Consider the following 121896-nt stretch of genomic DNA (forward strand, 5'->3'; position numbering starts at 1 on the left):
ACGCACACATATAGCATGTACTGAAATTCTTTGCAAAAAAGAAACCATTAAGTTTTCCAACTTGATTATGTCCTATCCCCTTCAAGAAGCAGTTATTGTCATATGAGAGGGTCAATGATTATAAAAAGAATTATGTTTCTCTGGTTTTTAATAGAAAAATTTGTGAAGTCCTTTTATGAAGAGCATTTTTAAAATCTCTAGCAGTTTATTTCATCCATTTCTAGGACCTTTAGCTAAAACAAAAATCCATTACTGTTTCTTGAAACATTTCACTGGGCACTACAACTTGTATAGAAATAGGTCCCCCAAGGGCCCACATTATCCTCAGTGACACCTATACCACAGTGTTCCATAACTCCTGAGCCAGCCCAGTGAATCACGGCCAAATAATAGCAGAGGAAGTAAAGGTGCAGTCTGAGAATAGGTGAGTGTAATTCCAATCCTATGGTATCTTATACAACACTATTCAACACTGATAAAATATAGTGGATCTATCTATCTCATAGAAACTGGAACAGAAGTAAAACAGTGAAATGAGAAATGTTCAATATACAGCAGAGAATGTTCTCTTTCTCTCCTGGAACACTGAGTCTTCTAGGTTACTTGCTCACAAATGTTTTTTTGATCCCCGTGTCTGGGGATCTCTTCAGGAGACCATTTGCCTAAACAGAAAGGACTTAGTAGAATAAATGGGTCATAAGTGAGATATCGAATGAAAAATATCAAGTAAATTAGTAATTTATTTCCAGAAATGAAACTCATTTTTTAAAGATTTTATTTATTTATTTGACAGAGAGAGATCACAAGTAGGCAGAGAGGCAGGCAGAGAGAGAGAGGGAAGCAGGCTCCCCGCTGAGCAGAGAGCCCGATGTGGGGCTCGATCCCAGAACCCTCGGACCATGACCTGAGCTGAAGGCAGAGGCTTTAACCCACTGAGCCACCCAGGCGCCCCTCACTGACTTTTATATACCAGAATAAATAAGCAACCTGTCCAAGATCCATGGGACAGACTCCTACAGACAGTATTAGTTCCCTAAAACTGCCATAACAAATTACCACATACGTAGTGGCTTAAAACAGCAGCAATTGATTCTCTCACAGTCCGACAGCCAGATGTCCAAAATTAGCTTCACTGGGCTGAAATTAAAGTGTTGGCAGGACCATGTTCCCTCCAGAAGCTCTAGGAGAAAATCCTGTCCTTGCCTCTTCAGCTTCCAGTGGCTGTGCCGTCCCTTGGCTTGTGGCCACACCACTCCAACTTCAGCCTCGGTGGTTGCATGGTTTAGTCATCTTCTCTCTGTCTTCCAATCTCCCTCTGCCTCTCTCTTTTAAGGACATTCACCAAGGCATTTAGGGACCTCTGTCATAACCCAAGACAATCTCATGTCAAATGCTTAACTCAGCCAATATCTGCAAAGACATCTTCTTCACAAGTACAGGTTCCAGAAATTCTGTTGGAGAGATCTCTGAGGGAAGGTGGGGAGGCAATTTCAATTTACTGTACAGACCAAGACTATAGTTTAAGAATTTGTGAGTAAAAGGGACGCCTGGGTGGCTCAGTGGGTTAAGCCGCTGCCTTCGGCTCAGGTCATGATCTCAGGGTCCTGGGATCGAGCCCCGCATCGGGCCCTCTGCTCAGCAGGGAGCCTGCTTCCTCCTCTCTCTCTACCTGCCTCTCTGCCTGCTTGTGATCTCTGTCAAATAAATAAATAAAATCTTTAAAAAAAAAAAAAAGAATTTGTGAGTAAAGAAAATGATGAAGAAAAGGGGCGCCTGGGTGCCTCAGTGGGTTAAGCCTCTGCCTTCAGCTCAGGTCATGATGCCGGTTCCTGGGATCGAGCCCCACATTGGCTCTCTGCTCAGTGGGGAGCCTGCTTCCCTCTCTCTCTCTGTCTGCCTCTCTGCCTACTTGTGATCTGTCAAATAAATAAATAAAAATCTTTAAAAAAAAAAAGAAAGAAAAAAAATGTGAGTTTTCCAAGCCTCACACAACATCTTTCTGAAGTACTTGTTGAACGTCAGCGTTCTGGAGAGTCATTCAGGGTCTCAGTCACAATGACGTTTATGGATTAATAGATTATCTGCCCTCAGGCAGTCATCAACCAATGGAGAAGCCGATTTCTCTGCCATTTATCTAATAATAAAGATACATGTAATGGGAGGGAGCGATCCTCTTACCTGACCCTGAAGTAGGACAGAACATGTTCTCTGATTATCCTTCAGTGCCTTCCAACAAAGTGTTTTAGCTTAAAAGTTGCCTTGGAGACCACCAGTTTTTTTGGCCACAGAATATTGTCACTGACAGGGTTACAAATAGGGAGGCAGAGTTTACTTCTCAAAATGTCAGGTGAGGTGCTTGGAAAATGTCAGGCCGGCTTTGGTCGCCCGGTGCTCACCTTTTCAGCTGCTAATGTATGTAAATGATCCCATCCAGGGGCCCAGCTGTTGGATGTGGAAATGTGCTGATGAAACTAAATTGGGATTCTAGAGAATGCAAATCAAATTGTAGCCTAAATTACTGAAACACGCCAGCCCTCTTCTGAAGCATTCTAGACCAACCCAAGAAAAATGACTAATGGGTAATAGGACACAGTCCTGACAGGAATCATAAGCTAGGAAGGAAGCTGCATGTAAGATAATAATACAGAATATTGAATTGCCACCAGGCCCTGCCAGAGACAAATGAAAACGGAGCAGATTCTAAGCACCAGTCACTTACTCAATCCCTTTGAAAATGTCCCAGGAATCTGGAGACAAAGAATGCTTTCACCCATATTTCCTTTCTGCTAGAAAGGGATGTTTTCTCAGGAACGTTTCCACACAGGAAAGGGCAGATAGGGGACGCCCTCTGAGAAGGAGGCCTCCTTCTGGCCAGTCCCTCGCACTTCCTTGGGCACCGAGGTGAGATAATGGGCTGCTTTTATCAAGTACCTGTAAAGAAAATTGTGCACTTGCCCCAAGATATCCATAGTTTGATGGCTTTTCATTTCTTCTCTTAGAATGTCATTCTTCTCTTATCCATATAAAATATGAACTAATTGTTAATTGCTCATAAAACTAAAGATTCTTTTTTACTCCTAAGTGATTCCCTTCCATCAGAAGACAATTTGAGGTCTTTCTGGAAGTTTAAATGCAAAGCTCTGTCACTGGTCACGGGTAAGAAGTGAGCAGCTGCCAGCCCGGCTCGGCCTCCCGTTCAGCAAATCGCAAGCGAAACCCAGCCCGCAGCTCCAGGCACTGCCGCCGGCCAGCAGCAAGCCGCACACATGCCTGCAAAGGGCAGGTAGCAAAACTGCGGGCAGAGGACAGGAAGCCCCCAAGCTCACAGGGCAGCTTACTTAAGCCTTGTTCTTATCACACTGTTTATTCCTCCTCGACTTTATTGACCTATGAGGACAGCGGCTTTCAACCCCAGCTGCACATGAGAAACGTTATGTCTATGTTGATTATGTCTATAAACATAATTGAAGTCTCATACCTTCCCCAAACATGGATTGAGTTGGTCTGACGTGGGGCCCCAGCATCACTATTTTCTTAATTCCCCAAGTGACTCTAATATGCAAGCAGGTTTGAGAAGCCTTGCTCTGCTTGCTGGCTTCCATTACTTTTGATCAGTCCTGTCTTCCCACACTCTCTTCCACATTCACCTCCCCAGGCCCACCGTATGTATCCACTTCTTTTTCTAGAGCCCTTTGAACTTCCTTTTGCTGCCTGAAGCGGTGGAACTGTCCTGCCCTTCTCCAGACTTGATACATTGCCTGGCAAGGCTTTCTGTTCAATTCTTTTCCAGATCCTGGCTTCTCCCCCCTTGCTCCAATGGGACATCCACCAAGATCACAAAAATCACCTTAGCAAGAGTCGCCTACCCACCAGCCATCTCCCTCCTTTATTTTAGCGAATCCCAAATCTGATAAGTCACATAACCCTTTCCTCCTTGGAACTCCCGTAACATTCTATGCCTTAGTACACATTTGAACTGAACACCTTACCATGGCTATACCCTTGCCTACCTATGCATTCAGAATTATCACCATGTAGCGCCAAATAACCCTTTGTTGGGGGAGGCTATCCTGTATGTTGTTTGACGGCGTCCCTGGTCTCTGCTCACCAGATGCCAGGAGAGCAGCCCTACTTGTGACAACCAAAAATGTCTCCAGACATGGCCCAGTGATCCTGGGGGAGGAGGGAAGAATTACCCAGTCCCCACCCCATTCAGAACCACTGCTCCATCTGTATGTCTAATCTCCCAAACTACTTCAATCAAGTTGGTTTGTCTGTCATCTGGTATATATAGTCTTCCCAGTACTAATTCTCACCCAAGTTTACAGTCCATTATTCTGAAGCATCTTCTTTGTCCTGAGTTGATAACCTTCAGCTTTGATTCACTTCCCAAATGATGCCAACCTCAAAGCAGCTAAAACAGATTCTCACATCCCTCTGGTCATCCCTAACTCTCCTGCGCAGATGACCACTGGGAAAATTCTGTGGGACATATCCCAACACAGAGTTCCAATCCATACAGTTATTCGGAAAACTCCTTAAAATCACTACTGTGGGGGTGCCTGGGTGGCTCAGTGGGTTAAGCCTCTGCCTTCAGCTCAGGTCATGATCTCAGAGTCCTGGAATCGAACCCCGCATCGGGCTCTCCGCTCAGCAGGGAGCCTGCTTCCCCATCTCTGCCTGCCTCTCTGCCTACTTGCGATCTCTCTCTCTGTCAAATAAATAAATAAAATCTTAAAAAAAAAATCACTACTGTGATTTTTCCATTACATAGCTTTGTTGCATAAAGAGTGGCCTTATGCTGAGGCACCTGGGTGGCTCAGTTGGTTAAGCATCTGACTTCAGCTCAGGTCATGAACCCAGCGTCCTGGGGTCTAGCTGTGTCGGGGGTCCCAAGCTCAGTGGGGAATCTGTTTCTCCTCCTGCCCCTCCCCCCACTTTTCTCTTTCTCTCTCTCTCTCTCTAAAATAAATGAATAATCTATTAAAAAAATATTGGTCGTAAGCTATAAACCCTGCAAACACTAAATGAATTTATGTAACAATATGAATGTTAACAGAACATAGACCAGGACTTTTTTTTTTTTTTTTAAGATCTTATTTTTAAGTAATCTCTACATCCAATATTGGGGTCAAATTTACAATCTCGAAATCAAGAGTTGCAGGCTATGCTCTACCTACTGAGCCAGCCAGGCACCCCAGACCAGGACCTTTCTTAACATTAGAAATGCAAGTTGATTCCTGACTCTGAACACTCTTACCCTCCTGAACAATTACTTATTCCTGCCTCTGACTTGTGGAATGGGAATTGTAATGTTCTTGCAAAGACCTCTGAAATTCCAAATGGGGTGGAATTTCATTTCAATTCGAGTACCAACTCTTAATTATTTGAGCTAATGGAGAGGGACAAAGCACCAAAAATAGAATATTCATATTATACAAATTTAAGCTCATACTGACACAAACATGTATTCTCAATTTTTCAGAAATTAAAAGGTGACTTAAAGTTATTAGGCTGATTTTATTGTGTGATTCAGAATTCTTTCAACCGAAGAACTGCAAATACATATGAGCATTATGTTATTGACATAAGACAACCAGAAGAGAAACTTTCCAGAGTTCCTCACTGTAATTAGAGGTGATTTCAATGTCAATGCTGTTTCAATAGCTTCATATAAGAATTTTTATTCTCGTCATAATTTTTTTTCATGTTATCTTCATTAAACGCATATTATTTTTATCGTGACAAAATACGCATACAGAAAATGTACCATTTATCCATATTTTTGAAAGATTTATTCATTTATTTGGGGGGGGGGTGTGCACAGGTGCAATGGACAGAGTCACAGAGGAAGAGAATCCCCACCCAAGCTGACTCCACACTGAGTGTGGAGACCCAGGAGCTCCATCCTACAACCCATGAAATCAAGACCTGAGCAGAAACCAAGAGTCCAAGGCTCAACCAATCCAGCCACCCAGGCACCCCCCATTTCACCATTGCTAAATAGCAAGTCCTGTAACATTAACTTCATTCACATCGTTGTGCCGCCATTGCTACCACCCGTCTACAGAATTTTTTTTTGTTCTCCAACATATCTTAACAGATAGCCCCTCCCTTCTGTCTACTAATAACCTGCTAAATATCATTTCAAGTTAATTTGCAGTAGCTCTTATTGCAATAAAGTTAAGTCTACCTACAGAATTTATATGGGTTTATATAAAGAGAATTCTTGTCTTTTCATAGTTATGCTTCATACATTCCTGCTACCCGATGCCTTGATTAACCCTGTCCCCTCACCATTTTCCTTTCAGCACTCCAGGGGAAATTAACATGTGCAAGAGCTTCCGGTTGTCTCCAACAGTACACAGAGGACAGATGGCTGACTAGACAACTATGGTTTTATATCTGCAAAATTAGAAAGGGTTTTTTTTTTTTTTTTAAGATTTTATTTATTTGACAAAGATCACAAGAGGCAGAGAAGCAGGCAGAGAGAGGAGAAAGCAGGCTCCCTGCTGAGCAGAGAGCCCGATGTGGGGCTTGATCCCAGGACCCTGGGATCATGACCTGAGCTAAAGGCAGAGGCTTTAAACCACTGAGCCACCCAGGCACCCCTAGAAAGTTATTTTTAACACATTTAATTAATTTTGCTTAAAAAATATATTATGGACATTGCTTATAGGATACTAAAACAAAAGCATGCTCATTTGGAGGTTTTGTTTTTCTTTTTAGGGGTGTGTGTGTGTGTTTTAACCCTTTGGCTTTTAGACTAAACCACTTTTGGTTCAACAGGTACAAAGGGTTAATTACTAAGGAAGACAGAAGTTTCATAAAGCTTATTAATAAAGTTTACATTAGCTTCCCACAGTCCTAGCTTTATTAATAAAGTTTGTTTTAGCTACACATCTCTTTTAAAGGCTACAGCAACTTCTCTGGAACATAACATACTACCCAACTATCACACAACTCCAAACTCTGGATTGAGGAAAACATTGCTACATCGATTTTTATACCAGAACTGCAGACTCTCATTTTGTGAGAGACAAAGACTGAAGTGGACGGCATTGATAATCACTAAGGCATGTCTCCAAGATCCATGTCTTTCACAGAACCGCGAACACTCACCGCACTCTAGCTCTTGTTTTAAAACTTGATAAGGAAGCTGTATATCACAATAAAAAGGTGAGTTCCCCATAGTTTCTCATGACAGCGTGTGACAATTTTAACTTCAACATTTTTTAAAAAATGACTTCCTTCTCTCCGCTCTTTCTTAATGATTATTCTTGTTTAATTTGCTGTAACTAAGTGAGAATTAATACCATCCTCTTAACCAGAAGTTGCTGGCAGGTTTATTAGTTATGTCATATAGTAGAGTGCATCAAAGACAAATGTCAAAGGATTCAAGCCCTAAAGACTCTTCATCTGTTAGATCCAGAAACTAAAACAAAGCACTGATTTTCTTACTTATCCCCAAATTGACTCAAACCTAGAGTTAAACTCTTTGATGAGGGTGCCTGGGTGGCTCAGTCGTCAAGCATCTGCCTTCAGCTCAGCTTATGATCCCAGGGTCTTGGGATCGAGCCCCGCATCAGGCTCCCTGCTCAGCGGGAAGCCTCCTTTTCCCTCTCCACTCGCCCGGCTTGTGTTCCCTCTCTCACGGTCTCTGTCAAACAAATAAAATCTTTAAAAAACTTGGGCGCCTGGGTGGCTCAGTGGGTTAAGCCGCTGCCTTCGGCTCAGGTCATGATCTCAGGGTCCTGGGATCGAGTCCCGCATCGGGCTCTCTGCTCAGCAGGGAGCCTGCTTCCCTTCCTCTCTCTCTGCCTGCCTCTCTACCTACTTGTGATCTCTGTCTGTCAAATAAATAAATAAAATCTTGAAAAAAAAAAAAAAAAAAAAAAAAAAAAAAAAAAAAAAGATTAAAAAACAAAAAAACCTGTACGATGCTAATAACATGAAACTTGGTTTAAGAATTCTTCTAAGATACCAGAAGGAGACTCTACATTCCAGAGGAGAGAAACAACAACAATATAATCAAATTTCACTGTTATTTGTCATAGTTCATGCTGCTGTAACAAAAATACCATAGACTGGGGGAGCTTAAATAACAAACATTACTTCTCAGTTCCAGAGGCGGGGAAGTCCAAGATCAAGGCGCTGGCAGATTTGGTGTCTGAGGAGAGGACACTTCTGGTTCACAGACATCCAGCTTCCAGTTGTGTCCTCCTATGGTGGAAAAGACAAGGTTGCTCCCTGGGGTCTCTTCTCTGAGGGCACGGATCCCACTCTTGAAGGCCTCACCCTCATGAACTAGTCACCTCCCAAAGGCCCCACCTCCGGACACCATCACACTGTGGGGTTAGGATTTCAACATATGAATTTGGGGAGGAGACACAAACATCCAGTCCACAGCACTGTTGTTCTTACTTATATTTTACAAGTATCACTTCCAGATGGAGCAGGCCACACTGCGACCTACTAGCAGTGGCTCTGACATTAGCTCATGGAAACTACTTAATACTTGGAACACATGTGGTTCTAAGCAGAATTGTAAGGTCAGAGCATCATGGCACAGACCGCTTATTTTTTTTTAAGTCCTTGCAACTGTCATGTTAAAAACTCACAACCCTCACTAGCAGAACATTTGGAACCATATACTCCAGTGTTCCAGGGAGGTCAAATTTCTTTTCTACAGCTCTTAAAAGGCATCCTTGAAACTTTCCAGTTAAGGTTTTCAAAACTTTGTAATAAAGAATAGCCCTGGATGAAAGCCTGTAACATGGCTCTCAGTGAACTTGACTTCCACCATAAAATGGAAACATTATCAAGATTTGGGGTTTCAGAGCAGCTGCCACCTAATAAAAATGCCCACATTAGTTTAGGTCTTTTTGTAACCTTTGTAACTTTCAAGTCAGAGAGAGGCATAGTCATTTCTATTTATTTATGAAACTGCAGTTATAATTTCTCAAAAAATATATATGTAAAAAGAGGGATTATTGATTCTTAGAAGTGCTACCAAAAAAAAAAAAAAGGGCAAATTTTAAGTTTGGTCTTTTTCTAACACCTGAAAAAGGATGAATGAACGTGAGCATCCATTTATTTATTCAACAAACTTTTATTGATGACCTATTATGGGCTAGGTACTGTGTTAAGCCCTGAGGCAAATACAAAGAAATAAATGTTCCCCCCCACCACCACCCCTCATAAATGGGTAAATCAATGTCAAGGCTGAGTGAAGATTAAAACACCACACCATAATGGAGAAGCAAGCAGCCCAGTCAGCAGGCAGCCTGAACGCCCAATGTCCTTCACATTCCTCTCGCTCAAAACCATGTGGTTTCATTCAATGTTTTTCAAAGACAGATAAAGGTTGAACAAGAAGATACTTCTACTCCCCTTTCCCTTCTATATACAGAAACAAGGGCTTGTTCTAACCTTAGATTCTCTCCCTCACCCACTTGGAAAGTAGTAGAAGGGAGAGAGGGAATGAATTAATGAGGAACAATTTGTAAATCACTTGGGAAATGTCTGTTACTAAAACAAAGGGGAAGTCCACATAACTAATTTTAGAATCTGTCATTACTGTGCTTCATCTTTTTTCCTTCTTGTTCTTCTGCTTTAATTTTACTTGCACTACGGTTTTGCACATAGATGAATAAAAAGACAACATGTCTTCGGTCAGGTTGGAGTGGTCATTTTTTCTCCATTACAACCAAGAGCAACAGTCCTCTTCTCCTTCGTCCTCTCCTCCTCCATCCATGTCAAGGCAAGTCCAGAGGAACGGGACCCCCTCCTCGATCCAGGATGTCCCTTACTCCAAACCCCTTCCGTGCTCAAGGTGGACACCCACCCCCCCACACACACAAACACAAATATCACCACCAGCTCAGCAATCCTGTACTTCTTTTTCCCTTTGAAGCTTTTTCCCTTTGAAAAACAGGACAACGGGGGTGTGAATCCTTCTTAGGAGCTAGTAAGTATATTCAAAACAATTGCGGGGGAAAGGTCATGTTCATAAACATAAACATGGTGTTCCCAATACATTGTAAGCAATTCTCACAGAAAACCTAGTAGCCTGAGTGGTTTAACAGGGGGGAGAAAGGTGAACAAAACCTTACCCCCTTTACAGCCAGGTGCTCTGCATGGGGCTCAGGGTACATAAACCTGACCCCGCACACAGTTGCCTAACTGGCTTCCAGCTCCTGAGGCCCATCAAAGCATCCCCGACGAAGCTCCCAGGGATCTCTGAAAAAGTGGCATTATTTTTTATTTCACACCTTGCTTAAAATTATTCAGTAAACACTAAGAATTAACTAACATCTCTATCTTTGAACACGGTATATGAGGTTCACCGTGCTCTGGCTCTCACTTCCTCTCCAGCTTTTTTGTTGGTTAGCTGGGGTTTTATGTTTTGTTTTTGTTTTTGTGGGAGGAGGGCTTTTTTCTCCCCCATGAGGCTCTGGTGCTCACTGTGTTCAGGTCTTTTCTCAGGAAGCTGGCCTATGCTTAGAAAGCCCCTGCCCTTTCTCTTCTTAACCTATAAGCCTCGTTTCTGGCACCTTCTCCTCCAGGAAGCATAAGGCTGAGTCAGGTATCCCCCTTCCTTTCTCCAACAATTACTCAGACTATCCCAACACTGCATCTCCAAGTTTCTTATTATTTGTCTCCCTTCTCATGTTCACTGCTTATTCATTCTGGCACAGAATTGGCACAGTCCGGCACATAGTGGGTTCTCAAAGAGATTTTGAATAAGTGAATGCTGGATGGCTGTACATGGGGAAAAGTTGCAGCAGCCAAGTTAAGAATTAATGGCCTAAAGTGGCCCTTGAGTGCCTCCTTTCTACCTTGCCCCATAGGCCACTCTAAGGGGGATCTGTGATTGGAGAGAGAGGTTCATTTTGGCCCCAAAGAGAAACTGACCTTGAAACTTCTTATATAAACGGAATAAAGCTGAGAACTTAGGAGGTTAACATTTGGGGTACCTGGGTGGCTCAGATGGTTAAACGCCTGCCTTCGGTTCAGGTTGTGATCTCCAGGTACTGGGATCAAGCCCCACACTGGGATCCCAGATCACTGGGAGTCAGCTTCTCCCTCTGCCCCTCCCCTGCTTGTACTCTCTCACACTCTCTCTCGCTCTCTCCCCCCCCCGTCTCTCTCTCAAATGAATAAATAAAATCTTTTTTAAAAAATATTTTACTTATTTATTTGACAGAGATCACAAGCAGGCAGAGAGGCAGGCAGAGAGAAAGAGAGGGAAGCAGGCTCCCTGCTGAGCAGAGAGCCCGATATGGGGTTCGATCCCAGAACCCTGGGATCATGACCTGATCGTGACCTGAGCCACCCAGGCACCCTGAATAAATAAAATCTTAAAAAAAAAAAAAAAAAAAAAAAGAGGTTAACATTTTCCCCATTCATCAAGAAACAAGCCCAGCACATACCAGCAGAAGTTCTCAACCTTACCACCAAGTTGTTAATGACAGAGGAAGGTGAACTGTCCTGAAGATTGTACAAGGTCAGAATATCTTTAATGTTTAGGGTTCTCTCTTGGAAGTTCTTGTAAATTTATCATTTTTTCCATAAAACGAAACCAATTTTCTTGTAAATTACCTGACAGTTAAATGACTTAATTTCCCAACTCAAATATACGCATCTCAGTTAGTCGAACTGATATTCCCGGAAAGGGCCCCATATTTATTCTATAGCTTCCTATCCTTTCAACTTTCCCCTAGAGAATACATTGACATTATGGCTCCTCTTTCTACACTATATTCCTAAAAACCAAGTGTCATCTTTAATTCATGGGGGGCAAAAAGCCCTAGAATAAAAATGGATAAGGGTGACATTCAGAAATAGAAAAAATGGAGGACATGGGAGGGAGGAGAAAAAATGGAGGACATGGAAGGGAGGACATACTTTTATTTTATAGATTTTATTTATTTATTTGACACACAGAGAAAGATCACAAGGAGGCAGAGAGGCAGGCAGAGAGAGAGGAGAAAGCAGGCTCCCTGCTGAGCAGAGAGCCCATCACGGGACTCGATCCCAGGACCTTGAGACCATGACCCAAGCTGAAGGCAGAGGCTTTAACCCACTGACCCACCCTGGTGCCCCAAATAGAATCTTAAAAAAAAAAAAAAAAAAACCAACAACAACAAAAAAAAAACCTTCATAGTTGTATATCTAATGATTCTAGAGTTACTCCATCCACCATATCCCCATTCCCTTGAGAATTCCCAGTGAATCTTACCATTTCCATAACCACTACAGAAAATACCACCTACAGGTGATTTCTGTCTTGGCATAATTTCATACAATAAAGACTCATATATTTGCATCTATGTGAAAAGATACTCAATACAGCACTCTTTGGAGTAGAAACAAAACACCTGAAAACTTAAACGCCCATCAAGGACTGGTGAAATAAATGGTAGCATATCCAGACAATGACCCACCACACAAAATACCACGTAGCTATCAAGTCAAAGGAGGTGCATCATTGCTACACACTCAGGCACGCATGGCAAGAGCTCCAGAACACGTGGTTCAAAGAAGAACGTGGGGCACGGGGCAGGTATAATTCCTGCTGAACAGAAAAAAAGGAGGAATATATATATATTGATTATATATAGAATGTCTTTGTAACAACACACCAATGGTTCCCCCTGGGGAGAAAAACCCCTCCAGGGGTTACTGGAGGAGGAAGACTCACTTGTTATGATATATAAAAATTACATTGCTCAAAGTTTCCACATAAACTTTCCAAAAACAAAATTATGTGTGTATTTGTACATAAACACACACACTTTCAGAACAAAAGCTATCTAGAGGAAGTACAGGCAAAAGCAAAGAGGAAGGGCGAAGCCCGGCTCCCTCTCCACGAGCCACTCCTGGCTTCCGGCGCCACAGCCCAGCAGACCAGGCTGCTGCCCTCGCCTGCAGCTTGGCTGATTTCTCGGTCTGGAAAGCTCTGTGCTCTCTTTCAAGAGGAGGGTCACCACTGATAGAGGCGAAGCAGGGGAGAGACCCTATCATAAAAATGCAGATCCTCTCCCAACATTCTGTGGAAATTTATCTTCACAAATTGTACTTTTAATTAAGGCATGTCTCAAAGTTTCTATTTCTTTTTCCCTACAAACTTTTTTCTTTTCCCCCCTTTTTTTTTTTTTTTTTTGAGAGAGAGAGAGAGAGAGTGCAATTATGAGCCAGGAGGGACAGACAGAAAGAGAGAGAATCTTAAGCAGGCTCCATGCCCAGCATGGATCCCAACACAGGGCTTGATATCAAGACCCAGAGATCATGACCTGAGCTGAAATCAGGAGTGAGACACTTAACTGAACCACCCCTACAAACTTTAAAAGGCAACTTTCCCTTCATTCCCCACGTTTGAAATAATTGGCATGTGCTGCTAAGACTGAGGTCAAAGAAAATGGGAAGGACTCTTCCTCCACCCTGAGTAACAACCCACCTTAACAGGCATACAACAGACAATAAATTGGGGCAGAAGCCTGTTCACTCCTGGCCAAGCTGGCCAGTTACACAGTGAGGAGTTCTGAGGACCCAATGTTCATCAACAGCCCCACAACAACCTGGGAAGCATTCATTCCCAGTACTTAACCCCTTAAATGAAATCAGACCACTGTTCAAGCCAATCCATACACTGGAGCCAAAAGGAATAATTAAAGGAGTGAATGTTTTATTCTTTAGTGTTTAATAGAATACATAACAAGTCACATAATCAATGATTCATTACTTCACACACAGGGAGGAAAACAGTATCGAGTAGGTCTCTTATACAACTGGTTGTGAACAGGGAAAACAAAAATCTCTAGAGCATTTAGACGGTTGAAGAAATTCTCACTTAAAGTATGGGCACGTCTCAACTGTCTTTTTTAAAATACAGAGGGATTTTTTTTTTCTTGGCTTTCTGTTTCATGAGGAAAGTCTGATAATCGTTAATTTTTTTTTCTTTTCCCCTTCTATTTTGAGAAAATGGCTCAGTTATACGTATCATTTAGCATGTAATGTTTTCAACAATTGCATAATCCCAGAGAGCTCTGTGGGAATCTTACATTGTTTGGCAGTTAAGAGTTTTTCAGATGTAGGGAAAAATTTAAACAACATATAATTTAGGTCTTCAAAATTAACATCCACAATGGACGTTTTAAACTTTTGTCATTACATGTCACTAATGATGTGTAAGTGGTCACAAACAAATTATCATTTGTGTTCAATAGTAATGGTAAAATTCACCTGCCTATAAAGTCACAAACACAGCTGTAAAATAGTTTACATTACAATTAATGTTCACATACCTCAAAATACATTTAAAATACAAAAAAACTTGGCGGGGGGGGGGGATCCACAAAATGTATAAGGTGACAAGAATTCTTGGTCAAATATTCATCTTCCTACCACACAAGAGTAAACTCTAATGTAAATTAGTCTGCTTGGATTTCTTCCATCTAAGTTTCAAAGGCCCCAGTAGAGAATCTAAATCTTCAAATTCAAAGATCTTTAAGATTTTATTGTCCACAATTGTGACAAAGAAAAATTAACTTCAACATAACTTGTTTCTGGCTCTAGGAAACCCTGTACCAGGTACTATAGCCACTGAAAACCCAAGAGTATTTTATTTATTCTCAAGAGACAGACTTAGGTAATCTAAGAAAACTAATTCAGTTTTTTAAATGAGTTATCATAAGGAAAAAACAAAAGAAATTCCAAAGGATTTACTCTAAGTTTACAATAAAAAATATTCAGTCTACTATTTTAGAAATTTAAGTCAATTGAATAAGGTACTTATGATTGAGACTATAAAAGAAATTCTTACAGAATTCAACCCTTCTAGTCAATACTTTTCTAAATACGTGTACTAAAATTTAGCATTTTTCATGTGGTGTACAAAATGTTTGGATTAGAATTTACCATAATTTAAAAAGTAAAAAATTACCAAAGCTTCACCTTACATGGCTTCAATGTAATGACATTCCATGGAAAATTCCAATAAAAATTGGGATATGTTAAAGAATTGCCAGTTGCCCATTTTTGTCTGAGAATTCAGATTGTGCATTTCCTCAGAGAAGCAACAGGCCCCATATATGGATCTGGTTTGAAAGAGAAGACAATTTTGGCTAGTTTCATAAATTTTCACTTTGCTATCAATGCCAAAAAAAAAAAGGCAAAAAAAAAAAAAAACAACAAGCAAAAAAAACGCCGCCGCCACCACCACAAAAAAAAAAAAAAAAAAAAAAAAAAAAAAAAAAGGAAAGAAAGAAAAGGAAAAAAAGCAGCAGCAGCACAAGAATAAAAACAGTACGGAAAGGGGAAAAAAATTTTCCAAAAATTTCCAAGTCTCACACCTCTAAGGAATATTTTCCACAACATACAATCTGAAAAATTAGACTGAATATGGTTCATGGTCTACATGTACTTAAAAAATAGGCAATTTATCCAACTCCTGGTGCAAAAGCACTGGACGAGGTACCTGTGTCTCTAACCACCACTGCCAACTATCTTTTTTTTTTAATAAAATTTGTTAAATCCCATGTCACTCACTTGTACTTATGAACCAGACGGTCATTAAAGCCATTACATAGGTAAATGCACGCTATACTGGGTCAGTTTCATGCAGTCATAATTATGTGAAGAATTTATGACATTCTCCCAGGTTATCTGAATGGTATCTTTGGAGGGCTTACTGATACGGACCCTCGATATCCCATCCAAGATCAGAGGTGACAAGTAACACTCCAGCCCACTTTGTAGATCACAAAGGGTCCTTCTGTGGCCCACAGTACAGGGAAGAGAAGGGACCCAAAAGCACCCATGCTAAGTCACCTAGCCACAGTAATCTAAGCCACCCAGCAAAGAATGAGTTTCCTACCCAGCCTTCACTTTGGGCTAAAAGTAGAATATTTGCATTTTTCGACTGCCAACCTTAGAGGGAACAGTCATTCCTAGGAAAATAAGTCAGTTTATGATCTCTGATCATTTAAATTCCCAGTCTTTGACATAATGCAAAGGGAGGGGAGCATTGCTGGGCAGCCAGAATGTGTGGGAAAGTAAAATCCATGTGCCCAAAGAAGCAAATAGTTCAACTCAAAGATTTACGACATAAAATTCATTAAGACTTGAGTGGCACAAACAAAACTTTAGCACTGTCCCATAACTCCTGGAATTGTGCAGATTTAACAGAGAAAATCAGAATCCCAGAGTCTTGCCTCCTCTCAGTGGCTTTGAACTGTCCTAAGATGTTCTCACATATGTGTTGTTTGTCAAACAATCTAACAGAACACCACAGAGGGTGAAGAAATCTGTGATGCTCTTTTGTCCAGAAAGCGACTTTGCTAAATCATTTCAGGCTTGAAAAAGAGATAAGCTCTGTTGCACTACCTACTCTGAGAACACACCCAACATACACACAAACACAACTTCCTGGATTTCTACTTCCATTTCCCTTACAATTACTGTCTTTATATACCAACCTAACTTTACCTTTCTAAAAATGTAAGTCCAATGAAAAGACCTCAAATGTGTTTACCAATTAAAAAAAAAAAAGGAATTAGTGGGTTAAAAATACAGGTACCTTCTTTTTAAGTGGACAGTTAACTGACATATTATTAGTACATAATTAATAGCTAAGGAAAAAAGTATGGAGCAAACTCAGTTTTATAATCAGGTATTTTTTCCTAACCCAGTGTCCCCAGAGACAAGGATCTAAGAAACTCATGAAAACATGTTGCTTTAGTATATACACCATCTGATGCATGTTACTGGGGGTAAATACAGAAAATTACTTAGCATTAGTAAATGAATTAAAAAACTAAATGATTCGTGTAAAATGTTTATATATGGTATATACAGGTTGGATCACATGAGTTGTAAGAATAAAACTGTTCCAATTCTTAGTATCTGTTACGGACATAGTAAGATACAGTACAAGATTCATTTTTAAAAAGAAGAAAAAATAGCACTAATTTGAACACTGAAAACGACTCTTACAAAATCTTTAAAAACATACTTCAGAGAAACTGCTGTAACTCATGAAAAAGGAAAGGCTTCTCTGTCATCACAGAATATCCAAAGGAGCCTCACAGCATGAAAAGACAAGGATTCACTTCCCTTCACCTAAGGTGTAGATAGAATATGCGGTGGGGATTTATTCCATGTTAGAGTAAAGGTATAAGGCAACCAGGTCTCCTTCTGTTTCTCTTGCATTTACCTAAAAACACGATTTTATTGCTGAGCCCACTTGTAAGCACTTTCTTGCCTTTGTTTACAAACGTTTCATTGTATAGCTATGTACAGATGGGCAGCGTGGGTGCTTCTGTCTCTCTGCAGCTCTGTCACCCAAAGAGATTCCACCTTAATTTCAAACCATCTGCAGGAAGAATTGGCGTTTTCGGGGTTTGCCCAGAAGTCAACATTGGCTGGGCTTGAAGAAAATAAGGATTTTTAAGAAGAGATCTTAAGTTTAAGTAACCAAGACCAAACAGATTTTGCTCGTTAATAGATCTTAAAATCAGGATTTATAATCAACAAGAAAATAAAGTTCAGAAAAAAGCTAAACTGAAGTTCAAAAACTACTGGGTAACTCTTTGGTTAGGTTATGTAAGTATCAGCAACTTCTAAGTTTAGGACTCAAAACAGTTAGTTCAATAAACTGCCAGATAAGAGTAGATCTGTTACTAATCTTTACAAAATGCTTTGCATGTTTGTGTGTACTATTTTTTTAAATGTGCGTGTACTCAAACGGATGGCACAAACTTCCAACTTTCAAATAATAAATGAATGTGTCTGCTGCTCCCTTCCCACCCATTCACCCCTCCTTCCTCCCTCCCATTCCCACCCCCCAAGTCTTACAAGCTAAGGTCCTACTGCCATTCACTGCAAGAATACGGGCTTTCCTAATACCCACGACGTGCATTATGCTACCCAGCTCCGTTTACGGTCACAGCCAGGTGGCTTCCCGCAGTGCTGGGTGACCTGGGCTGTCTCGCCCTTGCTAGCGTCAGCACTCTTGCTCCCTCTCGCCGGTAAAGGCAGCCACGTCGACCTGTCCAACTAAGGGAAGCGGGCGCTGGAGCCAAGGAGAAAGGATGCCTCCCCACGCAGGAGGGTAACTTTCTACAAGTTTAAGCCACAGGCGAAGACTTTTCATTGTGCACGGAAAAGATATGATCCTTCATTGTGCCAGCACTAGATTCTTTTCCTACTTCTACCTATTAACTTGTCAAAACTTTATTTTGTAGTCTCTGTCTCCACGGGATCCTAATTCCAGGTCGAGTCTTCCATCCAGCTCTCTAAAACTCTACCTTTAAAGAGGGTCACAAAGGCTACATAATGACCTTTGAAAACACTAACTAGTCCCAGTGTTATCAATTCTGATCTCTCGAGCCGCGAAAGAGTCAAAAAGGCTTGGGATTTCAGGGAATCTTCTACACACTGGACAGAGTCCCATCAGGTTCTGAACAATTCTGCCATTCCCAGGTACTTGGTGACTTTGTGGCCACACTGCCTCATTAGATCCAGACTCAAGGACAATCCAGGGGAGGGGTGGTTTGAGTCAGGGGGGCAGAGGAAGCACTGGAAGGGGTACATCTGGGTTCTCTCGGTTAGCGGGGTCCAAAGAAGACGAAGAAGCCAAGAGGATTTGCGGCTGCAGGTTCTCAAGTGGGGCGTGAGTGGGCCTGGCCCAGCTACTAAAGGTGGGAGACACGGGAACGGAAAGGCGTGGGGTAGGAGCAGGAAAGTGGGGGATGGGAGCGCTGGAGTCGCGAGGGGGTCTGGGGAGCTCACTCCCGGCAGAAGACGTACTCGGTGTAGCTGGTCCAGATCTTGTCCTCGCTCTGGTCGGTGCTGCTGGCGAAGGCGCAGGTGCCCGTGGAACTGCACGCCACCATGTGGAAGCCCGACTCGGACAGCTTGTCGAAGGCCTGCTCCAGGAAGTTGAACTTGAGGTAATAGCGCGAAGTGTAGCGCTCGGGAGGCCGGTCAGGGTCCCGGCTCTCATTCAGGGTGTCGCCGAACACCTCCTTGGCCAGCGACGTCTTGCCGCACACCGTGATGCGTGCCACTCGCCGGAACTTGGCGTCTGCCTGCGCGTCCCGCCCGATAGTGTAGGAGCCGCGGTAGCCGATGGTGATGTAGCCCGAGCGCCGGCTGCCGTCCAGCGACTGGGACGGCGTGAGCAGCGGGCCCGCCGCACCCCCGGACGGGCTGCGGCTAGCCAGCTCCAGCGTGGGCGACGGCGCCCCGGCAGACGAGCCCTCTTGCTGCTCGGGCTCCGCGTAGCCGAGCGGCAGCAGCTCGTCGCCCAGCGAGCCCTCCTTCTGCACCCCGCGCCGCGAGTGCGGAGGCGGCGGCCCGGGGCCGGGCTGCTGGGGCGCCCCGAGGCGGCGCACGAGCTCGGGCAGCTCGAAGTACTCGGCCTCGCGCTGCAGCCGGCTGCGCTCGGGGAAATAGTCGGGCAGCACGAGCTGCAAGTCCCGCAGGTAATCCAGGATGTAGCGGAAGAGGAAGCCGTCTCGGTCCAGAAAGAAGCGGCCTTTGCTGTCCCGGGCCAGCTCCTGCGGCTGCTGCTGCGTGAACATGCGCCAGAGCAGCGAGTCGGGCACCGACACCACGGTGCAGCGCCGGGTCACATACACCTGGCCCCCCACGTTCAGCTCCACGATATCGGGGAAGAGCGGCGGCTCCGCCGAGGAGGACGAGGAGCCGCTGCCACCCCCGCCGCCGCCCCCGTTGGGTAATCCACGTGTGCTGTCCGCTAGAGCCATGGCAAAGAGGGGGCCGGTCTGGGGTGGTGGCAGGGAACGGGGCTGCGCACCGAAGCCGCCGCCGCCTTTGCCGGACTCTGGCTCAGCCCTGCGCTCTGGCCGCCGCAGCCGCCTGGAGCCGCGCAGAGCCCAGCGGTGCGAGCGCGCTGCTGTGCGCCCCCGAGGACCGCGGTGCGCTCGGCCCGCCTCGCCCGCGCGCTCCAGGCGAGTGCCGGGTCTCGGCCGGCGCGCGGCTTAAGTAGAGCCGCCAGCTCGGGCGCCGCGGCGCGCAGGAGGCGTGGGCGGCGGTGGAGCGGCGGAGCCTTGCTCCCCCGGGCGGGAGGGGGCGCCGGCGGAGCCAGGAATCGATTTGCATCCTAAACGCTGACGCCGCGCCCGGCTGCTGGCTCCACCCCGGCTCGCGCGCGTCGGGGACGACCCGACTCCCCCGCCGCCCCACCTCCACCTCGCCGGGCCCGCGCTCCAGCCCTTCACGCTCCCGCCCAACTTTGTTCCCCCGCAAAACGGATGGAGCTTGGGACCGGCCGCTTCGAAGGACCAGCTTCCTTCGGAGGGGCAGTCACGGCGCCCTCTCCCCTCCTAACCCCGCCTGGGAGGAGGACGTGAACTTTCCGGCTCCCCCCGCCCGGGCAGTCCAAGTGCGTGGCCGCCCCGGCCCGGCCGCCTCCGGAACTGGCCACTTTAAACCTCGGAGCTGTGGCGCTGCCCTAGTCGAATGTTGTGTTCCCGAAAGTTCTCAAGAGAGGCCAGAAAGCTGGAGGGACGAAGGGGCCGCCCCAGGCCCGAGGCAGCCAGATACTACTGACGTTAACGAGTAGTCTCGGAAAAGCCGAGAAACAGAAAACTAACCTCGCTCTCCAGCCGTAGAACTCTCTCCGACAGTTTCTTTCATGGCTGAGGAGGCAAACTCTGGTTGAGAGACCTCAGGGTGGGAGGAAATGAGCTGCTGTGGCTCCCGGAGAAGTCGGGTGCGCTCGAGGAGTGACTTCGTGGCGCGTTGCCGAACGTGGAGGACGAGGCCTCCTCCCGTGGCGCCTTCGAGGCCAGGCTGCCGGCGTGGTGAGGCCGAAGGAACCGCTGAGCCTCCCGGTCCCGTTCAGCCTTCGCTGAATCTCGCGGTAAAATAAGCAGGTTTTGCAGATCTAACGTAATTTGTAAAAACCACCTTTCCGCCCCTGCGTGTTTCTCTTCTCAAAGGTCCAGGTGCCCCGCGGTCATTCCACGCGGTCCTCTGAAGGTTGCCTCTAGTCTCAGGGCCTCTGTACTTGTGGAGGCCCCTCTGGATCCCACCTGGTGCCCTGAATCCTCCCTGCTCGCATTCACCTGGCGCGCTGCAGCCCAGAGGACTCCTCCTCCCGCACCTCGCCAGCCCTTCCCTGGCTTCGCAGGCCGAGGAGCCCGCTGGATTGCGCCTTCCACGTGCCAGCCCAGCCAGGCCCAACACATTCAGAAATTTCATATTGGTGATGATCTGATCCTGACTTCGGAAAATAAGAGCGCTACTGAGCACTAAAGAACGAGGACAGAAGAGAGGGCGGAGGGAGGATGTTAAGAAATCCCCATGTCAATGAATAGTTCTGCACCGCTCTTTGCCAAGGCCCTATAGCGAAGAAGGCAAGGTTGAAATACGATCCAAAGTGCTTTCCGCGCAGCCCAGCAGGCAAAGGGTCAGAAGTCTGAGCGGTTGTCAGATCAGTTTGAAGTACATATCGTCAGTCAGGATAAATCAGGGCAGATCTTTGTTCTCCATAATAATGTTTCCCCTTGTTGTAACTACCCAATGAACTTTACAGTCTTCTCACGGATAAGTGTCATTTTTTACTTTGAAATGTTTATGTCTGTTGAACAATTATCTCATTCGTGTCAGAGGCTGAAATACGATCCAGCCCCAAACTAGCTCACTTAATTGCAAGTACAGATTTTGATACTGAATATATTTGACTGCTCTTTTTTGTTGGTTCTTTTGAATAAATAATAGATGACACAAAAAGTTCCAAGCTCTGAAGCTGAATTTCTAGATGGTTGTGCTACTATTTGGTATATCAGTGTCACAAGACTGACAAAACCAGTCTCTTTTCTATAAACCCCAGAAAGGCCTTCTTTCTCTATATACTTTTGTATCATTACTTTGTTCATTGTACCAGCAGATCCTTTCAGTTCCCCCTTAAAATACGTCCAGACTACCAAGTCCTTCCCTGCCCACAATCACCACCCTGGACCAAGCCACCCACCATCTCTTACCTGGATTATTGCATTGGTCTGCTAACTGCACTCCCCTTTGCCCCCTAAAATATTTATATTTTTATTTAATATTTTATCACCAGAACAAAAGGAGGGATCCTATTATAACCTAAATCAGATCATGTCTCTGTGCCCAAAGCCTCCCAGTGGCTTCCCACTTGACTAAAGAATAAAAACCAAATTCCTTTCATTGGCCTACAAGACTCTACAGGATTCATGGCACCTGGGTTGCTCAGTGGGTTAAAGCCTCTGCCTTCGGCTCAGGTCATGATCTCAGGGTCCTGGGATCAAGTCCCGCATCGGGCTCCCTGCTGGGTGGGGAGCCTGCTTCCCTTCCTCGATCTCTGCCTGCCTCTCTGCCTGCTTGTGATCTCTCTCTGTCAAATAAATAAATAAAATCTTCAAAAAAAAAAAAAAAAAAAGACACTACAGGATCGGAGCTGCCCCCTAGCACCTCTCCACCCATCTGCTGCCACTTGACCAGGAGCTTGCTGGCTTTAGCCACCTTAGCCCCCACCCCCCCACCCCCATTTGCTCAGGACCTTTGCACTTATTATCCCCTTTGCTAAAAGACATACCCTCCCCCACCTTATCTTCCTCACCTTATTCAGGGGCCTACCTCCTCACCTTCTTCAAAACTCTACAGCCAGACCTTCCCTTGATCACTTTATTTAATACAGCACAGCCCCACCCAAGCAGCTTCCCCTTCTCTGTTTTTGTTTCCCTGAATTAGAATGCAAACAGAGAGTTCAGGGAGTTTGCTTGATTCATAACCACATCCCCAGTGCCTAGAACAGGAGTGGTATATAATAGTCATTCAAAGAGTATCTGCTGCTCACTGGCTCATTTGACCAATATACATTAAGGGCCCTCTACTGTGTTCTAGGTAGCTTGTTAAAAAACAATCTCTGCCTTCTCGGAGCTTACACTATGGTGAGGATGAGAGATAATAAGTATGTAGATAGGTAAGTTCACTTTTGGTAGAGATAAATGTCATGAATACAATTGTGAAAAGAGATAGTATCTTCACTGTCAGCCCCTCTACTTTGTATAGACTGGTGGGGAGGGCCTCTCCATGAAAGTGACATTTGAGCTGAATAACAAGAGAGAGAGAACCATGGGAAGTTCTGGAGGCAGAGCGTTCAAGGCAGAGGGCAAAGCTAGTTAAAGGCATCTAGGTAAGGAATGAGTTTGGTACAGTTCACAGTAGAAGTTTATCTATGGTTATCATCTGCTTGTATCTTGTGAATCTTCAAAGTACCCTTGAAGAGATGAGTATCAGCTCAATCGTGAGAGATACTGCTTGCCTGCACACCAGCAGCATGCTACTTTTGGTCTCTACGGCGGACATAACCCATTCATCCACCACAAGCAAGTCCTACTGCAGGAAGCCACTGGGATTTCCTTACAGAAGTCTAGGTTGTGCATGAGAGGCATGATAATGAATGGCACAGGTGATCTGAGACTGAAGGAATATTTTCTGGTCAATTTGGTATGTTCTATTTCTTGTCTGTTGGTTAGTATCATGAAATTCAAGAGGGAAGTGTGATTGGGGACTTAAAGCTGGGACTTAAGGGCCTGCATGTTTATGAGGGAAGGGAGGGCCGTTAACTCTGACTTCTTGCGTGTGTTAAATATGCTTAAGGTAAGGGAGGAGTTGGGAGATCGCCAGCCCTGGGTCTGGTCTCAGTCCAGTTTCTGGTGATGGGAGAGGATGCTCACTGTTCCTCTGCAAGTGATTCTTAGGACTTTCCTAAATAAGAGTGCTTTGTCCTTTCACCCTACAGTGTAAGGTATTGGAAACATCCCTGATCTACATTCTCATCTGATTTCTATCTCCCCTCCATGTACCACCTTCTCCTCCAGTCAACTTCCTCCCTACTGTGCCCCCCACGAACTTGGCAAATATTCTGCAAACTAAATATTTGAGCAAGGAAATAAAGACAGTTATGAGAAGTATGAAGTTAAAAGGGGAAGAAGAGCTGAGTGAAGTGGAGTGCCTCGGAGGACTGAATGAATTTAACATAAACGATCAATAAGCTATAAAACACCATTCAAATGTCAAAACCACGATTTTCCACTGCCTGTCAGAGTGCCTGACAAGCCTTCCCAATAAATAGTGAAGGAATAAGTGAATCGCAAAAAACACTGAAATGAATGCTGCGAGGAGAGGGGAGAAGAGATAGAATCGGAAATTATTCCAAACAAATGTTTTGGTCATTTATCATCCTCCCAATGTGTGTGAGTCCCTTCTGTATGCAGCCTTTAAAATTCAATGACTTGGGGCGCCTGGGTGGCTCAGTGGGTTAAAGCCTCTGCCTTCGGCTCAGGTCATGATCCCAGGGTCCTGGGATCGAGCCCCGCATCGGGCTCTCTGCTCAGCGGGGAGCCTGCTTCCTCCTCTCTCTCTGCCTTTCTCTCTACTTACTTGTGATCTCTATCTGTCAAATGAATAAATAAAAAAATCTTTAAAAAAAAAAAATAAAATAAAATAAAATTCAATGACTTGTTGCTTTCAGAAAAAGGAAAGACCTGGATACTGAACCTGAAGTAAAGTCAGGTATAGAAGAGTCTTTTTTTTTTTTTAAGATTTTATTTATTTATTTGACAGAGATCACAAGTAGACAGAGAGGCAGGCAGAGAGAGGGAGGGAAGCAGGCTCCCTGCTGAGCAGAGAGCCTGATGCGGGACTCGATCCCAGGACCCTGAGATCATGACCTGAACCGAAGGCAGCGGCTTAAACCACTGAGCCACCCAGGCGCCCCTAGAAGAGTCTTAATAAAGACTCAGTAAAATATACACCAACATATAATCCTTAAAAAAGAGAGAGAAAATGTTAAATGAGGGACATGGCCAATGTCTAGGACATGGCCTAGAAAATGAAAGAAACCCCAACATCACTATGATGTGACTTTTACACTTAATAGAACCAAACACAGGAAAAAACATTAATAATGTTGGAAATTTTCAACTTTTTATTTCCATAGCCTTACAAACAGTGTCCGAGACTTTTCCCTATTACTTGTCCGAGACAAGTAATAATATAACAGCAGGCATCCATAGAGCACTTCCTATGTGCTGACCCTGTTAGATCCACCCAGGCACTGGCACATTTCACCTATGAGGCTAGTCCTATAACTACCCAATTCTTAGAAAGGCATATGAGCAAATGAGTGGTGGAGCTGGGATTTGAACTCAGGCAATCTATCTTCAGAATTGATGCTTTTAAATGCCATTTTTCCAGCTTCTCACTTCTTCAAATGCTTTACATGCACGAAGGAAATTGGTTCTATAATCTTCCCCACTTTACCAATGAGGTATCCAAGGCAAAGAGAGGTTTGGTAACTTGACCAACATAATGCAGCCGTTTATCCCTGGTAGAAGCAGAAATGGCCCTCAAGCTCCCTGTGCTTGTGAGCTATAGGGGTGGTGACCGAAAACTCAAAGGAGCTGCCCTAGAAGGACTAGGACTAGGAAGGAGTGAAGTCTTGGCTCCCTTCTGCCTTCTAGCTGTAGCACAATCTTGCCTCCAGGAGAAATCTCCAAGGACGCATTTGAGCCCACAGACAGACTGGATTCACTATTGTTCTACTCTTCACCCAACCCAGTCCTACACAAGATAAATATGACTTCATACCTGCCTCCTAAAATACCATAAAGGTTTGCAAAGCACTAGGTTCTTAGTATGTTTATTTACTCTGATCTCATTAACTCTAGACAAGGATAAAGTGAGTCGGTGAAAACTGCTGAGACCTGGTTCCAGTATTCCAAAGCAAGCAGCATCCACTGGTCTTCTGGGGCTTGTGAAATTGAACAAATGAATTCTACTGGTGGCTTTCCATATCAAGCTGAGCCCAGAAATAACTGGCCCTCACACACACACACACACAGGTGATTCTGGAGTTTCTCATCAAGACTAATTATTAACATCACTGATGTTTCCTAAGAACTTGAAGGCATTGGTTTCAGACTGTGGGACTTCACCCGGAGGTTAACTATGAATGAGTTACCACATTCTGTTCCTGCACCCTGCTGTTTTGAGGGGGTTTCCTATTGTCAGTTTCACCTGATTATCACAACCGTGTCAGCAGGTGTCATTCAACCGTGTCCCAAATGCGGGCAGGGGCTCAGAAAGGTTAGGTGACTTCCACTGCCCCTTAGGGAGCAGGAGAAGACAAAGGTGCCTCTCAGGGAGATGGATGCCCGGCAGGGATGCCAACAGATGCTTCGTGACTCAACGTTCAGTGCTCTTCCGGCTTGTCAGCAGCCCTGTCAAATCTACTCCATTTCATGCCCCACAGGAGGGTTGTCATTCAAAATAATCACCTTGGAGACTATATGCTTATTTGGGAAATGTCGGAATCGCTCACCGATTTATCTGTTGAGGAATTTTCTTCTGAGCCTGTTTACAGAAGAACATCGTTGCGTTACTTTATATGTATGCCAGATTTGGGGTCGATCTCTTTACAAGGCTATAAAACAAGGCACCTCTCCACACGTGTCTGAGAATAAATTAAGACAAAGCCAGTTTTCACAAGCGTGAAATTAAGGTGATGATTATCAGGTACTCACTTTTTGACAATGGGCTTTAAGGATCTCATCCCTGGAGTTCTCTATATGCTGAATAGTACTGAGGTTAGGTTTTGCAGAAAAAGGAAGGGCTGATTCAACCGCAGAGATTTGAATATGTGGTTCCAGAAAGTCTGCATATTTCACTGTGAGGTTTGGACAAGAAGCCAAGCCACTGGCTAGACTATAATGGGCGACTTCTTATATAATTGTAAGATCATTTGTTTGATAAAATTAAGTGGGGGGAGGGAACTTTCCCTAATTTGCTTTCCAGTTACTGCGGAAATATGCATGATATTTCACAGTAAGGAAATGGCCTCAAACTCTGCTAAACTTTAAATTGATACTGCCTGTTATGATTTATGTTTAGAAAATGTTTCTTTTCCTCAAGTGTATGAGAAAATCATACACTTTGGGGTTGGGTGAACCCAATATGCTTCTGCTGGCTTTGTTATTTAAAATCTAAGAGTTGGAGCAAAATTATTTAAATATTGTGAATTTCAGCTCTTTATCTTAAAATACAGCAAAAACGCTGGACTCTTAAGAGATTAAATAAGATGATGGAGAGCGCTGCATTTCGCAGTGTCTGGCAGATAATGGGCATATCATAAACATGGTGCCACCTTCCAGTTCCTGTCTCCATCATACTTCTATAATCCAAACAGTTCCTTGCTGAATATGCTTATCTTGAGAGTTTCATTACCTTCTTCTCTTGGATGACATCTCTAGTAGTATCAGTAGTGTCTTAAGTGTATCTTAAGAGTATTGTAGCGTCTTAAGAGTATCTTAACTGACACTCTCTAGAAGTATCGGTAGTGTCTGAAGATCTACAGCATTTCATCTGCTATTCCCTCTTCCTCTCAGAAGTCAGCCATTTCCAAATAAATTCGCTCTCGGGTTCAAAGATTAGTCAAAATCTAGACAGCTCAGAGGTTTCAGTCTCGGGGCTCATTTGTCATCCTAGACTTTGCAACTCAGCTGACAATTAATAAAATGGCTTGGTTTTATTCCGAACTAAAAGTTCAACCATCGGCAACACCTGGGAGGGGAAGTCTAGGTGGCAGTGGGCAGAGGTTAGGCGGCATAAAGGAAGTCTAAGGAAACTCCAGGTGTCCTGAAAATCCAAAGACAGTGACTTCCTTTCTGTGCCCAGCCCAGGAGCCTAAGCCAGGCAGTGATGAAGAATCGGGCCTAACCAGGGCAGAGCAGCAAGAGCACCAGCTCAGATAGCAACTGCGGTGTTTCCCCACAGCTCCTGGGGTCCAGCAGGTCCCCAAGAGGAAGAACACACGTGTGCCCTGCAAAGGAAACAGAAGTTGTACATCGATTGTAGCAGACATTACTGGAAGAGAGAACAACCATATGAAAGAAGTTTAGCGCCTCTTTACATTGCATTCAACATCCCTTTAAATATTTATAAAGCACAGGCTATGTGCCTGATCTTGTTGGAAGTCACCGTGGCTCCAGAGGTCTATGGCCCATGAGAATCTGCACAGTATCAGAGTGAATGGCCACCCGTGGGGCTGTCGAGAGTTTCACATGTCACACAGGAACATCATAGGGCGGGAAGATACCTTCCTGTGTCAGTCATCGTCCTCCAAAGGAAAAGAACCAATAGAATGGATATCTATATCTAAATATCTGTCATTTGATAGAGAAAGATAAAGACTGATTTTAAATTAGCTCACGTGATTAGGGGGCGGGTAAGTCCAAAATTTTTGTAGAGCCAGCAGGCTGGAAACTCGAGCCTTGAGATGGAATTCTTCTTCTTTGGGAAACCTCAGTCTTCTGTTCTTTTGACCTTCCGTTGACTGGATGAGGCCCAACTGCATTATGGAAGATCATCTCCTTTACTAAAACCAAATAATTGTAAATGTTAATCACATCTTCAAAATACCTTCACAGCCATTTCTGGACCAGCGTTTGTTTAAACAATGGGGCACCAGAGGCAAGCCAAGTTGACATGGAAAATTAACCACCACACCTTCCAAACAGTGTCCTATTTCATGAAACTGAGCTTCTTTTGAGGAAAGATGGCTGTCGGTCAGCAAAAAGCCACAGCTTCATAAGCTGTAAAGAACTGAAACTACATGCATGTAGTGTAAGAGCGTCTGCAACTGCAGGTTCAGCCCCCTTAGTCACTTGTTCTTCAGACGGACTTGTGGAGTCCAAGCTGTGAATAGATGAGCTCCGGGGGTCTCTCTCTCAGCTGTGTAGCTTAGGGACAGGAGGAAGCCCTCTCCATAAACCCAGGTACAGTAGGCGTGTGGACACACTGCACTGTATCTAAATGCTTCTTTATTAATGAAGATGTTCTTTATTATTCATCTTTTATGTATCATTTATGTATGACTCTGTTAAGGAGGTATAATGAGGTCACAGGGGAGGAAAGCATTTCATAACTAACCTGACAATGCCCAGCCCCCTCCAAAAAATCACTTTTCACACCCACCTATGTACCTCTCTATGCCTTCAGTCTCTAGGCTATATATGAAGAGAGTGTTAAAGGATTGACCTTTTCTACCCATGAATGAGACACAAACCAATGTTGTTCAGCTTTCCAAGGAGAGAGAAAAGATAGTTACCATAAAGACTAGAAACGTGACCTCCTCCTCCAAAAAATTCCAGAATGGATTATTAAATAGATTGTTTGTGGACTTTTTAGAGCGAGAACTGACTGCTGGAAACAATATCAGATGACTTCTACCAAGTCATCTCTAACAAAACACTTTTCCTTCTTGGGCTGCATTGCTAATCTCATGCAATGTAGTAATACTGCATCATAGTATATTATATTTTTACAAGTTCTTTGAGAGCTCAATCATAATATCTTTTTGGACAATTTAGGGAGAGAGGCTGGATTTAAATATCAATTACAGGGGCACATTGTTGGTAGGATAGGTCTATTCAAGATTGTTGATGAATGGAACAATGTCAAAGTGAAGAGAAAGGGGTAGGAACAAGGTTCTGTTTAAGCTCTTTTCTACTAAACTTTTATCAGCAAATTAAATGAATATGCGACAATCATGTTAACAAAATTTATAGATGACACACATCTTGCTGGGCTCACTAATCCAACAAATATGGAATTAACATTCAAAATCATCCACACAGGCTTCAGTAACAAAAAGAAACAAAGAGAGAAAGTAACAGGGATAAATGTGTATCATACAGTTGCTTAAGATGCAACTTAGCAGAATTTCATGTGAAAAATTATCCGGAGGGGCACCTGGGTGGCTCAGTGGGTTAAAGCCTCTGCCTTCGGCTCAGGTCATGATCTCAGGGTCCTGGGATCAAGTCCCGCATCGGGCTCTCTGCTCAGTGGCGAGCCTGCTTCCCCCTCTCTCTCTCTGCCTGTCTCTCTGCCTACTTGTGATCTCTGTCTGTCAAATAAATAAATAAAACCCTTATTTAAAAAAAAAAAAAGAAAAATTATCCGGAACTCTGCAGCAGTTGCAAGTTCAAGAAGCAAATAAAATGGAATATCTGTAACACACACACACACACACACACACACACACACTCACGCACATACACAGACACACCAAATACAATAGCTTTTAAAAGCTGGAAAGAACCCTAGAAATTATTCAAATCAAATCCCTCATTTTACAGAGAAAAGCTGAGCATGCAATCATAGAAACACAGTAACTGATAGTAAAACCAGTATTTATGTCTTATTGTAGACATCAAAACTTTGAGTTGTTTTTAGTGTGGTCTTGATTTGCATTTCCCTGATGACTAGTGATGTTGAGCACCTTTCCATATACCTTTTCAATGGCCATCTGGATGTCTTCTTTGGAAAAATATCTATTCAATTCTTTTGCCTACTTTTTAGTAGGTTATTTGGTTTTTTGCTATTAGGGTATAGAAGCTTCTTATGTGTTTTGGATATTAAGCCTTATCAAATATAAGATCTGCAAATATTGTCACCCATTCCATAGGTTGCCTTTTCATTTTGTTGATCGTTTCTTTTTCTGTGCAGAAGATTTTTTAGTTCAATATAGTCCCACTTGTCTATTTTTGCTTATATTATCTAAATATCCATTGATGGATGAATAAAGAAAATGTGTTATATACATTAAATGAAATATTATTCAGCCTTAGAAAAAGAAGGAAATCATGCCATTGGGACATGGATGAGCCTGGAGGACATTATGCCAAGTGAAATAACCTAGACACGAAAGGACAAATACTACGTGATATCACTTACCTGTCAAACTCCCAGAAACAGAGCAAAATAGTGGTTCCTAGGGGCTGGAAGTAGGGAGAAATAGAGAGAGGTTGGTCTAAGGGCACAAAGTGCAATTACACAAAATGAATAAATCCTTAGAGATCTACAGTACAGTACAGTGCCTATAGTTAACAATACCATATCATGTACTCAAAGGTTTGCTAAGAGTGTAGGTCTTATGTTCAGTGTTAACACAAATAATAACAACAAATAAAGAAAAAGTTATTTCAATAGGCAACGGTTATTTCAAAGAGCATAAGCAAGATTTTGAGGAATACAAAAACAATATAATGGCAAGAGATTTTTAGTTTAGCCTAGCATATAGTAGAATCGCCTAGAGGGGGGTACTATTTGAGGTAGCACGGCAGCTATATTCTTCCCAATACCAAATAGCAAAACTAGGATCTACAAGTAGAAGTTAAAAAGGAAAATTCAGGTGTAGCTATGAAAACCTTTTGAACAACTGAAGCCACCCATTGATGGGAAACAGCACTTCAACAAGAATTGTATTCCCATTCCTGTGATAGATCTAAGCTCTAGGCCCGCTGAAAACAATTGACATAAAAGGGATTCAGAATTTGGGTGAAGAAGGTACAGTAGATGATCTACTTCCTTTCTATTTCTTTTTTTTTTTTAAGATACATTTTTTTGACACAGAGGGAGAGAGAGAAAGAGAGCACAAGTAAGCAGAGCGGCAGGCAGAGGGGAGAAGGAGAAGCAGGCTCCCCACTGAGCAGGGATCCTGATATAGGGCTCGGATCCCAGGACCCTGACATCAAAACCTGAGCCGAAGACAGGCACTTAACCAACTGAACCACCCAGGCCCCCCTTCCTTTCTATTTCTAAGATTCTATAACTTCAGACAACTGCCTCACCAACTTCTTATGCAAAAATAAACAGGATTTTTTTTTCTAATTTCCTCTCCCATTTTCAGGGATCAAAACTTGATTTAACACCTCTAATTTTAGAGACCTTACAATCATAATGAATAGCTAATATGCCTTATACATTCCCCATGTGCCAGGATACATGGCAAACAGTAGACCAATGTTGCCTTAAATGTCCACATACCTAGTGATTACCAGATTTGGGGGGGAAAAAAAGGCAGGATTTTCTTCTTGTTGTTAAATACATGACTAAATGTGAGGGCCATGCTCTTGTTATGATCAAATACTTCCAAAGTGTTTTATAATCATTTTTATTCATTTACTTAAATAAATCCAACGATACAAGTATAACAAGTGAACATTTACTAATCTAGTTTTATAAGTACATTACAATGGAATTAAAAGCCTACTAAAAATCCAGTGCCAATCCACATAATTTAAATCATTTTATTGCACAAATTGATTTTTTAATTATATTGGTTTCTCTCCTGTTCATTCTAATAAAATCATATATTATTGAGCCCTTATGCTAGATAAAAACTGAAGCAAAAAAAAAAACTGAGGCAATCATTAAGTATTTAGCAAAATCCATAGAATTTTATAATGCAGAGTAAATTCTAATGTAAAATATGGACTTCAGTTTAAACTAATGTATCCATCGTCACATCAGTTCTAACAAATACATTACACCAGTGGAAACACAGAAGAAACTTCAGAGGTGGGGAGTTTATGGGAACTCTTTGTACTTTTTTTTCAATTTTTCTGTAAACCTAAAACTGCTCTAAGAAATGAAGTCTGGTAATTAAAAAAAAAAAGATTGAAGCAGTCAGGGGCACCTGGGTGGCTCAGTTGGTTGAGTCTCCACCTTCAGCTCAGGTCATGATCCTGGAGTCCCAGAGTCAAGCCCCACGGCAGGCTACCCACTCAGTGGGGAGTTTGCTTCTCCCTCAGACCCTCCCCGCTCATGCTGTCTCTCTCACACACTCTCTAGTAAACAAAAGCTTTAAAAAAATAAAATAAAGGGGCACCTGGGTGGCTCAGTGGGTTAAGGCCTCGGCCTTGGGCTCAGGTCATGATCCCAGGGTCCTAGGATCAAGCCCCACATCGGGCTCTCTGCTCCTTGGGGAGCCTACTTCCTCCCCTCTCTCTCTGCCTGCCTCTCTGCTTACTTGTGATCTCTGCCTGTCAAATAAATAAATAAAATCTTTAAAAAATATAAAATTAAATTAAATTAAATTAAAAATTGAAGCAGTCAAACTTTCATCAGCCCTTTGATTAATTACAATTAAGCCATGCCCCCAAAAGTATCTATCACCCTGCATTTATCACTGTTTGCAAATATCTCAGCCATAGAAATATAGAGATACTAAAGATAGAAAGAAGCAGCTCTCATTTATAACTGTCCCACTGTGTGACATCATCACAATCTGGAAGCTTAGCTTTCCCCTACCCAATTTAACACAGGACCGGGTGTTTTTAATATATCCCAAGGAGAGTGGGAGGGTTGTTCCATGAATTTTATACATATTTGGACTATCCGATCCCTTTTCCTGAAAGAATCTCCATCATCCTTCCAATTCTTCTAGCCCTCTAACTAGACAGTATATCAACCCATCCCAACTGGCCCCAAGGACTCATGTTGTATGCACAGTGAAAGTAGCTGTCAACAGGCCTGAAGTGCCTGTCACGTGCAAGGCCCTGAGCCGGGTTCTGGGGACAGTGCCGTGTCTAAGGCAGGCAGCCTTCCTCTCCTTGGCAGAGAAGGAAAACACCACACGAATTTTACAATAAACAACCCTATGTTTATCACACTCACAGTGTTCACACAAAAGATACTGATTGAATGAATGAATTCAACTGATTAAGAACATGGATTCAGTTTCACTTTTCCCCTTCTACCTACTACCTAGAAAATGTTTACTAAGAAAAAAAATAGCATAGACAGAATAACGTGTGCATATCCAAAGTGCTTAAACTGAATATGTTTAAAATATTGATATAATCACTTAGTTGATGTCCTAAGTTTCAAATAAGCCCTATTTTTTTTTTTTTTAATTTAAGAGGAGTATTTTTTCCTGGTTAGCAGCTTCAAGTGACCAGATGACTATCCTGCATGTTTTGTGAGAGCACCTCAGGAAGGCTGACTATGTGTGTTAAGTATTTAAATGTTCTGACCAAACTTCTGATGTTCGGTTCAGAGGAGTAGCGAGGGAACTCTCTGTTCTGTCAGCAGGATAAGGCAGTAACTGCGCACCCTGTCCGAGAACATCAAAAGGCATGTGTTTGTTTGGTTTTCTGCCAGCTCTTTCCAGCTACTCAGGTGAGGCTCAGAGTTGGACATACCCAGGGAGGGAGCGGCAGGTGTAGGCAAGGGAGTGATTAAAACGACGGAATGCATCCAAGTGGTGCAAGGAGGGAAATGAGGGCATGAGTGGGGCCTTCTCAAAATAGCACTTGAAGACATAGGATTATGCTTCACTATTCTTTTCTCCTCAAAGGAGGAGTTCAGGGAGCCAATAGAGCACATAACAGGGTTTCTAACCAAGAGGGAATAATAGAAAGATCATTTCCCACCTCTCGCCTTTGCTGTCTCTCAGTGTGTCTCTCGCCTCCTTTATTAACATGACATGCCTGGAGCCCGCTGCTTCGGGGCTACTGGAAGAACAGAGCCTTTTCAGCTTCCCCTGGATTAATCAATATTCCTTTCACTTCAATTCTCTTTCGACCTTCAAAAGTAACCTTTGTGGGTGACTTGTACTCTTGCTGGTGTGAAAGGGGCTGGATTGCTGGATTTGATCATCATGTTATTTCTATTTCTGTCTGGCTAAACACTAAAATCCTAACTCCAAAGTCAGAACAAAAAGCAGGTCCTTATTCCTCTAACCAAAATAGTTCCTTAACAGGGAAACGAGACTCAAGAGATACGAGTGAGACAAAAACCAGTGTTGATTATATTTCCAATGACCCAATTACAATGAGAAGGAGTCGTATCACCGCCCCTGACAGTGACCTGTGCTGGTAACCTGGAGGAAGGTAGGCACCTGTCCCAGGTGTCCCACCCAACACTTCCACATCAATCTCTTTGGCCCAAACTCAGTCATGGGGCCACATCCTCCCTGTGGGACCACCAGGTGGGGGGCAGCACAGCAACCAGCAGATTCAAGAACACATCATCCAGACAGTGGAAAGTTTCTGTCCCCTTAGTCTCAAGGCATGTGAAAGTCCCCAAAGGATCCTTCTATTCATATCATCCTGCTCAAAGGAGAGTATCCCGGGAGCTGTCACTGTGCTAACTCTCGGCTTACGAATCTGACTCTCTTTCTCTTTCTTGCCAGCCCCACTTCACCGTCAACTTCAAGCCTTCACAGCACAGAGGCCATTCCATTTTATTTTTGTATCTGAAACACGTGAGTTTGCTCAGTAAAACTTTGGCCAGTGCATGAATGAGTAAGTGCGTGAGCAGCTAAACCGGACAGGGGAATCTGAGGGAAGACGTGAAGAAGACATATGTTCCAAGGATCTAATTTGCCCAATTGGCTTATTTTGGTTTTTTTTTGAAAAATCACATGTATTTAGCTTTTCATTTTTTCCCACCTCAAATTGTTTTATCCAGTGGGAAGAGAATTTTTTAAAATTTTAATATTTAGAATTGCTAAATTTTCAATCCGATGCCCTGATAAAATCTTTTCTCTGAAGGCCCAGTGAACATAAATATGAGAGTGGTTTATGTCCTCCCTATCTTCAAAAATGTTTACGATGTGCTTATCCACAAGCACTGGGTAGGAGAAATCCTTCCAGAAAAGCTGAACAAACAGCTACTTATCATCTAGCTCAAGGTATTTAGCATGAGACTATAAACAGATCCCATACATTTTCCTCCTTTGCAGATATAGATCAATAATAATGCCTTTGGGTGATTTGTAATATATAATAACTTAAAGTTCTATTTTTTACTGTCTCACATGTAAAATGGTGTAGATACTATAATATGCCACCTTTTAAGCGAGAAATCATGGGCATGTCAACTGTCTTTTTCATGACATTATAACCCTATAGCTTCCTTTCATTAATATGAATTAATAGCAAGTAGAGGTATTGATCGTCTTCAGTTTTCTGAAACGTGCTGTGGGACGGATAAGCTTCACTTTCCACAAAACGTTGAATGCTTGGCCAACCGCTTTCAAGATACTGTATTGGTACAATGATGAGTAAATATGCAAGGCAAAGTTTTAGCTTGTGTTTAAACAGGCCGTCAGGAAATGAAGGACTCCGTTGGTTTTGCATCTGTCTTGCTTTTGAGACTGGAGATACGTATATGATGGAGGAAGAGTAGCACCTAGTGGTAATAAGTATCCGCTGCACCCACCACGTAGCCGATGGAAGCGTTCCAGAAAGTAGTTCAGCCACATTGTGAAAAATGAAATTTGTGTTTCAGGCATTTTTAAATGCTGGCATCTTCGATTCCTCAGATGGGTGTTTATCATGTCAATTAAAGAATCTGAGTCAACTCTATATGCTTGAATATTTCCAGATAAAATGTAGAGACAATCAATATAGCCAAGAATTTAGTAAAAGACCCCAGGGGTGCCTGTTTGGCTCGGTCAGTTAGGGGTCAGACTCTTGAACTTGGCTCAGGTCTTAAGCTCAGGATTGTGAGTTCAGGTCCCACAATGGGCATGGAGCTTACTTTAAAACAAACAAACAAACAAACAAACCCTAAACTTCCCAAACTTTTTACAGGTACCTAAAGTATATATGGTAAAAGGTACAGGTTAAAATAATATATTTCTTAGATGACTTCAGATTTTATTTAACAATTATCTTGTTTTGAAACGAATGTTGCTTTCTTAAGCAATGAGTTAGTCGCTGAAATTATTCAAAGAACTTATAGTACATTTCTTCTTTTTTAAGATTTATTTCTTTATTTGAGAGAGCGGGCAAGGAGAGGGGCAGGGGGAGAAAATCCTCAAGCAGACTCCCCACTGAGCTCGATCCCAGGTCCCTGAGATCATGACCTGAGCCAAAATCAAGAGTCGGACATTTAACCGACTGAGCCACCCAAGCACTCCGGAAGTACATTTAAATAGCTATGCTGAACTTCTCTTTTCTTTCAGTGATGGATAAGCACAACACAGTATTTTACACCCTTTGGACATAAAATAAATTAATAATTGAGGATTAAAAACTTGTATAGTGGAAACTAATTTTAATTATATAGCTTAGAGTTTGGATGACATTGACAGAGGTAAGGAGAAATCATTGGTAAAAGTATGAATAATCATTTGTGTATACCGTTATTCCTATACTAAATATAAATCCAACTGAAATTTTATTCCCCTAGTGGGGTATAATCATAAGAGTATGTCATTTGTCCATGAGACCCTGATAGGAAAAGACAGAACCGTGAAATTCGAATTGCACTAAATATTTTGTTTTGATTCCCAGGCTCTTTTTCTAGTAGCAGACACCACACACACACACACACACACACACACACACACACACACACACTCAGGCCAATCATCATACCCTGCCCATTGGTCTTTGCGATTATTCCAAGGTTGTCCATTCAAAGTGCAGCTTCCAGCAGAGACACCTTCAACCAGAGCTGGAAGGGAAGTCCCTTCTTTCCCCTTAGGTGGTCAACTGTAAGGGGCAATGCTTGAGCCCAGAGCAGCTTCTCGCAGCAGAAAATGAAGGCCAATAACAAGACACATAGCCCTTAACACATGAGTCTCTCATTCTCTGGCTCCTGTTTTAAGTTCCTGTTTCTCCTCCCAGTTTCTCTTCCCATATCTCTTTGAGACAAAATCTACTTCAAGATATGTTTCCACAACCTGAAGAAAACTGACTCGTACCGCGTTTCTAAAATAAGATGTAGCTCTGCTCATGCCACCACCCTGGTCAGAAAATCTCCACTGCTCTCCATTGCTTGAAAAATAATCTCCAAGTGCTTCTGACTTTGTGATTCGGCTCTAATCTACCTTTCCAGCCTCATCTCATTCAATCTAGTGAAACTGTTCCTTATTTCTTCAAAACACCTATGATTTATTCTCATTCACTCTGCCCCATGAAAATTATTTTCTACCTCCAGACAGACACCCCTGTTTCCACCTTCTGAAATTGTATCCACTTTTAAGATCAACCACCAATGACTCATCTTCTAGAAACCCTTCCTCATTACCCCACGAATCAGCTAAGCTGAGGGTCAGCTGCCTATAAATGAAAATGTAAAATTATAATCGTTTAAAAAAGTAAGAAATTTAATTCTTGCTCATGTAAAAGGAGCCTGGAGGTAGGGATTCCTGGCGGTTACAGCGGCAACATAGACACCAATATATTAGTGTCTGTGCTACACTAACAAATTAGCACTAACTTAACAGCTCCAAACAATGCACTTTTATTATCTCCCAGTGTCTGTGAGTGAGGAGTCAGGCCTTGGCTTAGCTACGAGGCCTCTTAAGGCTTAAACCAAGGTATTGGCTGGGCAGTAACATCATCAGGAGCCTGGCGGGGGGGGGGGGGGGGGGGGGGGGCCGGGGATCCACTTCCCAGCTCCCTCAGAACTGAATTTTTGGTAGAATTCATTTCTTGGTAGCTGTAACATTCGTCAAGCACTACTTTTTCAAGGACAGCAACAGAGAGAAAAGAGTCTCTGCTGCTTGGAGTCTCTGAATTCAGGGAAGGCATAGGCCCTCTCCCCTGATTAGGGCAAACCTACCCAAAATAATCTCCCTTCTGATGAACTCAAAGTCAACTGATAAGGGACCTTAATTACATCTACAAAATTCTTTCGCCCTTGCCCCATAAGGAAGTGTTGTTGTGGAAGTGATATCCCACCTCCTTTGCCATGTCCCACTGATTAGAAGAAGCAAGTCACGGGTTTCATCCTAACCCAATGAGAGGGGATTCTATAAGGGCATGACTCATCGGGGGCTACTCAGTATTGTCCACACAAGCAGGGACCCGGGTCCTCAATTTTTCTGCTCTACCCTATCACTAGCCTCCAACCTCAAGTTCCCCTCATGATGGAAGAAGGTGCTAGAGCTCTACCCATTATGTCCTCCTAAAACACTGCAGAGATGAGGAAAGAAATAGAGCAAGAAAGAGAATTCCTCCCACCTGAGTCAGTCGCCTGTAAGCAGAAGTCCAACATGTTCACTTAAACCTCTTCAGGCTCAGCTGCTGGCAATAAGAAGTGCATTATCTGTAAAGGAGTTATTAAGAAGCAATAAAGCATTAAAGTCAGCCTGCTTTTTGTTGTCACCATCCACCAGCAATTCTAAACAATCCAGTGACAGAATACTCCTTCCCAAAAAACACTTTACTGGTGGTCTAAATTGTAAACAACTGGTGTGATTACAGTTGAGTTTTAATAATATACTATATAGGGATGCCTGGGCGGCTCAGTCAGTTAAATGTCTGCCTTCAGCTCAGGTCATGATCTCAGGATCCTGGATCAAGCCCCACCTTCAGGTGGTCCCTGCTCAGCTGGGAGTCTGCTTCTGCCCCTCCCCCATCATGCTCATGCACTCTCTAATAAATAAAATCTTTTAAAAATAATAATATATGGGGGCGCCTGGGTGGCTCAGTGGGTTAAGCCGCTGCCTTCGGCTCGGGTCATGATCTCAGGGTCCTGGAATCGAGTCCCGCGTTGGGCTCTCTGCTCCGTGGGGAGCCTGCTTCCCTCTCTCTCTCTCTCTCTGCCTGCCTCTCCGTCTACTTGTGATCTCTCTCTGTCAAATAACTAAAAAAAATCTTTAAAAAAAAATAATATATGTCCAAGTTTCAAATTAACATAGTTTTATTACTTATCCTCTAATAACACAGTATTCTATTTGGAAGTTAATTCAAAGAACTCCCCGTTTTCCTCCCCTCACATGAGAACTTGTCTATCTCAAGAGTACATTCATACGCTTTAGAAAATCTTCCAACTCCTGGAGTGCCTGGGTGGCTCAGTCGGTTGAACATCTGTCTTTGGCTCAGGTCATGGTCCCAGGGTCCTGGGAGAGAGTCCTGAGTCAGGCTCCCCACTCAGTGGGAGGCCTGCATCCACCTGTGCTCTCTGTCATTCTGTCTCTCTCAAATAAATAATAAAATCTTAAAAAAAAAAAAAACAACTTCTAACTCCCCTCTAGACAGTTTGTGCCCCAGCTCCAGTAGAAGGACACATCCTTGCATTGAGACAGCAGATTCCAAGTAAACAATGATAGCTTAGGAAAGAAACAGAAATGGAATTACTTCAATTCTTTCATTCTGAGTTGTTACTTTGTATTTAAATTTAAGACAGCGGAAGAGAGTGTGTGCAAACTGTGAGGTGTATTGTTTTGTTTGGGGATTGCAAATTTTAACTTATGTATGAAATGTATGAAATATTTCACTTTATGGTGATGATTTGAAATTTAAAAAAAAAAAAATTTTTTTTTCAAGTAATCTCTGCGCCCAGTGTGGGGCTCAAACTTACAGGCCCAAGATAAAGAGTGGCACACTTCACCCACTGATACAGCCATATGCCCCTTTCTTCTTTTTTAATTGTTAGTTACTTCTAAACTAGAGAACAATTTCAGAAAATGAAACATCACGTCAGTGGTCAATTCAATAGGTGCCTATTTTTGCAGATGTTTTGGTTTTATTAAATTTTAACTTTTATTAACTTTATTAGTTACTATAATGTCATCCATGACTATGACAAAGAATTATGCAATATAATAGGTTATTTTCTTTCTATTTTATTACTCCTGACATAATTATGGAGCTCAATGACCTTGACCTATCTTTCAGGAAATAAATAGGCATAATAAGTAACTACAGAACTGGGTAGCATGCTTTGCTGAACCCAGTTTTGAGATGGGGAGCTCTCAACTTCCTGTAATTCTAACATTTGGTTTCCTCAAATGCCTCCTCCATTAATCTGGGGAGGGAGCTGGAGCAGAAATCGCTCGTGCCCTCAGACTGTAGCTGGCCCCAGGGGGTGCAACCCTTTGTTCAGACTTTCACAATAAAGAAAGATCCAGGGGCACTGGCCATGACAAGGACAGGGTCAATATGTGGACATTCTCAAATGCAATACTTGGTTATTTCATTGTGCAAGAAAACAAGGATTTTGCATTTCAAAACTAAGTCATTTCTATATTTTAAATTCATATTAATAGAAATTGAATTCTATTTGTTTAAGTAACTTTTAATAAATGTTATTCTCAGTAATATTGTTATTTACTAAATAATAATGATGTCATGTGTTAAATAATACTTATTTAATAATATAATATAAATAATATACACTGAGTAAATGTTATTAAATGATAATACATTCAATTTTAAAGTAAGCATCACATCTCCAATGTGCTACATACAAACAGTTAAGTCAAATGTAAATGGAAAAAGAATAAAGCAGGGTACATTCTGGAGTTAACACAGTAAGGATATGTACCCCATAACAGTGAGGATAAGATACGCATGTTCACTCCAAACCTCCTAAACTTTCCCCACGGCAGTGGGTCAGGGCGGGGGAGAAGGTATTAGAGAATCTGCCTGGAAACCTCACAAGAACAACTCCTCCCCTTTTCAGAGTTCTGATTCTTTTTGTCACTGACCCACCTCCAAGTCTTCTAGGCCAAGAGATACATAGCCCATGCTGAGCCAGCAGAGAAGAAGCGAGCCGAGGAGAAGAGGTGTGGTGCTTCTGCCTCAGAGGCTCCCTGTTCCTTCTAGGATTTCTCAAAACGGTTCTCTCTGGCTTAGAAGAGATTCCTGGCTTCCAGATGCATTCTGACAACTAACACGGTGGCAGAGGCTCCCAAGACTGCAATTCGAGATGCTCTGACCTTTTAAACAAACTGAACCTGAGATCGTCTTAACATGAGAGAGTAAAATAATGCTTTAATGGTGGGGTTTGTGTTATTGAATGTATTATACCAATTTTTTCTATTACTTAGTGGAGAGAGTCAAGTCACAAGGGGCCTGTGTCAAGCAATGACGCGAGCAGATAGGAGACATGGCGGGACCAATGTTCGCTCACACCCCAGAACTAATATCAAGGTCTGCGGGAACCCAAAACCTATTAAATCCCTTTAAAAAGGGACGGACGTTGGCAGCAAACTGTCAGACCCTTCACACCTGACCCCTCTGTGCCAGACCACTTAAAAAAGGCAAGTGGCGCCGAGGGCTCTACGGGATGGATCTCTGAACAGAACCGAGAGCCCTCCCTGCTTGAACATCAGAAGGCGGCCATCTCTCGGACCTGTGCCCCATTCGCTCTTCTCCAGCTTCTGTAATCTCAAGTGTTCCTTATACTGACTTCCTCTATGGACATAAAAGCCACCATCCCCTTTAATAAAAAATACCTTCGGGGCGCCTGGGTGGCTCAGTGGGTTAAGGCCTCTGCCTTCAACTCGGGTCATGATCTCAGGGTCCTGGGATTGAGCCCCACGTCGGGCTCTCTGCTCAGCAGGGAGCCTGCTTCCCCCTCTTTCTCTGCCTGCCTCTCTGCCTACTTGTGATCTCTGTCAAATAAATAAATAAAATCTTTAAAAAAAATACCTTCAAATGCCCCTGCATCCCCCTTTTTTCTGTTTCACAAAGAAGCCCCTCCAAAAAATCACATGCAGACAGTCATGTCCACCATGACACTCCTGCTGTTTACCACTGCCAGCTGGCTCCTGTCCCATCACTGCCCTGAAAACTCTTTGATGAAAATTCCCGAAGGCCTCCTGTTGGCCAATGTAATTTCTTTTTTTTTTTTAACTATTTTTCAGTGTTCCAAAATTCATTGTTTGTGCACCACACCCAGTGCTCCATGCAATATGTGCCCTCCTTACCCACCACCAGGCTCACTCAACCCCCCCATCCCCCTTCCCTCCAAAACCCTCAATTTGTTTCTGAGAGTCCACAGTCTCTCATAGTTTGTCTCCCCCCTCCTATTCCCCCCTCTGCCACTCACTTCTCCTTTCCATCTTTTATTCAATTCTCAGAGTCCCCCAGATTCTCTCTGTCAAGTGACCCTGTTGATCACTCTGTGTCTTTAAAACTTTTTTCCCTTTTGGGTTTCAAGAAAACACTCCTAATTCTGCTGCCTCGCTCACAGACTTTCTTGTTGTTTAAAGGTTGGTGTTCCCTAGGGATCTGCACTCAGACGAGTCATTACCTATGGCTCCAATTGTGACCTCCAGACCAGGACCATCCTCATCCCCACGGCCCTGTGTTAGAAATGCAGATTATGTTGCCAGAATTCAGGACACCCAGTTCAATTGTAATTTCAGATAAGCAGTGAATTAATTATTTTTTTTTCAATTTTTTTTTAATTTTATTTTTTATAAACATATATTTTTATCCCCAGGGGTACAGGTCTGTGAATCGCCAGGTTTACACACTTCACAGCACTCACCATAGCACATACCCTCCCCAATGTCCATAACACCACCCCCCCCAACCCCCCTCCCCTCATCAACCCTCAGTTTGTTTTGTGAGATTAAGAGTCACTTATGGTTTGTCTCCCTCCCAATCCCATCTTGTTTCATTTACTCTTCTCCTACCCCCTTAACTCCCCATGTTGCATCTCCTCTCCCTCATATCAGGGAGATCATATGATAGTTGTCTTTCTCTGATTGACTTATTTCGCTAAGCATGATACCCTCTAGTTCCATCCACGTCGTCGCAAATGGCAAGATTTCATTTCTTTTGATGGCTGCATAGTATTCCATTGTGTATATATACCACATCTTCTTTATCCATTCGTCTGTTGATGGACATCTAGGTTCTTTCCATAGTTTAGCTATTATAGACATTGCTGCTATAAACATTCGGGTGCACGTGCCCCTTCGGATCACTACGTTTGTATCTTTAGGGTAAATACCCAGCAGTGCAATTGCTGGGTCATAGGGTAGTTCTATTTTCAACATTTTGAGGAACCTCCATGCTGTTTTCCAGAGTGGTTGCACCAGCTTGCATTCCCACCAACAGTGTAGGAGGGTTCCCCTTTCTCTGCATCCTCGCCAGCATCTGTCATTTCCTGACTTGTTCATTTTAGCCATTCTGACTGGTGTGAGGTGATATCTCATTGTGGTTTTGATTTGTATTTCCCTGATGGTGAGTGATATGGAGCACTTTTTCATGTGTCTGTTGGCCATCTGGATGTCTTCTTTGCAGAAATGTCTGTTCATGTCCTCTGCCCATTTCTTGATTGGATTATTTGTTCTTTGGGTGTTGAGTTTGCTAAGTTCTTTATAGATTTTGGACACTAGCCCTTTATCTGATATGTCGTTTGCAAATATCTTCTCCCATTCTGTCAGTTGTCTTTTGGTTTTGTTCACTGTTTCCTTTGCTGTGCAAAAGCTTTTGATCTTGATAAAATCCCAATAGTTCATTTTTGCCCTTGCTTCCCTTGCCTTTGGTGATGTTCCTAGGAAGATGTTGCTGCGGCTGAGGTCGAAGAGGTTGCTGCCTGTGTTCTCCTCGAGGATTTTGATGGATCCCTTTCTCACATTGAGATCCTTCATCCATTTTGAGTCTATTTTCGTGTGTGGTGTAAGGAAATGATCCAATTTCATTTTTCTGCATGTGGCTGTCCAATTTTCCCAACACCATTTATTGAAGAGGCTGTCTTTTTTCCATTGGACATTCTTTCCCGCTTTGTCGAAGATGAGTTGACCATAGAGTTGAGGGTCTATTTCTGGGCTCTCTATTCTGTTCCATTGATCTATGTGTCTATTTTTGTGCCAGTACCATGCTGTGTGGGGCTCTGAGCATAGAGGAGCAAGTGCCTCCCTCTGGAGTTTCTCTGAGCCACTGTGGCTTTTGAGTCTGTGGAAGGGCTTGGACAGTGAATTAAGTTGCACAGTTGCACAGTTATTCCATCTAGAATAGTCTTAAGGACTTAACTCTGAAATTGTGGAGGAAGAGGTAGCCTTTAACGGAAATAGCGCTGTTCAAACACTTGTGGATCCCAAGATCCAGTCATTGAAAGCCCTGCTCTCGTTCCCCACACTAGTTCACTGAGCACCCACCCGCTCAGCGCTGCGGACCATGCCAGATACTGTACAGACTGGAATGGTTCGAACCATGGCAATCACTGATACAACAAGAAATACTGAACGAGCTGGGTTCCAGTGAACTTCGCCGATAATTATGGTAAAATTCTTGATATGTCGCTATTATAAGGAAGTAAAAATCCCAACGGTGAATGGAGGTTATTAAAAGGAGCAGCAGCAATTAAGTCTCAGATACTTACATAACTTTAGGATGAAAATATCAAGAACGATAAAGGGAAAATCATGGAAGCCAGTAAGAGACATTCCATAAAATAATAAAAGACAGGACCTTTTCGTAAAGGCAAGGTCTTTCTTGACGGCAAGAAAATATCACAAGTTAGAGTAATGCTCATTATTTATTGAATGTGTTCAGTATGTCACATGCGGAGATCTTCTAATTCTATGAGAGATTTCAATTTAAAACTCCCATTGTGTGGACTAGATAATGACCAGCCTACTAGTTTCTTCCCATGCAAGGGTCTGGGAAACCGATTTGGCACAGTAGGTGGCACTGTCTCCCCTGGGTTTCTCAGTTTCTCTGAGCAGAACCTTCCTGAGGGAGGCGCTGTTGACACCGCCCACTGCCCCCTTGTCTCGCTGCATCCACCTCCCGGTCACACCAATGTGTGCCGCCCTGCCTAGCTGCCCGCCTCTCTCTGAGGTTGCCCTCCTCCAGCAATGCCCTTGTCCTCTGCTACTACCGGGAAAATCTCTACTCATCCTTTTCTCATCAGGCCTTAATGAAATGTCCCCTCCCCTGTGACACCTACTTGAGGCCTCAACATGTAACCGCCACTTGAGTGATAACCTCAGCTCTCCGTCAATGCCCGCTGTTGCACAGCAGTAACGCTTTATAGTCACTCTTGTATTCCTTCATCAAATATTTATTGATCACCTGTTATGGATCAGACCCTGTGTCCGGCCCTGAAAACAGAAAGATGCCTGGTGCGTGGGGTCTGCTCTCATGCAGGTGGAGAGCTCCAGGGGGAGACAGGGACCTGATTGCAGGATGGTGCACTAAGGATGGGCGATGATGTGCCAGGGTGAGCTGTAAACGACTGAGTGAGCGGAGGAGGTGGTGATGCCTAACAAGGGTGGTGGTGGGGGGATGCCTGGGATGGCAATGCAAGGAGCAGTCAACATTGCTAAGGAAGGAGAAGGCACTCTGGGCAGTGGGGAGAGTGGAAAGGCCCGTCAGTTACCAGTGCTAGAGCTGGGGAAAACCTACAAGCAGATGGGTGTTTGGGGGAACTCAGAGAGACTGACAAGAGATAAGGCTAGAGACAGGAGTAGAGATCAGAATTCCCCTCCTTTTAGGAGGCTTAGCTCTTATTCAGGCAGCATATTAGAATCACCCAGGTAGCAGCATAAAACTACAGCCCCTCCAACCCCCACCCCCACCCTCACCCTCTGGGTGCCTGGGTGGGGCAGTCAGTTGAGTGGTGGACTCTTGACTGTGGCTGAGGTCACGATCTTGGGGTTGTGAGATTGAGCCCGCCATGAGGCTCATGCTGAGCCTGGAATCTGCTTAGGATTCTCTGTCTTCCTCTCCCTCTGCCCCTCCCCCCAATGCAGTCCCCCTCTCTCTCTCCAAAAAAAATGTATATATATATATATATATATATATATATATATATATATATATATATATTGCACAACCCAGAGTTGCTGATTTCACAGATCTAGGCAAGGGCCAGAAATCTTCCATTTAACAACCATTCAGGTGACTCTGATGCATTTGCCCGAGAACTGCATTTTTTCTTTTTTAAGATTTTATTTATTTGACAGAGAGATAGAGATTTCAAGTAAGCAGACAGAGGGAGAGGGAGAGCAAGGACTCCGAGACCATGACCCGAGCTGAAGGCAGAGGCCCAACCCACTGAGCCACCCAGGCGCCCAAGAACTGTGTTTTTAAGAAACTTCTAAAAATGACGGGAAGCCCTTGAGGGACTTCACAAACACATAACAAAGACTTGAGTTGTAGAGAAAACAGTCTTGTTTTAAGAGGATGAGGGTAGAAGCAGACAGTACTCGTAGGTGGCCTTTTCTGGCCAAAGTAAGAAATGCTAAGGGCCCCAAGCAGAGCAATAGTTTAGGGTACAATGAGATTCATCCAACACCACCCGGGTGCCCCATTTAATGCTCTTTTTGAGGAAAATACCGATCCTTCCCACAGAACTCTGTGTGACTCACATATGGCAGAAGACAGAAATCGGGCTCTTGAATTTCAACAACATGTTGGCAATGCTGTCTCCTTCCATCCAGCCTCTCTTAAGAGATGGATTCTTCCACCAGCAACACAGAACATTGTAAGGGCCTACTTAGCTAGAGCGATTCCATACGATTAAACAGTGATTTTGTTGTTCATGCAGTAAAACTTAAAATGACCCTGCCTCCTCCCCTCCAGGGGAACTTACTTAAAACCAAGTCCCAGAAACCAGTAGAATATGGTCGACCAGTCCCTGATAACAGAGCCCAAATGCAAGGGCGGGTCAGGTCAGGTGGAGGTAACAGAGCCGGAATGCAGGGATGAGTCAGGCCAGGTGGAGACATCCAATCAGTAAAGCCCGCATACTGTCCCCCTAGCTACCAAGGAGTGTGGGCCCCAACTTTTGGGCACCAATTTGGACCAAGGTGATAGGCTAGTTCAAATAGCTACTATGGGGTGAATTGTAATTCAGTTAACCACCCGTGTGTGACCAAGCATGACTGTGCAGCTTTCTCTGTGTGTTGCAATCTCATTGGCCACCTGTGTGTGGCCAGGCTCAACCACAGGGCCTTTGCTCTATAAAAGTTAGTCTGTGAGGCTGGGAGGAGTCACCCTCTCTGTAAGAGGCAGCCCCGAACGGTCAGTTTGATTCTGGACGCTTGGCATGAAATAAAGCTTTGCTTAACTTTTGCTTTGTATCAGTCTCGTTCCTTTGATTATGGACCCATCAAACATAATTTAAGGTCCAGCTTGGAAAACCCAACCACAAACCAGTTTAAAACCAGCCCTTTCCAAAAGATCCCATGAGGCCTCTGATACTGAGAGCACCGAGGGTCTCTCTCTCTTGCCCACCTTTTGGAGCTCTCCCCAGCTGCCAGGCAGCTGGACCACACCAAGTAACAAAGCAGGCTCCTATTACCAAAGCTCCCTGCACAGATGGCTTCCCTTACTAAGGTGTTTTCTTCACTTCAGTTTTTATGGATGGTATATACACGGAACATCCACTTAAAACTATGTCCCTGTGACTTTTGCAAAATTAGAGTTACTGCCCATCAAGTTGTACAAGATCCCTCATGGAAGAGCCGGATGATAAATTGCTTCTTGATTCAGGGCAAGAAAAACGTTAGTTCCTCACAAAGCCGGTCCTGCATCTTGCTGTCAAGCAGTAAGAATACTATTATTCAACTATTTCCCCTATTTGCCTCAGCTCCAAAGAAGTAGAAATTATTGTGCCTTCCTGCATTAACTGATTTGTCTCAAGGGCCCTGGAACATTGATTCCTCTGCTATATTAATTAATGTATCTCTGGTCTGAATTGTGCACTGTGTTTGATTTTGTAACTTGCCTCCGGCTTTTCTAGAAATAGGTGCGCTATCAATTTAAGGAAATGCATTTTTATTTTACCAAAAATTGGTTTCCTTCAAAACTTTTATCTCAGTTTTGTTTATTTTTTTAAAGATTTTATTTATTTATTTGAGAGAGAGAGAGAAGCAGGATCCTGTTCAGCAGAGAGCCACAGACCCAGGACCCCGAGCTCATGACCTGAGCCCAAGGTGCCTCACAGGTTTTTTGCGTGTGAATTTTTCTATTTAGTTAATCTCCATACCCTGTATCAGAACCCAAATTCCATGAGGAGAAAGACTCCATTTAGCCTACTCACTGTGTAGCCTCAGTACCTAGCATTACGCCTGAGGGTCTGTGGTACCTATACAGGTCCAGACAGACCAACTGTGCTTCACCAATAAACAGCCTGAAAACCCCCAGGAGTTAAAAGAACAAAGGGTTTTTTTTTTTTAACCCTTCCTCACTCTACACATCATAGAAATCAGCTGTGGGCATTCCCTGCCTCTTAACCATTGGAAGAGAAAAGAGAAAGCAGAAGCCACAAATCACTTGTGAGCACTTCCCTTTCAAGAGCCAAACCCCAGTCACAGGGCCAGGACGTGGAAGTGTCCCCCTCCCAGGAACAGTTCCTGCACTAAGGGAATTTAGTGATTGGTAAGCCCATCTGTAACACTACCGTAGGAATTAAGTTCAGTTAGCTAGGTGCTCTTGTGGAGGCCAAGAAAAACAAGGCTGTACCCACCTCGAGTCTAGCCCTGACATAAGTACAGCCCTCTTGACAAAGCAAAAGCTGGCACCTTGCACCCCCTCTCCACCCGCTCCCGCTCCCCTCGGTAATACGGTAATACGTGTGACATTCCTCAAGCACCCCTGGCTGCCCTAAAAGAAAAACAAATAGTTAACTTGCAGAGATCACAATCCTGCAAGACTGGAGTCTCCCTTGGTTTACAAATGTCCCAGAGATTTACAATAAAGAAGCTATCTTATCAATAGCCCAATTTCCAGAGACAAGTAACTCAGTTCCTCAAGCCCTAACATCGCCCTCCCCTCCATAAAACTGAAGGAGGCTGAGGCGGAAGAAAATGGAAATAAAGTTAAACCTAAATCTCACTAACAAGGGCACTTGATAGGAGGAATGTGACATTCCACCAGGAAACTCCCAATTGTCTTCATGTTAGTGCCTCCTTAGAGGGAAAAACGGCCTTGGTTTGATAATAACCAGGTCTCCAATATCCTGACAGTCTTCTTTACCCTGATAGCCCTTCTGAACATCCTCTTTGTCCTCACCTACCGCTGAGTCCACCCCTACTCTCCCTTTAAAAACTCTGACTGTAATCTGGTTCGGGATTCAAGTCCCTACTCCCACTGTGTCTGTCGGGTATACTTGCGCCCAAGCTTAAGCTTGTCAAATAAACCCTCGTGTGATTACATCGGTGTTGGCTCCTTGGTGGTCTCTCGGATGCAAAAACTTGGGCATAACACTCTTTAATTATTCCTTCCCATGTATCTTTAGTGTTTGGTACATGCGAAACTTACTTTTTTTTTTTTAAGATTTTATTTATTTATTTGACAGATAGAGATCACAAGTAGGCAGAGACGAAACTTACTTGTTTTTTAACAGCCTGATTTTCAAAGTATCTCACTCTACTTTGACTTGGTTATATTTAGGTCAAATATATTTCACCACACATAATATCTCCCTCCTACAAATAGCTCAGGAAGTCTAGAGAGCTGTATACTAACTTTTCCTGAGACCAATATAGTACCGGAGGCCTTTGTGTTACTGGATTTCTTTTCATTTAGTGCCGCAGGTTCTTGGTCAGCCACTTTGAGGAAAGAAGAGAGGGAGACCAGAGGAAGAATGGTGGGCAGCAAAGCAAAGTTGCTTGAGTGATAGTTACTGAGCAATAAACCCAAAACAGGGTTGCCTTTGGGCATTTAGATAAAGGGTTTTTTGTGTTTTTTTTATCATTTTTTTTTAATTTATTTTCAGCATAACAGTATTCATTGTTTTTTGTACCACACCCAGTGCTCCATGCAGTCCGTGCCCTCTCTAACACCCACCACCTGGTTCCCCCGACCTCCCACCCCCCAACCTCTTCAAACCCTTCAGATTTGTTTTTCAGAGTCCATTGTCTCTCATTGTTCACCTCCCCTTCCAATTTCCCCCAAATGCCTTCTCTTAACTCCCCATGTCCTCCATGCTATTTGTTATGCTCCACAAATAAGTGAAACCATATGATAATTGACTCTCTCTGCTTGACATATTTCACTCAGCATAATCTCTTCCAGTCTCGTCCATGTTGCTACAAAAGTTGGGTATTCATCCTTTCTGATGGAGGCATAATACTCCATAGTGTATATGGACCACATCTTAGATAAAGGGGTTTTAACAGGCTCCTTGGTGGGCTGTTTTAATCTGATTAACCTTCCCTGTGCCTGTCATGCAATCAGGTTTTTGTCATCTACCTATCACTTTGGGGGGGGGTGTCCTTCCAAGGTGATGTAAAATCCTTTGAAGAATGGTTTCCTCTTAGAGCAGGTCCCCTTTCCCTGCCTGCGGGCCTTTTTTCCAACTACCCTTCATTATTAGTTGACTTTTACAGAGCTGGTGGCAGTTTCCCCGTTCTATAATAGGATAGCCAGATAACCTGAAACCTTTTCACTTCAAAACACCTGAAAACCCTGGACAAAATATAGCAACATCCTCTTAAAGCATGCCTGAGCTTAGAAGAAAATGAGGGAACTCCAAGGGCCAAAAACGAGAATGAAAGTGAAAACTACAATAGGAAGCCAGGGAGCCAAGAGTGTGTCAATCATGTGGTTGGTGGGGCTTTCCAGTCTGATGCTAGCCTCACGACCTCAGGGTTGAGAAATCGAGCACGTGCGTGCACTCACATGGGCACAATGTGGGGGTATAGCGCAGAGGGAGAGTGAGAAAGAATCTTAAATATGTTCCATACCAGGCATAGAGCCTGTCGTGACACAGGGCTCCACCTCAGGACCCTGAGATCATGACCTGAGCAAAATCAAGAGTCAAACGCTTAAATGACTGACCCAGACAACTCTCAGAATTGAGATTTTAAAGTCTTCATGGAAGCAGGAGACCTCAGTCAAGTTGAGAAGTTACAACTGAGACTCCATTTGAAGCTTGACTCTCCAAAAGACCTCGGCCTAAGTAAAAGTTACACCTAGAATTGCCATATTTAGCAAATAATAACATTAGTATTGTTAGGGGCTATTTAGCCAGAGGGATTCCATCTTGGGTTAAACAGTGATTTTGTTGTTTATGCAGTAAAACTTAAACTGACCCTGCCCCACCTCAGGGAACTTACTTAATAGCAAGTCCGGGAAACCAGTCCCAGGTAAGGAAGCCCAAATACAAGGGCAGGTCAGGCCAGGTGGAGACATCCAATCAGTGGGGTGCACATACTGTCTCCCTAGCTACCAAGGAGTATGGGCCCCGCCTTTTGGGCACCTTTTGGGCGCCAATTCTGACCAAGGTGATAGGCTAGTTCAAATATCTACTAGGGTAAATTGTAATTCAATTGGCCACCCGTGTGTGACCTAGCATGACTGTGTAATTTTCTCTGTGTGTTACAATCTCATTGGCCACCTGTGTGTGGCCAGGCCCAACCATATGGCCTTTGCCCTTAAAGGCTAGTCTGTAAGGCAGAGAGAGGTTGCTGCCTCCTTGCGAGAGACAGCCCCGGCCGGTTAGTTTGATTCTTGATGCTTGGCGCGAAATAAAGCTTGCTTGACCCCGCTTTGTATCAGTCTCGTTCCTTTGACCATGGACCCAATAGTATTAGAGGATTTTTTTCCTCCATCGGTGCCCACGGTTCTTGGTCACGCCACTTCAAAGAATGAAGAGGTAGATCAGACAGTGTTGTAGGCAGCAGAGCAAGGGTCAAAGTGACAGTACAAAGCTCCCAAGGAGGGAGGGCACCCAAAGAGATTGCTACCAGTTTCTAAGTCTGAGTTTTAAGGGACTTATTGGCAGACGGTTTCAATCTGATTAACCTTCCCTCTGCCTGTCACCCAATCAGATTTTGTCACCTATCTATTGTATGGGAAAGGGTGGAGGGCTCCTTCAGGGATGGTGTAAAATCCTTTTTTTTTTTTTTAAGATTTTATTTATTTATTTAAGAGAGAGTATGAGAAGGGGGAGGGTCAGAGGGAGAAGCAGACTCCCTGCCAAGCAGGGAGCCTGATGCGGGACTCCATGCGGGACCTGATGCCAGGACTCCAGGATCATGACCTGAGCCGAAGGCAGTCGCTTAACCAAATGAGCCACCCAGGCGCCCTGTAAAATCCTTTTTGAAAGTGGTCTCTTCCTTTGGTGGGCGGGGGGGAGCCTTGTCCCCGCTTGCCTGCCTTCCAATTATCCTTCAACAGCACTCTAGTTAAATCAGTAATGCAAATGAACAGCAAATAAATGTTTAATATAGGTATGTCCAGTATAGTATCTGGCCATACTAACCCTAGAAAATTATTTGTTGCCTATCTGAAATTCAGATTTAACCGGGAGCTGTGTATTTCATCTGGCAGCCCTAGATACACCAGAAAAAACCACCCACCAGTATAGAGAGTCAACAAGAATGCCTGCCTATCTCCATGTGGGCTCAGAGTAGGGGCAGGAAAGTACCTCCCCACAAGAATGAACAATCATACGTCTGCCCTTCCATGGTCTTATGATTTGACTTTATACTACCTGCATGATCCCCATCTACCAAGGCAGAAATTAGTATGAGAACTGCTCCCTGCCCTCCCCACCCCAAGATCATGAAATGCTGGGACTCCCAGCAGAAGGAAGTAAAACCGGCACTGAGTAAGGAAGGGCTGTGCCCTCAACTCAGGCTCCTATGGAGATCCACAGACAAAACTCTGATGGGGAGAACAAAGGCAGAGGCAATGTAGAAAAAATTAAATGTCCTTATAACCTGCAGCCCGTTGACAAATACTTGAGGCAGGCAGAGTATAACATTCCTCCCGGGAACCCAAACTGTCTTACTGCTAGTGCTTCCTTAGAGGGAAAACAACCTTAGTTGACAATAGCTAGGCCTCCAGGGTCCCAGGAGTCTTCTTTAGCATATCAAAGTCCTTTTTGGAAACTTCCCAGTGTCTTTACCTCCCCCAGCTCCTAAGTATATAATCAGCCATTCCTCACAACCCCAGGGAGTTCTTTCTGCCCTTGGGTCCTGTTCCAGGGTTTTAATCACCTTTTTGGACCAAAGACATCTCAAGAATTCTTTCTTGCCCAATGGCTCCAAACCCCACCACTACTTCAAACCACATCAACTTCACTAAAGATGCGTTCACAAGCCAAAATTAAAAACATAGGGGGGTTGCTTGTGTACAGCAAGAAGGCTGGCCTTTTCACTTACCAGTTAAAAAAGTCAAAGGAGGGGCGCATGGGTGGCTTAGTAGGTTAAGCATCTTCCTTCCACTCAGGGTCCTGGGATGAGTCCTGCATCAGGCTCTCTGCTTCTCCTTCGGGGAACCTGCTTCTCCCTCACCCTCCGTCTGCTGCTCCCCCTGCTTGTGCTCTGTCAAATAATAAATAAATAAAATCTTAAAAAAAAATTAAAAGTCAAAGTGCACAAAGCCTTTGAAATACATTCAGGACCATTCAAAGCTGATTACTTCACCATGTTCCTTTACATGGGGCAAATCACAGTATCTGGTTTCCAGAAGTAAGACTGTGATTCTCCTCAGGCCCACTATCTCCCACAAATCCATCAACATGGCCAAGAGAAAAAACAAAAACAAACAAACAAAAAAAAACAATTCTAGGGGCATCTGGGTGGCTCAGTAGGTTAAGTGTCTGTCCTAGGCTCAGGTCATGATCCTGGGGTCCTGCATGGGGCTCCCTCCTCAGTGGGAAGCCTGCTTAAAAGAAAAAAAAAAAAAAAAGCCAATTCTAGTGACAGGAAGGCTCAGCATTCATTAATGCATTAAGAATAGATCTTAAGGCACTTCAGTGCTTTTAGTCCCCTTTTCTCACTAAGAAGTGTTCGTTAACTAAAACTAGAAAAAAGCCCGGAGCCTGCCGCTTACAGAGCCTAAACTCAGGGACTGCACTTCCCTGAATTTCCCAGAGACTAATCAACATCACAGTGTGCCTGGGACTTTCCCAGGCTTTGGCAATGAACCGCCTCAGTCCCAGGCACATCAAGACAATTGGTCACCGAAAGTATTCTCCATCTTTTTTTTTTTTTTTTTTTTTTTTGACAGAGATCACTGTAGGCAGAGAGGCAGGCAGAGAGAGAGGGGGAAACAGTCTCCCCACTGAGCAGAAAGCCTGACGTGGGGCTCGATCCCAGGACCCTGAGATCATGACCTAAGCTGAAGGCAGAGGCTTTAACCCACTGAGCCACCCAGGCGTCCCAGTATTCTTCATCTTAATAAAAGGCAAGGTAAGTAAATATGTGAATGTTTTCCTCTGTATCCTCCTACCAGCAACATTCAGGCAAAATAAGCTAGTAAGTATTTCAAAAGGTTCTCGCAGACAGTGTCCATACTGACAGCATGGAGAAGTAAAGAAGCATACAGACTCTTGGCTCCTTGAGCTTTGGTCTCCTCATATGCAAAATACCAGCAGCCATGGGACCAGGATGGACAATGAAATTGTGTTGAACGTAGATAAAGCTCTTAGCTCAGTTCCTGGCACATCATACACACTCAAGAAAGATGGCTATTTGGATTATTAAGTTTTGGGCTTTTGTATCATTAAGATTTTATATTTCAGAAACATTTACTAAATTATTCCATTTTGCACATTTTGGGCTCGAAGTAGCAGTTTTGTTGGTATTGCTTGATTATTCTCGTGCAGCTCATCAGAATTTACTGACATGTGCAAATTATTTTCTCTTACTGTGTTTGGATGCTCATCTGGTCGTTCATCTTTGACTTTCGATATCCAAAACTCTTCATTGAAACTAGGAAACATAACAAGAATCTCGATAATCTTTTTCTTCCCACTTTTTAGAAAGCAAAGCTGACATACTTTATCTTGTCTATCTTTATTTTTTTCCAAAATGCAAGAATAACTGTGAAAATAGTACTTTTTTTCTATCTCCTACCATCAGTGACCCAGAACTAACAGTCTGTATTTCTAACTGACTGATTTTCAAAGTATTCAAACTCTAAGTAACCTTTAAACTGAGTGTGTATGTTATGCCAGCCATTTTTTTACTGAAAGAGAAGGAGCTAAAAAAGCTCATTTTTCCCTCTGGCATTAGGCTGCTTTGAGCATATGAGTATTAATAATCTTTTAAATTGCTATCAATTTGAAGACATTACCTTCTCTCTGTTAGAAGGACACAGTGCTGAGTCATCTGGAGTGAGTTGTAATAGATTTGCCCTAAGTCACCCATAAATTCTTATTTGGTCTCCTTTGTGGCCAGAATATAGTATAATGTCCTTTGGATATTGATATCCAATAAGGTTTATCTTGTTTGACATTAAAAGTCCTAAATGGAATCAAAATACACGATCTAAACCAATACTTATTATGATTAAAGATGCACCCAAATCACATTCTGAGAAACTTACTGAACAGATTCTGATTTGATAGGTCCAGGCTGGGCCTAGAATTCTGCATTTCCAGCAACCGGCGGACGCTGGTGTCTAGACCACACTGCAGCAGCACTGGTGTAAGCCTATGGTTCCCAGAACATGGTTATGGCACCAGAAGCAGGGACACCACCTGGGAACTTGTCAGAAATGCTCATTTTTGGACCTCCTCCCAGACTTTGTAAAAGAAACTCTAGGGACAAGCCCTCCAGGTGACTCTGATAGACATAGTTCGAGAACCACTCTTCTAAACAAGTAAATCTGCTTGCCTAGATGAACTAAGTGTTGGGTTATTTCCCATGATGAAGAGACCCAAGGCTGTCTTGGGGCTCAGACAACCATGCCAGACAGGCTAATGCTCAGTTATGGAAATGAGCATTTAACAGATCCATCCACACTAGTGAGTCCGCTTTGGGGTAACAGATGCTGCCAGGTGCCAGCTGAAACTTTGTCAAGCAGGTATGTCTTCTGCATCCAATGTGCAGGCAGCACTGATGCCCCCACCTAGCGTCAGGGAAGGGTGACATGAGGTAACACAGCAGCGCTCAGTTGCCCAATGGAGGAAACGGGCAAGTGCTTACAGCATCTGCTAAGCAGGGACACCAAAAATGTAAGACTAAATTTTTTAAAGAATTTGACATTTCCTCCCAAAAAAGCATCAAAGTATAGATACCTGGGGGGAACATATCATTCAACTTCTATACACTCCTTTTACCATTTAGCATGGCTGAGTCTGGAGCCAGACTGCCCATCTCTAAGTTCTGGCTCTCCCACGTCATGGGGTAACCTCAGGCAAGTCACTCAGCTCTCACCACCACAGCTTCCTCACCTGCATCTCACGTTTTGTGAGAATTAAACAGTACATTAATATATATAAAGCTCTTAAAATAGTGCCTAATATTCAGTGTCTCATAAATATTAATTTTTATTACAAGTAGGCATAAAGGGCAGAAGGACCCTACATTTTTTTTTCCAGTGCTAAGGGTCATTAAAGAAATAATTTGTTGCCCAGTGGAGCCTGACACAAGCTTAGGAGAAATCAGACAAAAGTCAGAACTGCATGGAGAGAAGAGACAGCATCTGGAGAGATCTGTGGGTCCCAGGGAAAGGCTGAGAAAGAGCAGGCTAGAGCTAGAGCAACTGTAGGGCTTTTCACAAAGCCAGGCACATATCTGGAGAGGCAGCAAGCCTTAAATCCCAGAGTGGAAGCCAGGAGACCAGTAAGGGCTGACTCCACAGGAGAACAGTAACATCATCAGTAAATCTCAGGATCTTAGGCTCTCACCTTGGCTACAAATGGAATCATCTGGGGAGGATTAAAAAAATACTGATGTCTGCATGTCACCCCTCGAGAGTCTGTTTCTGTGGTCTGGGGCCTGATCTGAGGAACAGATTTCTAAAATCTCCCCTACTTGAGTTTTTTAGGTAGCAAGGGTCAAGCATCTTACACTCAGGTCAGCACTGATCTTAGAAGTTGTGAGGGGCTTAACTGTACATAGACAATCAATGAAATGGCTAGAAAAACAGTCTCTGCTGATTATCCCCACCTTGTCTCCTCTTTATGTTATGCTCTGAACTTAGCTCGCTCTTTTCTGGCTCCTGGTTGTTCATAGAGTACCTTTTTGCTCTTCAGAAAAATGCTCCCCTTCTTCCAGACACCTTGTCAAGGACTGAGACATTATCGTACAAGCAAGCTAATGATGTAGCCTACCACAGTTTCATGGATGGTGGCTGAAGACATGAGACAACTGGGCCAGAGACAAAGAACTTTATTACTCACAGAAAGAGTATCAGTTTTTCTTGCAGGAAGAAAATCCCCCTTTCCCACAACAACAGAAAGAGGAGACATCTGCACATGCAGTGAACTTTATTATGAGAGAGGAACCCTGAATTCAGGAACCTAAGTCTTTTATAGTGGGCAGTAAGCCTGCCTGCCCTTTCCTCCAAAGAAATAATACTTCTACTTTCCAAGGCTGTTTACCACGCACATTCTTCAAAAGATAATCTGGAATAAAGAGTCAATGCGTCTGCTGGCAAAATGTGGAGATATGTGTGAGACCCATGCAGAATGGTCTTCCAGCATACTTTACTTTCCTCATCTGAAAAATTGTTATAATGATCTCATTGGAATGAAAAACTTCATGTCTTCTGCTACGCCATTAACATGGTAGTTCTACAAAGCTACAATGTCTGCGATGTACGTGGAGCCCTCCCACATATGAGCAGTTCACAACCTATGCGAGTGTACTGTGTGGCATTTCATATTTTTAGCTTACTCACCTACTCTATCCTTGTTGGGCTGTATTCAACCTTGCTTTTGGACTTATTTTATTTTTTAATCATGTCATTCCTAATCATTTTCTTTCTTCCACCCCAACTTTCCACTATTTATTTACCTTAAAATTTTAATACTTTGAAACATGATCAGTCCTATTCATTCTTGGGCCTATTCCTTGTTATTCATGCACTGGAGCAACATGAGGGACCCCCAGGGCAGGGGCACACAGAATAGCTCTCCAAATTAAACTAGCAAAATCTACACAAGACAACTGGGTTCTGTACAAATGACCCATACTAAAGAAGAGATGAAACAACAGACTTCTAAGAGCAACGATAAGGTCTCAGGACCATGAAGATACTTCAGGAAGACCTGATATGCCACAAGTAAGCAGACACCTTCCCAGTTACAAGAAGTCAAGTGTAATTTCTGAGAACTACACTGAAAACATGACCAAACAAGAATGTGCTGTCATGTATAGGAGTGTTGCAACAAGAAGAGGAAGATGATCAGTCTGGATTCTTAAAGGGGAAAAAAGAAAAAGAAGTAAACAGAGACCATCTAGCGTAACCTGAAAGGACTACATCTGGTGAAGACCAACAGAGAAGTAGCCACTGTGTGGGGGCAGGGACGTGTGAATGTCTAGCAAAGCCCTGCTGGGTTGGCCAGGTGGTCTCTTTAAACTCCTGTCATGACTCCATGACACCAACTAGTCCCAAGGTCAGATTTCATCCCTCCCCAGGATGAGCTCCTGAGCTGAAACTGGTCCCAGCCTTCCAAAAGTCCATGCATGCAGAGCAGCTCCAGAGCCTTTCAGGAAAACCTCTTGCCATCCATCTTAGGACATGTAGGTAGAATGTTCCTCTGGGGGCTGAAATGCAATTTCTCAACTGTCCAAAAACTAGAATACGGGAGGGACTTGGAGCTACCATACCCACATAGGGTACACAGTCATGCCTCCCCTCACACATTCATTCACACAGAACCCAGAATGGGGCAGAGACTATTAAAGGTACTGGAGATACAAAGACAAATGATATGGAAGCTGCTGGTCCTGAGGGCATTTTGTATTAGGGTTCTCCAGAGAAACAAAACCAATAGAATGTGTGTGTGTGTGTGTGTGTGTGTGTGTGTGTGTGTGTGTGTGTGTATTTGACTAGAATTCATGTAAGTAAGATAGAGATTTCAGAGAATCAGTTCATGTGATCACAAAGTCTGGCTAGTATGAAATCTGCAGGGGAGGCTGGCAGGCTGAAGACCCAGGGAAGAGTGGACACAGGGGACTTCAGTCTGAACCGTGGTCTGGAGGCAGAATTCCTTCCCTCTTGGGGGATCTCAGTATTTTCTCCGAAGGCCTTCTATTGATTGGATGAGGCCCATTATAGAAAATAATCTGCTTTACTCAAAGTCTATTGATTTAAATGCTAAAATACCTTCAAAGCAATATCTAGACTGGTATTTGACCCAACACACAGATACCATAGCATAGCCAAGTTGACACATTAAAAAAAATATATATATATGGGCAAAACTTGTTAAAGCTCATCAGACTTACTAAACCCATCATACCTTTATTTATTTTTATTTTTTTTTAAAGATTTTAATTATTTGACAGAGAGGAGGGGGAGAGAGAGAGAGCACAAGCACGGGGAGGAGCAGGCAGAGGGAGAGGGAGATGCAGGCTCCATCCCAGGACCCTGGGATCATGACCCCAGAGGAAAGGCACATACTCAACTGACTGAGCCACCCAGGCACCCCTCATTATTCTGTTATAAAGCTTTTCCGCAATGAGATGCTTAAAGTTATCATAGCCTATTTTTCATTTCTTGTAAAAGTGGTCTTAGGAATTGCTCAGATGTTAAATAACCTGTTTGGGGGACCACTATGAGTATAAACCAACTGTCTAAGACTAGACAGCCCAAGGGAAACAGTAATTACCCAGAGAAGCAGAGTGAGATCCACAGTAGCCAAGACACAGTGATTAATCAGAAGCAAAGGAGCTGTGGGGCAATTGCCCTGGGCAGGGGACCAGGAAGCAGAGATCTGAATCTGTAAAAATGCAGGGCAGGACCAAATAAGGCTCGAGCTGGGGAAAAGTGTGATTAACTCCCAATGTCCTTCTAGATTCTTCATCTCAAGCTACCAGGAACTCAGGCTGGCACACTTGTCCCCAGACAATGGTGACCAAGAGGGTGACATGGAAGGGAGAAATGAGTGTGCCTTAAACACTACCCATGCCCTATTTTACTCCATAAGGTAAAATTGTTCCTTATATTCTTAGAATTGATTGTTTCTAATTTTCAATCTTCTAGCAAATCTGTGCACTTTTTTTTTTCACTAGATTCTCCCATACATCCATGCCGATTTCCTTAGCATAAACTTTTCGAAGTGGGAGTACTGGATAAAGAAGTGCATATTGTTCTGTGTTTGATGCAGGGCATCTAAGCCCAAGAAGCAATCCTAGCTTCGCTGTCAGTGCACTTCCCCAAGGTCTGTGAGAAATCATTTGACCACCTCTCCGTTCCTTCCTCGTTTCTCTCCTCATCCCCTGGTGGGTTAGACAACTCATCACCAGGAAGCTGAAGTGAGCGTACGTACATGGGAGGTGTTGAAATAGTGGAAACTCTAGCGTCACAACACAGACAAAGGGAATGGGCTGGAGTGAAAGGTATAAAGGGAGTCACCTAGCTAACCCAGTCCTCCTCTGGTTCGTGCCTGAGAGAGCCTCTGCTTTCGACATGATGCTCAAGGTATTGTCACATTTTACATGGCTTATTTAAATTGGTGTTCTAGCCTACCTCTCCTTTTCTCAATGTCCTTATAGCTTCTTGCTTCTTCATCAAAAATGACATTTTGGCATTTCTCACAGCCTCTGGGCTATCTAATTACCTGCAACTTTTTTTTCATTGGTGCTTTCCCAGTAAGAGATGTGATTCTGTTGCATAGAATTAGGAAGAAAATGAGCATTACAAGTTCACTGAATTTTATCTCTCGGTTTTGTCTGTGTCCATCCCAGAATGGCCAGATTGCCTCCTGATGATCTGTTTACTGTCCTTAGTTCCCTGGAGAAGATGATCTTTTTGTGACAGGAATCCTAACATCTTGGTTTGGTATTCTAGAAAGCTTAGCACAGTGCCAGACACGTGGCAAGGCCTTGTAAAATATTTATCAAATGGCTGCATGTTTTGCCTTAATTTATACACTGATCACAGTATTTTACTAAAAAGAGTTGTAAATGCCATGAGAAAAATCAGGAAGACCAAAAAACATTTTAGAAATAGACAGGCTCAATCCTGCAGACAGCTGAGCAGTTGCATGTTTACGGTCTCACGTGCCCTTCTTGGGAGAATTTCTGTGGGACTCTGGTGCTATGCGGGACTTGTCAGGAGATCCCCAGGGGGCCCTACCTTTGTAGGTCACTAGCGCCCTGGGATCATGCAAACAGATGCCACAGTCCCCTTCCAGGCTTCACGTTGTTGGGCTGATGACACACACTCCCCATAAGCCTCTCCCAAGCCAGAGCAAACCCCAGAGAGATGAATGACTAATCACTAAATGCCCTCAACTGTGGGAGCTGTGGGGATGGAAAGAGAGCTTGAAAAGAGGTCATTTTGCTTAGAACAAGGGATCCAACCAGTTCTCAAAACTTTAAGTTTTACTTGGTGGATCATGAAACCAATGCTTTTTCTTCCTTCCCTGCCTCTGTCCCTAAATATGTTTACCCACATTCCTAGCAGCAGGACAATCAAAGTTATTGTTATTCTCCATCCTAATGAGAAACATCTACGCCAACACCCTCTCTCTCCCATCCACCTTCTCTCCTGCTCTCTCCCACCGCAGGCTCCCTTCACCTTTCTATCAGAGCTTCAGAGACATACCATGTAGCCCATCCTTTTGAAAATGGCACTGGTTCTGAGACTTGGTCATCTGAAGACTGAAAATAGGGGACTAGCTGGTGTCCAGGTTGAGGACTTTCAGCTGGGCACTGGTTCCATCTCTGTACCTCTGCCCACACACTGATCACTCAGGGTACCCCAGACGCCCCAGATCCTCTGATTCAAAAACCCCTCGCCCTATATCGCTAATGCTTTAAAATGGGTATCTGATGCTCGGAGAGGCAAAGGAAGTTGTACAATGATGCAATAATCAGAGCAGAAAAGGCAAACAAGCTGACATTTACTAAGTGGTGCTAAGTGCTAGGCATGTCGTGAGATACAATTGAAGAGTGGGTGTTTTTAGCTACACATAATAGATGTTCTCTTGGGAAGACGTGTAGAAAACAAAATAATTGCCTACACATTGAAGAACTTGATATTTAAAGGAACTGTAAAACAGTCTGCTGCAAATACTACTGCAGGTTTTTATGATCTGGTTTGTGGGCGACAGCGGAATGGTCTTCTCCGCTAGGATGGGCATGGGCATTTCACATTCAGCAAGTTCACAGCAAGACCATCATCGCTGTCTGGACAGCAGCCCCTCTTCCTGCGCTCCCTCTCTTGGCAGAGGGCACCGCCATATCCCCGCCCAGACCCTGGGCTATTGCAGAAGTCTTTTGCCTGCCCTTGTCTACCCTCTCAATCCATCTGCTACACAAGGGCCTCCGAAGATCTGCAGAACAGTCTGATCATATTGACCTTTTTATTTTATTTTATTTTATTTTTTAACAAGGAGCCTGATGTGGGACTCGATCCCAGCACGCTGGGATCATGACCTGAGCCGATGGCAGCGGCTTAACCAACTGAGCCACCCAGGCGTCCCAATATTGACCTTTTTAAAGCTAGCACTATGGTTCCCCTTTAAGTCACAGTCTCCAGCCTGGTGGAACTTCTGCCACTCGGTCCTAGCCAGCAAAGCCCTCTCACCTCTGCCCGCTGTGTACAGCTCTGCATCTCTCGCACCTAAATCACTGCTTCTCTCGCACCTCCAAGCCCCAGTCTGTGCTGCCACCTCTGCCTTTAACATCCATCCTTGTCCCGGGCACCTTCACCTGCTGACTCCCCTAAGTCTTCATAACCAGTCCAGGTATCGACACCTCCAGGTGATCTCTACCAACAAGAATAAACAGGAAGTGGTTCTCAAGTGTATTTTAAATTTTCTAGTGGCCATATTTTAAAAAGTAAGAAGAAGCTGATAAAATGAATTATAATAGTATATTTCACTTACCAATACATCCTAAATACTGTCATCTTCGCATGTAATCAATATTTTACAATTATTATTGAGATCCTCTATAGACTTTTTTTTCCTACTAAGTCTTCAAAATTCAATGTTTATTTTACTCTTATGACACATTCTAGTTTGGACTAGCCACATTTCCAAATGCTCAATAGCCAATGTGGAGAGTAGCTACCACGTTGGCCACAATAGCACTAGAACATTTAGGAATCACCTAAAGATCTTAATGAAAACACAGAATCCTGTCCTATGCTTCCAAAGCTTCTAGTTCATTTGGGGGTTGGGGGTAGTCTCATTCTGGAGATTCGGAGTAGGGACTAGAAATGTTCATTTTCTACAAGAACCCTGTGTGTTTCAATGTTTGTTTTCCTCTTTAGGAAACATGGTTTAATAATTACATGCAGCAGTCTGGAGTTAGACCCATAGGAATTTGTGTCCAAACTCCTCCATTTAAGAGTTGTGTAACTCAGTGACATCAAGTCTGGGTCTCCTCACCTGCAAAGCAAGATGACACTCATAACACCTACCCAGAAACTTGTGGCATTCGGTGGATACTATATTTACAAGAGTCAGCGTGACACCTGGCATGTATCTAATAATGGCAGCTCCTAGATGACCCACCAGCCCCAGCATGCCCACCTTACGGGCAAGATATCCCCCTATCGTCTCCTCACTCTGTGCTTTGCTCTGCCATAGCCCATGCACTCTGTGGCCAACATCTACATGTTGGTCTGTGTCCTCGAGGACAGAAACTGGATATTGCATATTTCCACATCCCTTTGCCTCACACATAGCAGGGGCTCCATGCTTATCATTTCTCAGGAACTGAACTTAAGTTGATTAACTAGGTTTCCCCTAGTGGAGCAAAACTCTTCATATAAAAGTACCTCAAGCTCTTGTATAGCAAGGAATAAGCAAATAACGATTGAGTATAGCACTGTTCTAACACTCTTTTTTAAAAGTCTGTCACAGAAAGCTTTGCCAGAGTGATCCATGGCTTGGCCGTGGGGCACCTGACTGATCATGTTATTCAAAGAAGCAAGAGAATGATTCTGGATACCCTGGGCGTTGGCTTCCTGGGAACCAGTACAGAAGTGTTTCATAAAGCCAGCGAATATAGTAAGGTAAGAAGTTTGGGGGCGGCTGGGTGGCTCAGTGGGTTAAAGCCTCTGCCTTTGGCTCAGGTCATGATCCCAGGGTCATGGGATCGAGCCCCACATTGGGCTCTCTGCTTAGCGGGGATCCTGCTCCCCCCCCCCCAACCTCTGCCTGCCTCTCTGCCTACTTGTGATCTGTCAAATAAATAAATAAAATCTTAATAAAAAAAAAAAAAGCCTGCTCATGAGGTATACCCACCAATGTGCCCGGGGATATGTGTTTGTGGCCTATTATTCTACTCTGTTTTGGAGATAGTACTTGGTGTGTATAGGATTATTGTATATGATTTTACGCTCTATTTATCTGAGTTTTAATATTCACCTGTATTCTTCACTAAGTTCCTATCTAAAGACCAATCTTAGGAAGAGTGTCTTCCCCAATAGCAGCTACTATTTATTCAGGCAAAGGCTTTAAAAGTCTCTGGAGAAAAAGCTGGTTCAGCACTCTGAGCGGAGTGGGTGTGTATGTGGGAGACAGAACGAACACCCACTCTCCAAAGGATGTGCTTGGTACGGACAACTGGTCCACCTTCCCTCCTGTTTAACCTCAAGGCATAAATAAGAATAAATTCAGACTGCATCCCCGGGCACACCTGTGGATCTCAGTCTGGGATAGAGCAACAACATCTCCCCTCCTTTCTGTGGAGAAAGTTGTGTTCTTCTACAAGGAAGAGAGGAATCCAATGGTTAAGGCTACGATCCACAACGAAGTGTTCATATAAGGACTGTTAAAGTAATGCCTCCAAAGATGAGGAACGGCTCTTGAAGTGGCAACTTGGCATGCTGTGTTTCCACTCTGTATGGCTCACTGATATTCTTTCGTTCCAGATCTACAGTTCCAATGTGTCCAGCAGTGTTTGGGGTCGACCAGAGTTAAGGCTCCCGCCACCATATGCTGCTTTTGTGAACGGTGTGGCTGTAAGGAGGTTTACAAATCTTTTCAACTGTTAAGCAATAACAATTCAGAGCCAGGAAGTATCTCAGAAATCTTTCAGTTTCCATATTTCATGGATGAACCATTGAAGTTCAGAGAGATGAAGTGGTCTGTCCTCTTTTCTATGTACTTGCTTCACTTTTTGTGTTTGACAGTGAATTGATGCTTTTCAAACAAATTGTGAAGTATGGGAAATAAGATGGAGGATTTAGATAAAAACAGTGTAAGCTATCTAAATCTGGAATATATATAGCAAAAAATATAAAACCTGATATCCAGACTCAGTTCCTTGTGTTGTGACCAGTACCAGTTTCTCTTGAATAACCAGCTTTTCATCCATCCTCTCAGTCACCAGATAATTATTGAGAAAGAAACAATGACCACATGCAGTCGATATTTTCTGAAGCAAAAATCAGCACTTTTCATCTGACAATTTTTTCGCTTTGTGTATCAGTGGCAGTCTGTATCTATATACAAGATATAAGTTAGATATGAATGTGTTGGAATTTCTGAGATATTCTTATGGTTTGTGGGACAGTAACTCGGAATATTAAAAGTCAAACCCAAATAGCGCATCCAGGAGTAAATGTCCAGTGTCCAAACCAACCATATCCCATAGATATGGAATTCTATTTTTTAAAAGATCTTATTTATTTGTTTGAGTGAAAGAGAGAGAAAGAGCATGAGCCAGGGGGAGGGGCAGAGATAGAGGGAGAAGCAGACTCCCTGCTGAACAGAGTCTGACATGGGGATCCATCCCAGGACCCTGAGATCATGACCTGAGCCAAAGGCAGACGCTTAACTGACCGAGCCATCCAGGTACCCCAATATGGAATTTTATTATTTTTTTAAGATTTTATTTATTTATTTATTTATTTATTTGACAGAGAGAAACATAGTGAGAAAGGGAACACCAGCAGGGGGAGTGGGAGAAGCAGGCTTCTCCCTGCTGAGCCCGGAGTCTGATGTGGGCTCCATCCCACGACAATGGGATCAGGAACTGAGCTGAAAGCAGACTATTAACAACTGAGTCAACCAGGTGTCCCTGGAATTCTATTTTTAAGGAACTTCTGGTTATTACTATTTCATATAAGGGATAAGCAAATGGCTAGGATGAAGAGAAATAAAACCTTGGAGCAGCAAATAATGATTTTAAAATATAGCTTAATAGTTGGGGCACCTGGATGGCTTAGATTGGTTAAGCATCTGCCTTCAGCTCAGGTCATGATCTCTGGGTCTACAGATCAAGCCCTGAGATGGGCTCCCCGTTCAGTGGGGAGTCTACTTCTTTCCCCTCTGCCTCTCTCCCCTGCTCATGCTAAAAATAGTTAATCTGAGTTCAAGAGTTATTGCAACTTCCCCATAAGTTTGAAATTATTTCATAATAAAAAGGTACAAAAATTTATGACCTGATATGGAATAAATGGCATTAAACTTTTAGTGCAACTTGTTTGAAGGGTGGAGGAGGGAGAGAGGAACAACCATCTACTTTCACACCCTTATTTTTAAGGGGGATATAGCTCTTTCCGGGTGCTGTGGCAGAGAGCTCTCGCCACCTGGGTAAGATCCAAGCTAATTGGTAGGCTTTCTAGTTGTTCCCCAAAGTCCTGTCTGCTCTGAGCAGAGGACAGCATGTCCTGTGCCCAGCCATGTGATCAAGAATTACAGCCAGCTTATAGGTTTTATTTTCAGATAATCAGGTCTAAAAATCTCATATCAAATAAAGTTATTACTAAACTAAACTCTTACTGGTCATTGCATTCAGGGAAATACTTTCTTGGTTTTTGTGTGTCTGTTTACACAGATTCACTCAATGGATTTTGATGACACATGGCATCCCGCCACCCACCCTTCCGGAGCTGTCCTTCCTGTCCTCATGGCTTTAACAGAAGCTCTCCCTTCAAGTCAAAAGTTTTCTGGCCTTGATCTGCTGCTCGCTTTCAATGTTGGGATTGAAGTACAAGGCCAATTAATGCATTTCTCCAAGGAAGCCAGTGACATACCAAAGAGGTATGGAGAGAATCTGTCCCATCCAGAGGCAGACAAGTTCCCCCTTCACCTGTCAGTCATTATCTCTGTGGTGCCTTCTGACATAAAGGTTAGCTCAGTTGAAGATATTAACATTAACGCTGACTGCTAAGTCAATTTTCCCGTCACATATCGAACCATATATCCATAAACAAAGGTATGACTTCAGAAGTACTAATGAAAAGTCTCCTTTGGGTTTAGAGAGTCAAGCAACCATGAGCATAAAATTAATCGGAGCCTCGTGCTCAAGGATGATTCCTGTCATTCTGGTATCCACGGGTACTCTGAATCTTTCTAATCCCATCTCAAAGCAGAATCTACTTTGACATTTGCTAAGGTCCTTCAGACTAAGAACATTGAGAAGGTTGTGAAACTGTTCAATTCACTGATCAAAAATGGTCACATGTTGACTGTATCATATAGTTCAATCTTGTATTTCCTTTCCACTTGATCCCACCTGCTAGGAGAGGAGTAGGTTGGAATTCTCAGTGAATTTTCACAGTTTCCACCAGGCTCTCCATTTTTATGGCTACTTGCCATATATTTTATGGCATATTTTATTTGGCTACATGTGATTTCAGCAAACAACTTTTGCCTTTCTGGCAAAAATTATTAAAAATTTACTGCATCAGGCACTATTATAAGTATGTGGATTCATTCAAAACTCACAAAACCTTATGGGGTAGATATCATTATTAGCACCATTTTATGAGAGAGGAAACAGGCGCAGAAAAGTTGAGTGACTTTCCTAGGATCACACAGCTAGTAAGTGGCAGAGTGAAGATTTGAACCCAGGCAGCAGGCCTGCAGGATCTACACTCCCAACTACTATACTACTGCCTCCTGGTGACTGAGGTCTGTAATCTCCAGCTCTTTGCTCTTTTTTTTTTTTTTTTTCACTTTTCAGATTCCACCCCCCTTCAGTGGTAGGAACTTTGGGGAGCGCGGCTGCAGCGTCCAAGTTTTTACGGCTCAGCATGGCGAAGTGCCAAGAGGCCCTGGCTATTGCTGTCTCTCATGCCGGGGCACCCATGGCAAATGCTGCCACTCAGACCAAGCCTCTTCATATGGGCAATGCTGCCAGGCATGGCATGGAATCGGCTTTTCTAGCAATGCTGGGTCTCCAAGGAAACAAGCAGGTCTTGGATATGCAGACAGGCTTTGGGGCTTTCTATGCCAACTATTCCCCACAAGCTCTACCAGACCTAGATTCCCACACTTGGATGCTGGGCCAGCAGGACGTGGCATTCAAGCGGTTCCCTGCACATCTGGCCACGCACTGGGTGGCGGACGCAGCTGCGTCCGTCCGGAAGCACCTCGTAACAGACGGAGCCCTGCTTCCCACTGACCATGTTGAGAGAATTGTGCTCAGAATTCCAGATGTCCAGTATGTCAACAGGCCCTTCCCAGACTCGGAGCATGCAGCTCGTCATTCATTCCAGTATGTGGCCTGCACCACACTGCTCGATGGTGGCATCACCGTCCCCTCATTCCACAAATGCCAGATCGACAGGCCACAGGTGAGAGAGTTGCTCAGGAAGGTGGAACTGGAGCACCCTCGGGACAACCGGCCCAGCTTCGACACACTGTACTGTGAGATAAGTGTCACTCTCAGGGATGGAGCCACCTTTACAGAGTGCTCAGACACCTTCTACGGCCACTGGAGAAAACCACTGAGCCAGGAGGACCTGCAAGAGAAGTTCAGAGCCAATGCCTCCAGCATGCTGTCCTCTGACACCGTAGAAAGGCTTTTAGAGATCATCAAGAATCTAGAAGACCTAGAAGATTGTTCTGTGCTGACCACTCTGCTGAAAGGACCCTCTCCACCAGAGATGGTTTCGAAATCTATCTAGCATTTAACAATTCCAACATACAATCTCTCCTGAGGTTTATCAACATCTAAGTGACTCTATATTGGGGAGAATTTGGTGATTAGCTTATAAAGCCAGGGCTTACAGTCGGTCTGGCCCAGAATAAGGGAAGCAAGTTGGAGAGAGTCCAGAAACAGAATTGGATTTTTATGGAAGGAGTCTTGTCCTATAAATTTTGCCAGACAGTTCCAATTACCTAAAGCAAAATAATAAACATGCAAGAAACACAGAGAAATTGATTTTATAAGCATTCATAAGGCTGAAATTCAAGTCACCTCTAATTTGCTTATAAAGTTAATCTTTACAGAGGAGTTCTTTATGAACTTCACGAACCTCAAGGTGAAGGGGGAATTTGAACCTACATGTAAATTTGCTGACAGTGGAGAAGGCCTCTGGCCTACTGTGCCACCAACAGATTTCTTAGACCACGGGTTTTTACAAACCCTCCACAGTGGAGGGGGTGCTACCGGGTTTAAATATAAGGAGTTAGTGGACCCAAATCCTGCCCCTACAACTTACTAAATGTGACCCTAGGCATGTTGCTGGGTAACCCTCTGCCACAGTTTACTTATTGATAAAGCAGAAATAAAAAGCAGTGTAAAAAGTAAAAAGAGTTTGGCTCTGGAAGCCATGCTGTTAACCACTGCAATATATTGCCTTTTGTTTTAAAAATTTCTCAGGAAAAATACCATGGATGAAGAGTCTGAGATATAATACAGGATGACAGGAAAAAAAAAGTATATATGTGAGTAATTAAAAATATTGATTTTGTAAAATAATAAAAACGTTTTATGGGGTTAAAAATTGCAACTTTAGGGCGCCTGGGTGGCTCAGTTGGTTAAGTGACTGCCTTCAGCTCAGGTCATGATCCGGGAGCCCCAGGATCAAGGCCCACATTGGGCTCCCAGCTCCTCAGGGAGTCTGCTTCTCCCTCTGACCTTCTCCCCTCTCATGCTCTCTCTCACTCTCTCTCTCTCAAATAAATAAAATCTTTAAAAAAAAAAATTGCAACTTTAGCAACAGATATAAGCAGGGAGTTATTATAGTGAATGTATTCTAAATTCCTTGTGTTATTTAAGAGGGCAAAGCTATTAACTCTAGACTATGATTTGCAAGTATGCATGTTGACATTTCCAGGGTAACCATTATAAGACAGTAGTAAAATGTATCGCTTCCAGGTTAATAGAGGGAGAAATATGGAATTAGGATAAAAAATAATCCAAATGAAGGCAAGAAAGGAGGAGGAAAAGAAATATGTAATAAGTAGAACATACCGACAACACAATATAAAACAACAGGAAAGGCACGCCTGGGTGGCTCAGTCATTGAGCGTCTGCCTTCAGTTCAGGTCATGATCCCAGGGTCCTGGAATGGAGCCCCACATTGGGCCCTCTGCTCAATAGGGAGCCTGGTTCTCCCCCTCCCACTCCCCCTGTTTGTGTTCCCTCTCTTGCTCACTCTCTGTCAAATAAATAAAATCTTAAAAAAGAAAAAAAACAGGAAAAAATCTAAATATATAACTACAAAAAGAATAAATAGACTAAATACCCCAGTTAAAAAATACAAAGACTTAAATAAACAAAATCTTTAAAAAAAAAAAAAAAAAGGTGGGGGGGGCTCCTCCTGGGTGGCTCAGTTGTTAACTGTCTGCCTTCAGCTCAGGTCATGATCCTGGGGTCCTGGGATTGAGCCCCATATCGGGCTCCCTGGTCACCTGGAAGCCTGCTTCTCCCTCTCCCATTCCCCCTGCTTGTGTTCCCTCTCTCACTGTCTCTCTGTCAAATAATCAAAATCTTAAAAAATATATATAAAGACTATGTGTACATTAAATACAATGTTTAATACGTTTATTAGCATCGAATTTACATATCATTAATTCATCTATTTTGAATGTACAATGCAATCATTGCCACAATCCAGTTTTGGAGTACTTCTTTTTAAGATTTTATTTTTAGTAATCTCTCCACCCAATGTGGGTCCCAAACTCACAGCCAGAGATCAATAATTGCATGCTCTACCAAATACCTACCTCTACCAAATATCTATCAAAATACCTAGAGTACCTCTGTCATGACAAAAAAAGCAAAAACCAAAATTCTTCCTGCAGGCCTGGAATTAATCCCCATTCCCACCTCCAGCTCTCAGCAACCAATTATCCATTTTTTATCTCTATAGTTGTCCAGACATTTCATATAAATGGAATCATATAGGGGCACCTGGGTGGTTCAGTCGGTTAAGGGTCTGCCTTCAGCTCAGGTCATGATCCCAGGGTCCTGGGATCAAGCCCAGCGTCAGGCTCTCTGCTCAGTGGGGAATCTGCTTCTCCGTCTCCCTCTCTTCTCTGCTCTAAAATAAATAAAATCTTTTTAAAAAATGGAAACATATAGTATATTATCTTATGTGTCTGGCATCTTTCACTTAGCATAATGGGTTTTTCTACCACATATGTATCAGTACTTTATTCCCTTTCATTGATGAGTAGTGTTCTGTTGTATGAATATACATTTATTTACCCATTTACTAGTTGATGGACAGTGGACTGCTTCCAGTGGGTCTAGTACAAATTATGCTTCTATGATCATTCACCTGCATGGCTTGGTGTGGCAGCACCTCCAATGGAGGTAGCACCTCCATTGCTCATGGGTAGATAACTAGGAGTTGGAATGCTGGGTCATTTAGTTAGTACATGTTTAACTTTATAAAAAAAACTTCTCCAGGGGAACCTGGGTGACTCAGTCCATTAAGTGTCTGCCTTCGGCTCAGGTCATGATCCCAGGGTCCCAGGATCAAGTCCCACATCAGGCTTCCTGCTCAGTGGGGAGCCTGCTACTCCCTTTCCCTCTGCCTGCCACTCTGCCTACTTGTGCTCTCTCTCTTTCAGTCAAATAAATTTAAATAAATAAAATACAAAAAACTTACCCAAAGTAGCTCTAACACGTTACATTTCTACCAGTAATATATGAGGGTTCCAGTTTCTCCACACCCTAACCAACCCTTGGAATTGTCAGTCTTTTTTATTTTAGCCTATCTAGTGAGTATGTAATGGTATCTTGTTTCAGTTTGCATCTTCCAAATGACTAATTCTTGCTTATTTTTGAGAATTATTTTAATTAGTTTGTTTTCTTATCCAGTTGTAGGAATTCTTTATATATCCTGGGTTCAAGTTCTTTATCATATATGTTTTATAAATATTTTCCCCCAGTCTGTGGTTTGTCTTTTCAAGTGTTTAGTGGTCTCTTTTAAAGATCAAAAATGTTAAGTTTTGATCAACTCCATTTTACCATTTAAAAATTTTTATTAAAAAATATAGAAAACAAAAATAAAAAATGTTATTGTCCCTGCTTTTGGTGTCATCATAAGGTTTGTTTTTTTTTTTAAATCCAGTTAGGGATGCCTGGGTGGCTCAGTTGGTTAAGTGGCTGCCTTCGGCTCAGGTCATGATCCCAGCGTCCTGGGATCGAGTCTCATATCAGGCTCCTTGCTCGGCAGGGAACCTGCTTCTCCCTCTGTCTCTGCCTGCCTCTCTGCCTACTTGTGATCTCTCTCTCTCTCTCTGACAAATAAATAAATTAAATTAAATTTTAAAAATCCAGCTAAATAAGTTACTCAAGACTCATAAGGATGCAAAAAAGTTTAAAGTAAAAAGATGGGAGAAATATGTATGGAATACTAACCAAAGCAAGCTGGAGTAAATAAATGTTAATGTTAGACAAAACAGATCTCAAGCAGAAAGCATTACTGGAAACAAAAAAGATGACTATATAATGACAAAAATTTCAAATCAGTAGGTAATTAAAATAATTTTAAATAATACTGAACTACAAGGAGAAATAAATGAATCCAATACCACACAGAGAGAATTTTAACACTAATCTCTTAGTAACTGATCTCTCAAGGAAACCAAAAGTAAGTAAACTACATCAATATTTAAACACAATATACATGTTTTATGTAAAGGACATATAGAGAATTCTGCACAAAACAACTAGAAATTTCACAATCTTTTAAAAATCTCACAGAACATTTACAAAAAAAGGACCATCTACTGAGCCATAAAGTGAGTCTTAACAACTTTACAAAGGATTGGACGATATAGATCATTTTCCCTAATCATAATGCAATTAAGTTTAAATTCAACATAAAAAAGATAATTGGAAAAGCTTGAAATATTTGGAAATAAAAATTCTTTTAAGTAACTTTTGGATCACAGAACAAACTGTCATTAAAAATTATAAATCTTTCAGAACTAACCAATAACAAAAATAGCATATATCAAAATTTGTAGGATGTAGCTAAAACAGTACTTAGAAATGTGTAGAATTTTCTATGGCTGGCTCTCTATCACTTGGATTATGCTATTTGATAAGAAATATCATGTAACTGTGATTAATTTGTTTGAATAGTAAATAAAACAGGAGATCAAAGTGGTGGTTTCTATTATGGCCTTCAGGTACAATTTAATTATCCTGTCTTTATGCACTTCAGAAATTTCTAGTGGTAAGATCTAAGGACTAGTAATAATATCCCCAAGATCTAAGGGCTAGTAATAATACCCCCAGTAATAATATCCCTTCGGGCCAGTAATAACCCCTGCTAAAAACAAGACAACACGGGCACCTGGGTGGCTCAGTGGGTTAAAGCTTATGCCTTCGGCTCCGGTCATGATCCTAGGGTCCTGGGATCGAGCCCCAAATCAGGCTCTCTGCTCAGCGGGGAGCCTGCTTACTCCTCTCTCTCTGCCTGCCTCTCTTCCTACTTGTGATCTCTCTCTCTGTGTGTCAAATAAATAAATAAATCTTTAAAAAACAAACAAACAAAAAACCAAGACAAAAGACCCAAAATGGAGTCTTTATGCTAAGCACCACACCACTAAAATGAGATTCATTTACAGTTTCAGCACTTGCAGAAATGGAATCTTAAACCAATCATTCAGGATTTGCAGAACAACACTAGTTAAGTAATATGCCTGACAGACCCCTGCCATCCCCTTGAAATAAGGATGGAAAAGTAACCTTGAAAAGGAAAGTAACCTTGAAATAACCAATCTATTTTGTCTAATGTAACTTCCTTGTTCTTATTCCCTTCTACCTATAAAAGTTTTTCATCTTATAAGCTCCTTGGAGCTCCTTTCTATCTGGCTAGGTTAGATGCTATATGATTCAAATAAATTTTTGCCCAAATAAGCTCTTTTCTTTTAATGGAATGTAACGTTATTTATTTATTTGGGAGACAGCAAGTATGTGAGCAAGTGAGCAGGAGCAGGTGGGGCAGAGGGAGAAGGAGAGAGAGAATCTCAAGCAAACTCCAGGCTGAGACAGAGCCCAGACGCAGGGCTCAACCTGAGGTCATGCCCTGAGCCAAAAACCAGGAGTCAAATGCTCAACCTACTGTAGCACCCCTGTACCCCATGAATAAACTCTTAAAAAAATTTAATACAGGGCAGCTGGGTGGCTCGGTCTGTTGAGCATCTGCCTTAAGCTCAGGTCACAATCCCAGGGTCCTGGGATAGAATTCCATGCCGGCTTCCCTGCTCAGCAGGAGTTTGCTTCTCCTTCTCCCTCTGCTATTCCCCTGGATTGTGTTCACTCTCTCTCTGCCAAATAAATAAAATCTTTTTATTTTTATTTATTTTATTTTATTTTTTTTTTTTAAAGATTTTATTTAGTTATTTGACAGACAGAAATCACAAGTAGGCAGAGAGGCAGGCAGAGAGAGAGAGGAAGGGAAGCAGGCACCCTGCTGAGCAGAGAGCCCGACGCGGGGCTCGATCCCAGGACCCTGAGACCATGACCTGAGCCGAAGGCAGAGGCTTAACCCACTGAGCCACCCAGGCGCCCCATAAATAAAATCTTTTTAAAAAAATTTAATGTGCCTCAGTTTATCCATCTTGATAGATGTTTCAGACAAACAACAAAGGTTGGAGAAAATGATCTCTCCTGAGGAGACAACAACATTCAAGGTGATCTTGATATTGGTTATTATGCACACCAAGTGACCTTGACAGAGAACATGAGGGGATATGCATCTGGGGAGGGAACATAAGGGTCCTCTGCACTGACAGCCCTGCACACCATCTCCTGCCCCCCACACCACATACAAAAAAAGCTGAGGTAAGATAGGGAAATGCTGGCTCCCCACATTCCTTTCTAGATGATTCCTTTCCAGGAGAGTCAAAAGCATGGGCATTTTTGAGCCAGAGTGCTGGCAGACAGCTTTGATGGAATGGGAGAGTTAAATCAAGCCCCTTTGTCTCTTGCATCCATGAAGCTGGGGAATAGGACAGCCTGCGAGCCACTCACCCTGGAAAGCCAAAGGTGGGCTTTCTGGGCTGCTCTGATCTGCTGTCTAGGCAGTGTGGCAAATGCTTGCTTTTCCCCTTCTGTTCCCTTGGGGGTGACAGCAAAGGATGCCACTGTGAGACAGGCTCTATGTGTAGGCAAATGAGTCCTCCACATGGATAAGGCCAGACCACCACGGAGAAAACCCACCTGAGACTGGGACCAAGGCTCCAGCTCAGAGATAGGCTCATTCTAGCACCCTCGGTGTTTCTGCATCCTCAGCACACATTCGAGGCCCTGAGTCAAACTACCTGTCACCAGACACCCCCAAGGAACCCCAGTACTGGCTGGCATATATGTTTTGGGGATCTCTAAGACCACACGCACATTCAGGGATCACAAGATGAAGTTAGGGGACTCAGCACAGAGCTATACTCATGGTTAAGGTTTATTACAGTGAAAGGATACATGACAGGATCAACTAGAGAAAAAGCCAATAACAGCAGAGTCTGGAGGCTTCTGATGCACTCTCCCACCATCAGGAAACACACGAGTGTGTTCCTCTCTCCAGGAGTGAAAAATTCACTAAAATGTGTACACTCTTTCTCCCCTGGGGAGAGCCTTAGCACTCAAGGTGTTTAATAATGTCTGGTCATGTCAGTCCCCTCCGCCCAGCAAAGATCACAATCCCAAACTCAAAGAAGGAAAGCAGGTGTTCGGCATAATTCTGCACAGTCTCGGCAGAGCAAACTGTTTTTCTCAGTCAGCGGGCGGGTTAAGTGCCAATCTCCCAGATGCCAGCCAAGGACAAACCTCAGGAACAGGTCTTAATAAAGACAGCAGCTTGAGGCCTGCTATATTCTCTCTCTTGCACAACGTTTCCCATCCCAAAGTGCCCTTCCTTCCTATTTGTGTGGTTTTGCAGGGTACAGAGACATGACACAGAAAACGGGCTTCGCCTCCACTCCAGGAATTGTCCTGCTCTGTAGCACTCGGAGCTCTGCAAGCTGTGTGTTCTCTCACAGTAGTAACTCCCAACTGATGGCCCCAGCAGCTGTCACAGACCAAAGAGCGGTAATGATTTTAACTCTGGCACTGAAAATGAGACTTATGGGACTTTATTTTTTTTTTAAGATTATTTATTTATGTGAGAGATGGGGCACCCAGGTGGTTCAGTGGGTTAAGCCTCTGCCTTCGGCTCAGGTCATGATCTCAGGGTCCTGGGATCGAGCCCTGCATCGGGCTCTCTTGCTTCCCCCCTCTCTCTCTGCCTGCCTCTCTGCCTACTTGCAATCTCTGTCTGTCAAATAAATAAAATTTTTAAAAAAAGATTATTTATTTATGTGAGATAAAAAGAGTAAGACAGAGAGAGCCTGAGCAGGGTGAGGTGCAGAGGGAGAAGCAGGCTCTCCACTGAGCAGGGAGCCAGATGCAAGACTCGATCCCGGGAATCCCAGATCATGACCCAAGCCTAAGGCAGATGCTCAACTGACTGAGCCACCCAGGCTACCCCAGAATATGTGACTTTATATATTTTATATATACTATATATATATATATATATATATATATATATATATATATATATGTTTTTATATATTTTATAACAACTTTGCTTGGAAGCCTTTATCTGAAAAAGATATCACAGTCAGCTACATGCCCTATGACCCCACCTTAAGGTCTGTATTAGCTTATAAGGGGAACCTCTTTGGAGACTCTGAATAAATGGTGGGCGTTCTTTATCAACAAATTTATATCAAGGGCTTCTTATGCCAGAGGATGTTCCTGGTGCAGGCGATAAAGCAGTCAACAAAACAGACAAAAACCTCTTGCAATCATGAGTTCATAATCCATAAGCTGGGAGCAGAGATACAAGCAAACTCAGTACGTAAGACAAGGAAAGTGCTCTGTACCTATTCTGGGCCAGCGGTGCTTCCTCACTCCTCCCCGGTGGGAATGTAAACCTTCCATAGGTGGAATCCATAGTTTTTGGTTCTTCCCGGGACAAAACAGAACCTGTGACAACAAAAACTTTGTGGGACTGGAGATATGCAGGACTTCCTCGTGCAGAGCAGCACCCCAGAACTGAAGGGAGGGGGCAAGGTGACAATGAGATCTGGTGCTTTTCCTTCTAGCAGAGGGGAGCACCTGTGCATGAGCACACAAGTGTAGTCTCTTCCCATCCACGTGAAATCTACCTGCAACGTTGCAGGTTCTTATCACTCAGGGTGAGAACGTTTTATTCTCCCTCTCCTCACCTACTTTATATTAAAAAAAAAAAATAGGGGTAGTTCATTGCAAGTGAAACACTCAAAAACAGATGAGCATTCTGCAAGCTACTCTGGTTCCTACTAAACCCTGGGTGCCCAGCGGCGGACCGCTGTAGAAGAAGGACATCAAAAGAATGTATGAGGGGTGCCTGGGTGGCTCAGTAGTTTAAAGCCTCTTGGCTCAGGTCATGACCCCAGGGTCCTGGGATCGAGTCCCCGCATCGGGGAGCCTGCTTCCTCCTCTCTCTCTCTCTCTCTCTCTCTGCCTGCCTCTCTGCCTACTTGTGATCTCTGTCAAATAAATAAATAGAATCTTTAAAAAAAAATGTACGACACACAGTAACTTTAAAAAGTGTCATGGCTTTATCTGAATCATATGAACAGAAAACCTTCACAAAAATCCTGAAGATTAGTTTAGTCAACTAATTCAGTTGTAAATGCAGAAATCAGCATCCAGACATCATATCACTTAAACTCTCCCTGCTTTCTGCTGTCTTTCTTATTAAAGACAATTCCGCCCACCCCAGTTACAGTTGGTGTCCTTACAGGTTCAGGAAAAAGCCCTTGGAACAGTCCAACGCCCATCTGTTTGAAATATGGCATGAGAGTCATTTCTGACTTCAAAGAAGTGAAAGTGTGCTTGCCTAGAAATCAAGTATTTCTGAATAATATCATGACGGTTTTAATCTTTGAGTCAGGATTATACTGAAAGTAACTCTCCGTAAGTATTGGAGTGTGTACCTCATGTGGCTGGAGCTGTTTTTACTTGAAAAAATTCTTCTAGATATTACCACCAAAGCATCACTTTTCAAATACCTTCGAAAGCCTCCCTTGCCATCTTACCTCTCTCTACACATGGCTCCCGTGGAGGGGCCACCTCTGAGCCACTCTGTGGGCAGTGGCCTGGCAGGAGCCCCCTCCCCGCAGCCCTGAGCACAGTCGGACTTCTGCACAGCAGTGGCCCCGGCAGCATCATCAAACCTACCAGAAGAGAAGATACCTGGGTGGAAGAAAATGTTTCTTAGGCAACTGACAGCATGACTGTGAAGAGAATTAAAATGATCAGCTTCAGTGGCCTCTCAAATGCTGCACTGTTTGGACAGAAGCCCCAAGCCACCCTGCTTGGGAAAAATCTGTTCCAACCTGACACTTCATTTAAATATTCACTTAGTAAGAGAAAATGAAGGCTGTATGTACTCGGATCAATAGGAAAAAATTACAGCAAGGTTAATTTGAACCATACAGCTGAATGATATCATACAAGAGAACTGCTAAACTGAAAGTATTTTCTTACAGAGTAAGCCAGTGTATCTCGAAAGAATGCATTTTCCCTCTGCTTCGAAGCCAGCTGGTCTCATCACCTTAGAGCACTGTCCCCTACCATGTCCACCCACATCCCACCCCCGTGCCAATACGGCAGCCCCCAAATGAAAGATAATTTGTTAAGCTAAGCAGTTGCACTGATATTCATTTGCAGGAAGGAAAATGGGAAAAGGCTGTAGAACCTGCTTACCAGGCAGTAAGCTTTTCATCCTTTTTCTCCCCCTCCATCCACAAGATTATCCCAACCCACTGTGACTTCTCAGCAGGAAGGTGTCAGCTGCCAGCATGTGGGAAATGCAGCCAAAGGAGTCCTCCACAGAACCGCTGATAGGGCAGTCCTGGGCCATCCCAAAACCACCTACAAAGAGAGGAAACACAGGATTATTTGAACCAGCTGACCTATGAACAATTAATTCTTCAGCAAAGAATTAAGGCAGAAGAGAGCAATAACCCACAACTAGAATGGGGAAATAACATTTCTTTAAGTCTTCTGGGGTCAGCAATGATTTAATTAATTCGTTAACTTCATTTTTAAGAGTCAGAATAGCAACCTGTATTTGTCAAAGTTGCTCCAAGATCCTTTTGTAAAAAGCTGGTGCTAAATGCTGAAACACAAACCCAATCCTTAGGGAATTTACATGGCTTCAATGTAGCCCTTGTAGAAAGTGGATTTTATGGACATAAAGGATTTATATTAACCAAATGATAATAATAACAAACATTTTGCATCAACAGCAAAATTCTGAAGACACAAGATGGGATACCATCATGATAATAATTTTTGCTAAATATTTCAAGTGTGGTATAAAGTAGAAATATATTTTTTAAAGAGCACTTGAGATAACTTCATTCATCCTAAAAACAAAGATATAGCTTTCTGTATTAGACTAAAAGATTTTTTTTTAATCACTGTAAGTTTTTGATTGATTTACGAGTAACACCAATTTAGATGTGAAAACTAATTTTAACATCAAACCTCAAGGGCAATAAAATTTACAAAGTTGTCTCAGGGCATACCTATTTGCAGAGAAAGAAGAAAAGAATAAACCTACAAGACACCAGCAACTCAAATAAAATTAATCTCCTTTACGTCTGCCCCATGTTTTGTAAAGAGATATTTAAATTTATGTTGTATATATAGTATGTAGCAAGTCTCCAAAAACAGTGCCTGATATCCATGCCTCCTGGTATTTTTTCCCTATTGTAGACTCCTGTCTTTGAGTTTAATCTCCCTTTTGATCAATGGAACATGGCAGAGGTGACACTGAGGGTCATCTGTGGCTAGAGCATAAGAGGAAAGCCTGGGTCTCCTGGAATGCTGTTCTAAAGGATGCCAGCTCTCATGTGAGAAGTTCAAACGCCCAGGGTCTATAGGTTCCCAGGAAGCCCAAGCTTGCCAGAGGGAATGGCCAGATGGCTGTGCAGCCACGTCTCAGGTGTTCTAGCTGATCCCAGCTCAGGCACCAGACACTGGCATGAAGACACCATGGTGCTGTCTTCACCAGTGATACCTTCAGATGTCTGCAGCTCCAGTCACCATGCCGCTTGCCAGAGAGATCTCAAGCGAAGCTCAAGCTAAGCCTAGTCAACAAACAGAACCAGGAAAGATAATAAATTATTGTTGAAGGCGCTAATTTTGGTGGTACTTGTTACCCAGCAATATATACCTGGAATACTTGGTATGTAAAACAGCAGTAAGCAACCTGTTCAGATGGACCTGTAAGCATCCACAGCAACACACTCCTTATCTGATTCTCACTGTAGGACATCTCCAAACCACCTTCAAAGATTTGAAGAATATTGTGAACATTTAAAATAATCTTAAAATAGGGGTTGCCTGGGTGGTTCAGTAGGTTAAGTTGATCCTGGCACTCTGGGATCAAGCCCTGAGTCAGCTTCCCTGCTCAGTGATGGGGGGTGGGTGGGAGGGGAGCTGCTTTTCCCCTTCCCTCATGCTCTCCCTCGCTCTCTCTCAAATAAATAAATAAAGTCTTTGAAAAAAAATAGTAATCTTAAAATAGTGGCACCTAGATGGCTCAATCAGTTAACCATCTGTCTCTGGATTTTTGGCTCAGGTCAAGATCTCAAAGTCATGAGACTGAGCCCTGCATCAGGCTCATGCTCAGGGAGGAGTCTGCTTGAGATTCTCTCTCTTCTCCCTCTGTCCCTTTCCTGGCTCCTGTGTGTACACAGGCACGTACGCATTGTCTCTCAAGAAAGAAAGAAAATCTTAAAAAATAGTAATCTTAAAATAAAACTGATTTTAACAGTTTAGGCAAACTAAACAAACTAAAACTTTAGTTTTAGTTTAGTTTAGTTTAGTTTGAAAAAAAGATCAATATATAACATACAGTTCCTTATGAGGGGATTAAATAAGAAGTAAAAAAATCTAAGACAATTATACTTGGAAATCAATCATTTATTTTAAAATGTGGTATCACCTATCTATAAAGTGATTTCCGCACTGAAAAGGTCCAGAATCAGGTAACCCTCCACTGTGATTTCCAAAGTCTCAAGGCCTCAAAACGTGGGCTGCCTACCACGTGCCACCTGTCCCCTGTCACCTGGGAGCTGAATCAACACCTGCGCTGGGACAAGAGCTTCAGGTGATTCACATATCTATTAAACTTAGAGACATGCTTTTATAGAGATATGGTTCCCAAACTTATCTGCATATGAGAATCATCTGGGAATCTTAAAAATTCCAAAATCCAGGCCATAGGTACACAGGCATTGATGGTTTTAAAGCCCTCCAGGTGGGGCGCCTGGGTGGCTCAGTGGGTTAAGCCGCTGCCTTCAGCTCAGGTCATGATCTCAGGGACCTGGGATCGAGTCCCGCATCGGGCTCTCTGCTCAGCGGGGAGCCTGCTTCCCTCTCTCTCTCTCTGCCTGCCTCTCTGTCTACTTGTGATCTCTCTCTGTCAAATAAACAAATAAAATCTTTAAAAAAAAAATAAAATAAAGCCCTCCAGGTGAGTCCAGGTACAGCCAAGTCTGTGAACCGCTGGTCACTCTTGATAGAGTACTGGTTCTCAAATTTGGCTGCACAGTGGGAGAACCTGTGGAACATCAAAAAGCACTACCATCTGTTTCCACCCCGAGAAAGTCTAATGCGAATGGTCTCAGGTGTGATCCAGGAGCTGAGGCTTTTTAAAGGCTTCCCAAGTGACTTCCAAGTGCAGCAAAGTTTGAGAACCGTGACCTAGAGCCTGGCACAGAGGCTTCAAAATGGTAGTTAGGTCTGCACTGCTCTTTCTGGAAAGGGGTTTAAAGTCAGTGAACATTAATTAAAATGAACAGTTGGTCTCACAGCTTTCAGCTAACTCACTGGTATAATGACAGCTTCAAGCTTGCTGGAGTTCAGGTCTGCCAAATCTTCTATGTCCCCACGGGCTCTCCCGGCACTTCCTCCAGCACATTTCTCTTCTGCTGGGCTCTCTTTCAAGTGATTAACAATGTACATCTGCTCAGCATTAGGAGCAAATAGCTTCACCTTCAAAAATAGAAATAAAAACAAATGATGTCATTGCCTCCATGAAAATAACCAAGCAAATCAATCTCAAACCAGGAAGGAAAGTCAGAACACCACTAAGTAATTCCGTATGCCTTCAGGGCCAACACCAGCTACAAATAGCAGCCACAAGGAAGAAACTGCAGGGGACTTCTCCAGGGGGTGGTGAGCTCTCAATTACCTTCTAGAAAGAAAGTAGAACAGAAAGAGGCTGGTTTCCAAATACACATATACACATATCTATACACACAGAAAGAGAGTAATTAATATATGTGTACGTGTGTATACATATGTATGTATATGTATATACATACATATACATAGACCTTAAATAACACAACACCTATGCAGCCAAAAATTCATGTATAATTTTGACTACCCAAAAACTTAACTACCCATAAGCCTGTTGACATAAAGCCTTACTGATAACATAAACTGTTAACACATATTTTGTATGCTATATATATTATACACTGTAGCCTTACAAGGAAGTAAGCTGAAAAAGAAAATGTTAAGAAAGTCATAAAAGAGGGCATCTGGATGGCTCAGTCAGTTAAGTGTCTTCCTCCACCTCAGGTCATGATCCCTGGGTCCTGGGATTGAACCCTGCATTGGGCTGCCTGCTCAGCAGGAAGCCTGCTTCTCCTCCCTCTCCCACTTCCCCTGCTTGTGCTCCCTCTCTCGCTATGTCTTTCTCTGTCAAATAAATAAATAGAATCTTAAAAAAAGAAAGAAAGAAAGAAAAAGAAAACCATAAAAGAAAATATATTTATAGTACTATATTGTATTTATATTATAAAATTCTATGGATAAGTGGACCTACACAGTTCAAACCCATGTTGTCCAAGGGTCAACTGTACAGGCTTTTTTTTTTTTTTAAGATTTTATTTATTTATTTGACAGAGATCACAGCTAGGCAGAGAGAGGAGGAAGCAGGCTCCCTGCCGAGCAAAGAGCCCAATGCGAGACTCAATCCCAAGGCCCTGGGATCATGACCTGAGCAGAAGACAGAGGCTTTAACCCGCTGAGCCACCCAGGTGCCCCCTGTACATGCTTTTTAAAGAGATGGAAGAGAGGGCTTGATTTTATTTTAATATTTTATTTATTTATTTATTTGTCAGAGAGAGAGAGAGAGAGAGGAAGAGCACACGCAGGAGGCAGAGGGAGAAGCAGGCTCCCCACTGAGCAGGGAGGGAGCCTGTGTTGGACTCTACCTCAGGACCCTGGGATCATGACCTGAGCTGAAGACAGACACTTAACCAACTGAGCCAGCCAGGTGTTCTGAGAGGATTTGATTTTATAGATAGAAACACAGAGGGCTCAAAACCATGGAGAATTGATTAAATCTATCTTTAAAGTCTTTCCAAAGCTGGGATTCTCAAGCCTGCTGCATATTAGAATCACCTGGAAAGGCTGAGGCCCCATCACATGGACTCTCTGGGACTGAAGCACTAGCTTGGTTACTGGTATGTCTTAAAATCTCCTGAGGTGATTCCATCAATTGTCAGAGTTGGCAACCACTGATCTAAGACAAGTAGGAAATAAAAATCACAAATTCAGTTAAAATTTCAGGGGTTTTATTTATTTTTAAGATTTTATCTATTTATTTGAGAGAGCACAAGCGAACAAGAGAGGGGAAGAGGAAGAGATACCCCACTCAGTGGGGAGCCTGACGCAGGGTTCAATCCCAGAACCCTGGAATCAGGGCCCAAGCTAAAGGCAGACACTTAACTGAGCCACCCCCACCCAAGCACCGCTAAAATCTAAGGGGTTTTAATGTAAAAAACCCAAAGCAGACCATTTGGTCTTAGTTGACCCACTTCCACACAATCAACCCAACCAAAATTTGGATTATCACCCCCAGTCTGCCATCAGAAATAATTCCTCTTTCCCCAACCACTGGACCCTGCAGGGGCAGAGTCATGAAGATTAGGAGGCAAGGAAGGAGGCTCAAGTAGGCACCTATATACTGGGGGCCTTGGTGTCATACTTTCCCCATTGACATCCACCAAACTTGCAGGTCCACTTCTCCAGGAACTGGATAAGGCTGGGCTGAGTCAAACGTCCCTTGACTTACTGGGAAGGTTTTAGCCTCCTGTTATTAACCTTTGTATTTGATTAAAATATATATTAATAGTCTAAACATTCTCTCTTCCCTGTATTTTTGGTTTGGTTTGGTTTTTTAAAGATTTTATTTATTTATTTGACAGACAGATCACAAGTAGGCAGAGAGGCAGGCAGAGAGAGAGAAGGTAGGAAGCAGGCTCCCCGCTGAGCAGAGAGCCCCATGTGGGGCTAGATCCCAGGACCCTGGGATCATGACCTGAGCCAAGGGCAGAGGCTTTAACCCACTGAGCCACCCAGGCGCCCCTGTATTTCTGGTTTTACAAAACTGAGTAATATCTCCAATCCATGTGATAGATCCATGGGAAAGATTCTAAGCACATATATAACCCATTATTAGTAAAAAGGGAAAAAAAAGCTTAGAATATTCTGATGGGCCAGAAAGATGAAAAAAAAAAATGTGGACTGGTTTTTAAACCAGTAATTCTGGAAACAGATTGACTTGCAGTTGCTTTGAGAAATTAACCGGATCTACCTGCCCAATGTGCAGGTGAAGATAAAAATTTAAATTTCACCTAAACTCTACCCTTCTCCAGAGAATCCTATAACTCTATTTTTCCCTTTGAGGAGATGCCATACAGTTCCACTGGTGGGCAAGAGCTCAGTGGTTGATAAACATGATTTTATCAGACTACATTGATGTTCTGAGTACTCTTAAAGTGAGCAAGGACCCAAGGGAAACCGATTGGATTATAATTCAATCTGGTTTTTTTTGATGGATCTTCAAGATTTGAAAACCATGAACTAGGGGCGCCTGGGTGGCTCAGTGGGTTAAGCCTCTGCTTTCGGCTCAGGTCATGATCTCAGGGTCCTAGGATGGAGCCCTGTGTCGGGCTCTCAGCTCATCAGGGAGCCTGCTTCCCCCTCTCTCTCTGCTTGCCTCTCTGCCTACTTGTGCTCTCAGTCTGTCCAAATAAATAAGTAAAATATTTTTTTTTAATATTTTATTTATTTATTTGACAGAGAGAGATCAAAAGCAGGCAGAGAGGCAGGCAGAGAGAGACAGGAGGAGGAAGCAGGCTCCCCGCTGAGCAGAGAGCCCGACGCGGGACTCGATCCCAGGACCCTGAGATCATGACCTGAGCCGAAGGCAGCGGCTTAACCCACTGAGCCACCCAGGCGCCCCAGTAAAATATTTTTTAAAAATAAAAAATAAAAATAAAAACCATGAACTAGAGAGAAGTCAGTATAATGAGGGATCAGGCAACAATAGTCTATACGCATCTTTAGCCTGGGATACTGGGGTCATAGCCAAAAGGAACAGAAGGCAGAACCAGACCAGAGCAGATGGGAGCTACGGAGAGGCTGAGTCAGGGCTAATATGAGGGATTGCTTTCTCACCATTAGAGCTCCCTACACCCGCAATGAAGAGACTGCACTCCCAAGAGAGAAGATCCTCACCACTCACCACGGTGAACTTGAAGCTCCAGGAGGTCCTGAGTACGATGAGAAGCTCCCCTGTGTTCCTCTAGCATATCCCATTATTTGTAAACTGTTACTTCGGAGAGCTGTATTAAGCCAAGCTCAGGTAAATACCCACGGGGAATCCTGCGGGTGCTCTATCCAACTGAACGTTACACTGCAGCTGCCATAGCTAGGATGTGTCGCCCACCCTCCCTCACACCCACCCCTCCCCCTGCCCAACTTGTTCAGGTCTTTGAAGAGGTCATTTCAGCCTTGGTGATGCTGAACTGAGCCGCGGTATGCAGGAAAGCTAGGACGGCAACCACCTAAACGCTTAGGTAAGTGGTACCCTGCCTGAATTTCCACAGAATTCTCCAACCTGGGGCAGCAAGGTGGGGGGCCTGGCCGGCAAAGGTGGGGGGCCTGGGGGTTAACGAAATCCCATTAGCCCTCAGAAGGCCTAGTAGGCCTGAGGAAGCCAGTGCCGCTCCCTTCACCCCAGCATGGTTCATGCGGGCGCCTATGGTCGCGGGAGCCCCCTCACTTATTCCCATTCGCTTCCAGATACTTGTGATGGTTCACAAGTGCTGTGGGTGAAGTGAAGGCAGGATGCTCTCTCGGGAAACAAGTGACAATACGTTATAACGCTTTTAATGTACTATTTATGGACATAAGTCAGTATCTCTGTATAAAAGTATGGCAGGCCACGGATATCTCACCAGAAGCAGGGCGGCCTTGAGGTGGCTGAAGGGTCAAAGAAGGGTACGGCAGAATCTCCTCCCCCACGGAAGTGGTAGATCCCAACAAGGAAGAACATCTGGGGATAGGGGCGAAGTGGATTAAACGGCGTTTAGAGTGGTGTGGTATCGCGGGGTAGGACCAGTCATTCCTCCATTACTGTCGTCCTCACCGCACCACCACCGCCAAAGGAAGATTCTCTCACTCAAATGTTTGCGGTCACCTAGTCTGGACCCTGGGTAGCGGGGCGAGAGGTCCGTGCTAGAGACTCCAAAGGATGGGCCCAAAGCTGGATTTTTTGTCGTTGGTTTGGTTTGGGTGGTCGTTGTTGAGCGGAGGTCGGAAAATAGCTCTAAAGAAGGGGTGAACTTTAAACGGAGACGCGGGGCCAGAAGCACGGGCGTTCTGGGTCCGTTTCTTAAAAAGGAGGCTCCGAGGCCCGGATGGAGCGCGGGCGGAACCCAAACGGCTTCCCGGTCGGCGAAGTTAGAAAGTCGCCACCGTGCAGGCCGCAGCGGACAGGAAAAAGAAGCGCACGGAGGGGCTCCGCTCCCTCCCACTCAGGCGGGCTCGGGTATCGCCGGGCAGAGTCTCCCGCCGGGGAGAGGGCGGGGCGGGCCGGACCCTAGAGGCCGAGTCCCGGGTTGGCGCGGCGCGGGGGCGTGGCTCCGCGCATGCTCAGCTCGCAGGCGGTCCGCGTCGCCGGGCTCGGGAGGCGCCGGAAGCACCACGATCCGCGCCATGGTGCGGGCGGGGAACGCCGACCCGAGGGTCCCGAGGCAGCGGGCCGTGGGCGCGGCGCCAGGGTGCGCGCTTTGGGGCTGGGCCCTGGCGCTGCTGTGGCTGGCGACAGCCGCGGCCGGCCCCTCCCGGCGCCAGTGGCCCGTGCCCTACAAGTGAGTGCGCGCGGCGCGCGGCGCGCGGGCGGGGCGGGCGCGCGCACGGCCGGGGCTGGCGGGGAGGGGAGCCTGGGGCCGAGAGGCGCTCCCGGCGCGGTGGGAGACGGAGTTCAGCCTGTCGGAGTCGCCGCTGCCTGCAGCTCGCCGCCCTGGGGCCCCCTGGGGCCTTTCTTCGTCTCCTAACACTTGAGCAAATTTCTAGGTGATGTAGGCTCTGGACAGTCCCTAGTCAGGGAAGAAATGGGGAGTAATGTTATTTTATTGAGTGACTTTTAGGTGCAAGTAACGACTGTTTGAATAGTTTGGGGAGACATTGAATATCGCGTTTATTAACGCCCTGCACGCTGTTAGTTATCGTGAGCGCGTACCCATTGGCACGATTTACAGCATGACCTACTGGCCTGGGTTCTCTGGGACTTTACGTTTTTATCCCCCAAAGTCACGCGTCCTTGGACCCGGGAAAGTTGGTGACCTCGTTTGTCCCCCGTTTCCAGTCTGCGTGTAGGATGTGGTCGTAAGACCAGGATACAGACTGCAAACCTGTGACGCTGATTGGAGCCTCTGATGTAGAAGAGTATTTACCCGGCCTGAGACGACCAGGTGGTTAAACACACCGAAAGAAAACGTGCTGTTAACAATCAGGCAGGGCTTTTGAAAACGCACAACTATATCGGAGGACAGAACAGTGAGTGGGGTGTCAGGTGAACGCAAGGGTCAGGAGAGAACTCTGGGTTCCAAGCTGGGCACCACCATCAATAGCTGTTCCATACTCCGGATCTCTGTGACCTCGGGTCCTGAGTTAGCGGGAATAGTAGCAGCATTTACCCCAGGTTTGTTAGGAGGATTACATCCAGTAAATGTCAGCTATTGTCAAGCCCGGATATTCGTGTATTCTCACTAAAAGGTTTGCACCACTTCCTTGTTTTGCTTGATATATATAAAAGGAGAAGTTTGGGGTTTCTTGGAAAAAAAAATTCAATAAAAGGTTCATAAGAAGTAAAAAAATGAAATGTTCAATAAAATAAGGGATTGTAAATCCAAAACTACTTCACTTAAAATTAAGGCAAGGTATGGACTATAACTCCATGATTCTATAAAAGTTTCTAATCTCAAGTGAATATAATAAAATTTAACTTTATTAAGCTCATACAAATTATGCTTTTGAAATTACCTTTGACCTGCAAGAGGTTTAGCTGTGACCAAGTGAAAACTGTATATAGTTATGTATTTGTTTAACCAACTGAGCCACCCAGGCGTCCCAGTTATGTATTTGTTTAAACCAGATGAGCACCTGTAAAACAGGTAAGAAGTCTACCTGAGTCTCATAAACTTTGTGTGGGGTGGGGGATAATATTTTTGGCTAACATCAGTATTCTAACTTCTTAAAATAGACATTTTTGTTGCTGTGTTAGGGTTATAAGAGAACAGATCTTTCTAAAACCTTAGAGATCCAGGATTCCTTGAGGGTAGATGGAGGCAGCCTCTTTCCTTCATCGGTATCTTCCAGTGCCACATACTGAAGGTGACCGGGGGTATCTACTACTACCATCCACACCCTAGCCCTACTGCCACGGCCTTCTCTGGGGTATTCTAGTTACATTATTACGGAAATCTCCTACCTGACCTCTGCCTTAACTTCCCCTCTCTCACTGCTGTCTTCTAACTCATAGAATAAGGTTTGTTTTGTGGCAAATCCAGTCAGACCAGGTCTACTACTTATAATCCTTGAACCTCACTCTGGGGCTCACTCCTCGCCAGTCGCCAATCGTAGCTTCCAGGAGTTGCCCATCTTGCTGCGTCAGTGCAAAATGACAGTCCCTGCCTCCCTCTCCTGCCAGGAAGGCTGAATTCCTCATTCATAGTCTTATTTACTTCCTGTCTTATAATACTTAATGTTTTCTCTATTTTTTATGTCCTGACCTTCGGAAGTATTTTAAAACCTAAGCCAGGTCTTCATCTCTTTCTTTGCCCTCCTCATCTCCACATCAGGTAGAGGTGATTTCTTTTTTGGGCCCATAGGACTCTGAAGGGAACCTCATTTTAATTTTGTTTTCCTCCTTCCTAGTATAGCGTCTGACTCATAGTAGAGCTTGAATAAAATTGGTTGAAGGATCATTGGTTAATTTCCTTATTTAAAATTGTTTATAAAGATTTCATTGGCATTATTATACAATTCATGAATTGGGGCCACATCCCACCTAGCAAATGGAGGGGCACTCCTGTTGGTTAATTCTTAAGAAAATAGAAAATATATTCTATTTAATCATAATTATTTTGGAATCATCTTAACATGGAGTGTTTAGATAATTAAATGTCACTTGAAAATACTACTTTATTCAGTAAATATTTGTCTACTAAATAAGACCTGATCTGTCAACATTTTAAGATACAGCCCCCATTTTCAAGATTTTCACAATGGGAGGAGGAAACTAAGAAGCATGCATTTATCAAAATGCTTTTAATGTATCATTTGCTATCAAAGCCATTATTGTTGGGCGCCTGGGTGGCACTCAGTGTCTGCCTTCAGCGCAGGTCATGAGCCAGGGGTGCTAGGATCAAGTCCCAGATCTGGCTCCCTGCTGAGTGGGAAACCTGCTTCTCCCTCTGCCTGCTGCTTCCCTTGCTGGTGCTCTCTCTCTCTCTCTCTCTCTCTACTAAGTGAATAAATAAAAATAATAAAGACACCATTGGCATTTGTTCACAGGATAACAGAAAATGTTTAAACACCATGGGCTAAAATTTTGAATGTTTTCTCTGAAAAATGTTATTGACATTTTCTGGATTCGAAAATGTGCAAGAAGAACCAAATTCCTATTCGAATCTAAGTTAGTGGTTTCTTTTTCTCTATTAGACGTTTTTCCTTCCGTCCAGAACCAGATCCTTATTGTCAAGCTAAATACACGTTTTGTCCAACTGGCTCACCTATCCCAGTTATGAAAGGTGATGATATCATTGAAGTCTTTCGGTTACAAGCCCCAGTATGGGAATTTAAATACGGGAACCTCCTGGGACACTTGGTAAGGCTGCGTCTTGATCTTATAACTTTGGTTAAATTAGATGATTTATTAAGTGGATTTGAGGGAATAATTGCCATTCAAAGGGCTAATTGGAGATAATGTTTAATTGGTGTTCTTCATGTTTAAAATGAATAGTCAGTGGGGTGCCTAGGTGACTCAGTTGCTTAAACATGTGACTCTTGGTTTGGGCTCAGGTCATGATCTTTGGGTCATGAGATCCAGCCCTGCCTCAGCTCTGTGCTTGAGATTCTGTGCCTCAGACTCGGTTTGAGATTCCCTCTCTCTCCCTCTGCCCCGCACCTCTCTCTCAAGGGCATGCACGTATTCACAAGCTTGTGCACATGCGCTTGCTCTCTCTCTTTCTCAAATAAATAAAATCTTTAAAATGTGTAGTCAAAAAATATTACCATATTTTGTGATCCTGACAATAACAAATGCAGTTGCTCTAATCCTTTTTGATTGTTCCGTATCCATACCCCCCTCCTGTACCCAGCTCTTGGAAAGTAAGAAAGGAAGCCCAGAGGAAGGGGCAAGGCAGGTGGGAAACATTTTACTTCCGGTCCCTGCTGTACACACTTCTGCTAGGATTGCTCACCGCCTGACCCGCTAATTCCCCTGCAAAGTATATAGACTGCCTGAGACTGTGGCATGGAGCTTCTCAAACCAACTCTAAGGAAATTAAGAGCATGTCCATATAGCAGACATCCTTACCATCTGAGATAGGCAGCAGTGGTCAAAACCAGAGTGGAGGGGCACCTGGGTGGCTCAGTGGGTTAAAGCCTCTGCCTTCGGCTCCGGTCATGGTCCCAGGGTTCTGGGATTGAGCCCCGCATCGGGCTCTCTGCTCAGCGGGGAGCCTGCTTCCTCCTCTCTCTCTGCCTACTTGTGATTGCTCTGTCAAATAAATAAATAAAATCTGAAAAAAAAAAAAAAAAAAAAAAAACCAGAGTGGAATGGTGAGTGCTGTGAAATGTGTAAGCCTGATGATTCACAGACCTGTACCCCTGGGGCAACTAATACATTATACGTTAATAAAAATAATGGAAAAAAAAACAGAGTGGAGGAGAGCCTGGAATTTGAGGAGCCACAGAGTGGACACAAGAATAGCAACATGGAAGAGGAATGGCTGAGCAGTTGTTCTACCTGAACGCAGTTGTGGTATATTAACATTTTCTCCCATTTGGTTCCTGGACCCACTAGTGGGTCCTTCACAAATGCTTTTATACATGTATGGTTTTTACACAGAAAATTATGCATGATGCAGTTGGATTCAGAAGCACTTTAACTGGCAAGAACTTCACAATGGAATGGTATGAACTTTTCCAACTTGGAAACTGTACATTTCCCCATCTCCGACCTGAAATGAATGCCCCTTTCTGGTGTAATCAAGGAGCTGCCTGCTTTTTTGAAGGAATTGATGATATTCACTGGAAGGAAAATGGGACGTTAGTTCTAGTAGCAACCATATCAGGTAAGTTTCAAAAAATATGGCAGTATCTGACGATTACATCAATATCCAAATGAAAAAAAAAAATTACTTCCATTGAGACATTTCAGTCATATTCTACTCTCGATGTCAGTTTACAAAATGTACTTCTGGAAGCAATAACTTTTGACCCAAACTATTGCCCATGCCAAGTTCACCTTTAGGTGATGGATAGTGTCTCTCCTCTATTCCATGGTAAAAAAAAAAAAGATAAAATATTTTCTGCAATTAAATTGGACTTTCTAAATGAAATGAAGAAAATCCACAAAATGCTTGACAAAATAACTGATTAAAGGTCACTGTATCTGGAAAAAGACTTTTAGTGATGATACCGTATTTTTACGTCAAGAAGTATTAATAGCTGTCTCTCATGGGGCCTTACTCAGGGCTCAGCAGCAGTTCCAAGTGCTTTATCTATATATCACATCATTTATTATCATAACCACCCCCCCCCAAATAGATACTGTTATTCTGCCTCCCCCCTCATTTTACAGATAGGGAAACTAAAGCACGAAGTGGTTAAAGTCACACAGTTGATAAGTGGGATTCCAGCCCTGGCAGTGAAGCCCTATTGACCATTTTCTTAACGACTTCGCGCCATTGCTTCCCAAAATATACGTGATCTTACAAGACTTGAGGCTCTTCGAGCAATTGAAATATTTTAATCTCTAAGATTTTCTTAGATTTTTTTACTTTTGAATGTATTGGAAAGTTGCTGAAACACTTAGAATTTTGCTTCATGTGTTGTGTTGTTGGGTAGTGATGAAAAAAGTTCAGAGCTTTCATTGGAAACTGGTGTGTGACCTTGGGTGACCTTTTACTTTTCTTGACTCATTACCTCATGTGTAGAGTGGGGATGAGACTACCATTGGATCCTAGAGGTAGGGAGCTTGCCCATATGATTCATAGAGCTCTGCATTATAATTGTTGCTCTCCGAGAAAGTGGAAATAATCTGGAAGGAAAGCCCTGTTTGTGATAAGAATTTTGCAGTCAACCACAAAACTTGAGGATGTTAACATGCTTTCTACTTTGATAGCTCTTTGCACAGCATTTTGGATTATGTTATCTCAGAGTTCAGTGAGGAAAGGAAAACACTCTTCTTTAATATGTAAGGAATTGAGGGTCAATCAGGTAGCATGACTTACCAGTCCCTTACAATCACAGGTCTGGTTGTAGAACCCGGGATAAAATGTCATGTGGGGATCTTCTAACTATAGTCCATGCTGTTATCTGATCTTCCTTACTGCTTTCTAATTGATATGCCCCAAACCATCCCAACAATATCAAAGTCCATTTCTCTTTTAACTGTGCTCGGTGTTCATACTCTTCTTTTCATTCCAGGTCAGTTACATTTCTTCTTTCTCTGTCCACCTATCTTACTCTCTGAAAATCCTGACAACGGTGTATGATATGAACAAGTGATCACTATTTCATGTAAAATAGTTTATAATATGCTAGTACTTAAATCTTTCAAGTTATCCTTCTGCTTTGTGATTAATCCTGTTCATTGATGTTTTCTCATGTTACAGAAGTGTTTTGAAGTATTATCTCTTAATTATAGCAGTGACTTTTTAAAGTTGAAGAACACTAAACAGTATCCCCAGTTCTAAGAAAACAGGCTTTATATTATTCCACAATTTTAATTCCATAAATTGATCAAAGCAGCCACTCTTCATTTTATAGGACACGAAGTATTGATTTTATAGACTCAAGTTTGAGCACTTAAGAAAGGTTCACACAAGGTAACAAGGTGAAATGTTGGGGCCAGGCTCTATTAGGCATTGTAAATGCCCAGAGGAGGTTGTAACCATGCAAAGTATGGTGTTCTGTTAAATTTTGGAAAGATTAGTCTGGTACAAGATGGTAGGAGAGTGTGAGACGTTTCTGGAATCACATCCACAAACGTGGCTAAAAACATTTCCACTTTAGTTCTTCATTTTAGGAATGGTTAGTGGATGGTTGTAAGCAGAACCCCAACAGCTACAAGTATAGAGAGAAAAGGGAAATAACAAATATTCAAGGAGGATAAGGTATAGTAATTACTTTCTCTTGTAACATTAGTAGGCCAGCCTTCTAGAGTAGCCGGAACCCCGGCTGCTGTTCATACTATATGCACACTGTGCATGTGACAGAAAAATTCTGCATTGCCCCCTCCTCCATTCTTAACACTGCCTTTGTCCCATTCACTTTTACCTCTTCCTCAGTTTTTTCCTTGTTTTCTTTCTTTTGCCTCTGAATCCAAGAGTTGTTGAGTGGGGTAAAGAGAGAGCTCCTGCATGTATCTAATTTTGCTTTTGACTATACCTTAAATGTTTATAGAACTGGTATGTAAGGCTTTATACACCTATTATAGCTGATGTTAGTGATTCAGAAATACCTGGTGCCTTGAAAAATAGAATAAAAATTGGCTGAGCTTGGACTCCTATTGTGAGATGCAGGTTTGGAGCTATTAGTATAAATAATAAATAATTAGGTAAATAAAGAATAATAAAAACTATTATTTATTCATGCCCTTAATCATCAGGTCAGAACATTTTCATAAAGCTATTTGTTTAGCTTTGATGCTCACATAGGTGTTTTGTTTTGTTTTGTTTTTTAACTAGGAAGCACATTTAACGAAATGGCAAAGTGGGTAAAGCAGGACAATGAAACAGGGATTTATTATGAGACATGGACTGTGCAAGCCAGCCCAGAAAGAGGGGCAGAGACATGGTTTGAATCCTACGACTGTTCTAAATTTGTGTTAAGGACATATAAGAAGTTGGCTGAACTTGGAGCAGAATTCAAGAAGGTAGAAACCAACTATACAAGAATATTCCTTTACAGTGGCGAACCTACCTATCTGGGAAATGAAACATCTGTTTTTGGGCCAACAGGAAATAAGACTCTTGCTTTAGCCATAAAAAAATTTTATTACCCCTTCAAACCACATTCGTCAACTAAGGAATTTCTGTTAAGTATCTTGCAAATTTTTGATGCAGTGATTGTACACAGAGAGTTCTATTTGTTTTATAATTTTGAATATTGGCTTTTACCTATGAAATTCCCTTTTATTAAAATAACTTATGAAGAAATCCCTTTACCTAAAAGAAACAAAACACACTCTGGTTTATAAAATTTTAATTCTACTGCTCTTTTTTTCTGTCACCAGCATATGTGTTTTTCAAGGGGTGATTACATTTGTGGATTTCTTAGGCTTTTCTGTCTTGGAGCAGAAATGCACCTGGGCAGAACGGCCACTTATCATCTCAGGACTGTTCTTCGAGAGAAGCTGAAACACTGCATTGGCCAAAGTGAGCACGTTAGGTGACCTTGATTTCAAACTCCAAGCCTCTGTTAATAAGACTTATAGTTCGTATCAGATATGTAGGATCTTTGGGCCCTGTATTTTTTTAAATAGTGGATATGGTGTGCCAAGGTTTTTTAAATACCCTCAGTGACATTCATGATGGGAGGTACTTTTTTCTGGTATGATAGTTAACACTTTTTCATTATTTTTTAGTGGTTTAGACTGACTTGACAGCTTTTATAACTTTGGGGACCAGGTCTAGTAGTTTGGTTTTGTTCTATTCACTTAAAGACCAATTTGGACACCCTAGTTGCAGCATTTGTGCTTGGATGAGGTACAAACAGTGTTAAAGAGCACAAGTTTCCAGCTAGCATTTTAGAATTAGCTAGTAACTGGCATTTTGTGATTTAGGCAGATGAGCATTTCTGAACCTTAGTGTCCTTATCTCTGAGGTGAGTCATCTTGTCAGGATTGTTGTAAAGGTTGAAGCCATGTATGTTTGTCATAGGAAAGTTTAAATGGTCGCTATAATGATGAGTCGAAGAACAAAGTGCCATCTTTGACTTGGCCTAATATAGTTTACATGCCAACCTTTCGTGGGTTTTATGGCGATACCCTAGACTTTGAGCTGGCAGTCGAATGCGTCTGCAGTTCTTCAAACCCAGGGGACAGAGAAGTATCTGACTGCAGATGCACCTGGGTGAGCAGGCACCCCCTGGCTCCCCTACTCCTCTGGTAGTCCTTCCACCCAGTAGAGATGCCAGCTCAGTAGAAGAGGGTACACTTCTCAGACAGGGGACAGGTTTTTGTCAAGATCTCCAAGTAGCTGTGCTTCCATTTAGGGCCATCAAACAAGGTTTCAAACCTTAAGTTGGATGATCAACTGAAAACTGTCTGTTCATAGAAAAAACACGAGTCAGTAAGATGGTGAAGCAGAGACAATCTGTTTAATACATAAATTATGTTATTTAGTTTCTACTAACAGTTGAGTGCCTCTTGAGAAGTTAGATACATTATCATTGAGTTCTCTTAATCCAGATGATGAAATTGGGGCTTAGAAGGTTGAATGACCCTTCCCTGGCTACCCAGCTAATGGTAACGGAGCTACATTTGAACCAGTTCTGTTGACTGCATGGCAAACATTATGAAGTGAGGTTAGTTATTTTCCTCAGACCAGTGCCCGTACCACAGGTTACCAACACTAGGTTACTAGTCAACTAGATCCTGAAACATTATTTTAAATCAACTTACTGGAGTAATTTTGTTTCTGTTGAATCTAATAAAAAATGGCTTGTATTTTGTATGTCTTTTATTTCATTTGTCTAGGAATTCATTTTTATTGACTTTTTAGGCCCTTCACCACAGATAGCTTGAGAAGCACTGCACTACTCTGCTTACTACAGCACAGACGCAGTCTTGCTCAAATACACGGGAAGAACTTTGTTTCACTGCTTACCATTTGGCCTATGAACTCATGTTAATAGTGCCTAAACATCCCTAATTAAGTTTGTCCCTTTAACCGGCTAGTTTAGTTGTCTTCAGAATGTCACAGATGTGGATCTTTGCATTACCACCACCTAGTGGCTGAATTTGGGCAATGCCAACTTTTACTGGATTTTTAGGAAAATTGATCTGGGAAAACAGAATTTTGGATTTTCTAGAACTGCATTGGGCAAACAAGCAAAAACTCCTGTGCCACATTTGTGTTAACTCTAAAGCACAGAACTTGGTTCTGTAGCAAAGACAAATGAGGACATCTGGATGTGGAACTTGAATTTTAAAGCAAGATTCTAGTTAAAAAAAAATTCAGTATTTTTCAGTTCCTAAGAATATTAACAAATGAAGGAATTCTCTAAAAATAACAGGTAGACTCGGGTGACTAGAGCACAGAGCATAAAAATCACATTAGTACTTAAGAATTTATCAAACTTGTCAACTGTACTTATAAAATGAAGTACATTTTCTGGCTTCTGGAGTAGAGACAGAATGAACATGCTTTCAAAATGGCTAGGCAGGAATTTGCTGATTAAATTTTGCTGCCCTTTGACCTACTATATAACTTAAATGTGATTTCTATTTTTCTGTTAGTTTGTTATGAATGTATAAAATTTCCTGTAAGATTGATTTAAGGCTTTGGAATAAATATATCCCCACTTACTAATTCTGGCTCAGTGTTAAGAAAGTATCCCACAAAGTGTCATGAAATATATTTTAATACTAACATACAGGGGAACAGTCAAAAGGTTAAAATACTATTTGGAACCCTTGATATTGGCTCCTTTGAAATCAGGGGAAAAAAATAAAGTCTTTGGAAATTGCATCTAGTTTTATAATCTGGTCTGGTGGTACTTAATGAATTTTGGGGGGACTTCATTTCCTTTAAGATCATTTATTTTTTTTTTTAATTTATTTGACAGAGACAGTGAGAAAGGGAACACAAGCAGTGGGAGCGGGAGGAAGAGGCATCCAGCTGATCAAGGAGCTGGATGCTGGATCCCAGAACCCTGGGATCACAACCCGAGCCAAAGGCAGATGCTTAAGGGCTGAGCCACCCAGGTGCCCCTCCCCCCCTTTTTTAAAGGAAGTGTTGGTATGTTATACAAAGAACAGTGTTCCAAGAGCACACACACATTTTGGCCAAAAAGTTTGTTTCCAGCATCTTCCTACTTACCCTTCACTGTCCAGGTAACTTCCTGTGCTCTCAGATTTGCCTATCTACATTTTCTCCCCACTACTTAATAAAGCCTTTTACTGGACTGATTATTCTAAGGATATGCTCTTGGTTCACTTTTGGAATAAACGGTTTTGTGTCTATTGTGTCGTATATGTCCTTGTGTTTAAAGTATAGCTGGGTGTCACGAAGCAGGTAAAATTTTTCTAGCTGCTTCATAACAGTAAAATCTCAGATAAACTGAAGCTGGAGTCTGCAAAGACTGTTCCATTTTGTATGGGGGTACAGATTACTTACATCTTCTTAAAGGACCTAGTTCAGGCCTGGAGCCTTCTTCACACCAACCCCTCCCCTCCCATTTATCTATTCTAACCTTTTCTGTAAATATAAAAATTTCTTTAAATGTGTAAATTGACTTATCTTTAGTCGTGCCTGTTTTTGTTTTTGTTTTCTGATAGTATTGTTAAAATAGCCCAGATTACCAACGGATTTTCTGGAAGCTGTGAAGACAGGAAATAAAGCAATCTCAATAGTTTAGCAACTGTTCTGGTTGGGACAGCTGGGTGGCATGGCACAGACCATTAAGCATCATACTCAGGGTTGTGATCTCTTAAGTCATGAGACTGAGTCCCAGGGAGAGCCCAGTGAGGCTCTGTGCACAGCATGGAGTCTGTTTAGGACTCTTTCTTCCTGTGTCCCTCCCCCCAGCTCTCTCTCTAAATAAATAAAACTTAAAAAAAAAAAACAACAACAACTATTGTGATTGTATGGATTTATAGAAGACATTTCTCTATGAAAAAACTACCTGGGGGGCACCTGGTTGGCTCAGTGGGTTAAGCCTCTGCCTTCAGCTCAGGTCATGATCTCGGGGTCCTGGAATCGAGCCCCACATCGGGCTCTCTGCTCAGCAGTGAGCCTGCTTCTCCCTCTCTCTGCCTGCCTCTCTGCCTACTAGTGATCTCTCTCTCTGTCAAATAAATGAATAAAATCTTAAAAACAAACAAACAAAAAAACTACCTGGGTTTAAGGCCTTTTAAGAATTCTGTTTTAAGGGTGCCTGGGTAGCTCAGTCCTTAGGCATCTGCCTTCGGCTTGGGTGGTGATCAGGGAGTCCTCAGATAAAGCCCTGCACTGGGCTCCTTGCTCAGCGAGAAGCCTACTTCTCTCTCTCCCACTTTCCCGCTTGTGTTCCCTCTGTCTCTCTCTGTCATATAAATAAAATCTTTTAAAAAAAAATTCTATTTCAAAACATCTGTTTTATAATTCTTCTAAAAGCAGAGTCTATTCTTTTTAACTATTTTCCTTACACAATTTGAAAAATAAATGGACATTTCACGGTCATTTCCTATCACTTTGGTCATCAGAGTTTATCTCAAGAAAAGATTTAATTTGCCTTAACTAACATCTTCAAAACAGTCATTCTACCATAAACTTAATATTAAGCACTGTATTTATCAAATATAAATCCGAAACTAAAACCATAAGTTTGTATGCTTGACTTGTTGGAAAATCAAGTACGTATTTTAGGGTAGTTTTTAAAAATTATAATAATACAACAGTGTTAGTAGCTATCTTTATTCTCAAATTGATAAAAGCATTTAACATATACTTTACAGTATAAACAAAGTAAGTGCTACGCATTTTGCTTATAAAGTGACTTAAGTATTTCAAGCATTATATATTTCAATTTGTACAAAAAAGTACATTTCCAAATAAAGCTTTGGTTAGTAGAACTCATTATGTACTGTCAAATCCATTGTCCAAAGTTGTTCAAGGAAAAAAGCTTCATCCACTAACACAGGTATTTCTTGTACAAAGCTATTTACTATTTAGTAAGAGGGGAAAATATTACAATAATTGCTTTTCATTTCCAAGTTGGATCAGCCTTTTTTCTTCTCATTTATATGTGGCCAGAATACCGAGACTTTGAAAAATCACCTTTTACTTTATTCTTAGGAAGGTAATCTATTTAAAAAATAGATTAGATCTGTAAGACTGTTAGTTTCCATAATTACTAAGATGCTTTCTAAATATTTCAAGCATTATTGTAGTAGTCCATTGGGGTAAATCACTTCTAATTTCTTTAGAAGGTGGTATCTACTAGCACTAGTGCTCAGAATCAAAGCTTATATAATACCTAAAAAAACTAAATGTAGCCCCAAACTTAATATTTTTACAGCAATGTGTGAATTACCTTTTATTCATATGAAAGTAATAAAAATGCTACCTAACTTAAATAATATAAAACAGCGTTTTAACCAAATTAACAATCACAAAATTTAAGACATTTTTCTATTAAAATTTTCCAGTCCACTGAGCAATATTTACTCAAAAATATGATTATGAACTTAAATATACCCTCTTTTAAGTTTACTTGTTTATGCTAACCTGTACACTGGTGCTCCTTTTATGGTTTTTGAAAGCCCTACTTATATAACTATTTAATTCCAAAATGGAAAAATGAGCCATCACTAAAATTCACTGGAGAATAATATTCTTTCATGGAAATATTTATAAACATTTTAAAGTTCTACCTTTAATTACTTCAATTTGGCTTTATTATATAGATAAGCTTTTCATTTCAATTACTGTATATTTCAAAACTAGCTTAAACAAAGATAAACAAAACCAAGGAGAACTGGTAAAGCATTCCTTATTTTACATAGGATGCCTCAAAGTGTCACATACATAGTAACATCACAGAAGAGAATTTATATGGTTTAGCAGATTACAGAGCAAACCTGAAAGTTTATACAAAGTTAAATACTGCCTCCCTTCCTGTTTTTTTTTTCTTTTAATTTGATCTTGGCTCTGTTTATTATCCTTCTATAACCACTGTGACACTTCCAGTTGTCTAGGAGATCCAATTACCTAAACATACCTCTTTAAACAGCTCTGTAACATATTTCAGAACATTCAACCAATCTTTCATTCAATACGACATATCCTACATTTTTCTCACAAAATGCTCTGTCCTGAGCTATATTAAACACCTTATAACAGGTGTATGTATAACTGAAGACCCTAAAATGTCAAGTTTACATTTTTAAAAAATGCATAGAGAACATAACTTTGGAAAACCTATTAGTACTCACTTCTCAGATACTGTAAGATACAGGTTTTGTTTCTTTTGGACTATTAATCTTCAATACTGGTTATTACTTTCAGATCTGAACCACATTTAAAAAACGTTTTCTGAGCTTCGATTGCTATTAGGCTAAAGAAAGAGATGAAGTTTTCTGACCAAAACTGCTCCATGGGTCTTCCAATAAACAATCCTTACATATTCAATGCAGGTATCAAATTTCCATGCCACAAAATAGAATTACATCAGAACTACAGGATATAAACTCTTATTATAATACAATATGCTTAACATTAAGGTGCTATTCCTCATGTCCTACATCATTCAGTCTACCAAGTGGGCATCATGTCTGGAAACCACACCCTTCCAAGATGCTTGGACACCTCCCAATGGATCTGCTCCAAACTGTATTTTTGGTCAGGAATTAATACTTCTTCCATAATGGATAACTGAGACAGGCGGCCACCACACATCTTCACAAACTCAACAAAGGCACTACATGAGACTTCACATTCCCCTAGTCCAATAGCTGACAAATTTTTACAACGTTCTGCAATGCGAATTAACTCTTCATCAAGTGGCCGTAATCCATTAGCACATACTACTAGTTCAACTAGTCTAGGGCATGTCATTCCCACACGGCCAAGCACATCTTTGCTTACTGATCTCCCAAAGTAAAGATGGGTGGCAGGTATTTCATACCGAAAGAATGGATCAAATTCCTCTTCATATAAAAAAAAATACATCACTAAGTTCACTTTTGGTGAATGTCTGATGAAAGCATCCCAGCTGCTTTTCTGAATAGTATGGAAGTGTGTCTGTCCAGGATTCTCACTGACTACATCAATGCGCAAATGTTCTAATCGGACATGTTTTTCAGAAGATAAAGCAAGCAGCAATTCATCACTTAACAAGTGGTAATTCAGGGCCAGTTCACGTAAGCCATGACACTGATCAGCCACACAAAGGATACCTTGAAAGAAAAAACACCTAATTATTTACAAATTTTTGTACAAGTTCATTATCTGTTCAAAAAAGTTAATCAAGTACATGTCTCACAATAAAGGCTTACATATTTTCCGATCACAAAACTACAATTTAGTTATATGGTTGGACAAGCAGAAAGTCAAACATTTAAAAACCTATTACTTATTCTGTCTATTAACAGTGAGACAGTAAATCTGATACCTTAAAAAGAACGTGAAGCTCACTTAATAACTTACATAATAAATTATTAATAAATACAGTTGACCCTTGAACACCACCGAGGTTAGGGACACTGACCCTTGTACAGTTAAAAATCTGTGCATAGGGGCGCCTGGGTGGCTCAGTGGATTAAGCCGCTGCCTTTGGCTCAGGTCATGATCTCAGGGTCCTGGGATCGAGTCCTGCATCGGGCTCTCTGCTCAGCAGGGTGCCTGCTTCCCTCTCTCTCTCTCTCTCTCTGCCTGCCTCTCCGTCTACTTGTGATCTCTGTCAAATAAATAAATTAAAAAAAAATCTAAAAAAAATAAAAAAAAAATCTGTGCATAACTTTTGACTCCTCCAACACTTACTCACTAATAGTCTACTGTTGAACAGATGCCTTAGTGATAATAGTCAATTAATACATATTTTGTATGTTAAATATATTTTGTGCTACACTCTTACAATAAAGTTAGGAAAAAGAAAATACTAAGAAAATCATAATAGGAAATATATTTATAGTATATGTCTGTATTTATTGAAAAAAAAAAACACAACAAGCCACGTGTGGACCCACAAAGTTCAAACCCATGTTGCTCAAGTGTTAGCTATATGTTAATATTCCATAACTTACTAGTAAAGTTTACCCCAGTTATGCATGAACAATGCCATATTCTTTAAAAAACTTAGTATTAACACCCAACTTGTAAGTTAAGCCAAGAAAAGTTAAGTGATCATTGCTATAGAGGCCAAAGGACATTTTTTTTTTTTTAAGATTTTATTTATTTATTTGACAGAGAGAGATCACAAGCAGGCAGAGAGGCAGGTAGAGAGAGAGGAGGAAGCAGGCTCCCTGCTGAGCAGAGAGCCCGATGCGGGGCTCGATCCCAGGACCCCGAGATCATGACCTGAGCCGAAGGCAGCAGCTTAACCCACTGAGCCACCCAGGCGCCCCCAAAGAACATTTTTTAAAACTGAAAACTTAATCATAAGTAAAAAGGAAAAAAGAGGCAAAGCAATATAAAAGAATCAATGTAACTAAAAAAAAATTAGACAAATTTTTTAAAAATATTTCTAATAGGTGAGCAACAAAGAGTTTTAACTGCTAATAGTGCAAGATACCACTAGATAAATGAGTCCAAGGTAATTAATTCACATGAATGGAAATATTAAATATAACTAACTGTTAGTTAGTTATGTTATTTATGTTAGTTATGTTAGTTAGTTATGTTAGTTATGTTATTCTAACATATCCAGAAAGCAGTTCTATAAATGTTTCCCTAAACTCAGGGCCCTGTGCTTCAGAACTGCCCCAAACCCCTATCTGCAGATCTTACCAAAGGTGAGTACCTGATCTCTGAAATGGCCTAGTATAAAAATTCTACCCCAAACAGAGAGCCTGTACTACTTGATAAATGATCTATTCAAACCATTTATTTCTTGTATTTAGAAACAAGGATAGAAACAAAACACACATCACATTATCTACTATTTATTGTGTAATTATGTTACGTCAGATACTTGATAACATGGGATATGTTATCCCATGAATACTCAAAAAAATCTAGAAAAATAAGTATTATTTCTATTTTGAAGCTGATGCAGCTAAAGACAGCAAAGCTGGAATTCAAACACAGACTGAGTGACTCTTAAGTTCATGTGCTTAACTACTGCTTGAGAAGTGACAAGACAGAGAGGGACCAATAAGATAAAGTTTAATAGCAATAGAAGGAGAACATAGGCAATACAATCAGTGAAGAGATAAACTGAATCACCAGGGTAAGAGTCACAAAAGAGGGGATAAAAGATGTCTGTGCTGGAGCACCTTGGTGGCTCAGTCAGTTAAGTGTCTGCTTTTTGGTTTCAGCTCAGGTCATGATCTCAGGGTTGTGGGATCAAGTCCTCCATCAGACTCCATGCTCAGTGCAGAATCTGTTTGTCCCTCTCCCTCTCCTCCTCCCCCACTATACTCTCTCTAAAATAAATAAAATCTTAAATTTTTAAAAAAGATTTCATTTATTTTAGAACACAGGCAGAGGGAGCAGGAGGCAGAGGGAGAAGCAGGCTCCCCACTGAGCAAGGAGCCTAGTTTGGGACTCCATCTTGGGACTCTAGCTAGGATCATAACCTGAGCCAAAGGCAGATGCTTAACCAACTGAGCTACCCAGGCTTCCATAACATAACATAACATAACATAACACAACACATAACATAAAACGTAACATAATGACATCTGTGCTTTCAGCCACAGCATTCAGCCACGGCAAAGTTTCCACTCTCCATAAGGTGTGTATATACTTTGAAATAAATCATTACCCAAGATAACCTGATATCTGTTCTTTACAATCTCATAAAGCCTAATATAAAAAGAAAACAAATACAAATAATATAAAAAGAAAACAAATACAAACAATATAAAAAGAAAACAAATGGGGAATGGTAACCAAAGATATAAATAAAAGAAACTGAGACACCATCTGATAACTACTAAAGCAGCTGTGGCAGGCATAATTCTAAAAGTGATCCCCAAGATTCTACAATGTAACCACCTGGAACCTGTAAATGTGGTAAGATACCACCTCTATGATTATGTTATGTTATACTGTAGAGCTGGCTTCAGTAAGATTGTCTAGGTGGTTCGACTCTAATCACATGAGCCCTTCAAAAGCTGAGTTTGCTCTGGCCAGTTGCAGAAAAGGAGTCAGACTCAGAACTTCTCTGGCTAAGCAGACAAGCTAACTGAGCAAGGCCTATAGTTCTGAACTATAGAACTGTGATTCTACTAAATCAGTGTTGGTTTAATCTACTAAATTTGCAGTTGTTAGTTAACATAGCAATATAAAACTCAATTACTATATGACTCAGCAATTCCACTCACAGGTATATACCCAAAAGAAATTAAGCCTTATGTCCACACAAAATCTTACATGAGTTTTCACAGCAGCATTGTTTGTAACAGTCAAAAGGTGGAAACCCAAATATCCATCAAATGAACAACAGATAAACGTGGTATATATCCATACAAAGGAGTATCACTTGGTAATAAAAAGAAATGAAACACTGATACATGCTATAACTTACACAGAAATTCATTATTGGTGGCATTATATAAATTCACAAAACTCAATTAGAAGAAAAAACGGTAAAAAGCATAAAAAAGATTCAGACCCTCTGACCTAGTTCTTCCACTTAATCCTCTGTCCTATGGAAGAAATTAGTAGAAGCAAGCTGCTAGGTGCCAAAATAGTTCATTTTTTAAACCACAGCAAAAATGTAGAAACAAGTATCCAACCTTAAAAGAATTATAAGACTAACATTGGTTTATCAACAACACAGAATACTGAGTAACTAAATGTTGATTAGTTCAGCTGATATTTAATTAGTTTCTACATGTCAAGCACTGGACTTAGGACAATAAAAATACAACATGAACAAAACATCTTTATCCTGAGAGAATGAAACAAGAATGTTCTGGGGGTACCTGGGTGGCTCAGTGGCTTGAGTCTCTACCTTCAGCTTAGGTCATGATCTCAGGATCCTGGGATCGAGCCCCGCCATCCAGCTCTCTGCTCAACAGGGAGCCTGCTTTCCCTGCTCTCTCTGCCTGCCTCTCTGCTTATTATGATCTCTCCGTGTCAAATAAATAAATAAAATCTTAAAAAAAAAATCCTTAAAAAAAAAAAAGAGAATGTTCTGGGAGTGGTAACAGGGGAATCCAGGAAATTCCCTAGAACTAACACAATGAGACATAAAGAATTAGAAGGATCAAGTGAGGGCAAAAAGTGAGGGAGAAGGAAAGTGAATAATATTTCCTGTGTGAACACACAGACATGGAAGAAAACACAAGCCTTCTAAGAGCTCAACATACAGTGATGCAAGTAAGGTAACACTTTATGGATGAAACCCAATAGACAGGCAAGGGCTAGATCATATGGGAACCTTTTCAGCTTCGATAAGGAGTTGGGATGGTACATAAAGGATAGTAACAAGTAGTGAAGAAAACTGGAGAAAAAGATCAGATTTGTATTTTAGAAAGATTATTCTATCTGTAACATGGAAATCACATTAAAGAAGAACAGGCTGCAAATTAGGATATCAGTGTTAAGAGGGTACTGCACCAGGGCACCTGGGTGGCTCAGTCGGTTAAGCATCAGACGGACTCTTGACTTCAGCTCAGGTCACGATCTCAGGGTCATGTGATCGAGCCCCACATTGGGTTCCTCAATGAGCACAGAGTCTGCTTATCTTTCTCCCTCTAGTCCTCCTCCCCACCCACTCATGCTCCCATTGTCACTTTCTTGCTCTAAAATAAGTAAATCTCAAAAGAAAAAAACAAAAAGAGGGCACTGCATACAAAGACACAAAGATGGGGGCCTGTACTAGAGTAGTAAGAGTGGAGATGAAGAAAGGTAGAGTGTCTTAGTTCGGGTTGCTTAACAGAATATCACACACAGGGTGGCTTATGTAATAAGCATTTATTCCTCATAGTTCTGGAGCCTGGAAGTCCAACATCAGGATGTTAATAGCATGGTTAGGTTCTGGCAAGGACCACAATTCTTGCTGACTTGTGGATAGCCACCTTCTTGCTGAGTCTTCACATGGTGAAAAACAGATCCTCTTTCTCTTTTTTTTTTTTTTTTTTAAGATTTTATTTATTTGACAGAGATCACAAGTAGGCAGAGAGGCAGTCAGGAGTAGGGGGAAGCAGGCTCCCCGCTGAGCAGAGAGCCCAATGTGGGGCTCGATCCCAGGACCCTGAGATCATGACCTGAGCCAAAGGCAGTGGCTTAACCCACTGAGCCACCCAGGTGCCCCTCTCCTGTCTCTTCTTGCAAGGGCACTAATCCCTTTTATGAGAGCTCTACCCACATGACCTAACTACTCTCCCAACCCAATGCCAAATACCACCACACTGCAGCTTAGGGCTTCAGCAACATGAATGAGGGGCTGGAGAAGGGATCGACACAAATCTTCAGTCCCTAGCCTAGAGATTCAAGGCATACTTTAGTGATGGGAGTCACCAGACCTTGGTGACTGAAGGGATATAGAAAGGGCAAGAAAGGGGCGCCTGGGTGGCTCAGTAGGTTAAAGCCTCTGCTTTCGGCTCAGGTCATGATCCCAGGGTCCTGGGATTGAGCCCTGCATCGGGCTCTCTGCTCGGTGGGGAGCCTGCTTCCCACTCCCCTCTCTCTGCCTGCCTCTCTGCCTACTTGTGATCTCGATCTGTCAAATAAATAAGTAAAATCTTTAAAAAAAAAAAAAAGAAAGGGCAGGAAAGAATCAAGGATGTCGTTCAGGTCTCTGACAACTAGGATGGATGGTACCATTTACCGAGATAGCACACAGGACAAAGCGAGAGATTTGGATAGAGGGAAAAGAAAATTCATTATTAGTCTGAAGTACCAGTGAGACACTCCAGAGCAACTGGGCCACTGGCAGCTCCACACATTGCTCTGGAGTTCCAGAGTAATTGTAACTGGGAAGTGTTAACATACAGAATGAAACTGAAGCCATAGATGACCATGCACAGCCCAGAGTGCAGAGTAAAACAAAAAAAGACCCAGCACAGAACACAGTGAAACACCAAAATTTAAGGAATGAAAAGAAAAATCAGCAAAAGAAATGGTAGGAAAAATCAGAGAAGAAGGAGGAAAATCAAGAATACAGTATCAGTCCAGTCACTAGTATCAAACGGTACCTAGAAATCAAGCAAGTAGACAATTATAAGTACTATATGAAATGGGAAAAAAGTCTGATAAAATATTCAGTGAAAAAAGAATAGAAAATAGCCCTTAATTTCAACTTAGAGAAAGAATAGTCCCAATATGCAAAATATGGATAAAAAGAAAATATGCAAATATGTTAAGTTTTAAATTGAAATTCTCTATGGTTATAGTCTTAAATTAAAAAGCATTACAAGTACTCTTTTTCATTTCCCTTTCGGAACACCTTGCCCAAAGCCATTAGGTAAGACCACACAAGTTTATACATACTATCAGAATTGATGTGTATATATTTAATAAAAGTAAATGAACAGGAGATGGGCCAGGATAAGGAGAATAATGAACTCACAGTCTCACAGAGAAACTAGAGACCTAATAGCTCTCTTAGTATAGTATAGTATGGGAAGTATTGTAAGTTATGTTTAGAGTACTATGGAAACAACACTATGAAAACAACACATTTCCTCCAGAGAGGAGGAAATAAGAACAAAACCAGAATTCTGAAGGCAGGCCTGGAGTTAGCTAGAGGAAGAAGTGGGAGAAAAATTGAATTCCACAAAGTACAGTGTATTAACGCACACACAGGGACTAAGAACCATAGTTATGTAGGACTCAAGTAAAAGCGGAAGGTAAATGAATAGCAAACAAGATTAAAGAGACAGGAGGAGGTAAGGATACAAAGGACCTTGTACACTATGAAGCTATGAAATGTGGACCATGCTCTCATAGCAAACCTATACAATAGATAGAAAATGTGACCAAGGTCACATTAGAAGTAAGTGCCAAGGTCCACTCTTCTTAAATTCTCTTTTATTAGATTATTACTTTCAGTAGTAATCTAGAAGTGGCAGAATCAACTAGGGAAATACTGCAATACACCTAGCCATTCCAATCACCAAGACCCTCCATGTAGGACACATGGACAACAAGTAAGTAGTCTCCATCCAAAAGGAAATCATTTTCTTGGGGGAAAGCCAGGCTTAAGTCATGGCAAGAAGGTGGGAAGTATCCTGTAATGACATCAAGGATTTAGCAGTCTTAAAAACAGGTTTCCCAAATAACACAGCCAAAAGACTGGGAGGGATGTCAACAGTGGGAGGATGTGTCAGAATGGAAGCCTCAGGGAGTAGTAATACCAAGTGCAAGTTTATACTTACTTTACCATACGAACCATTTGGAATTTAAAAGATCTCAAACTGAATAATGTAGTAATGCTTAGAAAAGTCTATAAAAGTTGGAAAGAGCTTTCATAATGCTATTCCCCATTCAATGGGCTCTCAGCTCCAAAACTCAAGGGTTATCTTGCAAAATCTAAGGTGGCGACTTTAGCATAGTTCTCCTCCTTCTACACAGTGAGAAGAAAAGCAATTTCGAAATTGCTCGGATTCAAAACCTACACCCTGCTGGCTCAACTACAATTAGAGTAAATTCTATCTTACCTGAATGGGCAACCTCAGCAGATCTAATACTGTCTTTTTTTTTTTTTTTAATATGTCCATTTTCTTGAACAGGTTGGACACAAGTTGCCAAATAAGAGTAGAAAATAAGTTGAAAGTTAAGTGTCTAGGTTAGGAATGCCACAGACTTTATGTTATTGCATTAGGACATTAATATTAAATGTTTATACAAAAAAGATGAAATAATACTGACCAATCTGTGAGGTTAATGATCACAGTTTTTATTTGATAAGTGCATCAATACATTTTACTAACATGTTATCTGGCAAAAAACAACACACCTGCTGGAGAGACGTGAGGACAGCTGCTCATTTTCAGAAGCTTGAGTGTATCGCTGTTGTTGGCCACTAGTACTTTGAGGGATGGATCATCTACTGGGGTATCATCTATTTTAAGCGAGGACAAGGATTTGGAGTTTACAAACACTACCGTCAGTGCAGAAATAAAGTGAGACTGAAAAGCAAAAAAAATTAGAACAGTTGCAATTTTCATATAAGAGAATAGAGGGGTGTTCATGTAATTCACATAAGGATCCATCTGAACCCCAATGATATATTCCATAACTATTTTAGGGTAGCATCCCTCCACTCTGTTGTTGGAGATATGGCAAAAAAGAGAGGTGACTATTTGTTATCTTTGAGGAAAAGCTTTTTAGTTGTAGAAGAAAGAGATTTTAAGCCTCAGGATGAGTGTCTCTAAATCACAACAGTCACTGGTGAGTAAAAAGACAAATTACGGAATCCAGGATGAGAATACCTCTCAGATACTTCGTATCACCTTATCTGGAAACCCTACTCCATTGTTTTATAACACTGAACTGCATTTTTTTGGTCTGATAATGACCAATAAAACAGTCATAATTATTAGCATAATCATTAAAATTATAATAAAAATCAACACAGAAGCTATGAAAGACTCACTTGGAATATAAAAGCACATAGAAAATTTGATTCTACAATAAGGAAAATCATACCTAAACAAAATTCCAAGTTTAAAACTCCTTTAAATATGTTAAATTATCTACAATATTTTCAAGCTATTTTATTCCAATATATTTCCCCACAAATGTACCAGTTATTATTACTGCATTTATTATATACATGTAATTATGTTGGAATCTGACCTAAAGGAACCACTGCAGAATAGCAGGAATTAAAGCATGGTCAGAGTATGTAACTTAGAATCAGCTAAACCAATGAACGAGGAATCCAGGAGTAGGTAAGAGAGGTAGACATATGCTCCAACATTATCTTCTACATAACCAATCTCACCCTCCACTTAGCTTTATAAATTCACTACAGCAGTTAAAAGGAATGAGGGCAGGCTAACACAATGAAACACCATTTTCATGGTCACATTCCCTAACTTTCTTTTCACCTACAATTAAATAACTAGTTAACTAATTAAATTTTGACCTATCTTCTCCTAATATTTTGACATCAAACTCAATTATACCTTGTACAGTCACATGTCATTAGTATACTCATAACTGTATCACTGCCCTTTCCCCATTTCCCTCAGATTTATCTCTGGTCAAATACAACTTCTTTTATGTTCTCTTCTGTTCTCCCAGGATTTCCAAGATATAGAAACACGCTCAATCTTCGACAAGAGCCAAAATGGGGATCAAGGTGGAGGCAGGGAGAACTTAATAATAAGCATATTAGACCCACTTAATTAAGGAAGGAAGCCATCCTACCAGATGCATCACAGTACCCAAAGAAAAACTACTAATGTACAGTACTAGTACTGGACATGTATGATAATCCTGAGTAACAAGAAAAAAGGAAATTAAATTTGTCCAGCATACCTTTTAATATGGTATGTTTTATACTATATATTTGTTTTTTAATTAGGTACATAGAAAATCAATTCAGAACATATAATTTCCTATATATAAGTCAGTATTCTGACAATCAGAATCTCCTGTACTGCTCAAAGGAGGGGGGAAATTCAGGATAGGGAAAGAAATCTAAAATCTCAAAGCTTCTCATGTGATTTTCATGCACATTAAGTTTGAGAACCACAGTGCTCTGACTCACATACTTACATTCTTAAAATGTTGAACAGAGTATCTTACCCATCCCCTTATCTTAAATGAGGAAAATATTTTCTCTCAAATGTATGTAAAGAACCATTTAAAAAAGTCAGGGAGGGGTGCATAAGGGCTCGGGTCATAATCGTAGGGTCATGAGATCAAGCCCCATATTGGGCTCCACATGAGGCGTGGAACCTTCTTAGGATTCTCTCTCTCCCTCTCACTCTGTCCCTGACCCCAGCTGCTCCTGCTTGCTCTCTCAAAAAATAACATCAAATAAGACTTTGTAATCAATTGGTGATACATTTGTTACTGATATTCCATTCTATTACCACATGGGTTATAACACACACTCACCTGAATACTATTTCTTCCTGAATCATCCTTGTAAATTAAACTGTTAGGTGTGTTAAATGGATATCTATATTTTAGTTTGCAGTGTACTCTGATAAAAAAAACTTTCAAATTATTGTTAGATGCTAATCTACCCAACATTAACTAACATACTCAGGGGATCTTTATCAATTGCCTTTCTAAAAACGCACACTTGGGGCACCTAAGTGGCTCAGTCAGTTGGGCATCTGATTCTTGATTTCAGCTCTCGAGGTCATGGATCGGACTTCACATTGGGTTCCATGCTGGGGGAGGAGTCTGCTTGGGATTCTCTCCCTCTCCACCTCCCTTTGCCCCTCCTTCCCACTAGAATGTGCTCTCTCTAAACTAAATAAATAGGGGTACCTACATAGCTCAGTCAGTTAAGCGTCTGCCTTTGGCTCAGGTCATGATCTCAGAGTCCTGGGATCAAGCCCCACCATCAGGCTCCCTGCTCAGCAGGGAGCCTGCTTCTCCCCCTCCCTGCCTTCTGCTCCCCCTGATTATGCTCTCTTTCTGTCAAATAAAATCTTTAAAATATATAAATAAAAATAAACTAAATAAATCTTTAAAAATGTATATTTATTTTTCTATTTTAAGAGACTAGTTATTAGAGACACCATCTAATTACATGTAGGATTATGTTGGAACATATATATAAATATAAATAGTTCACTCTTTACAAAAAAAAAAAACTTTTCCTTAAATAAAATCTATGCATTAATCCAAGCTGCACTAATTTCTGCTTAAGAATAAATCTTTACACATTTACCAGAAGATTTTATAAGTAAGCTATACCTGTTCTCACTACTGGCACTGTCTACTTTTCTTTGATTAAAATTTCACCAATCTGCTCTGAAAGTCCAAAAAGGAGCTGCTATAGGTCTTTTTTCTAATATGCTTGTTTCTCAGTTTTACTTAGTCTCTTTTAGGATGTCTTGTTAAACCCTCTGCAAATTTTTTTTTTTTAAAGATTTTAGTTATTTATTTGACAGAGATCACAAGTAGGCAGAGAGGCAGGCGGGGGGGTGGGGAAGCAGGCTCCCTGCTGAGCAGAGAACCGTATGGGGGGGCTTGAGCCCAGGATCCTGAGATCATGACCTGAGCCAAAGGCAGAGGCTCAACCCACTGAGCCACCCACACACCCCACCCTCTACAAATTTATTCACTCTAACTTTTCCCACCAAGAAGCACAAGGTGATCAGAAAAAGGAAAAGCTTTTTAAAAAATCCTATTGCCTAACAATCTAAACAGTAACCAGTTTTCCAATGAGTGTACTATTTTTCTTACACTCCCATTGTCACTACAAGAAATGGGCAGGGCTTCATTCGATTTCTCAGTAACTACCAGTAACAAAACCAGCAAATACCTTTGGTAAATCCATAAAGCTTGGTCGAGCTGTTGAAATAAGTCCAAGTGTTTTTAAAGAGCAGTTTACCAGTTGTGATAATATATCACAAGCTGCTTCAGCAGATTCTTTGCTGCTGTCCACCTTAAAAAAGAACAGATCATTCAGCCATGCTTATATTTACATTTCTCTGCATAATCTTAATTTTATAAAAGCAAGTTATTAATTGATTACATTACAAAGAATATTTATTCTTTCAATCATATACCCTCATGTACAATGTCAGCTTTTTCTGAGTCTCCTTGAAAAATTTTAAGTGCAACTGTCAAGACTTAAATTTTGTTATGATACAATAAAGGACTTGATTTTTAAGCTGATTTACTCCAAACTGACTATATAATATATAATCTAATGGAACACATGAATTTATAGCCTTGAAAAATAATTATGTATTTGGTAGTGGATCTAATTCTACATGCAAATACAGTGTCTATGGTACACAGGTTTCAAGGCACCAGAAAGTGAATATTTACTCAAAAGGTTCAAATTAATCACAACCTGGGATTCATCACTAATGATATTAATGGAAAGATGAATGTGAAGTAAAATGAGGACATCTGACCAGTCAAGCATGAAAATCTGAACCAAATGAGAAGCAGCTGCTCCCACACAGAAACATTTCCTAGGGAAGAGTAATATGGACAAAAACTCCTGTAGGATATGAGAAGGAGCTCTAGTTGTTCCATGGGCTAAAAAACACCTTAAAGGAAATAGTTAAAAGTAATATTACTTTCATTTCTAGAATGATGTACCTTACCTTAACCCAAAAATGTTCTGAAGAGCTGGTTGTAAAACTGACAAACTGTTTCAGAGCTGTTTATAATACTTTTCTTTGACTAAGTATTTCTATAGAAGTGGTTCCTAATGTGTGCTCCCTAGACCAGCAGCATCATCATCACCTGGGAACCAGTTAGAAATGCATATTCTCAGGTCTGTCCCAGATCATCTCAATCAGAAACTCTGGGGGTGGCACCCAGCAATCTTTGTCTCAACCAGCACTCCAGGTGTTTATGATACACACAAAGTTTGAGAACCACTGTTTTATACTCATAATTACTACACGCCTGTCTGGCCTAGTTAGTGATAAACTGAACACAAATATAATCAGGAGAGCTCAGGAGACTCTTAAGGTATGGCTCTTTTGGTAAATCAGAAATTATTTTCTCAGGAAAATAAATAATCCCTAATAAAAATGTTTAAACTTACAGGAAAGATGGTTTTGTAAGGGTTATGCAAGTTGGATACAGTTGAATTGTGTCAAATGGCTGTAAAGGAGTAACACTGACCCAGCCAACCCCTGGATGGAAGTGGTTTTTAGATCTATGAGATTAATGTATTGTGCTCATCTTTTCTCAAATTTATGATAGAATACTCTCAGACAACTCAAAGATGACTGAAACCAAAGGAAGGCTCTTGAAGTTTCTTCATGGGGAGATGGGGGGAGGGACAACACTTGAGGAATTCCGGGATTTGTCTGATTCTCTCACTATTCCCTCACCCTTACCCTCAGTTAGGATTGCCAGGTAACATACAGGACATCCATTTAAGTAAGTATTATGTCCCAAATAATGAATGGAATATATTTACACTAAATATTATTTGTTGACTATCTAGAATCAAAACTCAATTAATAGGCATCTTCTTATTTTTACTTGCTAAAGCTAGCAATCATACCCCGAGCAGACTAAGAGCCTTTGCGCATTTTTCTGGGAAGACAGCCAAATGCACCCAACCATTCCTATCACCACCTCTCTCCTCCTCTTCAGATACATATGGAACAATAAGCAGGTAATCTTGATCTAAGAAGGAATGACACCTTTGAGAGCAGTCAAGACTAGTTTTGGCAAAGAACTCTGGGGTGAGAACCACTGCTTTATCTAGGTTTAAATCTGACCTATTTAACAACTGCTACCTATGGGTAATCAGGTATGCCATGTGTTACTTTTCAACAACTGTCAGGTATGTTAAAGGTTTAGTAAACATGTCTACATTCCATTATTTATCCTCAGAACAAAACATGATAAGCCTCTGTACTCCTATAAACCACTGTGATTCCTTAAACTATTCTAGACATCTCAAAAAGCCACCCAACTTCATTTCTCTCGTCACGGCATGAATTCCAATATGTCCCTTCTGGCAATGAAAAAGAAACAGTTCTCTTTGGCATTCTTCCACACACCTTTGCCTATTTCTCTCTAAAACATATTCTTCTGAACCTTTTACATAATATTTCTGTATCTCTTTTCTATTTGAACATCCATATCATAAAGCCATCAATAACCAGAATTCAGTCCCTATTACATAGTAATAGCAATTAAGTTTTGGTCAATCATAATCTCCACATTTTTAAATTTATTGTACATTTCTTTTTCCTCAAATTAACAATAATACAATGTGACTGTCAGCTTTGGTAAATTATTTATACTTATTTAGTAGTTACTTCTGTTCTTTTAAAAAAATCAACAGTAATTATGACTCAGTGGAGTAATTTAGCTCAAATATAATTACTTCTCAGCTTCCAACGTATGCTATAATTCTCAATCTTTTAAGAACTTTCTCTAAAAAGGCAATATTCTAAAGACAGGGGAAGACATATTGGTTTAGGACAAAAAAGCCAACAAAATATGCTTCTTTTCTTTTTTTAAAAGAAAGATTTAAAGTATTACCTTGAAGCTGACATACTGCAGATGGTTTGAATGTCTTTTAATAATCTGTTTGATCAGCTCTGGATGTGTAGCTTTCAAGTAAGATGTAGCTGGCTGATTCAGTTCAAATTCAAAACATCTCCACAAGTCAGGCATGTGAAATACCTGGTTCCAGTTGCGGCAAACTTGTGAAGCATGAGCCCGGTCAAGAAGAGGCAAATACTTAAACACCTGGAGAATAATGTCCTGAAGGAGATTACCCCAATCACAAGTCTGAGAATGCTCATTTGTAGTCCTCAGTTTCTTAGATTTCTCTGCAGTACCTTCTTCTGATGAATTACGGTCACTATCTCTTCCTCCTCGTTTCATCCTATTTAGAAAAATGCATCATTTTTTTCCACATTTAACTTTTGAATAAAAATAAATCCAATACTCACTGTCACTAAGATGCATATATATGTTCATAAATAGAAACACAAACATGCAGAAAGAACTGGACCAGTGATTCAAGGAGAATATCAAAACAAAATAAAATGAAAAATGCCAGTGGAGACCAACTGTTATTTAAATATTCTATACAGGTGTTTTTAAACATCTGTGTTTACACACTATACTACTTGGAGGAGGGGAAGTATCATGATTTTGAAACTAAACCAAGAACTGTATTTCAAAAACTACAGTCAACTAAAAGGAATATAAAAAAGAATCTACAGTGACACTTCCCAAAGGTTTCTTAAAAGTCATCTAAGGATACCTGCAATATTTGAGTTCTTAAATTTAAGGAGACAAGAGTCCCAAGAACCTCTAAAAAGGATCTGAATTAAGTAGCCAACAGATCTTTCCACAATGAATAGTCTGTGATATGCGTTACTACCAGACCCAATCTTTGCTTAAAATAAGCAAATCCACCCCCCTACTATGCATTGTTTGGTCTAAAATGTGGTTTCTTCTTCCAATATATCAGTTACTATTGCAATATTTACCCTAAGTTGTATTTCTGAACCAGGTATGTATTTATTCTATGTATATGTACTACCTTCATTTCATTTGTTTCTTTGAAATAGTCATTATTGCAAAACAGTAGCGTGATTAAGAGAATGGGCTCTGGAATCAAGCTCCCTGGGTTTAAACTGTAGCTTTACCTCTCACTGGTTATATGGCCTCGAACAAATTACTTGATTGACCTTCCTGTGCACTTCAGTTTGTAAAGTGGGGATAAAAACACACAGGGTTCTTGTGAGGAATTAAACAGCATTAGGGCTTGAAAAGAGATAGAGAATGCTGAACTCAGGTACAGGAAAGCAATCCAGCATTAAAGAGATTAGTGTGTGACATAGAAATGAAGTATGTGTGAGAAAGTGCAAGAACACATGCTTATGTATGAGAAACACATGCTGGAAGTAGATTTACCATATTAATATAACTATATTAAGCGGGATTATACTGTATTGTATTACATTAATAATATAGTAATGGGATTATAATAGTGGTGGCATTACAGGTGTAATCAGATAAAGAGGTCTTTTTTTTTTTTTAAAGAGATCTTGTTTTGATTTGTTATTCAGAAAAACAAGTACTAAACTAAAAAATAAGTACTCCAAATTAAAAAATAAGTACTGCATGATCCAAACTAAAGGAGTAAGTGCAGACCAATCACTAGTACCCCTGTTAGTTTAGGCCTGCAACACTTTTATCTCTAGAGAATAGTTCTGGCAAGGTAGTGGTTTGGAGTCACAGCTTTTGCAAAGAATGGCTTGTGGCTCCAACTCCCTTCTTCTGGCATATGAGTGTGTAAGAATTTCTGATTTCTGTGTGAGATGAAGGATGTACATATGCAGGACTCTTAACCAAATAGGTCTCTGTAGACTCTCTCTATCCAGCAGCCAGCAAAACTTGTGAAAGAGGACTGGGGGGCTGGAAGGAAACAGAATGGCAAAGGCCCCTTCATGCCATTAAAAATCTGCCCAGGGACACCTGGGTGGCTCAGTTGGTTGGACGACTGCCTTCGGCTCAGGTCATGATCCTGGAGTCCCGGGATCGAGTGCCACATCCGGCTCCCAGCTCCACGGGGAGTCTGCTTCTCTCTCTGACCTTCTCCTTGCTCATGCTCTCTCTTACTGTCTCTCGCTCTCAAATAAATAAATAAAATCTTAAAAAAAAAAAAAAAAACTGCCCAGGTCTTAGCCCATGTGCAATAAATGAACTACATTCCTCACTGATCTTACTTCCAAATATGTGAGTTAAAGTAAACAACCAGCAAGGGGAGGGGAAAGGAGAAAACAGAATGACAGAGGTGATGGCAAGAAGGTAGTTTTATGAAAGATTAAAACTTGCGTGTTAATGTAAGAATATATTTTTTAATGTGTTTAGAGAAAAGGTTGATTATACCTTTTAGAGAAAATAAATTTATTATACTTTTTAGAGAAAAGGTATAATCTACAATATAATCTTTAATATAAAAAAAACCCTCTTCTAGTAATAATGTCCCACTAGAGGCTGAGGTAACACTGTCATTATGACCCATTTTTCAGCTCTACCTTATCCTGGAGGCTTACTTTAATTTTAGCATAGAAAATTTGGGTCAAAGAACAAAGAGTCTGCTACCCAGCAAACTCATAATTTGGCTTATAATTTCTCTTCTGACTGCCTAAAACTACTCTTAATTTTGAGATGCAGAGTTTCAAAAAAGAATGAAGCTGTCTTTATAACTTCTACTACTTATTATACAATGTTGATTGCCTGCTTCTGGAGAAAATCTTCTAAAACCATAATTATTCAACTTACAGATGGAATGATTCATTTTACTTTAGAATATAGGGATATATAAACAAAAATAAAATGACAGCCTTATTTACACAATTATCTTTGCTAACACTTTGCTGATGCTAACAATAGTTACTTTCTTTTGTCACTACAGCCATTTTAAGTATGTTTCAATACCTTTCCGAGTGGAGAAAAAAAGGTGACATATAAAAAAGACATATGCAACAATGAGGAATAGTATCTCTTGGACTAGATATAATACTGTATGATCGCCAAAGTATATTTTAAGCACTTACTAGTTTATGAATACCTGAACAAAAGTCTGTAATATGCCAGAATATTGTAATGTAATAGCAACAGAAAAAAATGCAAGGCCAAATGCTGATAAAAATGGTTCTCTGTATTATTTTCATTCATGCATGAAAATAAAAGAACACTGTAGGCACCTAATAAAATTTTTAAATGTCAATCTTTTCCAAGATGATCTCCTTTATTCATGCAAAAGTTTATATTGCTTCTAAAAGTATTTAATTAAACCTATGTACACATGAAGCTCTTCTGTATAGAAAGCTAAACAATTCAGAGTATCCACCAGTCTGCAAAAAATTTACATCAATAGAGTATTTATCTCCTTCTTTTAGTCAAAGTGAAAACACCTCTTACATTTGAACAGGAGGAGTGCAGAAGAAGAAGCTGGACAATAAATGTCAATGACACTTTGCAGAGTACCAAAATCAGGCTTCTTTAGGGCTCCAGCAGTTCCAATTTCCAACTGCAACTTCTCCAGGCCCCAAATAATTCATGCACCTTAAGCCCCAAGAACATTTGTTGGGACTGATATTACCATGATGCACCAAAGGAAAAATAAAACAAAACAAAAACAAAAACACTAATGAGGAAAAACTACAGACCAGTTGAGCAGAGCACAGGGAGTTACTGAATAATATTTCCATACACTCTGAAAAAAGCAGTAAACTGGTTCATCAGAAGGAGAGCTGAGGAAAACACTCAGCTGTGTCCACCATGTGTATTAAGCACTTTTAGTAAACTGTGCATGTAGTAATTTTAAAAACCCATTTGTACTACGCTCTAAAAAGCCTGTTTTGGCATCACATTCCCTTTCCATTTCTGTTCTACTTTGACGATTATCAAAATTAATTTGCATTCTTCGGCTGGAATGCAAGAAAAAAACAGTGGGAAGAGATTAATTCTCGGAACTAAATGGTAGGAAGAGTGCGGTGGTGAAAATGTGTGTACAGTCATTTGCAGGAAACTCGGAGCGGACGGCATTTTTATAAATATTTCAAAAGAAGGCGAAAAAAAAGAAACTAATTAAAAGATCTGGGGCACTGGATTGGGTATCATCAGCAACAAAATAATTGTAATCTAACCTCTTAGCTCGGAGATGCAGGTCAATCTAATAGGCTGCTTCCTGTTCTCTGTCTGCAACTCCACCTGAAACGCTGCCCACGCCTAAGGCTGGCGCGAAGCTGCTCATCCCAAGTTGGCCAAGTTTTCCACTTGGCTATGGGGCCGCAGCGTCCCCTCCTCCTGCGCCACCTCCAAGGATTGGCTCTCCCTGACATTTCTCACGCGCTCCACCCAGGGCAGTCTGTTTTGACATCTTAACGCCCCTCGCTTTTCACACTACACGCACCGGCACAGCCCACGCCGGGAAGAGCCCGGCACAGCGCAAGCTCTACGGTGCCTGTCACCAATCCCTGCCAAGGGTAATAGAAGCCGGCGACAACGGCCCCGAGCCCGCACACACACCACGCCTTGTTGACATGTTTTGAAGCAGGCATCGCGGGGAAACGCCCCCAAGCAGGCTCCAAGGTCTGGGCGCCGCGCCCCACCCGACGCTCCCGAGGGGCGGCGAGCACGCGCCCGGGACCCGCCGCCCCCTACCCGCCCTGCCGCCCAAGAAGGTCAGCGGACGTACCCCAGCCCCGCCGTCACATGGGGGCTCTGGCCCTGCCCCTCCCGCCGTTACCTGCTGTCGAGGGCGGCTTCCCCCACACACCACCCCGGGCTCCGGGGACGGCGGCGGCTGGTCCCGCGGCTCTCACATGAGGCCCCCCGGGAGCCCCGCTTTGCGCTCCCGCCGCCGCGGCCCGCCGCGCTCCGCCCGCATCCGAGACTCTGGTCCCGCGGCGAGCGCCAACCCGGCTCCACCTTTGCGGCTCTGGCTGCGCCGGGAGAAGCCTCCTTTCTCAGCCTCGCGCTGCCCGCGTCCTCCTTCCGGGACCCCTTGTCCCCGCGAAAGACTCCTTCAGCGAGCGGCGGCCACCACGTAGGTCCCAACCGCCTCGGCCCAGACAGCGACTCCAAAATGGCGTCCGGAGCTCGCGGCCGCGCGCTTTCCCCGGCGCGTCTCCGCCCGAGGGGGCGGGCGCGTGTCCTCTGGGGCGCGCCCGCGGAGGGCGGAGGAAGGCGGCAGTGGGCTGCGCCCGCCGGGAGCGCGCACCCTCGGTGCAGCTGGGGCCCTCCGCCTCCAGGTTCCAGGAGAGTCTTTTGTCTTCCTCCCCCAGACGCTACTGCTTTTAGGGGATTCTTCGTTTTGAAGCCAGTGTGGGAGGGCTGGAGCTAGCTAGATGGCTAAATAACTATTTGCGGTTGAAACTGGAAAGTTTAGGGAGGTGGAGCAGGAAGGGAGAAAGGAGGGAGTGTCTCCGCAGCTGGGGACAACTCCACAGCCGCATCGCCGCAAAAAGGTAACCTGTAACTGATTACAGCGGACACACCTGCGTGCTGCGGAGCCGGGCTTGGGGAGGCCACGCCTGCGCCGCAGAGCCCGAGGGGTTAAATACAGTCTCTGAAAATTGACACACGGCCTAAGTCCAGAAGGGGTTGTTTGTTTGACTTGTATCATTTGCTTGAGGGGTACAGGTCTGTGAATGATCA

The 121896-nt window shown here is 42.3% G+C and overlaps 4 protein-coding genes and 2 long non-coding RNA genes across 12 annotated transcripts; 2 read left to right on the plus strand and 4 right to left on the minus strand.

Annotated features, from left to right (window-relative positions):
- Positions 1 to 13673: 13673 nt before the first annotated feature.
- KCTD12 (potassium channel tetramerization domain containing 12) lies at positions 13674 to 20361 on the minus strand. Its single transcript, XM_047720161.1, has one exon. It carries the CDS (start codon positions 19773 to 19775, stop codon positions 18792 to 18794), a length of 984 nt encoding a protein of 327 aa, XP_047576117.1. The 5' UTR covers positions 19776 to 20361; the 3' UTR covers positions 13674 to 18791.
- Positions 20362 to 24981: 4620 nt separating this feature from the next.
- On the minus strand, positions 24982 to 47032 carry LOC125094714 (uncharacterized). Its single transcript, XR_007125667.1, has 5 exons — positions 46925 to 47032; positions 38829 to 38913; positions 30799 to 30842; positions 28274 to 28438; positions 24982 to 27883 (listed from the first exon to the last, which is right to left on the minus strand). It is a non-coding gene; the product is annotated as an uncharacterized LOC125094714 (long non-coding RNA).
- Positions 47033 to 60752: 13720 nt separating this feature from the next.
- On the plus strand, positions 60753 to 70118 carry ACOD1 (aconitate decarboxylase 1). Its single transcript, XM_047720162.1, has 5 exons — positions 60753 to 60890; positions 64278 to 64439; positions 65301 to 65390; positions 67211 to 67416; positions 68342 to 70118. Exons 1-5 carry the CDS (start codon positions 60792 to 60794, stop codon positions 69285 to 69287), a joined length of 1503 nt encoding a protein of 500 aa, XP_047576118.1. The 5' UTR covers positions 60753 to 60791; the 3' UTR covers positions 69288 to 70118.
- A 6715-nt stretch (positions 70119 to 76833) lies between these two features.
- LOC125094713 (uncharacterized) lies at positions 76834 to 87615 on the minus strand. 3 transcript variants are annotated; one of them, XR_007125665.1, is made up of 6 exons: positions 86935 to 87615; positions 82505 to 82669; positions 79367 to 79534; positions 78697 to 78853; positions 77497 to 77599; positions 76834 to 76883 (listed from the first exon to the last, which is right to left on the minus strand). It is a non-coding gene; the product is annotated as an uncharacterized LOC125094713 (long non-coding RNA). The 3 variants fall into 3 exon arrangements; XR_007125666.1 differs by lacking the exon at positions 76834 to 76883 and having other exon boundaries at positions 77141 to 77599; positions 78697 to 78834; XR_007125664.1 differs by lacking the exon at positions 76834 to 76883 and having other exon boundaries at positions 77141 to 77599; positions 86935 to 87614.
- A 4-nt stretch (positions 87616 to 87619) lies between these two features.
- CLN5 (CLN5 intracellular trafficking protein) lies at positions 87620 to 97001 on the plus strand. Of its 2 annotated transcripts, XM_047720167.1 has the most exons (4): positions 87631 to 87849; positions 90704 to 90869; positions 92115 to 92340; positions 94960 to 97001. In XM_047720167.1, the coding sequence occupies exons 1-4, from the start codon at positions 87695 to 87697 to the stop codon at positions 95469 to 95471; spliced, it is 1059 nt and encodes a 352-aa protein (XP_047576123.1). In that variant the 5' UTR covers positions 87631 to 87694; the 3' UTR covers positions 95472 to 97001. The 2 variants fall into 2 exon arrangements, with proteins under 2 accessions (XP_047576124.1, XP_047576123.1); XM_047720168.1 differs by lacking the exon at positions 90704 to 90869 and having other exon boundaries at positions 87620 to 87849.
- Positions 97002 to 99605: 2604 nt separating this feature from the next.
- FBXL3 (F-box and leucine rich repeat protein 3) lies at positions 99606 to 121359 on the minus strand. Of its 4 annotated transcripts, XM_047720163.1 has the most exons (6): positions 120986 to 121124; positions 119656 to 119826; positions 116251 to 116599; positions 113546 to 113668; positions 110048 to 110219; positions 99606 to 102374 (listed from the first exon to the last, which is right to left on the minus strand). In XM_047720163.1, coding segments are annotated over exons 2-6 (1290 nt in total). In that variant the 5' UTR covers positions 119658 to 119826; positions 120986 to 121124; the 3' UTR covers positions 99606 to 101730. The 4 variants fall into 4 exon arrangements, with proteins under 4 accessions (XP_047576119.1, XP_047576122.1, XP_047576121.1 ...); XM_047720166.1 differs by lacking the exon at positions 119656 to 119826 and having other exon boundaries at positions 120986 to 121359; XM_047720165.1 differs by lacking the exons at positions 119656 to 119826; positions 120986 to 121124 and adding an exon at positions 121168 to 121301.
- Positions 121360 to 121896: the final 537 nt, after the last annotated feature.

This window comes from Lutra lutra, chromosome 3 (genome assembly GCF_902655055.1).
Source record: "Lutra lutra chromosome 3, mLutLut1.2, whole genome shotgun sequence".
In the NCBI taxonomy this organism is placed as follows: domain Eukaryota; kingdom Metazoa; phylum Chordata; class Mammalia; order Carnivora; family Mustelidae; genus Lutra; species Lutra lutra.

Bases quoted from the DNA above. Each gene is read 5' to 3' on its own strand.
- KCTD12 (XM_047720161.1), bottom strand. From the start codon at position 19,775: ATGGCTCTAGCGGACAGCACACGTGGATTACCCAACGGGGGCGGCGGC.
- FBXL3 (XM_047720163.1), bottom strand. The intron at 110,220-113,545 runs GTATTTGCTGGT...TTTGCTTTTCAG, and splicing joins GCTTTATGGATTTACCAAAG to TCTCACTTTATTTCTGCACT. The intron at 102,375-110,047 runs GTGTGTTGTTTT...TTTTCTTTCAAG, and splicing joins TCCTCACGTCTCTCCAGCAG to GTATCCTTTGTGTGGCTGAT.
- CLN5 (XM_047720167.1), top strand. From the start codon at position 87,695: ATGGTGCGGGCGGGGAACGCCGACCCGAGGGTCCCGAGGCAGCGGGCC. The intron at 87,850-90,703 runs GTGAGTGCGCGC...TTTCTCTATTAG, and splicing joins CAGTGGCCCGTGCCCTACAA to ACGTTTTTCCTTCCGTCCAG. The intron at 90,870-92,114 runs GTAAGGCTGCGT...GTTTTTACACAG, and splicing joins GGAACCTCCTGGGACACTTG to AAAATTATGCATGATGCAGT.
- ACOD1 (XM_047720162.1), top strand. From the start codon at position 60,792: ATGGGCTGGAGTGAAAGGTATAAAGGGAGTCACCTAGCTAACCCAGTC. The intron at 60,891-64,277 runs GTATTGTCACAT...CTTTTTTAAAAG, and splicing joins CTTTCGACATGATGCTCAAG to TCTGTCACAGAAAGCTTTGC. The intron at 64,440-65,300 runs GTAAGAAGTTTG...CTTTCGTTCCAG, and splicing joins AAGCCAGCGAATATAGTAAG to ATCTACAGTTCCAATGTGTC.